This window comes from Thermobia domestica, chromosome 7 (genome assembly GCF_964235325.1).
Source record: "Thermobia domestica chromosome 7, izTheDome1.hap1.1, whole genome shotgun sequence".
Taxonomy (NCBI): Eukaryota; Metazoa; Arthropoda; class Insecta; order Zygentoma; family Lepismatidae; genus Thermobia; species Thermobia domestica.
The window spans coordinates 208,517,951-208,662,129 of record NC_137460.1 but is presented as its reverse complement, the minus strand read 5'-3'; the positions used below and the strand labels follow the sequence as shown (position 1 = coordinate 208,662,129).

General features: G+C 36.5%; 2 protein-coding genes and 1 long non-coding RNA gene across 3 annotated transcripts; 1 reads left to right on the top strand and 2 right to left on the bottom strand.

The window, feature by feature from the left end:
• Positions 1–1,781: 1,781 nt before the first annotated feature.
• LOC145689495 (E3 SUMO-protein ligase ZBED1-like) lies at positions 1,782–7,130 on the bottom strand. The gene is made up of 2 exons (XM_081763668.1): positions 5,819–7,130; positions 1,782–1,798 (listed from the first exon to the last, which is right to left on the bottom strand). The coding sequence occupies exons 1-2, from the start codon at positions 7,128–7,130 to the stop codon at positions 1,782–1,784; spliced, it is 1,329 nt and encodes a 442-aa protein (XP_081619794.1).
• A 20,172-nt stretch (positions 7,131–27,302) lies between these two features.
• On the top strand, positions 27,303–62,960 carry LOC145690697 (uncharacterized). Its single transcript, XR_014132260.1, has 3 exons — positions 27,303–27,375; positions 31,084–31,178; positions 56,928–62,960. It is a non-coding gene; the product is annotated as an uncharacterized LOC145690697 (long non-coding RNA).
• A 13,208-nt stretch (positions 62,961–76,168) lies between these two features.
• Positions 76,169–97,291, bottom strand: LOC145690698 (uncharacterized). The gene is made up of 2 exons (XM_081765853.1): positions 96,470–97,291; positions 76,169–87,298 (listed from the first exon to the last, which is right to left on the bottom strand). Exons 1-2 carry the CDS (start codon positions 96,835–96,837, stop codon positions 85,684–85,686), a joined length of 1,983 nt encoding a protein of 660 aa, XP_081621979.1. The 5' UTR covers positions 96,838–97,291; the 3' UTR covers positions 76,169–85,683.
• Between the last annotated feature and the right edge of the window lie 46,888 nt (positions 97,292–144,179).

The following is a 144,179-nucleotide window of genomic DNA, read 5'->3' as shown; positions in this document are numbered from 1 at the left end:
CATTTCTTCTACAGTTGTAAATTCATATACTCCAATACGCTCTAAATAATAAGGTTGTAATGCAGAGGCTATAAGAGCAATCACCCTTTCCTCTGACAACTTGTCATCAAATCTCTGAATCAGCAAAAGCATGTCATACACAAAGTTCGTAACTGGTTCATCAGGTTTTTGTATTCTTTCTCGCAATTGATCTTCTATGTCTAAACCTAGTGTAGATCTACCAAATTCCTTAAAAATAAGTGTTTTTAAATTGTCATAAGATTGTGGCTCTTCACTTTGTCTCTGTAAAAATACCCGTAACCTTTTTCTAAATTGCCCTGTAAATGCTAACGGTAACATTTCCTTTTTCTTAGTTTCGTCCCAACCATTGATCCTACATACGTCATCATATTCTTCCATAAATAAACGTATATCATCACCACTTTTGACATCGAACCTCGGAATAGGCAACAAATCTCGAGCAATCTCAACCTTAACCGAATTGTTTGCCGGAGTTTCTGTATTCGTTCCCTGATTCATTTTGCTGTTTAGCCTAGTATTATATTTATGTGGAAATCTTGTTTGCGTTTGTGCTGACTTTTTCTTTAATTTCACTACATGTAAATGTATGTCATCTAAAAATTCTGTTAACTCATCAATGGGCATGAGCAAAATAAGGCAAGAAAAATAATCTTTTAACTTAAATAACTAATATAACATTGTACTCTATGTAATATAACCTTAAATTCCTAAACCACCTTAAATAAACCTTAGCACTTAAATTCTAAAACGATTAAATACACTTTGAAATATGATTGCACACTCTCGCGCTTGGTGAAACATTACGATACCGAAATCAATTTGAACAGTGAATTTCAACATACAAAATAGCTTGTAGCACTATCCAAAAGACCGCGCACTCCACCATGCTAAAACCTTAAAATTAGGTTTGCAATCTACCTCAAACGTGACTGGTTTTGTGACGTAAAAGGCAGTCAGAAACTTCTGGAGGCATGTCGAACGGAGACCTCTTGTCTGGGTCGCAAACCCCAAACAATTCTCATACATGAAAACTACTGAATGGCCTTAACATCCACCCAGTTCCTCCAAGAAGTAATTTAAACTAATGCAAGTCTTGGGGGCGTAGATAGCGTAGCTCAGAATTAGAAACATGGGAGTAGAACTTCAAAGATAAAAATTCGACAACACAGAAATAATTTAGAACAAGAATTTAATGAACTGATCTTGAATGACTGAAAAACTACAGAGCATGATGTGGACTGGTATGACTTAAAGACTAGAGAAGACAATGCATAATCACTTACTTTTGATAACGATGACGAGCAGAACCTCTGATGGACAGAATGACGGAGTGACAGAAACTAATTATGAATGATTTGACTCGCAGAGTTTCGGCGTCAAAATAGAACTTCTCCTACCCGGAAGAGAATCCGGTAGTATTTATATGATTTTTCCGTCATGTCAACATTCTTGCACATTCTTTCTGAGTCTTCCTAGTTCTAGAAGTCATCGCCGGTCATTTGCATTGTAGAAGTCAAGGCACTCTAAATTTTCCATTGGATTATGAATCCTAAAGAATATTCAAACTGCCTCCACTTCATACATTGCCTGTTTTATACAAATTTTAAAATCCAATTAAATATTATGTTTCTTTACATTGTGGTACACAATAATATAGAGAATATTTTGAATACATATTTAGTGTACTACAACCAGAGAGTAACATTCTTCTGACAGGCGACTATAATCTCTCACAGGTCACGGGAACTGATTTCAATTTTTTAACATCTACTGGAACCTGTCAAGAATTATTTCACTTAATGAATTTTTATAATTTACAAACCTACAATAATATTAGAAACTCGTATGGCAAAACGCTTGACCTAATACTATCGAATCTTACCAGCGTAGAGGTCATACACGAACACCCTCCCCTTTTACCGGAGGATGCCCATCACCCAGCCCTCCTAGCTGAATATAAATGTATTAATTTTAGAAATGCTAAGTGTACAAACAAAAGCGAAGTAAGAGACTATAATTTTTTTAAAGCTGACTTTGATAAACTGTATCGCGAAATATCACTAACAAATTGGGAACCTATCACAGATAGTTTGACTGTAGATGACTCTGTGGATTTTTTCTATAATATACTCTATTCTATTTTTGACCGATGCATCCCGAGAAAAAGAGCTAAATTCAATTATCCTACTTGGTTTTCAAGTGACATAATTAGATTAATTAAGAGCAAATCATATCACCATAAGAAATGGAAGCAGGGTTCTCGGGACGCACTTTATCACTATAATAAATTTAAAGAATTGAGAACTCTTTCTAAAAAAGAAATTTCTAATGCATACAATATATATTTAAACAACTGTGAGGCCAATATTATAAATAATCCTAAGACTTTCTGGGCGTATGTTAAGAATAAAAAGAGTAATTCGGGAAGTAATATCTTTCATTATGATGGCCAAACTTTGAGTGACGATGCTGATATTGCAAACGCGTTTATGACAAATTTTCAAGTTACACACAATAAATCGAGCTACAATCTTATTCCTATGGAGCAACACAATAATTCGGAAATCCTGGACAAATTAAACATTAACTTTATATACATCGAAGATGTGGAGAATGCTATTAAAAAACATAAACCACGGTCATCTTGTGGACCAGACAAAATACCACCATATATCATTAAAGGCTGCTCAGAAATACTGAAACATCCCCTACAAGTTATTTTTAACAAGTCAATAGCTTCTTCTACATTTCCTACGAAATGGAAGATTGGTGACGTCTGTCCCATTCCCAAAACAGGCTGTCCTACAGACCAAATAAAAAATTATCGACCGGTAACCCTACTATCTGCCCCATCTAAGATATTTGAAATTATTATATACGAAAAAAATTATTCACATGTACGGTCAGTAATATCTCCCTTTCAACATGGTTTCATGCCAAAGAGGTCAACTGTAACTAATCTCTCAGAACTTACACATTTTATAGCTAATCAAGTTGATAAAAAGGAACAAGTAGATGTAATTTATACAGATTTCTCCAAGGCGTTCGACGTAATTAATCACGATATACTTCTAAGCAAACTTGTGACATTCAATTTTTCACAAAATCTTCAACAACTTATAGCATCCTATCTTTACCAACGGAAACATCGCGTTCGATACAAGAATATTTCAACTAAGGAATATGTCGTAGACTCTGGTGTGCCTCAGGGATCGAACTTAGGACCTCTGTTATACTATTTGTTAACGATTTACCACCTGTAATAACATCTTCCCACAAACTTTTGTTTGCTGACGATCTAAAAATCTATCGCAGTATCTCCACGGAATTAGACGCAATTTCTTTGCAAAATGACATTAATGCTATTTCGCAATGGTGTGAATCAAACAAGTTGCTACTGAATATTAGAAAATGTAAAGTAGTATCATACACCAGGAAAATAAACTATGTACGCAATGTGTATACTATTAATCAAACACCAATTGAGAGAGTGGATTATGTTACTGATCTTGGAGTCACTCTGCAGTCAAACCTATCATTCGATATTCATGTCAACAGAGTAATTGGTGAGGCCTTTAGGAATCTTGGCTTTGTGATGAGATTAGGAGGTGATTTTTCTAATACTAATGTTCTCAAAACATTATACACTGCCTATGTACGGTCTAAGGTGGAATATGCAGCGATAATATGGGGTTCTAATAGTAAGAAATATATAAATAAAATCGAAAACATTCAAAATAAATTTGTGCGCTTTTTGACATATAAAGAAACAGGTATATATCCCAAATTTGAGAACTACGAAGGTCTTCGAAACAAATATTTATTACAATCTCTTGAAAGCAGAAGAAGTCACTTCATATTATCTTTCTTACATAAAATAATTCATGGTGCAATAGATTCAGAATATTTGTTATCAGAAATCAAAATTCGCGTCCCACATAGAGCAACGAGACCCCATAATGACATATTCCATCTTACAGCGCAAAGGACTAATGCATTAGATGTATCACCTGTCAGAAAAATGTGTATATTGTATAATAAGATGTCACAAGAACACCCAGATATAGATACTTTTAGTTACAAACAAAATTTTCATTCTACGTAAATTTGTTGTATCCTTATATCGTGCTATTTGTATTTTAACGTATATTTTACTTTCATATTATTATTTTATTATATGTGTATCTTAGAGTGTATTATAATAGAATTGAGGTCATATTAGTATGTTATTATATATGTATTTTAAAGTGTATTAAATACACTTTACAATAAGGGAAAACTGTAATTAGGCATTTGCCTGTTGTTTTTCCGAAATAAATAAATAAATCTGTCCGTAAAAAAAAAATTATAGTCACTCACGAAGATACAATATGAAGCTCTGAAAGTCATTTTTAGACAACTGAGCTTTTGTCCTAAAAATGCACTGATAATGAAAACAAGAACTGCTTCTTTACATATACAAAAGTTTTTGTTTGCTTGCAAGTTTATGATCACAAGCCTGGGAATGTCATTATTTGAAATAATGTATAAATTACATAAACTTGCCAAAATTCACCAAAAGAGAAAACTGAAAAACATCTCACAGATTCATGGATATATCATACCTTTATTCTTCTTAACGACATTAGATTAAAAATAGCAAAAGCGTCTCTCCTCTGTTACAAGTTTCAATAACAATGTAACATTACTAATATTACTCTCATCTTACTTTATAATCCACTAACGTACCGCATATGCGGCGAAATAATCAAGCCCTTTGCAAATATTTCACATGCATCACATACATCAATAGAACTAAGGACTACACTTCTGTTTACTTACGCAGCGAGAAAAAAGGTGCTGCAGTTCTCACCCTGAGCTTAAACCAAAGTTTGAGATATAAGCTCCCGAAACTTATATTAATATCTGCAGGTGAAGCATTTGCCATCCGCCAATACTAGTGAAACAAAAACAAATACAAACTGCATGTATATGCATTGATTCATTGAGATTGAAAGCGTTAGAAACAGTTAATTGAAATAAGAAAACGTTATGGATGGATATTATTATTTATTATGGGTTTAATTTGTACTTTATGAAAATTACCGTATTCATTCTGTATTTTATACACACTTTGTCCCATACCAACTTAAAATGCAATGCAGAAATCGACGAAATTTCTCGATCTGCGACACTGCTTAAGTAGCATCAAACAAACTACATGCTTCAAATTTCCAAATTTTGCGAAAGTTATAAGTTAACGGACAGTTGTAGTTTTTTTTTTTTTTTTTTTTTTTTTTTAGTGAAGCAAGTTCAAAAATGTTGAGTAGCATTCAATTGGAAAATTAATAGAATGTTATCAAAAACTAAAGAAATATATCAAATAATTATATTCATTCACCTAAGATTGAATACTTTACTTACGCCAGTAACTAAACCTACATAAAATAAACCCTAAGGACAACGACTTTTATTAGATAAACACTAGTGAATTCTATCAATTCAAAACAAGAAAAGAAACGTAAGAAAATATGCCGAAAGGAAACTTAAAATGGTATTGATTGATATAGCTTAAGAAAAACTATCAAACTTTCACTAAACATAAATTTTACGAGTTGAGTTTGATTGTGAAATCGTGTTTGCATATTGCATTTTAAGCGTTTGTAGCGTTTTTCTAATTTAAAATTTAATTCACCAGTGCAACTTGTGCCAACCTATTGCGGTTTGCAAGCGAGAGTTTTTAGATTTTTGTTCAAAAATATTAATATATCTGCATTTTCAGGAAGAAGTCTAGATCTACTGGCAGTAACGATATTACCAGCAAGCGAAAATACTCGTTCAGATTCGACTGAAGTTGCTGGAATCACCATGAATTTTTTAGGAAGACATGCTAATTTTTGAAGCCGATGTTCGTTAAGTTTCCACCAGTCAAGGCTGTTGCCACTTTGCGAAAGACATTGATCTGATTTATAAAGAGTAAGCTCATCTGTTACATTAGGACTTTTTGAACACGATGGAAATATTCCAAGGAAACAGTCTAATGCTGATGACCCACCGGACGATTGCTGTGATAAATCATCTTCTGGTCCTTCAGATTCTACGAGCATATCATGAACCAATCTATGGATCTTTGTTTGGAATTTAAAATTCAGAAATGGTAATGATTTGTACTTTGGGTCCAAGAATGTTGCTAAGAGGTAACATTTCAGAACACTATTTGACAAAAAATCTGATGATTCAGAATCGGATAATGCATCGAGCTGAAGACGCTTTCCTAAGTCAACTGATATTGAAGATTTCAAGTTCTTAACAATTTCAGAATCTGAAGGACATTCCTTCAGGTGGTTAGAAATAAGACCATAGCCTAATGGTAAAGCAAAAGAAATGGAACACTTTTGATCACACGTAACTGTTGTAGCCATTTCCAGTGGCTTCAGTACTCGAACGATATCTTCCATGATTTGCCACTTGTCTTCAGTTAATTGTAAATTCCTTGCATCCATAGGTTTAGTGACATTTCTATCAGAGAACACTGCAATTATTGCTTCTCTTTGTTCCAGCAACCGTTCGATCATCGAATATACACTGTTCCAGCGAGTCTTTGTATATTGAATAAGGCAATGCTTTGGTAACTTCAGAATTTCTTGTTTCTTTTCAAGCGCGACTGAAGGAGTGGTGCTATGTTTGAAGTGCCCTACCACTTTGCTACAGATTGAAATTTTGTTTGTTACCTCGCTTTTCTCTAAACTGGTCAGTATTGATCGCTGCAATGTATGTGCCAAACATGATACATTGTAAACCGGCAACAAACGTCCAGCATTAATCATATTCGATGCATTGTCGTGAACTAATGCAACTACTTTGTCTTTGATGCACCATTCCTCCATACACAGTTTAATAGCATTAGCTACATTTTCAGCTGTATGTCGTTCTTCTAGTTCAATTGTGTTGAGAACAAAATCTTCCGTACAGAAGTTCTTATACAGAGCATGACATGTCACTGTAATGTAAGAATCTGTTGCTCGAGACGTCCATATATCTGTCGTTAAAGCAACTACTTCTGCTTCCTGTAGCCTCTGTTGTACTTGCTCTTTCAGTTCAGAATAAAAAAAAGCTGCAAGCGTCTCCATAGTGTCCGCCTAGACGGTACGCTATAATTTGGTTCAAGAAAGGACATTAACTCCCGAAACCCTTTCCCTTCAATAAATGAAATTGGGAGTAGATCTGTTACTATCATGTTTGCAATCCTTTTCGCAATCTGTTCTTCATTTTCTGGTGTGCACGGCCGGCTATTTTTAAGATACTTTACTATTGATCTTTGTTCATACGTTCGCTTTTTATTGTGTGTTTTAGGAACTCTAATTACATCATCACGCGTTTCGTCATTGGTGACAGTTTCACAGGAAACTTTCACAGTAGTATCTTCTGACATATTTGTGGCCTCAACACAGTCTGATGGTCCAGGAGAATCTTCAGAACTATCCGAATAGGAAGCTTCCACAAAGGTACTGTTGAAAAAGAAAATGGCACATTATTATGTTTAAGAAAAATCACAATGTAATTCTATGAACAAATTAAATATAAACTTATTTTAAAGACAAAGGCAAAGAAATTATGAATATAAGCATTGAAACTTGTTTCAGTGTATTACTATTTGACTCATGAAGCCACTAAGTGGGTATGCATGCAACAGTTGTTCTGACAAATTTGCCTCAGGAGATTTGTTCGTACTTCCGCTGTCTTGAAATTAGGGTGGTGGGAAACTGAATGGCGTTCTGGTCACCAGCATCCTTGTAGTAAGTTATCAGAGAAGGAAAAATATCTTCCATAAAAAAAGAGATTCCATTCCATCTCGCCTAACGATTTATCAGTCACTGATATCTCCAAGAGAAGAATGTCAGCTATTTTAGGTGAGATGGGAATTCACATCTTGCCTAATCCCTTCTCGCCTAAAATGGCGGTAAGATACAAGGAGGGAATTTCTACACTAAAGAGAGAATTCCTCTACTAGCATTTCAACCAGATATTTTAATCAATATTTTCAATTTCTGTCAACTACTATACAACAAGAAAGCATAGGGGGGGGGGACGATGAAGTGGATGTAGTTCACTTTTGGTTGGTTTTGGGAAAACTGAAAGGTGCTTAGCAGACAGGAGCTAGTCAGAAACAGGATAGAAATATACAGGATAGAAATATATAGAAATATATTTTTTTTAAATACAGTGTTTCAAAACAACACTGATAACGTTTGGGAGCAGATTCCTGGCACCAAGATAAGACAAAAAGTATAGACCAACCTGGGTGTACAAATACTTCCTTTCGGTACTATGACCAGCCAAAAATCTGTCGGAAGATGCAAAAAAAAAAAAAAAAAGCCATAACTCGAGAACAAAATGTCGGATCGAAGTTGGGGGAAAGGGAATGTTTATTATTTTTAGCCGTAGTTTCCATTAATACACAACTCGATGTGGTACAGGGCGGGGGAAGGGTCACCCCAAAGAAATTGAAGAAATCCTGGGATATTTTATTAAACGTTGAGTATAATGACATACGATTAAACTAACTAAAACTAAAGACAATGTTTCAACTAACAAAAGTCTTAGAATGTGGTCCAAGTTACAAGAACCTCGTTAGAATTCGAAAAAGGAAAGATAAGTATATTTGATTGATCTACTTTGTATCAGTACAGAATTGGCTATCGAGGAAGAACTGAAATTATATGAAATCCAAAACGTTTAAATATTATGCCTTTTAGGCTAATGAAGACAGAGAAATCACTCACGGCTATGTGGGTAGCATACGGGACTTTGGCATAGGAGACCCGGCTCCGATTCCCGGCAGGAACGCAAGCGGTTTGAATCTCACGTTAATTCGTAGCTCCATGGCTCATATAACTTTGCTACCGAAGGAATGCTAAACTCAAATCCGATCCAATAATACAGGCAGGTAATAGATGGAAGCTAATTATTGGAAAATAATTCGTGAAATGAGAATGTAAGTGAAAACAGATAATCCTCAGAAGACTCACTAGTACGATGGTATCCACCACGAACTTTTATAACCTGGGATCGAACGAGGTCCATCTCACACCAGAAGTAAGGGCTCTATTACTAAGCCATCGTGACCCTACTTTAGAGAAAGCACTATGATTCTGACCGAAGTATCGGTCTAGAAAATATTGTGTGTGATAAACCAATATAACTTACTAGAAGTACAAACAGTCAGAATGTGGAACTTCTTTCGTTCGGGTCGAATGATTTTCGATAAGAACCTCGCATATGATAAATAATATAAAATAGCAGCAACGTGAGAACAGCAGCCAACAGTTCTGTTCACAAAACCCGAAATTGTTCCAATATTGGACGGAAACAGTGATGAGGATTAATTTCTTTCTATTCATTCTTTATTTGATCATATTAAACACACATATACAGTAATACCATCGAAACAAACTAAACACATGAATAGCTATTAACAACAGGCATATTATTAACCAACTGTTACAAAAAAAAAACAATTACTAAAGAAAGATTTATATGTATCACAGAACATTGATTATGTGCACAATTAACACAAAATGCGGGAATGTATAATTTCAGTTGATGTACAGCAGTGGTGTAGCCAAAGGAGGTGTGAACATGGTCGAGAATCCCCTTCATCCTCAGAGACCAATTACCGTTAAGAAAAAAAATACTTGTTATCATAAGATTCCAATGTTATAACAACTTCATCTCCTCCCCCATTCAAAGGTATTGGTTATCCTAGTGGTGTAAAGTGTGTATCATACGATATAGATGCTGACCTATGTACATTTGCCTTTTTTCACTATGAGATACACTTGCGAACAAAGTGAAAACAATATATGTTGTTAGGGACCCTCTCAAGAAAAAGCTGGCAAAAAATTGTGGGTGTCCCACTTAGTCTTCTACTATTTTTTTTTTTTTTTTGAAAATTTCAAAAAAAAATACAAATTTTCAACCTCAAAACATTACAAAAAAATATTTTCCGACTTTTCTCTTGCTGAGAACACCTAACATCTTTTTTCATGCAAATCAGTTGAGCCGTTTAGGAGAGAAAAAAATAATTTCAATTTTCCTTCCCCCCTCCTAACACCCCTCCAAAAGAACTTTTGGAAACCGAGTTTCTCATAAATGTTAATCGATAGTGTAAATTTGGTGCAGATATGCTTGGGGGAGCTTTCACATCCTTATTCCGTTAAGCCCTTTTTTCCAAAGTAACTGTAACGGTAATGCGTTACAAATTTCTAAGGAATATACCTAGTTTGCTTTAGTTTCTTTGTTTTACATTTCAGACGAGTAACTATAATATGCATGTTTTTCCGGAGACAAATCTTTGTTTTCTTTCCTGTTGTAAATCTCTTAGAATGGAGCATGAACTGTCAGTGACCAACAGTCACCGACACACAAAGAAACAGATAAGATCTTAGGGCCACTTGCTGGTTTCAGAGGGGGAGTATAACCTCAGGGAAATCACGTGTACTGATTGCAAGCCAAGCACCTGGAAGATTTTGTAGTAGATTTTTACAGCTCTAAATCAATACATTCAGTGAGTGAACTGCAAGTGCAATGATAGTCTAGCTTTCCTTAACGAAAATATTTGAAAAAATACTTTTTATTAAAAGCTGAGGATGAGGACATAATTTAAAAGTAAAATGTCTGAAGTGCACCGGCGGGAAATATTTATCAATAGGCAGGAGTTCGTCTACATATTTGAGGAAACATCTGAAGTTTTTTTATTATTTCTAGAGTATACCGAAACAGTACCCACACAAGCATTGCGGATAAAGCTATTATCCAAATGTTAATAATTTCTTTACACGTGCTCTTACTAATCTATATTAATACTTTCTTCAATACTTCATTCTTGTTTAGTGCTATTCTGATTATACTTATGGAGATTTGTTTATATTTATGGAAGTTGCAATTTCTTCGAAAAGAAAATGTTTCAATTGCAATTAAGTAAGAAAAAAAGATTTCATTTTCTCAAGAGATTTAAAAAACGAAATGTATATTGAGTGTAGGTGAAGTAGGAAGTGTCGAAGTAGGTGAAGTAATATGTCGATTGGTTATCCTGACAATAATATAGTGATTTTCTACTATATACTCTTTCAACTTGAATAAGTAAGTTTTAAGTTAATCATCGAAACGTAAAAACTTTGACGTAAAAAATATTCTAAAATGTTTTATAGGATATGATTATCCTTATAAATCAATAATTAAGAATCGCGGTTAATATATACAGTGGCGTATTTACGATTTTGTTCCGGGGGGCTTTGCCTGAAAATGTGAAAATTCTGCAAGATATTACATATACTTTACTATAGTAAGTAAGATTTCGGGAGGGCTTAAGCCTGGAAGTCCCCCTAAATACGCCACTGTATATATATATACTTTTCAAAATATTTTTATTTGTAAATAAACATGTTTACAATATGCTATAGCAACTACTAATAGTGCAACACAGACACTGTAAAAAAATCCCACAATTTTTGGATCTAAATATCCAATATATTTCAATCAAAAATTTTTTGTATGCCTTATATCTGGAGAACTACATGCAGTATAGACATACCCAAACTATCTCTTAACTCAGTATAATGTGCTCATTCCATAAAAAGGGGGCCGCGGTGGCTCAGTGGTAGAGCGTTCACCTCTGGCGTTTGGGGTCCCGGGTTCGATCCCAGGACCCCGCCAAGTGAACTTTGTGGTGGACAAACACCATGTGCGTGGGTTCTTTCGGGGTTCTCCCGTTTCCTCCCACTTTCTTCATTCCACGATTTCATCCATTACTCATCATCACCGTCTCCTTTAGCCTAACCGGCATAACCTTGGGACGTAAAACTCAAAGATTTCATTTTTTTTTTCATTCCGTAAAAAATACGAAAGCTCGATTTAGGGGCCGTTCAAAAGTTTTGTAGGCCCTGATCCAATTAGCCCAAAATATCCAATATATTTCAATCAAAAAATTTCTTGTATGCCTTACATCTGGAGAACTACATATAACTAACTAACTAACTCTATGGCGTATGGAACCCGGAGGTTCAATGCCGCGTTCACAAAAGCTTTCCATTGACTTTTATCCTTAGCCATTTTTTTAATCATTCCTAAAGTTCTTGCCCAAGATCGCAATCTTTTGATCATTTTTTGGGATAATCCCTAAAAGTCATGTATGCGTAAACTGCCATATATATATATATATGCGTGCAATAGGAGTGCAATTGTGACAAAATGTGTGGGAAATGTGCAGAAACTTCCAAGGGTGCAAGTCGTGCACATTTCTCACACGTTTTGTACACGCTTCTCACTCTTTCTGTTGCACACATATAAATGTAAAAGAAGTTATCAAAAGTTGCAGTTTACGCATACAATTTTTTTACAGTGCAGTACAGCATTTCAATAATAGCGCATTGTTTATTGTTGCTATTAGTGTAGATATGTTTGATGGGTGCCATAATTAACACTGATGAGCAAGCCTAAACTGTCCGCATGAAGCGATATAGCAGCGCTACTATTATCAACCTACAGTTCTAAACATTTATTACGATCGGGAAAAATCAGAATGTGTAATAATAATAATAATAATAATAATAATAATAATAATAATAATAATAATAATAATAATAATAGTGATAGTGATAGTGATAGTAGTAGGAAAAATTTAATGAAAAGAATGTTTTTTTTGTATATGATTATATTCAAAGTTCCGGACATAAAAGTAACGCGTTAGTTGTCTTGCTTTCCAAGTAGGGTAACAGTTACTTTTCTAGGAGAAGTAACGTTCCCTTACTGTTAACGATATGCAGTAAGGGAAAGTAAAGTAACTTATAGCGCGTTACGTTTTTACAAGTAATTTACCCAACACTACCTCAAAAGCCTCAACAAGTCTTCGATGGGTACCTGAAACAAGCTTTCGGAAAACTGATTCCATGCTATTTTCCAAAAGTGGATGTGACAATTCACATGAGAGTGTTTCATGCATAGTGTAAATAAAATTTTGTGAGAATAGCGTTCTATAATAAAATGAGCCTTGTAATTATTTGAATGACCCTCGTCTTTGTTCCCCTCACAACTGATGCTATATGCCCAAACACACACACACATACACATTGATGATTTCAGAAGAGTCTCCCCGGAGAAACTGAATAAGCAAGGAGTGAAAGTAGTACAGTACTACTAAAATACTGGTTTCCCAGAGGTTAAGCCCAATCAGAGAAATGCCCACGGAAATTTCGTCGTTCTGGTGCAGTATCCTCAGGCCACACCATGAAATCACTCCTCACACAATATTAAACACCAGTAGTTTAAGCAGTAACGCCCGCGGGGTTTTTCCAGGGAGGGAGGCTGACATACAAGCAAAATTGCAAATACAAGCCCCTTGAAACACACAATATAAGTTCTACTGCATGTAAAACAATTACTTACGCTCATGGCGTAAGTTTACTACAGTAATGTGTGTGAATAAGCAAATTTGTTTTGATATGTATTTTGAGGAATCGAACCAATTTTGATAATCCAGGGGGCAATGTCCTCCTTGACTCCCGTTGCAGGTGGGCATGAAAGTTGGGATATAATTTTTTGGTAAGGTATACGCGCAACTGTTTTCAAACATATAATGTTACCCATCATCCCCATATATGCTTCTTCTTTCGTAAAATTAAAATGGGTGAGTATTATGGTTACCAACTCTGAAAAAAAAATTACCGGCACCCGCTCAAAATTTCCTGTGATATAGGCCTAAGTGAAAAGTCTCTCTCTTCGAACCCATCCACGGGAAGGAAATGTACTATCCTGGACAAAATGCATTAGGATTTAGATTTCTGGGCTATCGGCATTTAAGGCCATTTAGCCCTTCACGTTTTGAGGGATAACGTCCCTCGGCAAGCACACAATCCGGGAAAAGGGAAGGAAGAAAGGATTGGGAAAGGAAGGAAGTGGCCTGGGACTTAAAGTTAGGTACCACCCTGGCATTTGCCTGGTGTGAATGAGGAAAACCAGGGAAAACCTCATTCAGGATAGCTGGCATGAAAAGCGTTTTACACTTTTTCTACCGAGTGCCCCCACCAGGAATCGAATCCGGGACCGCTCACACCGAAGGCGAAAGCGTTAGCGACTTCGCTACGCGGGGCCACCAAAATGCATTAGGACCCGTATTCTGCATATCCTTAATACGTGCACTTATAAGCGTAATATATACATTGTGTTCTGAAGTCGTATCGATCATTTTCTTCTATTTACCAGTAACTGCTACTTCTTTAAAATTATCGAGAGATGAAAAAATAGTATCTTAATCTGTACGTGTCAATTTTGGACAAATCCTCACGCTATATTTATGCCGCACAATTATGACAAATTAAACACTTCTGTATCCAGAGGCGTATCCAGGGGGGGAGATCTAGGCAATCGCCCCCTTCCCAGAAGAGAGAACTTTCTTATTTTATATATATAAATAAAACCCATCCCAAAGTTTGGAGCCTTTAAAAGTAGCAGTATGACAACCCACCGCCCCCCAGAAGTCGGTTCTGGATCCGCCCCTGTCTGTATCTATTGTCGAAAATAATGTTTCACAATAAAATTTAATTATCAAATTTCTTGTTAAATAAATGAAAAGAACACTCATAAGCATCGCTGCTAAAAGGGACGTTAAACTCAAAATGAAAATCATGAAAAGAACTGCCCTAGGTTTAAAAAAATCACCTAATGTATAATACAATGGGAATTTGTATTTGCAAATAAGACACTGTTCGAGAATTAGGATGTTTAATGTTTTATTCTGGATTATAAATTTCAAAATAGTGGTCATAAAGAGGCTGGTAAGAAGTTTATAGTGTGTACTGGTCACCGACCTTAATAAAAATAACCGCAATATATAATAACGGGCTGTTGGCAACCCTAGTTAGTATGCACAGGGCTATAACAATATAAGAAGCCTCATACTTTTATGTACAGTAAGGAACACTTCTGAATGGTACACCCATATGGAAATTTACGGCAAAAGTGTACCATCCAGAAGTGTCCCTTACTCAGTGTTTAAATTCAGCCGGAGCCCACCGGGGCTCAGCCCCGGTACTTTCTTGTTTGCCGGGGCTCAGCCCCGGATCTTTTCTCGTTGATTTTTAAAATTTTCTCCGCATCTGAAATAATGTTGATAAAATCCGTACTTTAACTTTCCTCTGTCACTGTTTCGGTAGCTCGGTAGCTCACGTTAATGTAAAATTCAAGTGCATTATTGAGCCAACCGGGGAGTGAGAAAATAGCACAAACACGGTTCTTTTCTCTCCGGTCGCTGCTAGTAGTTTTCTTTTTTCTATTGGTTTTTCAACAGGGGCTATAGCTGAGCTATAAAAGCCTTGGGGGAGGGGGGCGGATAGTGACAGAAACTAAGAAGTTCTTTCTTCTACTGTCTTGTGTGAGCTTTCTAGCTTTTCAGAGTCCTTGCAAGAAAAGACAATAGCCCTACCGAAGGCAAACAAGCTCATATAATGAACAATCGAGGTGTTTAAGGCCCATAAAGAGAGAGGAGGCATATACTGGAGAGAAGTAGAGAGAGCCATAAAAGAGAAACATTTTAAAGAAGTTCCCTTGAAAATGAGTGGCAGTAAAAACAACGCTTCGGAAATTAACAAAGGACAGTTCTATGAACAGAAGATGCTTGACTGAGGACACTGTGTACTCCGAAATGATGAAAATTATTTACCCTGAGTACTGGCCGGAAAATATTAATGTCGATTATAGCGAACAAGACTTGAAAGAATTGTGTGAATTGTTTTCTTTGTGTTTTCGAGAAACTATTCAAACTTATCGCGACTTTAAGGATAGTGGAGGCAGGCAGGTCTTGGGGAGAATGAAGGTACTAATGCAGTGTGTGCAAACGATACCAGTCAGCAATGCTGAGTGTGAGATGGGTTTCAGTGTAATGAATAATGTTGTCACGCGAACTAGAAACGCGCTATCGATTGGAAGCGTGTCATCTTTAATGACAATAAACATTACTGGTCCATCATTGTCCGCAACCCCTCCCGTACGTTAAGCGCTGGATATCACAAGGAAGAAACACCGCCCTCTCAAGTTGCAAGGAAAGAAGCCGAGGCAGAAGAAAACAAATCGAAGGAAGCTTTATGGAAACTACTGTGACTTAACTGCATTCATTGTCTTATAAGAGGTAAATTCAGCTATTTTGATATTATTATTCACATAAAAATTATGTGAAAATTCTATGTTGTTATGAGATTTGTTTGATTTGTGTTTGCACAAGTTTTCCCAACTCTATTTAATATGGAAGTGCCTGGAATTTTACAAGATTTGACTAAACCGCACACACCCACACATTATATATATATATATATATATATATATATATATATATATATATATATATATATATATATATATATATATATATGTGTGTGTGTGTGTGTGTGTGTGTGTGTATGTGTGTGTGTGTGTGTGTGGTAGCCAGGAAGGGCCCCGGTACTTTTTTATCACGAATTTAAACACTGCCCTTACTGTACATCCCATTACCCACACAGCAAGGAATATTTCCTCAATCAAAAGAAAATATTTTCCTTGGTTTCCAAAAGGTTTTCCTTCTCTGAAGATTTCCATGCTGGTTTCCCCAATGTATTCCGAATATTTCCCGAAAATATTTTCCCAAAAATGTTTGTAAAACATTTTAGAAATTACCTGGAGTACATTTTGAGAATGCTTGCCGGAAAGTAAAACCAGGAAAATATTCACAAAATATATTAGAAATATTGTTTTGGATCTAATTTAATATGTTTTCACTGTTGAGAAGGGAAATATTTTCGAAATGATACTAAAAATGTTTTCCATATATGATACGGAAAGCAATCAAACGAAATATATTCCACATATTTAAAAAATGTTTTCTAATACGTTATTTGTAATATTTTCTATTTTTACGAGAAAACGTATTAAATATATATTTTTAAAAACATCTAGAATATTTTAAAAATAAATTATTTCGTAATATAAGAAATATTTTTCAGAAATGTTTTAAAAAGGTTTACTTAATTTTTACAAAAGTATTTTGGTAATCTTCTCCTATAACTTAAATTAAATATTTTCGTATGATATTTTAGTATTATTTCAAGAATATTTTATGGAATTTTGAATATAAAACTTTAAAACAGGTAAAAGAAAACATTAAAAATGAATAGAAAATGTTTTCCATTGTGTTTTGGAAGATATTTTGTGTCTTTAGTGAACAACATTTTCTGATATAGGTCTATTATAGAAACATTTTTACATGTTTTCAGAATATACTCTTCCGTTACTGGAGAAAACATATTCCTTGTTATATCTGAGAAGTATCCCAAATATATGCCGGAACTATTTTTTAAAATGTGTTTGGAGAACATTTAATTAACTACGGGAAGCAGTGGTGTTAAATAAGCTTTCCGGGCTTAATCCTCCCCCGAAATTGTTTTACTATATTAAAGTAAATGAAATATCCTGCACAATTTTCACATTTTCAGGAATAAAGTTAGCAAAGATTCCCTCCACGAAACAAAATCGTAAATATGCCACTGAACAGGATGTGCATTTTTAGAACGTTAGTAGGAAAATAATGTATGGAAAATTGTCACAAATTGTAATAGAAATATTGTGTTGAATGTAATGTAATATGTAATATGTTTTCAATGTTGAGAGCAGGGGTAAAAGTGGATCTGAAAAGGTTGGGGGACGGTAGGTAGCGGATGACGTCACGCCGTTCACCCTGCCTATCTTTGCCCATTGTATTTTTTTTTAGGAACTGGGTAGACGCCGTATATATTTTCTCGAGGTGGGGGCGGCGTCCCCCCGTACTTTTACCCCTAGTTGAGAGAGAAAATGTTTTCTAAGTAACACAAAAAATGTTTTACATACATGATAAAGGAAACAGAATAGGCCTATAAACAGAATAAAATGTTTTCCAACATGTCATTTACATTCTTTTCTATTGTTACAAGAAAACATATGAAATATAATTTTTAAAATATTTCGAATATTTTAAAAATAAATTCGTTCGTAATATAAGAAATATTTTTAAAACTCCTATTAATTTTGTATGGAAATGTGTTTGTTATGTTGTCCTGTAACTTAAATGAAATATTTTCATGCAATATTTTAGAATTATTTCCAGAATATTTTATCGAATGTTGAATAAATTCTCTCACGAGAGTATCGTAGTAGGATTAATACCAATCATTATACTAATTATAGCAGCACCAAAGAAATATATTTGTTAAAATTTTGAAATTAATGATATCCAGTGTGTGAGATTGCTAATTAGCATCGCTACATCAACCGTCATTTGTTTATCAAATGTACCAGCATTCCTTGCGCGCTATGTTGAATTCACAAGTCAAGAGAAGAAGGAATATTTAAAAAATAAATAAATAAAATAAAATAACATGTTGAACAAGATATCTTTATATAGAAAAAGCAATATTGAAGACGATGATTATGTATATTGCTCGTAATATTCCTTTAACTGAAGATGGGAACTTACGGAAATAATCAGCTGAGTTTAACTACCAAACACAACACTTATAGCCTAAAAGAAGACTTTTCCGAAGTCGGAGGCACACCTCAACACTGTTAATAGTGAAGAAGAAAGAAAGAAAGACAAGAAAAGTCGGTAAGTATAACGATTACATAAAATAATTTAGTTTTATTGTCTGTATAAGTGATTGAGTGTCTGTATAGTATACATGAAGCTGCATCAGTTCCCGAATAAGCAGGACGCTCATACTGTTAGGGATTTTCATTGAGTATGTACGAACTTACAAAGGGGGTAACAAAGCGACTTTTATTTACTTATCGACTGATACGAAAATAAAAAAGAACGTACCTGTACTTTATATCTGCATGTGTAGTGCCCTTGTACTTTATCTATGACTATGTGTGTGTGGTTGGGGGGATTTAACGGATATCGCATGTCTTGTGCACATGCAGGGGTGTAGCCAGCAGGTTTGTGTAGGGGGGGCCCATCGTTTTTGAGGGGGGGCCAGCTACAATGTAGAAAGCCAAAAAAAGTGTTGCTGCTAGTGTTTTTGAGGCCTGAAAGAAAGGAAAATTTTGGTTTTCTTCTGGAAAACTAAAAACACTATTTTAGCTTCTTGTTGTTGTTGTTGTTCTTCTTCTTCTTCTTATTATTATTATTATTATTATCCAGATATATATATCCAGAAATATATTCAAGATAGTTTTTATTATGCTTAATCAAGAACTACTGCCCGGGACCAAACGCTATTCTTTGGTGCATAACTATAAAGGTAACCAAGAAAGCTCTGTCCCTTTTCGTGGAGGTATGTGTTCAATTGGACCTCACACCGTGAGTTGAATGCGAGTGAAGATAAGGCTAACGTCAGTTGTTGGTGTGGGTATATCCAACATACTACCTGGTTGTAGCAATTCAGACACACCGTGAACTTGCGTAAAGACAGAGGGAACATGGGACATCCACAGAGCGTCATAAGAACATGTATGCTGAACGAGTTCAATTGGAGGTCAAACGCCGCTGTAGCGGGACAGAAGATATGCCAGGCCTTTGGTGAGGGTGTCGTGACGACGCTGACATTGCAGCGATGGTTTAACAAGTTTAAGGACGATGACGAAACACCCGAAAACACCACGTGCCAGAAGACCAACACATGTACAAAGAGGAACTGGGACTACAATTCAATGTGTGGAGAAACCATTCAGCAGCACATCCGTCAACTTGTGAAGCACTGCAGGTTAGGTCAATGGGTCTCACATATTTTGACACCGGGCCAGAAGGCAATGCGGCAGTCGCCTGTGTTTATTTACTGTTTTGGAGCCATTTCTGGACAGGGTGTTGATATGTGATAAAAAGTGTGTCCTATACAAAGCTCCACGGCGCCGTCATCATTGGTTAGTATCCCATGAACCGATTTCAAAACAGCCGAAACCAGCACTGTACCAGAATAAGGTCCTTCTGTGTGTTTGGTGTATCGTGCATCGGGAACTGCTACCAGCTGGTCAGAGTATCAATACAACTGTTAGTGTCAGCAGTTGAGCTGTGCTCAAGAAAAACTCAAAACTCTGGAGCCATCGCTTCTGAATTGCAAATGGGTCCTCGTTTACGGGACAACGCTAAGTCCCACGTGGCTAAGATGACTCAGGACACCATTTTCCGCCTTGGATGGGAAACAATATTGCAACCACTATATTCCCCGGGTATTGCACCGTCCGATTATCACCTGTTCCATTCTTTGAACAATCAGCTTAGAGGACGCCAGTTCAAATCCCTAGTAAAAATCCAAAATGCACCTGATACTTTCTTCGTTTCACGGCCCACCAAGTTCTACCGCGATGGATTCCATGGCCTTCCAGAACGTTTTCAGAAGGTCGTCGATGCTGATGTGTACTAGTTTTGATCTTCCAGTTAGGTGACATATCAATGTTCGAAGGTGGTGGGTGAAAAAGCAACAAAACTTTTCTTGGTTACCTTTATATTTAAATTTAAGACCTTGTATACAGAACCTATCTACACAAGATTGATTTTCTTTGAAATTTCACTTAATTTCTTTACGGTTTCCTGATAAAAATATTTTCACTTAATTTCTTTACGGTTTCCTGATAAAAATATTTATTATTTGTGACTAAAAAAAATAATAGTTTTATTACACTGAGTAGAAATAAAAGAGAGAGCGAGTGAAATCTAAATTGAATAATAACATCGTTTTTCACCAAATTTTCCATCCTCTATGTCTTTTAAAACACTTGTTAAAGCATATAAAAATATACTGTACTTACAAATCAGTTTAGTACCTTTGTTTTATACCTGTATTTATAGTATCTTGTTAAAACGTTTGTCTTCAAACTGTCAAAGATAAATTGCAGTAGATTGTGTAATCTGCTGTCACAAAAAAGTATCCTATTATCCGATCGGTATCAGGAAGAGATACTATACTATTTTTCGATCGGTATAAAAAAAAAAAAAAAAAAACAATATTTCTCCTTACTATTTTACCATAAATTATTAATTGTCAATAATCTTTGTTACTTTTAAATGAATGAAGCGAGATAATTTTACTATGATGTTTTAAAGGCTGGTCATTTGGGGGGCCCGGCCCCGATGGGCCCCCCTTGGCTACACCCCTGTGCACATGGGTACTTCTTATATTGCACTACGTAGAAAATTTATGGTATTTGATGTAGAAATAGTAATAGAACACAGAAGAGACGCAGATCAGGGGGTTCTCCTGTATACTATGTATTGTCGAGAAATTTATGTTTACAAATTAATAAAGGTATGGGATGCTAGATTTCTATTTTTCATCTCTATAGGGCCTACATAAAATACCGTGAAGGTTTACTTTTGGCTCACCAGTCGAAATAATTGCTGAAAAATAGATTCTTTTAATAATTTTCTTTTTATTGTCGGATTGAGTATAGCCCGCTCCTCCCAGTGATTTTCAACGAATCATAGTGATTCTAACGATTCATACTAGTTCATAATGAATCGGAATCGCATGTTATAAAGATTTAAGATGTAAATCTTGCGGTAAGGAAGCTTTAGTATAAGTAGTAGTAGTAGCTTTAGTAGCGGTAGTAGTAATAGTAGCAGTAGTGGTAGTAGTTAGTAGCAATAGTAGTAGTAGTAGTGGTAGTTAGTAGCAATAGTAGTAGGAACGGGTTGGAAGCCCCGCAGGGGTTGGTTGGGTTCCGGTGACAAGGAACTGGGGGGAGCGGGTTATACACAAGCCTTATTGTCTCCTAAAGATTTGCGCTAGGCGATTTGAAATACGTCACATGGAATAGATAAAATTCAAAAGGAGCGTCAGAAGTAATTGTCGAAAAAGTATAGTTATTCTTTTATGATTTGCGTATATATATACGTTGCCGGATGTATGACGTAAAAACTACAGTGCAAAAAGTATAAATCAGCCTGTACTACGTGGCCACTAAAAAGCACCAATAGGCAGGGTTGTAGAACACAGGTTCCTCTTCCCATTTATCTGTAATAAAGACAGAAATCAACGTACCCTGCGGGGCTCTAACCCGCCTTCATTTGCTAACGCTCGCTCGGCAATACTATGTGAATTAAATATTTTACTTTGGTACAGGAAAGAAACATCTATTAACCTATATGGGGGACCTGTGTTCTAGAAGCTTCCCGCACCAATACTGTCTGAGTCAGAGCATTGCGAAGTTGGAGGTCAGCAGGAACGAGGGGGTGGTTCCAAAGGGAAAATATGCGGGCAAGTCTTTACTTTAGTCAAGGCAGTGACAATGACCAATTGATCTGAACCGGTTTCTGCAGTTACAGTTCCCAAGAAGGAAAGAGAAAACAACGTGTCCTGCGGGGCTCTAACCCGCCTTCACTCGCTAATGCTCATTCGGCAATACTATGTACTGACATAGGGTAGGTGGGGGCAAAGATCCGCAGTTTTCACGTTTTTTCTTTTCTCGATTTATGGTCTTTAATTTCGAAACTCGAAATGCCACAAATTGATACTTTATTTATTCAGCTACATTGAACATCAATTTTAGAACCTGCAAAGTTACTGTGTTTGAGTGGGAATTTGATTTTATGGACCCATGCAATTTCGGACCTTTGCCCCATTGCATGGGGTAAAAATCCGCAAGTGAATTATAATGCGGATTGTTTCCCCACACAGAAAAAACAAAATTGTTACAAAACTTTTTGGTATTTTTACTGTATTAAACTGTGTTATAGTTACCATAATACATAAAATAGTTTTATTCGTGTATTTTAAATTGACAAGTAGGTCTCGATACTTAAATAACATTAGAAATTGAACAAAAAACTTTAGAACAGAAACAAATCACTCAGATCAGTCTTAAAACCTATCATATCTTTGAAACGAGTTGAAGTGCTTTCAATCGGTTTGGACAATTTCCTCACAACGTCGTCTTTATGAAAGAATGATTGTTCAACCGTTTCCTTGAATCGCATGGTGCGAGAAACCCTTTTATAGAAGACACCTATGTAGCCATCAACGTCAACTTCTATTATTTTAGCCACGTATAAACGGAATGATTTCGCTTTTCCATACACTTTGACCACAACAAAGTCACCGACTGCAAGCTCAGCTGGAATATTGTCGTTCTCAATTTCCGATTCACCACTGGATAGGGTTAGTGAAAATTCATAGTCGTCACTGCTCTCGTGAAGAGAAAATTGAGATTCTGATTCAGATGATGACAGTTCTTCACCAATTTTCTTTTTCGGATTACCAGTATTTTGAAAGAGTCTCTTTTTGGATTGTTTTGGTTTGTAGACATTTTTCTCTTGATCTACCTTCCTCTGTCGTAGTTCTTCAAGTCGTTCCTTGTGTGGTGTTGAAGTGAGAAGAGTCGATTTTAGACTTCTTCCTGTACGGTTTCTTTTAACACTTAGGCCTATTTTCGGAAGTGGAATAATATCATAGGGAGACACGGGTGACTGATCAGAATTAGAAGTTCCAGGCTCAAAGTGTTGCAGTGCAGCTCTGTTACTTGTTCTATCAACGGAAGATGGTCCAGGGATAGAATTACCGGGAGCAGTCACCTTATCGGAAGTTGAAGCCTCAAATGTTGCATTGTCCAGGGCAGACTTTTGTATGCTTCCATCAGAAGAAGCGGAAAGCAGAGTTGTAGGATGTTTCAAAGGAGCCGTGGAACGTATTCCATCTGAGGAGCTGGAAGAGACAGGATTAGGATTTCCTGGAATAGTTGCGTTGGTGGCTTCATTACCCATTGTTTCTGAAAGAGGAAGTTGAAAGTTTTCCAGCGATCTGTCTTCAAAACAGATTATTCCACGCAGGTCAGGATCTTCAAGATCAACCGTGTCAATTTCAATTTCTTGTTCTGTTACTGAAGCTGGTAAAAAGTCTTCATCAGTGAAAATATTGATATCCAGCGGATGAATTCCCGTTACTCGAAATCCATGAGTAGCTTTCTCTACTGTGGCTGTCTTCTCGAACGCTCGACTAAATATACCTGCTACATAATACTCCGTCAATACTTGACCAGGATTTGATGTGATCCAATTGTCGCACAAATCATCATAATAAGCTTTCAATGGTCTAAAGAAAGCACGGTCCAAAGGTTGGGTTCGGTGACTGCTATGAGGAGGAATACTAACCATGTGTATGTTGTTTTTCTTGGCCAAAGTAATAGCCTGGAGTGAAACATGCGATATATGATTATCTAAAATAAGCAAAACTGGGCTTTCTGCAGAAGGTTGAGTGTGTTTTTTGAAATGATCTAGATAAACTAAAAATGTCTCCACATTCATGTAACCAGAGTCGGTCACAGCCATTGCAGAACCGATTGGCCCATCTTTCAGAAGAAGTGGATTGTTCCTTTTTCGTGAAAATATGAAAAAAGGTGGAACATAATGTCCTGTAGCACTCATCGCACAAGCAACTGTCACTGTTTTTCCTTTGTCAGCAGACACATTTTTTGACACTTCTCGTTTACCTTTTGGAGCAACATGTTTAGGTAATTTATTCGGGACGGTTTGGAAACCACTTTCGTCCATGTTATAGATACGATTTGGCGGGAAGTGATACTTCTCCTGAATTTGTACCAAATTTTGAAAATACTGAGTCATCTGTTGCCTGTTGAATCCCATTGTTCTAGCAACACTTGTCTTTCTCGGAGTCCGCAGAGAGAGATGATTCCTCTTCATAAACTCCCTTGTCCAGTCCCTGCCAGCTAACTTCGATTCCTTTGAGAAGGAATGTGTGATTCCATTTCTTTCTGCATATTCGTAAGCAAGGAACCGTAGAGACTTCAATGTAAGTCCATAAAAACGGGCATCTAAATCTTTAAGATGTTGCACTATTTCCTTTTCTTGCTCTGGGGTGAACACACGTTTGAAACGTCCAAGTGACTTAACTCCGTTACCAACTTTTAATCTTTTACGAACTGTTGACTCATCAAATCCCAGAACTCTGCCGATTTCTCTTACAGACATACCATCTGCTTTCATTTGCTGCGCTTGTTGAAGAAGAGCATCGGTCAGCGGTCTTAAATCTTGTCTCTTTCTTTTGTAGTTCCTGCAACGAGAACGTGAAATTTGTATGAGAATTTCTAGCATTAGAAAATATTCTTTTTCAGAGATATTATAAACATTTGACAATAGTTCAGTGTATTCTCACGATTGCATGCGGTGTTGCCAAGAGACGATACGAGAAGAGACTTTGAGGCTGTCTCGTCTCGTCAAAACGCTGTATCGTCTCGTGTCTCGTCTCAAAAATAATTGGCCCGTCTCTTCTCGTTTTTGATCAAGATGAGACGAGACACGAAAAAGTCTCGTCTCGTGGCAATATTAAAGCATATATGATACCAGTCGAGACGAGAGTTTAAAGCTGTGTCGTCTCTTCTTATGAAAACACTGTCTCGTCTCGTTTTCGAGACGAGACAGGAGACGAAAAATGTCTCGTTTCCTGGCAACACTAATTACATATTACTGTTAGATCAAAATTTTATGGCTGAAAAGTAGGTCTACACTATGCTCTATTTTAGTTCAGTACTATAATTAATTCAGAAGGTATCAACATAAAAGGTCTAAATTTCCTTTTAGTTTCACACGATTCGACAAAGGAACAAACAGGAAAATTTTAAAAACATAATAGAGGTTGTATTCAATACATCGATATTCAAAACACAGGAAACTACCAAAATTTAAAACATTGACACTTCCAAAATTCAGCTAACGTCATGTTAGGTTAGACTTCCTTAGAAATAAGATTTTCGCTATATCGGTGTTTTGAGTGTCGCTCTCTTAATAGACACCCACTTAATGAAGTATATAAAGTCTGATATAGCCTATATGCAATTATAAAGTATGCCTAAGACAGAATTAATTTTTGAACAGAAGAAATTATTTAGTAATTCAATATGAATCCCCAACCACAAGCCAAATTTGGTATTGATTTAACTTAGTCCGTTAGTCTGTAGCCTCGAATATTAGTCTTCTTTTACACAGCACTTGCACAGCATAGTCACCGACATATGTATCGATATGGCCTATGTATATAGGTAGTAAGGTAGATTTTTCGAAGAATATATAACTTTTTATTTAAAAAACGTTCGAACGGGGTAAAGGTCCGCAGCGGATTTTTACCCCACTCTCTCCGCGGATTTTTACCCCATTTTGCCATTGTGGAAAACTCTGCTAATTCCCGCCAAACAACAATAGAGCTCGATGAACTGCCTCCATTAAAAAAATAATAAATCTTTAGGTATATCAAAAGAAACATAATAATACATAAATCTATAATAACACCGGCGTCAAAGAAGTGCATTGTTTATTCTAAATTACATCAAACTATGCGAAAACGTAACTTACCTCATAGCTTTAAAGGTTTTAGTTGTAAAGCAACAAGACTTCGTATGTCACCTCTCCTTGATGATAACTCGTGATCTGAAAAGCAGTGGTGCCAGTTCAATTCTAAACTAACCTGCAAACGCCCTGCGGATCTTTGCCCTCCGCGGATCTTTGCCCCCAAATACCCTAATATCACTGCCTTGCTCAAAGTAAAGAGTTTAAAAAGATGCGTACATTACCATTTCTACGACAGGTTATAATAATTCTGCGTGCAGTTTTACTTCTGGTGTGCCACTCGAAAGCAGTGTTTCTTTCAAAAGTAATGTTCCGGGGGCATTGCTCGTGCTATTCTAGTTATTATTATAAACGTATTATTTTGTTCTGCTCCGGGGAGCCACTGCCCTCCCAAAGACAAGTCTGGAAGAAGCACTGCTCGAAATACTTAGTGAAATATAATTCTTTCGCTACTTTCCTTCTTGTTGTGTATTTACCCCGATAGCACAGAAGTTTTCCGTAAACTTGCCTATTGTTCGTCATACCAAATAGGGCCTAATGTGAAAGTTTTCATTTTGTATATGCGGAAAATGCAATGCAAACTTGGAATGTTTGTGGCAAATTAAATATCATTTGCAATTTTTATGAAAGAGTAAATTTAATGCAACAAATTTCATACAAATATAGTTTCAAAACTTGGCAAAAGCAAACATTTGGCATTTTTCTGCAAATTTGCTTCCACCTATCTAGTGCGCTTGACAGTTTCAATTCAAACTTTGAATGTCTTAGCAAATTAAATATTATTTTCAAGTTTTATGTTATAGCAAATTTCATTCAGCAAATTATATACAGATGTAGTTTCAACAATTTGCGACTACAAACTTTTGACAAGTTGTCTTCAAGCTACCTACCCACAATTCACTGCGCTTGGACGTTTCACGAAAGAGACGTCATATGTTTGTTTTCTTTATGTGTTGCGGCGTGTGAGTGCTGTTGGACGAGTTCCTGGACATCAAAACATTGAGAGAGAAAGAGTGCTGTACAAATTGGTAAGTGCACAGTAATAGTTAAATATTCTTTTATTTTGTATAAAATAAAAATGTTACAGGAGTAAATGAGAATTATACGATGTTCGTGTAGCGCTTGCTAGTGAATCGAGTCGGACCTTTCAATCTGATAGCGCGAAAGGTTTATTGGATGCAAATATTTTACTCTTTATTTTACTTACCTTTAGAACATTTACAAGTAGAACTGATTGATTTCTGTGTGAAGAATTTAACATGATGTGAAAACAATGATTTAATGCACAAAGTGACGTGCAGGTTTACTTTTGGCGCACCACACGAAATAATTGTTGAAAAATTGATACTTTCATTGGTTTCTTTTATATTGTCTTCTAAAAGATTTCGCTAGGTTATATTTGAAAATATCTCACTATGAATAGATAAAATTCAAGGAGACCACCAGAAGTAATTGTTGAAAAGTTACGATTCTTTTTCGATTTCCATATAAATACGCCTTCGTGGTGTATGACATAAGAACTACACTCCAAAAACACAACCAGCCTGTCCTAAATGACCACAAAAAGCACGAGTGCGATCTAACCGAGCCAGGGCGGTGCAATGCTGGTGTGCCTACGCGGGGTACGTCCGTGGGAAGTGGGCGCGTCAATGATCTTGGGTATACGCGTAAGCGAGGGTAGTAAACCTAAATGGGTTTTGGCAAAGATACGAATTTGAATAGAACTTGTCATGGTGTCATACTAGTAACGCTCCACATATAAACATAATATACAGCTTCTGTACACTGTGCAGAAGAACACCGCTGCGCCTGTGGAAAATAACATGTAATAGAGTCATCTTTCATATGCACTCAGTTATTTTATCGAGTGACGCGGTGGCTCAGTGGTAGAGAGTTCACATCCGGTGCTTGGGGTCCCTTGTTCGATCCAGCTCGCGCCGTGTGGACTGTGGTGCTGGTGGGTTTTCTCGGGGTTCTCCCGTTTCCTCTCACATTCTTCGTTCCACCATTTCACTCATCTCTCATCACCCTCTCCTTTAGCCTAACCGACATAAACGTGGGACGTAAATCTTAAAAGATTTCATTTCTGTTTTTTCAGTTATTTTAGCACAGAATTGTGCTTTGGTCCAATTCTTAGAAAAATGTAAATCTGGTCCTGACAATTACACACGACACAGGGAGAAATATCAGATTAAACTGACGAACGTAATTTTGGCAAATACAACCATGTTAATAAATATTGCTAAACGTGCGAAGAATATTGAAGGTAGATTGTACCACTGATTTAAATAATTTGCATATTGTTTTCCTGTAAAGCATTTTTACAGCGCATCTTAAGTTTTTTAGGCATCTTTAGTCTATAAAATTAATTGCAGGGTACGAAGAGAGCAAAGCAGCTGCTGGATAGTGAACTTTCGCCAATTATATTCTTGAAAAAAAAATTAAATTAAATAAAATGAAATCTTTTGCTTTTAGTCTCACGGTTATGCCAGCTATGCTCAAGGTGACGGTGATGATGAGAAATGAATAAAATGACGGAATGAAGAAAGTGGGAGGAAACGTGAGAATCCCGAGAAAACTCACACACAAGGTTTCTGTCCACCATAAAGCTCACTTGGCGCTAGCTGGGATCGAACTAGGGACCCCATGCACCAGAGTGAATGCTCTACCACTTAGCTACCGCGGCCTATTACACTTTTGTTCATAAGCAGACTATTCAATTCATTTTGTTGGAAAGTTGAAGGGGGGGATCTGAGGTGTCCCGTATTCTCATGGAGAAAATATGACAGGTTTATTTACGCTGTAAGATGTTAATTTCATGTAAGAATTTTAAAACATTTATTTATTTCATACAACATGAATTGTATCTTTGTTTTAAATTAATAGACCCCTTTTGGTATTCATATTTGGCGAACGTCAGGCAGGCTTATGGATGACTTGATCTACATTTGTTCATTTCTCTGCCGAGGTCCTTCATGGTTAAGCTGTTAGTGTACGCATCTTCGGCGTGGGTGATCTGGGTTTGCTTCCCGGAGGGAGCTCATGTGGTTCGGATTCCACTTTAATCAGTAGGTCCCGTCTCACATAGCCTCGCTGGTGAAAGGGACGTTAAACACAAAATCAACTCAATTCCTTTGTCTGCCTCTACCACACACACTACAGGGTACAATTTTCGGAATTTTAAGTTAAAATTTTCAGAGTACACGTACGAGACACTCTAAATTTCCAGTATAGATTTTGGCGGCATACCAACGTAAAATGTCAAAATGGCGGCCATTTTTTCAAAACAGCGAGTATCTACGCTACGAAACGCAATTTTCAGTCTTTTACGTTGAAATTTTGACGGTGGAAGCACAAGATATGCTAAAGTTGCTGTATAGATTTTCTCGGCGATTGAATGTAAAATTTCAAAAAGGCAGTGAGTAGAAAATTGCCGCAAGTTGTGACAATGACAATCTTGAAATATAAATAACATTTTAACACTTTTATCCCAAAGACATTGAAATATTTCGAAAAAACGATTAAACCCGAAAAAACCCATATGGGCCCAGGTGTGTTGGGCTTTTTCAAAAAAGCCCGGGTTTTTTCAAACCCTGGTTTAAAAACACTGAATTATACAAAATAATCCACGGTTAATACTAGTTACATATATTTTAATATAAGGTGTATGAAAATGCGGTATCCATAAAAGTGCTAGTAGTTTGAATTAAATTTATAGTGTGGAAACTTGTTTCAATACTTGAAATACATAGTCGTTATAAATATTAAGTATTGGAATTTTAAAATGCGCGGATTTGTGTCGTGTCACATAGACTTTTACTTTTTTTTTTTAAAAAAAAAAAGGTAATATAGAATTAGTCTTTAGTTAAGTAAATAATGATATTTTTTTACGACTTCGCACAATAAACCTTAAACGTCATTTGTGTTCATATTGTAAAAATAAAGTGCGGAATTCTAATAAAGAAAACGGACCAGAATATATTAAATTTCACCATACGTTCCAAATGTTTAGAATTTTCTTTGAGAACTTGAATTTGGAGGTTTTCGTAATGCACACCATGGGCCATAATATAAACATTTTCTTCAGTTTTTAATGGTAAATGTAATGTTTTTAGGTTTGATACCCTGAGAGAATCCTACCACACAATCAGAAAAGGGGGATAAAAGGAGCTTATAATATTAAATGCTTTTCGTTTCAGATTAAATACTTTTAGTTTCTGCCCATTCAAGTGTAATGAAGCAAACTGCTCAATCGAGGCCTTTTAAAACTGAAGATAGGTCTATTTCTCGTGGTTTGTTTCTAGTGTTTTGTTTTAATGAATGCATTTTATAACATTTAACCTATTGCACTTTGTTGTACGTTTACTTTGGAACGCAAGATATTTTATAGAGGATACTGTTGTTGAAACGTTGCAGTGTGCGAAGCACTACAAGTGACGAGTCTAGGAGAAAAAAAAAACTTTTTTTTCAATTTTTTTACAATTCGAAATCTGAAAGTGACTGAAGTTTTGAGTCATCTTTTGATATGAAGGTTTTTTGGTGTTGAATATCAAAGCAATCCTAGTAACGCTCACTTTGGTCTTCTTATTCGGCTAGACTCTTTGCATTTGACGACTGCTGTGGTATTTGAAAAGTGTCGGACAAGGCAACCACTATGTTCAAATAATGTGTGTAAAAATTAGAATAAACCATTTGATGTTTAACATTTTGATCAAAAATATTCTTTTTCAATGCAGATGCTGTTATGAAATCACATCCCAACACAACCCAAGATTCAATAAAGAAATATACAAGGATTTGTGAATCAAGCCAAAACGAGGTTAAGTCGAAGGTGAGTAAGCAATTTTAGGTTCAAGTATCACTCGGTTATTTCATTACAGGTATAATTTATTAGTTCATTGTTTGATGTTGTGTTCACTCGAGATGCACACAATCTCGAAAGTCGAAAACCCCGGCACGCCGTATGCTTTCTTCATTTGTCACTTTGTTAAACGAAGGTTAGAGACAAAAGACGACAACCAATCAGAGTCGATTTTACAAATTGACCGAAGTTTTCTTAAACGAGGTTTACTGAACTTCGATTTTCAATGGTGCAACAAAAGTCCGGGAACCACGTTTAAACTTGAAAGTTTAATTTTGAACGCGTTTAAGTGAACGCTCGTTTAAACTTCGTTGGTGCACACGGCTGCGAGACTTAACCATGAACGTTGTTGGTGCAACATACATTTACACCGAGCTTGGTTATGACCCTCGTTCAACAGTTGAACTTCGTTGGTGCACACGGCCGTTACAGCCGTGTGCACCAACGAAGTTTAAACGAGCGTTCACTTAAACGCGTTCAACATTAACCCGTTCAGTGCGTAATTTTCAGATGCGAACCGCTGTAAAAAGTGTAGTTTTTTTCGAGAACTTTGGATGTTGATTCTAAATCTGTTTCAGAATTACTTACATCAGAATCACTAATTAATAACTCTTCCTCGATGTCAGCATGGTTGAAATATCGTTTTGAAGCCATTACTGTCCTGTCTGCTCTCAAACAAAACAAAGAATGAAAACTGTATTTGACGAAGCACAAACTCTATTTTAATTTCTTTCTTCCTCTTCTTCTTTTAATTAAGCAACAATTGAAACCAGCTGAGCGCAAACTCGCTAAATATTGTCGGGATAACATTACTCATACTATTCGCCATACGCAATACAAAGTAGCCAAAGCAAAATGAAAGCATATATATACGCCATCCGCACCTGCAGGTGTGTTTTGAAGACACGAGTTAACTCGCCACCCACACTGAAGGAGTTGAGCTTTCAAGTTTAAACTTGGTTCTCGGATCTTCGTTGCACCATTGGAAATCGAAGTTCAGTAAACCTCGTTTAAGTAAAATTCGGTCAATTTGTAAAATCGACTCTGATTGGTTGTCATCTTTTGTCTCTAACCTTCGTTTAACAAAGTAACAAATAAAGAAAGCATACCGCGTGCCGGAGTTGACTCTCTAGATCGTGTGCATCTCGACTGAACATAATCAAAGAATGGACTAATAAATTATACCTTTAATAAAATAAACGAGTAATACTTGGTGTTGCAGTATTGGTAGTAGATTTTAGATTAGATTCTAGCGTGTAGTTTTATACGAATCCATAGTATAAGTAGTAGTAGGAAAGGGTTAGAGGTCCGCAGGGGTTGGTTGGGTTCTGTTCTCCGTGCAGTTTTACTATACGTTTACACGTCCATTTTATGTCGAGCACTGAACCCAACTAACCCCTGCGGGGCTTCTGACTTTTTCCTACTACTACTTATACTATGGATACGTATAGTAAAACTGCACGTTGTTCTCGACATAAAACGGACAAATTAAAGACGTCTGCAATTTTTTCCATATATCTTACAATCTGTGGATCCGTAGCCCCTATAGTAACACTGCACTATAAAGATTACACTAAACTTATAAGAAAGAACAAATATAATGTGAATCTATATGGACCAGTGGTGATTTCATGAATTGACCGGGGGGAACTTCTCCGCGAGAACCATGAAATTCCCTCATGACCATATCCTATAGGTCAATGTTCCGTTAAGGGGGTCCAGTGTCTTTGACACCACTTGTTTCTATTGATTTTCGTTTGATTACATAATATAACGTTATATTAGGTTTGGTTAGATTAGCTTAGGTGTGGTTAGCTTAAGGGGGTCCAGTGTAGTTTTGGACCCCCTTAACGGAACATTGACCATCCTATCATCCTCAATGTGGATTCCTAGTACATTTCATCCCCAGTATATTAAAATTCGCCACCACTAGAAAATAAAAAATGAAAAAAAAAACTTCTGGAATCCACTATTGGAGAAAATTGATTCAACAGTTATTCATATTTCATCGTGAAAATGTTATTCTAATGCCTTTAACATTCTTTTCCCTGTTGGTGTTTGCCTACAATTCCTAGTTAGCGTAGGTAAAGTTGAGGAGTTCTACCATTTATTCTTTCCATTTATGAGCTAACGACTTCTGCATTTTTAGTTTCTCACCTGTCCACCAGCTACGCACACATTTATAATATGTTTGCAAACTTATATATTATAAATACAACAAGTGCAAAAACCTCGCACGAATCTGTGCTAAATGGCCAAAACAACCGAAGTTTGTATCTATTCCGATAAGAAGCAGGGCACAATTTGAGGGATCGCTCGTGATTTTCTCCGCGAAAGCAGGCACATTAGCAATGGTGATGTGTGCATAAGAAAATACCACTGTTTAAAATATCACCCTCCTGTTTTGCGGTGCAATTTCTCAAAAAACATTCGTTACACATGTAAGTAATCTGTGATTATAGAAAAGCGTTAAAATGTATTGTTCATAATTATGCAATTATAATGCAAAACTAGTTTGTAGTGATCACCTACTACAAATTGGTAGGTATTTTTTGTACCAATTTGCTCATCACTCCAGCATATGGTTCTACCGAATTTCAACGCTTTTTTTTTAAATACATTTCCAGGTTAGATTAGAGCTTTCTTTTACCAGAGCATGCACTAAATGAAGAGCGCCATTACTTTAGGATGGCTCAGTAACGAATAAATAAAGTGTGGACGTATAGCATAAAAACTACTGTGTATAAAACACAAACCAAGTTATGCTAGGTGGCCACTAAAAAGCACGAATGCTATCTAACCTAGTTACAGTAGGAGCGCAGTAGGGAGCCCCAGGGATGTAATGGAGGGTATACGCGGGTATACGGCGTACACCCACCTCTAATTTTTGGAAACTACCGTATAGGCACCTAAAATTTAGGAAGTACGTGGGTATACGCTACATTCGATCCATAGTATACACACTTCATTGGAACAAACAACTGCTTTTCATTACTATATTTTAAAAAAAATCTCTAAAGTGCTGGTCGTTAGGCTGTTGTCACGAATGATGTCTAAATTTTTTTTTAAATATTTGCATTTTCGGGGTGTGAGAATTGAGTTTCCGAGAAAACCCTCTATAATGGAAAACAGCAATCTGAAGCTGCATTTTGACATTATTATATAAAATCAATCTGTTTCCAAATGTTTTTCTTGGAAACTCTTAGAAACTTTTGTTTCTAAAGATCAGTGCGTATATTCATGTGGTGTTCTTGAAATTTTTCTGTTTTGACATAGGAATGAGTTTTCACGCTAAGTCAAAGTCTGCCAATGGGATACAGTTTGAGCGAGGCAATATGGGGTGAAACCACCGCCTTTCTAATCGCGGAAAGAGGTTCCGAAAGAATGGGTCTTTACTTTAGTTCAAGAGTTAAGAGGAAATTAAATGAATATGTGTGCGCCAAGAAATCGTTGACTTCCACAAAAATAAAACATATGACCTATCGTCGGTCTAGTTTGAAGTATTCACCGTCGTCGTCAATACCAACAACTACAACAGCGAAACTTGGGTTAGTAGTGTTAATTTGTAACCACAATTGACATAAAAGAAAGCGACAATTGATTTCTATAAATATTCAGCAGCTAGTATTCAGTAGTAGTTTTCCCACAACCTAGTGGGCAAAAAAGGAGAAGGTAAAAAATAAACATTTTCTTTGTTGTTTCGGTTTTATTCAGATAAAAATTTGAAGACAATCTGTTAACAGGAGGGGTAGAAAACAAGTCAGGAAGGACTTTTAGCTTATGAGCATGTCACAGCAATCTTTGATCATTTCAATAGAACCGTCACTTTGAAATTGCTTAGAAGTGTTTAAACTTTCTTTGTGGGTTGACGAATAAAGAATTCCTTAGCAATTTGCAAGATGTCCAAGAAGGTGCTAGAACATTGGTTAGAAAGGAAAAGAAACAATACTTTTGTAAATTCCATTGATGAAAATTTAAAAGCAAAGACATCGAGAAATAGCGAGGGACATGTTAGTTTGCTAGTTACTACTTTAGAGAAAGACGTAAGTATATTTATTTCATATAACGTACATAGGAAGCTTACACATGCGAATCTTTATCTCAAGGTTCCATCACAAGTCACAACGTCTTAAAGTGCTTATAATAGCTTGATCTACAGAGCAGTCTCCCTAAATGATCAGGAAAGTTTACAATAGGAATTTAACCAACTTTGTTCGACGCTACAAGAGAATGCCTACAGGCTCTTTTTAGGCCCACGCAGGAATTAAAAAAGGGTCGTTACTTCCATACACAAAGTGATCAAAAAAATAAAGAGTGAGGATTATCTTTTTACTACCGTATTGCCTTTCATCGGCCGCAACTCTGGCAAACAAGTATAAAATAATTGTCTTGCCAGACATGGTATAAGAGTTATTCATAAACCTCCAGCCAACATCAGATCATTACTCAAACTAATGAAAGACCTTCACCTGCGCACTCCAGATATATATCGTATATCATGTGAATGTGACAGATCATACATAGGACAAAGTGTACGTACAATAGAACAACGATGCAAAAAACATAACACCTACATATGACTTCAGTAACCCGAAAAGTCAGAACTGTGTCAGCTTGGAAACAGAATTGATTTTACAAATACCACTATAGTAGCCAAGTGCAGCAATTTTGGGACAGAATAATAAAGAAAGCAATATCTTACGTGAAAGGAATAGTCTCAATAGAGATAAGGGTTTTAACTCAACCCTATCTGGTCATCTCTTATCAGGAACAAAAGAAAAGACACTCAACAAAACAATTTCTCATAGCCACAACAATAGCCAATCACAAGCCAGCATCTCCCAGCCAATCAGACTCCAAAATTTCCTCCAGCCAATCACAAGCCCACGCCCCTAAATAGTCACCATATGCACATGCCCACATTTCCGGTCTCCATAATGCAAGTGTTCTATGGACCGCGAGAGGCATGCCGCAGTCCACACTACCGCGGAAGAATTATCGGCTACAGCGTACAGGAGCAGTGCAAGTCTATGGAAGCAACAGGACAAGTGACCGCCTTCTGTCCGCGTAAGACTTAAATCTGAGAGAAAATTGACTGTTATGATTGACTAGGACAAGGGTAATGGATCGTGCCACTCTTCTAAGAGTGGTACCATCCGGCTCTTATAAGAACCATCTTAAAGAGAGATTTGCCTCTCCTACAATATTGACGTTAAACAAACCGAACGGACCGCTGTCCCTCTTGAGTGACCGATCTTAGAGTAGGCACTTTTGCATGTATAGGCCTTGGCGACAATCGGAGAGCAAGTTGGCTAAGCTTATCCCAACGGGACGACACTCAAGTTACACCCACAAACAACTACACGTGCCCACACCTAGAAGATCGTAGATCTGGATACCTTGTGGTGTTATACCAAGGGGCTGCTTACGCCAAGAAAACAAACACCTACCCACCTTGTAAATTACTGGAAGCAGAGCAACAAATTGTTAAGGCCCTTTTAGGCCCACGCAGGAATTAAAAAAGGAGATATGAAAACGCTACGGAACACAATAAGTAGAAGCCCTCTAAGCAAAAACAGACAAGAGATGTTATATGTATAAGTCTAACCAATCAATAAAAGAAAACAAAGGAGGCCTTTCCAGCTATTGCCAGAGAAGTGGACGCACAACACTCCTGAAAGGGAGCCACCGTCTGAAGAAGATTTGCCCACAGAAGCTACGTTCTTTTCAGCTATCGGATCACCTAACTCTGTCTATAGTTATTCTGATGCCGCGAAATCACCTACACTCGGGACCGAAACAACTGCTTACTTACTAGTAGACAAAGAAATACTCAAAAAGGGCTGAGAATAACTGCTGCTACACAGATATGTCAATAAAGCCACTCTTACGAAGATCGCATAACCAAGACAAGATCCAAGAAAATGATAGATGTAAAGATAAACAGGAAGAAAACAGACAGAAAGAAAAAGAAAAGCATGCTATAGAGAGAACCGGAGTGCTATCCAGGGAAACAACTACACATCATAATCAGAAGAAAGCCCAACAATCATCAGACAATAATTGTCACAAAGAAAATTAACAAAAAGTTTCTCACTGCTTTTTTAACGCACACCCACAGAAGACGCCTCTGGCCCTGACAAGAGTGATTACACAATGACTTCCTAACACAAAAGTGGCTATCTATCGCAATAATAGAGATAAAATAATCCTTGAAAGCAAGACGAACAAGAGAACATTTCTAGACGGCTTCCAAGCAACAGATTTTGGAAAACACGTACGATGGAACAAAAATGACTACGTAAAAATCAACAACTCCGACAAACAGCCACAACAAGCAATCTTCACGTGCGTTGTTAGGGGCGTCTCGGTATATGAAGAGATTTCTGGAGTCAAAAAGAACCTCACTGAGCAAAAAATAAATTACACTTACGTGATCAGAACGAGAACAGATAAGGCACCAATCCCACCACTCAGAATCTTCTTCGAAGATCCAGAAACCATAAACACTGATCACAAATAGTAGCTCCATAGGACTCACAAGCTCAAGGTGGAAAACTCAAGAACTCACCATGCACACGATGCTTCAAATTCAGCCACAACGCAGTTAGCTGTATGGATAAGATTACATGCCACAGATGCGGACAACAAGCCACACCTAACATATGTCCAAAAGAAGCCTCGAAGATGTTTTGTGCCACATGCAAAGCTAATAATCACGGAACCGGTGGAAGCCAATCCCCAAACTGACCATTCCAGAACGCTGGCAATCAAATCAAAAAGGTCATCACACCACCTAACACCAGTCTCAACGCTGCAATATAGATCACAGTAGTGAAAAGCCTAAGGATGACGAATTACTTAAACGTAGTCTACTGAACGACCTAGTCGAACAGATTAGAACTGAATTACAAATATTACAGAACAACAACCTAACATGGGTGGGTAGCGCTCTCACGCTACTGCACAAAGACGAACCACGGGACCTAATAAATATCCTAAGAAGAACCACGGAGGACATTTTCAATGAAAGTACCAGGGTGGATTGATTTAAATCAGTCTGGTTTAAATCACGATTTAAATCAAGATTTAAATCACTTGATTTTTTAAATAAAAATCATTGATTTAAATCGAATTCCGAAATAAATTAATTTAAAGTGAAAATAAGTAAAATCCCGTTTCTGTTCTGTTATTTCGATTATGGAAGTTAATAATCATGATACAATGAGACTCAAATGTACAGTATAGTATGAAAACATGTGTCATGCAAAGGATGATTAGGGAAAATCCCGTTTTGATCAGGTAACGGAGCAATCCTGCTTTCTTCTTTTCGTAACATTGGGTTTGGGTTTTAAAATCGTTAACTATTCCAGCTGGGAAATCACCATCGACATGTAAGACGAAATTTCTTTTTTGTGCGTGTCTGTTTGTTTGTTCCCAGATAATAGGGCGTATTTAGAGGGGTCCTATCCCCTCTCCAAAAAAATTTTTTGGGTTAATTTTATGACTTTAGGCGAAATTTGTGTATTTCATACCGTAAGCTAGTTCTGAGTTTTTAAAAATAGGCACCTGCCAAATATCAGTAACTTTTGTGAAAAAAATATGTCATTTTGATAAACGTTGCTGTACTTTTTCCTTAATGCGTAACATTTTAAATTATATCACATATTTTTAGGTGATAGGGTAGAATCTTCACTATTCGATTAAAAAAGTGCCAATAAGGCTTTTTACTTCGTTTTCTTCAAGACTGGAGGCATTTTAGAACATGTTACATATGCTTTCACGCCTTTCTGCCTTGAGGCATAGTGTGTGATGACGTCATAAATTTAAAAAGATATTTTTTGTTATGCGTATTATTATTTTTTGGCGGGTTACATTTTGCATTCAGAAGACTGAAATTTTGCACACTCGTTCAGTGCACCCCTTAATACTTTTCAGATCTGTGCGTGGAAACAGCGGGGTCCAGAGGGGGGATATTTTTAACAAAAAATAGCTTTCTTTGTGATTTTCCCACTCAGATGGATATATATATATATATATATAATATGAATGGTACCGTTTGAAAAGCTGTTCTATTCTGAAGAAAATGATGTACGTACTATGCTACTAGCATAAATAGGGATGTCTCAGGAAACTTATGAGAGCGTGTTTTATACGGGAATCTGGGATATTTGGGTAATATTATTTTTCGCGGGCTTACTTTTGCACCTACAAGATTGAAATTTTGCACATTTACTCAGTGCACCCCTCAGTATTTTTCAGATTTGTTTTAGATCTCTGCTTAAAACAGGGGGAGGGGTCCACAGGGGTAAAAATTAATAATAATAAAAAAGATATTTTTAACAGAAGATTCCTTTTTCGTGATTTACCCGCCCCAGATAAATGATGAAGACATTTGAAGGGTACTGTTTGAAAATTTGTTTTATTCTGAAGAGAATAATGTACAAATCATGATCCTAGGGTAAATAGGGATATCTGAGGAAATTTTTATATTACATCCTGGTCATCTGGGGCATTGTGGGAATGTTCTTAGCTAATTGTTAGTTTCCTCACCCTTACTACTCAAGATAGAAGCTTGAAATTTTGTACACACATTTAGTACACCACTTAGTATTTCCCAGTTGATTTTGAGATCTGTGCGTTAACACAGGGGAATCCAGAGGAGATCAAAATTAAAAAAAAAAAGTTTAAAAATGCCGATTAGTCAAAATTTCCCGCTTCAGGGATATGATAGGAATTGTGAATATTACCGTTTCAAAAGCTGTTCTATTCTAAAGAGAGTGATGTATGTACCATGGTCCTAGGATAAATATGGATGATGCTGTAGCTGCTTGACTGAAAGTCTATAATTTACCTTTAAAAAGACCCATAATTTAAAAGGATTAAGAAACATTGTTTGGGATAGATATAGGTTAACGATTGGGGATAATTCAAACTTCAACCCCAATACTTTCACTTAAATGGCATAATTAGCATTTAATACTAATTCCTAATGCTTTTTCTTCAGTTTGCGACTTGTATTATACGAGGAGAAAGATTTGATTTAAATCAAAAAAATCGATTTAAATAAAAAAAAATCAACAAAAATGTTTTTTTTTAAAAAATCATGATTTTTTTCCACCCTGGAAAGTACCAATATTATGAAGTCAAGCGAAGGCATATACATAGGAACCTTTACAAGAACCAAAAAAATCACAATATTTCAGCAAGAACCTCATGAAATAACTGAAGTTACTTAAGATGAACGTTAACAGAGGGAAAGTCAACAATAAACTTCGATTATTATTGTTCTTTAACATATGAGGAGCTAGACAAAAAACTGAAAAACTTAGAGCATATGTCAAAGATCAAGATATTCAAATCATAACACTTAATAAGACCATGCTCAGGAAAAGGAACTCACTATTCATTCCAGGATATACAACATTTAGAAACGATAGGAAACTTAGAACTAAAGCAAGTGGAGGGGAAGCTATAATAATCAAGCAAGGCATAAAATTTTCCGAATACCCTTTACCACCGGAGCTTTATAACAATTTCCATTCTGCTATATATATATACTGTGAAACCATTTTACCTCGCAACCTTTTACAACTCGCCTAACCTGAACATCGAAAACTTCTGCCCTATCCTAAATTACCTGTCGAAATTCAAAAGAATAGTCGTAGGCACTGACATAAACAGCCAACACCAGCTACTTGAAGACCCGATTACAAATCCAAATGAAAAAAGGATTGATAAATATCTGGCAGTGACCACCTGGCTCACAATAAAAATTCCAGGACCAACAAGAAGAGCAAGAAAACCAAGCGAAAACTGGCAAAATGCTCATCTCGCCACATATGCATCCTGTTACCATACTCTAGACTTTGCAATAGGATCTGACCATGAAATAGTTACATTCAGTGTTCGAAGTGGAAAAGAAGCAGAGGCGGTATGTTTTATTAAGATTTTGACTTAACATACCTGCTACCTGCATGTTGAAATACAGTGAGGGTATGTTGCCTAAAAGATTGCATTTCTATTTATATAATGACTGAAAACCAAAGGAGAGCTTCTCTGTAGTTACAGGGAAGACATGGAGATACTTTGATTCCATGGCAACAATTCTCTAAAAAAAATATCCCGTTATGTTGTATGATAGAGAATTATACACCAAAATGTTCAAAAACGAATGTTTATATTAACAGTTTCCTGTGGGAATGGAGCCCCACTCGATTGAGCAGTATTAAAAAAAAACCTGGAAAATCCTTTCCCACAGCAGACAACCCCTAAATTCGTCCATGCTCAAAACACATTCATATGCATTACGGGAAAAAAGACACACATACAAGAAAGAAACAATTCAATATGGCACATCAAAATATAAACTAGATGAACTTCTTTGAAGACACCTCATTTTAAAAACAAAAAGTAGGAAAAAGGTAAAAAAAATGTCGGTGTTGTCAACTTAGAAATTGTTTCTACTTAAGAAATAAAATCTTTTTACATGCAAAGCTATTCGTCAATTGTATAAAAATGCATTTATTAAAGGTATTTAGAATCTATTCTCCAGTGAGGGTATGTCTTGATCACTAAAAAATCAGAGGTGGTATGACTTCATCACTGAAACAAGAGGCGGTATGGCATAACACCACATACCGTCTCACTTCGGCCACTTGTTACATTCAAGATATATGAGAAACACATAGAAAAAAGAAAGAATAAAACCATGTATATATCACAAAACCAAAGGTTGGATACCAAAGACGATAGATAACAAAATACAAGATCCTCAAGTACTCAATAATTCAGAATCTATAGAAGCTGCTAACCAGTGCCTCACTAACTCTTGAAAGAAGCCGTACAGAAGCACATCCCCACAATAAAAAAATAGCCCCACAGAAGAAAGATTTTCAGATGTCATCATTCATAACATCTAAGAAAAAAGATAACTTCACCGAATGCATAAGAAACAACCGAATCCCAATATAAAATCGCTATAAATAGACTAGAGAAGGAAATAAAAGAAGACATCATTCAATATAACGAAATCAAAATAAACAAACTTTGTAATAAAATGGAAGAACAACAAAAATGCAACCCTAGAAAATTTTAAGTACACTTCGAAGAAAATACAACCGTCACATCACAAAACTTACCCCACACAAGATAGATAACAAAAATATCGCAAACACAAAACAGGAAGTGCAACTCTTTGAAGACATAATCATGAACAAATATATGGAAGCTGTAAATGGTACTGAACAATAACGAACAAAAGCAAGTCATATCGGAAAAAATCAAAAACATAATATACCACCACCTCAACGTGATTGAAGCTGATAAAGCAGATATACACCTAGGGGACAATGACATACTGCTCAATGAGATAACTCACAGAGAACTGACTGAGGTACTCAAAAGGAAAAGATGCACTGTTTCAGGCCCAGACAAGATCACTGCCATACACATAAAGAAATCAACTGAAAATTTTACCAAACGCTCACAGAACTCTACAATGCAAGCCTGAGAACAGGATACAACCTTCATCCTGGAAACAGGCACATAACATTTTGATTCTCAAACCTCGAAAACTTTTCAACCAATCGAAAAGTTACAGACCCATCACTTTGACAGCTACATTCTCCAAGCTGGAAAAAAATATGGTAAACACGATACATTAATATATGAAGGGAATGGACAACTGAACAAAAATCAGGCAGTTTCAGACCTACGTACAACACCATACAACACATCATCAGAATATACTATGACGCACAAATTGCTATCAAAACGAAACATAAACTATGAGTCATTTTGTTGATTTGACACCGTGTATCATGATGAATTACTTCGCAAGCAGGCCAACCTCAATCTACCCACTACAATCATCAGGTGGATTTATTTCTCCCTACTACAGAGAGAAACCTGACAGATTACACATAATCCTCATCCAAACGGTTGTACTACAAGTTCAACTGTAGCTCCACTACTTTGTATAGTGTATGTTAATGACATACCTACCTCAAAGAATACCCAACTGAAACCTTGCTACAATTGTAAAAGTTGTTATAGCATCTCCGTCTTGATAACGAAGATGTCAGATGTGTGAACAGCTTCACTAGATACAGAATTTCACTAGTTAAGTCAAGGTCTCATAGATAACTGTGGATTGAACGGGGTGAGGTTTAATGAAAGCTTGTGTAGTTTCCCGAACATCTTGAATGTAGCATTTTTCAAAAATACAAGTAAGGTTTCCTCTTAAATTCATCATACTGCTACTTCTAACAATATTAGTCTTTGTGCTATTAATGCTCAAAGTTCAATTTTCCACGTTCGTAACTCGGAAAGGACGCCACCTTCGACTTCAATGTAACAAACTTCTTTTCGCATGTTTCCCATCAACTTTCAACCTCCAAGTTCTGTAATAATAATGAAACACCCTATATACATATGTATATATATGAAACACCCGATAATATATATATATATATATATATATATATATATATATATATATATATATATATATATATATGTGTGTGTGTGTGTGTGTGTGTGTGTAACGGAATGGAGCGTATACCCACCTAAAAAATTAGCATTACATCACTGGGGAGCCCCAAGCGTTTGCGTCCATAGGGAGCAGGCGCGTAAGCACGGGTTATGTACATATACGAAGACAGTGGAAGAGCACACTTACATATACTATAATTTCTTTATCACTAATAATTAACTTCAATATGCTGTGATAAATGGCAATTACTTATATTCACATTTTCATTCCTTCATGAAAGATATTTCACGTCGTTTTTTACCTATACATTTTCTATTTGGTAGAACTGCCTGCTGAAGTGAACCATTAATTTGCTTACACCATGGCAAATTTGCCTGTTCACTACGGACGCACCTCGAATATAGCCGAGCAGCTTCACCTTGGCGTAAACCGTAATAGGTTCAAATATAGCTTGTAATGAGTAGCTTGCGAAGTTTGGTACGTGGTTTTGAGACATGTGGCTTTCACTAAGTTTCTATGTGTCTTATACAATTGGACGCAATTGGTTGATAACACTCTAGGAATAACTGGGTAATGAGTTTTACGAGGAATAACTGGATGAGAAATAAACCACATATACTTTTTTTTTTTTTTAATCAGCTCATAGAATTTTCGACAATGAATTTTCTAAACAATTTTCCAGTAAAGGTTAACCTTAGGAGGGCATAAAAGTTATGTCTATAAATACAGTACTTTTTTCTTTTTTGTCAAAACTCCATGCAAATAGCATAAAAATCCTTATCCAATTATTTATCGTAAAACTTATTATCTAGTTATTCCTCAAGTGGTATTAACTTGTGCGTACAATTGTATAAGACACATACAAACTTAGCTTCATATAATGAAAGCCACACGTCTCAAAATTACGCACCAAACTTTGGAAGCTGCTCGTAACAAGCTATTTTTTAACCTATTACGGTTCGAAGGTGAAGCTGGAGGGCTATAGTCGAGGTGCGTATACCTGTAAGTAAATTAAGGGTGAACTCGAGCAGACGGTTCTACCAAATAGAAATTTCATAGGTAAAATACGACGTGAAATATTTTTCATGAAGGAATGAGTGTGAATATAAGTAATTACTATCTATCACAGCATATTGAAATGAATTATTAGTAATAAAGAAATTATTGTAGGTGTAAGTGTGCTCTTTCACTGTCCTCGTTTATACGTATACCCGGTTGTTGACGCGCCTGCTCCCTATATATGCAACCGATCGCTATCGTTCGGGCCTCCCTACTGCACTCCTACTCTAACTCTGTTAGATAGCATTCGTGCTTTTTGTTGGCCACGTAGCACAAGTTGGTTCGTGTTTTATACACAGTAGTTTTTATGCTGTACGTCCACACTTGATTTATATGATACTGAGCCATCCTGAAATCAATCCGCAAGCAGTAATGGAGCTCTTCATTTAGTGCATGCTCTGCTAAACGAAAGCTCTAACCTAACCTGAAAATGTAAGAACGTGTCAAAATTTGGTAGAACCGTCTGCTCGAGTAAAGCAAATCAGAACCAAAAATACGTACCAATCTGTAGTAGGTGATTACTACAATCTAGTTATGCACTATAATTGTATAATTATGAACCATACATTTTAATGCTGTTTCTATAATTACATGTTACTTACACATGTAACGAATGTATTTTGAGAAATTGCGCCGAAAAACAGGAGGCTGACATTTTCCACACTTTTCTTTTCCTTATTCACACACCACCATCGCTAATGTGCCTGCTTTCTCGGACAAAATCACGAGCGATCCCTCAAATTGTGTTGGGGGATCGGAATAAATACAAACTCTGTGGTTTTTGCACTTATTGTATCTATAACATATAAGTTTGCAAGCATATTATAAATGTGTATGCAGCTGGTGGACAGGTGAGAAACTAAGAATGCAGAAGACGTTAGATCATAAGTGGAAAGATGTAACTATACGGTTTGGCTCAGTCAATTTTTAAGAAGAAATTTTTAACTTTTTAAATGAACCTCGCATAATAGTGCTTCCAAGAATTTTTCTCTCAGCCAACAAACGAATGTTCATATATGTATGTACATTTTGTCTGCGACGGAGATCGCAAGAGTTCCTCTCTCCTTCCCATATAAGGACCTAAAATTCAGCACAATGGACAAACGTCGTCTCAAAACATTCCTGTCTATGGGCTGTCATGGCTATTTTTAGCTCTTGACATCACCAAACTGCGTAGCAAGCCGATTCTTTTGCCTAGCAACAGGAGGGGACGGAAAGGAAAAAAGGTGCAGTAGTCTGACTTACGTACACGGGGAAGCAACCACGAATGAATTAGCTGCGACAAACATACGACAAAAATGAAGTATTTGTTACATACGTTTAGTAAACTCTTCATTAGTACCTAGAACAAACAATTACAGTGTACGAATAATGTCAAGTAATATTTGTAATGTGTGAATAAAATTGTTTTGGCGACATGGATCTGGAAAACGGCATACCATTCAATTCGCTACAAGGAGGATAAGAGGAGAGCAACCCGCAACCTACTGGATAACACCCCTGGATACCCAATACAGTCTCCCTTTCCAGTGTTAAAGTGAATAAAGTGTTAGTGAATTACGAAAATTTACCGAGTGACGAAATATAACGAATGATTCGTGTCTACCGCGACATCCGCGTCTTTCTTATTAAATGGGCCTACATTATTGGTTATTAAAAGTGAAGTGCCACTGTTTATGTATTATATGTTCATAAAGTTTTAGTGTTGTGAATTAAAAGTAAAGATAGAAATTCGAGTATCCTTTCAACATAATAATCATGGTTTAAATTTACATATGTTTATTTTAAGAAATAATCTAATTAATTTTTCTTTGCAGCACGAGTGATTAGCGCCTATGTAACTTAGTAATACATACATTAATAAATTGCATTAGCGCTATAGAATACAATTAGAGTTAACTTTGTGCCGGTTTCCCGTAACGTTCTGACCGAACTCTGAACCCGTTGTCCGACGGCTATATGGTCAGTAGTAATGGTCGATGCAACCCGATAGTGAATGTTAAAGAAGACATTCGAACGGTAAAGAATCGAACCCAGACCATGAAAAGTGCAAGCCCACTTTGGGACCGTAGGACACGAACCACGTACAGTAACAAAAGGGTATATCCCGATAGGGAGTGAGACGTACCTGGATCGAACCCAGTACTGTTATATATGAAAACAGACAGGGATAGACGAGAATCGAACCCAGGACTGTAATGTATGGCTTTCCTTTGTGGGAACGTACCAGGACTCGAACCCTAATACTGTCATAATATGGCTTTCCCGACCAGGGACGTTTAAGGTTCGAACCCGATACTGTCATAAATGGCGCCCGATAGCACAGGAACGTTCGGTAAAACCGCATAAAGGCGACGTCAATTGTATTTTATTAAGGTAAATTGTAGTGCCTTATTAGTGTTATTTAATTTTGTTGTTCTGGCATTAGTAAATTAATCATCATGTCCGAAAACAGAGAAATAATTCCTGTTTTGCATGAAATGCGAAAAATATGGAAAGAAACAGAGTACTTAATAGTAGAAAGTCAGTTCAGATATAGAAAAGAACCTTTTACATTGTTAGAAGTCGAAAATGCTTTAAAAGTAGAACAGGAAGTTTGTGAAATTCGTAAAAGAGCTAAACAGGAAATTGCAAAATCTCTTTTGGAAAGGAACATAGAATATAGGGCTGAAATTGAAGATAAAATTGTTGCTAAAATGCATGAAATACGCAAATCTGATTTCTATCGAAAGGTCAAAGATGAATGTATTCTTGAATCAGAATTTATTTCCTTGTCAGACATTAAAGGTAAATTGAAAGTTCACTATGAAAATTCAGACATTGTACGTACTGCAAAAGAAAGATTAGCTGAAAGAATATATAAAAGATATTCAAAGCAATACAATGTCAGTTGTAACAGGGATTCCAGCGATAATCAGAAAATAAATTGTCAAGTTGTACCACCGAAACGGGTTAGGTTTGCTGATCCTCTCGAAACTGCAACTTTTGCGCATCCTTTTGTAAAGGTTAATGAGTTAGAAAATACTCAAAATTACGAAAATTGTCAAAGAAAAATAGTACCATTAAAAACAGAACTTGCTGAAAGTAATTTAGAATTTGTTGAACGTGAGTTTGAAGGTATTTTGTGGGACTTTGCCCCCGTAGCTCAGAAAGCATACGTACGGACAGTGAAAAATGAGTGTGTTGAAACTTGTACAATTTTGCCATGTGTTAGGTCTCAGTCACCACCTATTGTAGTAAATCAAGCTAATATTGAATTTCTTGACAATGAATTTGAACAGGTTGAAGAAATGTCTGAGAGTGAATTAAAGGTAGAAAATGAAAGCATTTCTGTTGTCAATCACGTTAACATTGAGTTAGGCCAAGCCAAAGAATTTGTTTTGTCTCTGTCGAATAGCGTTTCAGAAAGAAAAGAAACAGAAAGAAAAAAGAATAACAACCCAGCTGTCTTGCAAACCCTACCAATCAAGTCGATCACGTCTAGCGTAGCTCCGTGTGTGAGCGAGCGATCAGCTGTCCCAGCTGTCATTTGTTTGTTTTGTAAAGGAACAAAAAAATGCATTCATGGATGCGATGCGTGCTTCACTACAGAAAGGTTTACTAGAGTTGTAATAAATTGTGTTGAGGATGAAGGCAAAAGCGGCCTGCCCACGCAATCTTGTAGTGTATGTTTATTAGAGGAAAATCGCCTCTATGGCACCTTGCTAACCAGTAAATTAGAATGCGTTCCGTTTCACAAAACTTGTTTATTTTTTGTGTCTGTTAGGGTTGTAAAGATTTGTCAAGTGAAGAGTACTTTTTTAAGCTGTGAGTTGAAAGTTACAAATATACAGATAGAACAAACGAATTATGTCGTCTTTTGTATCGTTACTTGCACTCAAGTTGTGTATTTAGAAGATAGTACAAACGGCTTTACGCCAGGTAGGCCTAATGGTAATGAACATAACTCAATAACGTGGAAAAAGAAATTGAAAACCTGTCAAGAATATTTTAGTAAATTACGAAATGTTGTTTGTCAAAGGGCAAGAAAATATAGTTTACAGGTTCAATGTGGCAAAAAGCACCGGCAAAATAAAAAGAAAGTACATAAAGTCAGACGGAAACTAAAAAGAGTTAAACGTATGCTGTATTGTTTTTCAAAATTTTCCAAGTATGTTCGTAAAAGTTCTTCCAGAAATAAATGTAACAGTCGCATCAATGCTCAGACAAGTGACCGAAGTTTAAAATTGAATCACACTATTAACTTAGCGATCCATGGCGTAGTAAATAGGTCAGGTGCTGACCACTCATCACCTACAAACAAACATCACGAACCTTTTCAGGAAGAATGTGGTAATTGGGTGAATAAATCTTTTACGCACAAGCGATTTGAAAGTGAACGTAATAGTAAAATTAAATATCAGTCACTAACTGTTGTCAGTGATGTGCTATCAGCTGATCGTGACGTCATAACAAAGATCAAACATACAGGTAGATGGAAAAACCTAGTGAAAAGAAAAAAGCAATTTAGTGTTCACTCTGAATACCGTAAAATTGGTGCACAGCGAAAATTATCACAAAAGAAAAGTAATTGCAACTCAAAAAGTGATAAATTAGTCAATTTCTTGTGCTATGCAGCAGTCATACATGTTGAGAAACCATTCACGCTATTTGTTTATTGGCAAATGAAACCTTTGAAAATTGTTTTTGTGTTGAAAAAACCTCGAGTAGGTGTAGGATAAACGAACAAGTTCGTTAAGCCGGACTGCTTGTATTGTATGAAACCGACACTTGCAATGGTTTTGACATTTCAAAAAAAAAAAAAATCTTGATATTTCAAACATACGTAATACGAAATTACTTGTAATAGCATATTTTTTCGTTAAGGCGTTCACAACAAAATCTTAGTTTTCGAATTATAGAAATATAGTGTTTCTTTTCGAAGTGCAAGAGTGCATTTGCGTAGTGAAAATTCTCAAATACAGTGAAAGGAAATAAGTTTAAATGGTGAAGACGTAGAAAATCTATACAAAATATTTTATTACAGTGTTGCAATTTTACAAAATTAAAATGTTTTGAACCACGAATTTGAATATTTTGGTAAGAAATCTTTTGGTAATAAAACCTGAATAAGCATACTTTAAATTAACGAATCAAAGATTCCAATTTTAAACAACAACCATGCGTCAATTAATAGTAATGTATACTTACGATGTGTTGTATCAATTTATTTGTTTTAACCAATCAGTATGCCTCTGGGATTAGTAATCAGCTGAGGATACTTGAATTTTGGTGTGGTGAGTTATTGTAGTAGTATGGTTTTACACTTGTACCCACCTTCAGGCGCGTTGTTAAGTTAAAAAGAATATATAATGAGACATCTTACTATAAATCAGTACCAAGTAAGTTGTGTACATGTTAATTGTTAGCAACTATTGTTGCATTCACTTTGTAGTAATTTTTTCGTTGAATACGAAAATATTTCAAGTAGTACTTGAAGACATTGAAGCAAAGGTTCCTCCAATATTATGGGTTACTCATATTATGTAATGCCCGGAGTAGGCAATTTTCTTATTAGTCCCTTCTATATTATTTTTGAACTTTACCCAAATATCCTATCTTTTCACTTTGCTTCGGGGATGGAAATAAATGATATTTTATTGTGGGTAGGTATCTTCGAAATTTCGGAGGGCAGACACTTTGAAAAGTGTAATGGTTTGACAAACCATCCACTGCTCAGTCCATTCTTGGTTAATATTTAACCGGAATGTAATAAATGTAAATATTATGATATTGAGTGCTGTTGTAGATTTAAGTAAAAATTTTCATACTGTAACCAATATTTTAAAAATATTTACGTGTGCTGATACTTGAATTTAATTTGTGTGCTATATATTTGATTTATAGTAGTAATGGTAATTGAAATAATACTACTAATAATAATATTAATAAATGAAAGCAGATATACAGTCATTGTATTAGTTTTCAAGAATATTAGAAGTTGTTTTCAATAAAAGTAAATATTGAAAATGAATGGTTTTCGATAATAGTTAGATAATTAATTCAAGGTACATTTAAGAGTATAAGGCACTACATTAGTAAATATTTTAGGTTACAATGATTATTTAATATACTTGTAACGTTTTGTGTTTAATGGTAAACAATGCCAGTGATTAATTACTCCAATTATTAAACATGTTATTTTAAAGGAAAATAACAATAATTTTGTTCATGTTTTGATGTGTTTGAAATTGTGGCACTTAAATATTTTGAAATAACAGATAATAAGATAATGAAAGACATTGATAAACTTTATTGAAATTATGGCCCAACCGTAATCCGAATTTCGTTTCGTATGGCCCACGTGTTCGTTACCGTATTTCCGAAAGGACTTTGAAAATTTTTCGTTATATCGTCACGAGAAGAGTTAAGTGATGTTAACCCTTTGAAGACCAATGGATAAAATTTAGTGACAATGGTGAAGTGATCAGTGTTGCAGGGTTCTATTTGTTTTTCTCTCTCCCTCAAAACAAATGTCCTGCCGAGCGCCAATGTAACTATACGGTTTGGCTCAGTCAATTTTTAAGAAGAAATTTTTAACTTTTTAAATGAACCTCGCATAATAGTGCTTCCAAGAATTTTTCTCTCAGCCAACAAACGAATGTTCATATATGTATGTACATTTTGTCTGCGACGGAGATCGCAAGAGTTCCTCTCTCCTTCCCATATAAGGACCTAAAATTCAGCACAATGGACAAACGTCGTCTCAAAACATTCCTGTCTATGGGCTGTCATGGCTATTTTTAGCTCTTGACATCACCAAACTGCGTAGCAAGCCGATTCTTTTGCCTAGCAACAGGAGGGGACGGAAAGGAAAAAAGGTGCAGTAGTCTGACTTACGTACACGGGGAAGCAACCACGAATGAATTAGCTGCGACAAACATACGACAAAAATGAAGTATTTGTTACATACGTTTAGTAAACTCTTCATTAGTACCTAGAACAAACAATTACAGTGTACGAATAATGTCAAGTAATATTTGTAATGTGTGAATAAAATTGTTTTGGCGACATGGATCTGGAAAACGGCATACCATTCAATTCGCTACAAGGAGGATAAGAGGAGAGCAACCCGCAACCTACTGGATAACACCCCTGGATACCCAATACAGTCTCCCTTTCCAGTGTTAAAGTGAATAAAGTGTTAGTGAATTACGAAAATTTACCGAGTGACGAAATATAACGAATGATTCGTGTCTACCGCGACATCCGCGTCTTTCTTATTAAATGGGCCTACATTATTGGTTATTAAAAGTGAAGTGCCACTGTTTATGTATTATATGTTCATAAAGTTTTAGTGTTGTGAATTAAAAGTAAAGATAGAAATTCGAGTATCCTTTCAACATAATAATCATGGTTTAAATTTACATATGTTTATTTTAAGAAATAATCTAATTAATTTTTCTTTGCAGCACGAGTGATTAGCGCCTATGTAACTTAGTAATACATACATTAATAAATTGCATTAGCGCTATAGAATACAATTAGAGTTAACTTTGTGCCGGTTTCCCGTAACGTTCTGACCGAACTCTGAACCCGTTGTCCGACGGCTATATGGTCAGTAGTAATGGTCGATGCAACCCGATAGTGAATGTTAAAGAAGACATTCGAACGGTAAAGAATCGAACCCAGACCATGAAAAGTGCAAGCCCACTTTGGGACCGTAGGACACGAACCACGTACAGTAACAAAAGGGTATATCCCGATAGGGAGTGAGACGTACCTGGATCGAACCCAGTACTGTTATATATGAAAACAGACAGGGATAGACGAGAATCGAACCCAGGACTGTAATGTATGGCTTTCCTTTGTGGGAACGTACCAGGACTCGAACCCTAATACTGTCATAATATGGCTTTCCCGACCAGGGACGTTTAAGGTTCGAACCCGATACTGTCATAAAGAATAAATGGTAGTGCTCCTCAACTTTTCCTATGCTAACTGGGAATTGTAGGCAAATGCCAACAAGGAAAAGGATGTAAAAGACATTAGAATAACATTTTGATGATGAAATATGTTGTTGAATCAATTTTCTCCATCAGTGGATTCCACAAGCTTTTTTTTTTTTTTTTTTAATATTTTCTACTGGTGGCGAATTTTAGTATACTGGGGGATGAAATGTGTTAGTAATGAAAATATTGGGATTCCGCATTGAGCATAGGTCCCGATGGAATTTCATGGTTCTCGGGGAGAAATTGCCCTGGCCAATTCCTGAAATCATCACTGGTCCACATAGATCCACATTAAATTTGTTCTTTCTTATAAGTTTAGTGCAATCTTAATAGTGCAATTTTACTATACGGAACCACATATTGTGAAATATATGGAAAAAATGCAGAAGTCTTTAATTTGCCCATTTTACGTCGAGAACAGCGTGCAGTTTTACTCTACGTATCCATAGTATCAGTAGTAGTAGTAGTAGTAGTAGTATGAACGGGTTAGAATCCCCGCAGGGGTTAAGTTGGGTTCTGTTCTGGACATAAAATGTTCAAAATAAAGACTTGCCCATATTGTTTTTATATTTTACAATCTGTGTATCCGTATAGTAAAAGTGCACCGAGAACAAAACCCAACAAACCTGTGCGGGACTTCTAACCCTTTCCTACTACTACTAGTACTACTACTTAACTATGGATGAGTATAGTAAAACTACACGCTACAATCTAATTTAAAATCTACTACTACTAATATTGCAACACCAGGTATCACTCATTTATTTTATTACAGGTAGAATTTATTAGTCTATTCTTTGATGTTATATTCAGTCGAGATGCACGCAATCTCGAAAGTCGAAAACCCCGGCACGCGGTATGATTTCTTCATTTGTTACTTCGTTAAAAGAAGGTTAGAGACGAAAGACGACAAGCAATCTGAGTCAATTTTACAAATTGACCGAAGTTTACTTAAACGAGGTTTACTGAACTTCCATTTTCAACGGTGCAACGAAAGTCTGGCAGCCACGTTTAAAGTTGAGAGTTTAATGTTGAATGCGTTTAAGTGAACGCTCGTTTAAACTGCGTTGGTGCACACGGGTGTAAAGAGCACTTTTGATGGTAATAAATAACTTTTCTTCCATGATTACTCATCAGTTGAAGCATGTGCTTCGGTTATTCAGCGATTTTTTTTCTTAAAGTAGCACTAAGAAACAGTTAAAAATTCAGTAGTCATTATGAAATGAAAGTAGTTGTCACTTCAAAAGCAGTGCAATCTTCATATCGTCCCTAGTATTCTTTTCAAATAATGAAAAAATAAAAATACTCGTGCAAGTTTGAACCAATGCCAGAAAATCCATATTTTCAGGGGAAGCACTTTATAACCACATGGAGGGTGTAATGGCGCTGATTTTTATATGTTTGTAGTGTGTTTGCTTACGAGGAAAGTACACGAATCATGAGAGTTGGATTTTTATGAAATTTTGTGTTAAAATTAAGTTCTAGTTGCTAAGCAGGACAGTAGTGGTCATTCGTTTCACAAATATTCCATTGAGCTGCTACATGCATACCATTTTGAAATCAGGTAGGCAATAAAATGTGAAGAATACCTGTTTGGATCCGTCAAGAAGGAAATATGGGGAGATCCAACACAACTATTGGAAATCGGGGTAGACAACTTATGTTTGAGGGCACTTCCAGTGCAATGTCACCATCTTAAACGCCGCCATATTGAATTGCAAACATAGTATAAATGAGAATGGGGTCATGTGGGGTATCAAAGACCACTGGAATTGTAAGCAAAGTCTACATATCTGCTGCCACTTGTGAGTTAATAGCTGTCTCACACAGGAATGTGTGGAAGCCATTCGACCCTCGAAAACATCTTTTGGTGTGTTGTAATTAATGAAAGATAAGTTGCTTATTATAATATCCCCGTGAGGAATCTTTGATGGATGGCCACATGTGATGGAATACTGAGCTAGGTTCGTTCTTTGTAGCCTGCCTGAATTCAAAATGAAGGATGTTTCTATTTATAGATAAAAATGTTTCATTATAGTAACATTTTTTTTCGAACCTGTTACTTTGACATGTTGAACATTTTGTTGATGTTTATTCTAAACAAAATCCAAGTAATATAAAACAGGTTATTGTAATAGCCTCAGGGAAAACAATAAACAACTTAATAACTTTTATTCATGATCACAAACCATCCTTAAATCTGGATTCAGGCAAATGTTACTACGTACATTAAGTCTAGTCAATGCTGCAAGAATGGCGTTACATAGACACCACGCCGCCATATGCACTCTGTTCTTTGTTTCCTGTTCCCTGCTAGTTGCTTTAGTTCTTTCTTCGTGATTTTTATTCGATTTTGTTTCTTAGTGGTATGAATTCGTTTTTGTTTTAATAATATTTTGCCTTGTATCTTTGCTAGCTCGCCACAATAGAAGGAATTTGCTTATTTTTCCATATCATGTGGTAGCTATTTTCTCATGAGAGGATATATGAGTGCGTTACCAATCTGTTATTGATTTGAATCATTTTCTCATGCGCCTTTGCATCTAACGACGGTGTATTCTGTTAAACCATGTGTGGAAATAAAATTATGCTAATACAATTATGTTTACAAAGAATATTCAGTTTGCGTGGTGTACATTTTCTATAACGGAAGAGGACGTCGGGTGCATATAGGGCCAAGCCAAATTTTCCAACTTCCCAGATAATACGTTTTAAAAATTTAGAGCAGTTATGACCAACGTCTTGGGATTACGGAGTCGAAGATTACAAATTCCGAAACGTCGAAGGTCACAGGAGCCATTCAATTTTCAGGAACTTCTTTATATATTTCATCATTTTTCAAGACCGCTTTGGTATTTGTGGTAATAAAACAAAGTGTCTGCAACCATCAACTTTGTCAACCATTTTAGGAGATTCGGGGATATATACATTATCCCAAAACACCCTAAAAACATAGGTGCTATAGTTGAAAAAAAGAGAAATAAAGTAATGCTCTCCAAGACTATACAACAAATGAAAAATGTTTAAAGCGAATAGTGTCCCTAACGAAACGTTAAGAAAAATTGTTGTTTTCGAAAATGTTCAAAAAAAAAGCATGATGTTTTTAAAAACTGAAAGCTATGTTGTTCCTTATGAAAAGCTAAGAAAATTGCTTGCTCGATTATTCACCAAATCAGGAATCACTTTTAAAAATCGGGTACCGAAGTTCATAGTCCTCCTTACAATTAGTCTTGTGAGGCAGCAATTCAACTCTTTGCTTGTGTTTGTTCTAAAATTCCTGCAATAATTAGCATTAAAGTAAATGATTTTAATGTACAACATACATGTCATCATGAACCAAAAGTACAAGGGAAGTCTTATTATCTTTCGAAAATTTGACATACAACGTTTGTATATTTAAAATCACAAATTGGGGTAACAAAGAATCTCGAGGGTCCCATGTGTTACCTTCAGTTGTATGAGGATTCCAAAGTCTTATGGCCATTGAATCACAATTCAGTGATATAAAATCGCAGCCCGAACTGTTGGACTTAAACTAAATTTGGTGCGAAGGTATGTCTTGAAGAGCAAGTTATGTCTTGGAGAAAAAAAAATTTTGGCCAGGTCGCCATCTTGAATGAAATAGGGCCGCCAGTCAATATACGATTAGAAAGTGCCTAGCGCGAACAACTAAGGCTAGAGAAGCGGAATTCGCTATCATGGTATATCATGAACAGTAGTTTGCGGAAAATTACAAAGTATTAAACAATTCGCAATCTTGAGTTTATGACCACCGAAAGTGGATCATTAGGTATAGGTTACATTAAAAACACGATCCAAAATAGCGGGAAAACGTATATGAAAAAGCTGCACAGGCTGAAGCGCTGGAGCTAGAGAAACGAAATTTGTTCTGATGATTGTATCGTGAAGAGTAGTTTATGAAACAATTGCGAAATTTTCAAAACGATACCGTTTTTAATGGAAAATTAGAACCAAGTATCGGAAGCAAACTGAAATCATCGGAAGCAATACAACGTACGTGATTTATTCTGTAGACATGTAGACATAAAACTGCCATCCGTGGTCCTCAGATATTTCCTTGTCAATACGTGAGAAATTGACTCTCGTCTTAATATCATGTTGATAATCGAATGTTATAGCGCAAATGCATAATTCTTTGAATTTTCATTTCAGAGAAGGCAGAAGCAGAAGTACTCCAGTTTCCTTGTATGAGAGCAGAAACACCACTCGAGTTTCAATGGATGAGAGTGGAAGTGCTACTCGAGTTTCATTTGAGGAAAGCGGAAGCACTATTCGAGTTACTCTGGATGAGAGCATCCTCATCTGGAGGTGGCACTCACAGTAGCACAGTGTCAGTTTCCAACGGAAGAACAGTGATGGCGAAAAGTGGTGATAGGTCTGTTTTGATTTTGTAGTTTTTGTTGGGTGCTATGTTGAAGGAAAGTTGCACATAATGAAGTGAGAGTTGTTTAGCTTGCATGCGTATGAAACAAGACCTATAACTAAACTTAAGACTTTGTTCATATATGGTTGAAACCGCATGTTGAGAAGTCTGTTTTGTGCATTTAGTTTTTTTTTTTTTGTGCTAATTTTGAAGGAGAGTTACACAAAGTGAGAGTCGTTTAGCTTGTATGCGTAACGCAAGAACAGTGATTACGAAATATTTGTAACTATTTGTAAGAAGTAATCCGAACAACTTAAGACTTGTTTATATATGGTTGAAACCGCACACGGTTGATAGATCTGCTTTGTACATTTAGTTTTTGTTAGGTGATAATCAAGGAAAGTTGCTCATAATGAAAAGAGAGTCGTTTAGCTTGTATGCATATGAAACAAGAGTTAATGTTGTTACAGTTCACTGTTACCGTAAACAGTAACAATATTATTTCATACGTTCGTATATATATATAAAAGCGTAGATTTTATATTACTAAGTAACATTGATAAACCTATGGGCGATTCTCAGCGTGACGCACGGGACATTTGTACACAAAAACTGTTTTTTAAACACAAATGTATTTTCAAATAAAATAAAAAGTATGTCAAAATAAGGGGGGAAATTATTAGTGCATAGTTAAATAAAATTAAACACTCAAAACAATTGCAAATTTGAGTTATAAGGCAAAATTAAGCGTTACGCACGGGACTCAGACAAAAAGCTCGTTTGACAACTTCAATTTCATTGGATATTCTCTGCGATTTATGGCAGCATTTTAATTTTATATGCCATCACTTATGTTCTACATTCGTTCTCCTTACTGTGCATTATATTTTTAAATTGGAAAATAGAATTTAATTAGCTTTACATTATGTTTTCTTTTTCGACTCACCGTTACGCACAGGACAGAAAAGTAACTATGCAATTGTTTGGTTGTTCTAAGACTGTTATTATACAATATCCTTACTGAAGAGATTGATATTTTAAGATTAACATTTGGACATTAACAAGCATAAATAATTTGTATATATAATTTAATTTGAATGAATTACATTCCAAAGTATCAACGAGGCAACTCGCTTAGTGTTATTACCATGTCTTTGGGGTATTTGTCTGAACTCTGATTTGTGGCGTTCAAACCACATAATGTTGTACAACTGTTGAGCTGCTCGATCCTCTGTGCTACCTACCAAACGTAGAGTCTTTTGAGTGCTTACATTGTAAGCTGAAATGCGGGAAAGTGAATTGAAGGGAAACAGTTGGATATTGGTTATTTGGTATTATTGATTATTACTTCACGGTGAAGATTTGCTTAATGTGAGTTTTTTTTAAAGTAAGTAATATGATTCACAGGCAAGTAACTCTGTTCCAAGTAATATTGTCAGTGATGAACTGAATCGATCAACAAAAGCAATGAGTGGCGCTGAAAGGGCTAGAAAATTTAGACTTAAACATAGGAACAAGGTGAGACTGAAAACTAAATTGAGAATACAGCGTTATAGGCAAGTTAAAAGATTAACTCTTTTCCTCTCAAGCCCCTTTTGCGAAACTCATTCCGTATTGTTTCGTTGTTGACTATTTAGAAGAGGAAAACACACTAAAATGTGAAGAAGAACAAGGTAATTCAAGTTAGATTGGTTCAAGGAAAACAAAAAGAGTGCCAATGTACAGAATGATGATATATTCATTAAGTGATGAGAGCGACATTAATTCAGAATACAACTTTGAAGACGATGTTGATAATGATATTCCAACCCTCTAACTGTCGAACTCAGAATAGGCAATATTAGAGCAGGTGTATTTCTCCTACTGAAATTTGATTGTGGTTCTTCCAGAAATAGGATTAAATAGTGGTATGTGTGTGTGTCTAAAAGTGATGTAGAAGAAGATGGGGATACTATAGTAACAAATCTGAAATGCATGTACAATAGTGTACAAAGTTCTGTTTTGATGAAAAGAATAGGTCTTATGTCTCATTTGTTCAAGTTTTAAATATACTTCAAGCACCTAATTTGTTGATAAACGGTGAAAGAATGTACTATAAAGTTCCAGAATCAATAGCCGTTTTTCTAAAGAACTTGGAAGAAAATAATTTACCCGCCACAAGACTGTCAAACCAACTTAGAAACCTACCTTTCAAACGAACAGAAAAAGTATAATTTATCATGATAGTTTGTTTTTAAGCCTCGTGGTAAATGTTTCTATGTAAGTTAACGTAGAAGTTTTTGGTAGTTATGTTTGGTTTAGTTTCTTTCAGCAAATTCATGTTTCTATAAGTTAATATAAAAGTTTATTGTTCATTGTTTAACTCCAATAACAATAAACGGGTATTGAAATTTTAATAACTTAAATTTATTCACTTCCTTGCATAAATCTGTAAATGTCCCGTGCGTAACGTTACGCACGGGACAACATTTCTATACCCCATGAAATAAATAAGGAGCATAATAAACAAATTTAATAAGTACCGCTAACAGGCTAATAATAATTCTACTTTGGAGCAAAAGTTTCAATACTTTATCTTCCATAATTACAAAGAAAACACGAAAAATACAAGTTTTCCGTGACGCACGGGACAGCGAAACATGACAAGAGAAAACTACGACTTTTGCCTACTAGAATTAAACATTAATTAAAACAAAATTGTCAAATTTTTGCCAAAGGTTCACTTCATATTTTTTGCTATTGTTCATATAATTACAGGTTTAAAATTTAGTTTGAAAATTATTTGAGAATTGGGATATGTGAACAGTATTGAGCATGGTGTAGAACAGATAAAGTTTATGTGGTGAAAACCTAGTAAATATATTTTACAAAAAGATTTTAAATGTCTCAGTATATAGTTACACTATTTCTTAATAGAAAAACATAAACATCAAGATTTCAAATTAATTTTGAAAATTTACTGACAATGGACCACTTGCCAGAGAATCGCCGCTATGGGTTATTTTCGAGAGGAAGTATTATGGTCCGCATATCCTTAATCTGCAACAGCTGGTGAACACAATACGGCTGCTGACTATGTTTATGATTATGTATTACACTACCGGTATTTAGGCCTGTTTCTCATAATATAAAATAAATTCCCTTGTATAGCATGTAAATAAGGTTCAAGAGGATAATTATAGCGTTGATTAGACATGCAGAGCAGAAACACATAATACGCATGTTTACGAACTGAGTGAATAAAGTAGGCCTATCTGTGTTAAACGTATAGTAATTATGTAAGTTGGGTTTTTATTTCCGTAAAATTTAGTAAAATTTAATGTTCCTTAGATTAGGGAAACTTACCGACCACTGCTGAAATCTGTCTTAAATGACAGTAACTATGGTTGTCATTAAACCAAAATGATATTGTTTATGTGTTTCCGGATGTGGGAAACGGGAAGTGCAGTAGTTCAAATTAAGTATAAAATTTATAGTGGATATGCAGAAAAGTGACAAAAGCGGAATTTAGAAGTTAAATTAGAAATTTAGGAGATGAAATAATACGAGATTTAATAATAAATTATATATATATATATAGAACTATGCAAATATGTTAAAATAATAGTAGTTGTCCTAGAGGGCGCTATGATTTCCGGTGCAGTGAAATTATGTAGCAAGATAACAGTGGTGAGTTTAAGTAGAGCGGTACCCGATAATTAGAAATTATTGCTAAAAACGGTAATTGGAACTATAAACCTTAAGTAAAAACAATTCGGAATAGCCTGAGAGTGTTTTGGTAGAATCGAGGTACTCGCCAATTACGTAAGTGATATAAGTGTCCTTTCTACATAGTCATCCATGTTATCGATCGTAGATATGGAAATTTTGACAGTAAACAAATAGCAAATAACTCATTTTGCTAGCTATGTGCTATAATGGAATAATTGCTGATTCTGAACAATGACTCATTGTTAACCGAGATAGTAATTGTCTCATCTGCTTCAGTCTAGATAATAATATCATCCTTCATTCACGGTTAATACCTCACGAAAATATAATCGTTTGAATATGTTATGAAAGTGAAGTATTTTGAATAATGTTTTTAGGTTAAGTTAGAGTAGGATAGTTAGAGTAGGTTTTCTTTTAGTAATCTTTTTTGATAAAATGTACGGATAATAGTAATTTGAATATGGAAATGCGTCCGTATGCTCAAATATCCGAATTATATGTAAAATGAGCGCTCTACGTATATTGAAATGTGATGATATGTTTGTTTATATATATGTGAAGCACCTGTTAGCTAAGTGATATGTATTACAGACATATTCAAATTGTTAAATATTGAATAATAAGATTAAATGTTTGAATAAGGTGAACAGCTTAACTGACAAATGTAACCTGATGAAGCAATCTGTGAGTGGGTATTACCGTGAACTTTTACAATGCGACTAGACGTTCATATTGTCTGCATGATCAAATTATGCTGAATATCTCAATAAAAGATATCTAGACTGATTAAACGATAAATATTCTAATCTTACAACTAACTACGTAAATGATTTGAATTATACATGTACAATATTCATCGTTTATTGTAATGTTTCATATACATAGCAATACATCTGTGAAATATTAATAGAAAATTAGGAGTAACAATAAAATTGCATATTTAAAATCTTCCTCTTGAAGTTAACTCCACTGATAGAAATGGATTTTTTTTTTATTTCTTCTCTTCTCGGTTATTGTTGATGTTAGAGTTTTAGTTGTCTGTTAATAAAAGAAATAAATGGGTTACTAAACTTCAAAAATTCACTCTTTTATTAGTATATCAAAACAATAGCGATAACATTTAAATTAAATAGTAATGCATGGATGACTGGACACTAGTATGAAGACGTAGTAGACTGCTCACTGGAGTGCCATTGCCACAAGTTCTTGGATATACAGGTAAACAATTTAGTTTTCTTTGAAATGAATAATCGTTGTGCATACTAAATTATAGCATGTTTATGTCGAATATAAGAAATTCGTCGGATTACTGAATCTAATTATTTGGTCTATGGAAAGAATAGTAAACCACTATAGTCAATATTTATGACTGTTGATTACGTAACAATATCGAAATGAAAATCTAAATGGAATAGTGAAATTCGACCAAGTTGAATTCTTTAAGAATTTCTTTGATTTTTTTTTCTTTCCTTCCTGTCTTAATGGCATGAAAATCATCTTGTGAAAGATTACGGCAACAGCCTAGATTAATTTTTTTTAAATGTAGTAATCAAATAAAGGAGACTACAATGTTTACCATCGGGGTCATAGGCGCCGACTTGAAGAAAATATTGGGGGGGCCAAAACAATGAATAAATATATAATCATATTCAGCCGTTTTCTACCAACTGCTGGATAAAGGCCCCCTTCCCTCCAGATCTCGGTCTGCTGCATCCGCTCCACTGCTAAATTCATGACCTAAGTCAAATTTGTGTAAACGCATTAAAACAAATTCAAGTTCAAATTCTGGGAACTTCACTGCACCACATTGATCTTCACTTCTTATATCAGTGTTACTATAGTGTTGGTTGAAGCTTCAGTGCTCTATTAACTCTTTTAGGATTTTTGGTAACTTTTGTTACCATGGCGTACTATGGTCTTTGACCTCTTATTTAGGTTCTATAACAGGTACTTGAGTCGATTTTTATTAGTCAAGTCAAGGATAGACCAAAGAACACCCCAGATGCGTTTTGGAACCGGATGGCCAACTTGGCTGTGCCAAGTGGGGGTGGAAGGGCGTGACTTTTTACTTTTTCTTAAGGCAAATTTCAAAAATTTTTCACGCCTGTAGTTTTCACGATATCAGATTGGAATTGTATGTACCTTTGGATATTTCTCAAATTTTTCTGAGATCTCTACGTGAAGCCGAGTCCGGGCACGAGGGGCTGATTTTTTCAGAAAAAAATTAAGTTTTATCGATTTTTCCGGTTCAGGAATACGATACGTACATGTGTTTGGTACCGTTGGAAGGGGCTTGTTATACTAAAGAAAATAACGTTTAAGCCATGACTCTAGGCTAAATAGTAATGACGCAATAAATTTTTATAATAAATATATATGTATGTGTGTGTATAAAGAGAGAGCCTAAATTCAGACTTTCAACAATTTTTCTGCCCTTTGTTTTTAAGATACAAGATTGGAATTTTGCACACGTATTATGTACATAACAATGTATTTTTAGAAAACAAAATCAGATCCTTACGTCAACCCAGGCCTAGGCCAGAGGGGCAAAATGTTTTGGTTGGATTTGCAAAAATACTTCCGAGTTTTTCCCTAATTATCTGGTTTAGGTGTATGATATGGACATGTGAGTGATACCGTTGGAAAGGGCTTATTATACTGAAGAAAATGGCGTTTGAACCATGACTCTAGGCTAAGTAGGAATGACGCAGTACATTTTAAAAATATTTTATACCTAGGTATATATAGAGAAAGTTCGGGTATTATGGAATACGGTACCATTTTTGTTTCGCTTGTAACTCAGTTAATAATTGCACATTAAAGCAAAAAGGAAAACAAGTATACGCCTTACATATTTGGCTTTATTTATGCATATCCTGATAAAGAAGTTTCGTTACAGGGGTCAGTAAAATTTATAATTTGTAAAGAAACCACTTTGGAGGGTAATATGAAATAGTCGAGCATGAAATACAAATGCTATACAGAAAAGAAATGAGTTTTCTGTTGAACATACAATGAATACAGTGACAATATATGAAAATTCTGAATGCCAAGCCATAACTGATTGTGATTACTTGCAAAAGTCATAAATATAATACTCTGCTTCAGGATCGGCACAGTCATTGTGTGCTCACATTAAACATGATTAACGCTGGAACCAAGCTCACCCCTTGTATCATCAGAAAATCTGCTGTAATAAAAAATACACTTAGCATTGTTGTCATCATAAATGTATGTTTAATTGTCCAATACCGATAGATATTTTTGTAATCGGAACACCATATGGAATGCGGAATATCATGCTTTTCTTGCGGGTATTCCATATTGCCCTCCACGCCACCTTGGAAACGAAAGAGCTGTTAAACGCATTCGAAGGCGTAGAGGATAATGACGCTTATAAAACTACCTCTGTATATCCAACGTCATAGTAAATAAAGAATTGTTGTTCTATTACATTTCAATAGGAAAATACAGGCTGTAAACCACTCATCTGTAAAAGTATTCCTGAATAAGAAATCAGATTTTTACGTCTACCAACACAACGAATGTCACAATCACATGGAGACTGATTGTAGAGCATCATGGGGACGTGAGGTAGTAGTTTCTTTCCTCTCCGCTTGGAAGCAACACATCACAGGCGAGATAATTAGGTATTCCATATTATTCGACTATTCCATAATACCCGAACTTCCTCTACTTATATACATATATGAAAAGATGGGTCACCTTCAGACTTTCAAAAATTTCCCCCGACCTCAGTTTTCAAGATACAAGAACGAAATTTTGCGCACGTATTATGTATATAACAAATTTTTTTTAAAGATTCAGATCCCTACATGAACCCAGGCCCGGGCCAGACGGGCACAAAAATTTCGATTTGTTTCGAAAAATCTCATGTTTCTTTTTTTTTCAATTTTCTTATTTCTGGTGTATAATACGGACAAGAGAGTGGTACCGTTGGAAAGTATGAGCAATCCTGAGAAAAACGAGGTATGAACAACGGTCCTACGATAAATAGTAAGGAAGCAGTAGCTGTTTGAGTGAAAGTCTAAAATTTACCTCAAAGAGTGGAAATACTAAAAAGGTTAAACGTCGATTTGAAAACGGTGCTTTTTATCGAATAAGAAGGCTATTCCTAATATTGAATTAAAGGCTCGATGTAATTTATGACAGAAATTATTGCTCCTCTTTGGTAATTCTTCCTCAACTGGATTATATTGGGGGGGCGAGGACCCCACCTTTAAATATTGGGGGGGCCAAAAGTGCCCTGCCCCCCCAAAGTCGGCGCCTATGATCGGGGTAGTTATCAACAAAAATGCATTGTACATAGTTTCCAGTAATATAACTGTTTTGTTCATCCACGAGATAATTTGCAGCATCTGTGCTGTAGGTAGTGTGCTATATTACGAACTGAAAGATCAACATCATTCAAATATCACATTCACTATGCTTTATATATATATATACAAACTCGTATTACTTCCGTGAAATTCATATAATTATATTAAATTTTGACAAAATGGTCGTATGGTATTTTGTGAGCTGGTCAATGATATCGGCAGAGAACTGGGTTTATAAATCTATCAGTTGGTATGACTCAAGCGGCTTGTAACTGCTAAGAAAAGTTACCCCCCAAAATATTCACCTGTTTTTCGAAATAAAGTAATTAGCATGAAAAGGGTGTAAAGTGTGAAGTATTTTTATAATTGAGTATGTAGGGAAACTGCATGGTACGAATGGATTTTTAGGTATATTGTACTCACCTCACGGACCTCGTTTTTGACAGCATCGACCAAAGCATGAAGACCGGCAAATAATAGTTAAAAACCACAATGTAGTGTATTATAGTTTGTGACCTCGGTTCCAGATAAAAAACTGAGAAATGGAGAATTTTAACGTGTAGCAAAATATTCCTCACCAGAAAACTCCCACTTCCTACCTCAAATCGCCTCCGAATTTGCACCAAGCATGGCGAGCATATATAAAACACAACCGGATGTTTTTGTTTCTCAATATAAGGTAGTATTTAGCTGAAGTAACTGATTGCAAATAAGAATTTTGAAAATGAATCCTGTATCGTGCAGATGCTATGCAACCAGTTTGTGTGAGTGATGACTGGGTCGCTTCTCGATCAAGTGTGTGTCTATACGCCAGATATTGGCACACGTTTGTTTCTGGATGCATGTTCTGATAGTTCGGGGGAAAAGCTTCCGGGTGTGTTCTATCTGCTTGATGCGAAATCAGGTTGACTTGAGATATGAAGAAGGCAGAGTTCAAAATTTTGATATTTTCTTCCATTTTCGCACGATTTTCAAACTAAAAAAAAATGGTGGGAAGCGTTGTGAATAGGCTTCAGATACTGGCATCTGGTACTAAGTATTTTTATATATACACAACAACTTACTTTTCTCAACTTCTTTTTTCTATAAAACAGTTTGTTAATCTCCTTATGAATTCTGTAATATGATCACTGAGTATTGTTATAGTTTGTAGTACATTGTCATTCTAAAGTCAAAATCAAGCAATAAATATATAATGCCCTTTATTTACCGTATAGTATTTTTTTAATGTTTCATCCTAATCTTCTTAGTTATTTTTATCTGCTTGTTCTCACACATTCTAATGCGGTTGTGCCATTACCATGATTTTTACTGTTTTTTTTTCGACATGATAATTTAGAAAAGGCTTAATCCTTTGTTCTTGGGGCCATCTGGATGCCGCCATGTTTGTTTATGCATTTGGAAGTGTCTGTTTTCCCTTGTGCATTATCTTCGAGTATAATGTGTTGTTATTGGATAATTTGTCGTCAATTGCTACTTTGCTGAGTGATTGTGCAGCCGACTTTGTAAAATTTTGGATTAAAATGTACAGGCCAAATTCGTTAAAAGGTCAAATTTATTAGATTTGTTTCAATGACTCGCTTTTAAGTCGAAATCTCCCTACGAGGAACCAGAGAAACTTTCTGTGTCCATTACAAGAGTAAGTGATGGAATAAACGTTGATGTAACCTTCAGAAATATTCAGGTTTAGGCGTTTTCTATTTTTTTTAAGTATTTATGTATACACATATATAAATTAAATGACGTTAAAATAGTCGTTAATAAGTTACTTCTTATTTTATGAACAAGAAAAGTGCAGCTGGAAGGTAGCAAACTATCTTCTATATTTGCTCTCTTCAAAAGGATGTGGGCTGATAAGGGTCATTTTTCGCCCATCGAACACCGGAAAAATGTAAAGTGTCTATAGAGGCTAGATACATTCTGTTCTCTCATAAGTCGAAAGACACACTACAGAAATAAATTGATCCTCATATCAAAACTTACACAGCGTCATATTATTATGAGTTTGGTTTATTTAGGTTCATCGAATCCTTCTTACTACAAGCCTATGTCAACGACAGCAAACATTGTCAAAATGACGCAAAACTACTTTTTGGGCACTAATTTCTATGACTTATTTTCTTTCTCACATATCTAATATATTCACATACAAAACATATCTTCCAATATACAGACATTGCAAACTTGTCTGAATCGGACTCTTCATTTTTCCGGTATTCGATGGGCGAAAAATTACCCTTATCAGCCCATGTCGTTTGATATTTTTATATAGTTGTACTAGTTTCAAGACAATTGCTGCAAATTTTGATTAAGATATGTAGAAAAATTCTGAAACTAGTGAGGTACAAGTCAGAATATAAACTGCTTGGGATCTAAAATCTATTAAAGCATACGAAACACAATGTCTCATTCCGATTACATTTAGACAGAACCTGGAAATAATGAAAAATATCTTCTAAACCTCACAGGTGATTACTCCATGTATGCAACCGGAATGGTAGATTGTGTTTTCTGATTTAATAATATTAAATCGCAAGCAGTTATTATTTTGACTTAAACCTCGATCACTAGTTTCAGAATTTTGATACATATTTTAGCCTTATACCAAATTTGCAACAAACAATACCTTATAAATTTGCTACAAACAATACCTTATAAATTTGCTACAAACAATACCTTATAAATTTGCTACAAACATTACCTTCTAAATTTGCTACAAACATTACCTTCTAAATTTGCTACAAACATTACCTTCTAAATTTGCTACAAACATTACCTTCTAAATTTGCTACAAATATTACCTTATTAATTTGCACCAAATATTACTTTATAAATTTGCAGCAAACATTACCTGATACATTTGCAGCAAACATGATCTTGCGATCGTAAAAACACTTTCTGCAATGTTGCTGCAAACCTTTTAATATTTTTACCAAACTTATCAGCTCATTTTCGGAAATTTTGTCAAAGAAAATTTGCACAAAATATTTGCAGCAAAGTCCTGGCAAACTTTCTTGCTGTGCAGTCGCAAACATTTCGTTTGTATTGGCAGATGTTTTCGTTTTCTGAGGCAACTTTGCTGCAAACTCAGCCAGCGTCAACTTCGTTATTTGCATTGAACTTTCGGCAAATTTTATCATTTGAAAAGGCAAGTTTTTTGCAAACTTTTTAGTTTGCCTCTGCAAATTTTTAAACATTTTAAAAAACTTTTCTGTGCTATCTTGGTAATGATTTTCGCCAAGCGACGTATAAATTTTTCGCTTATAAATTCAAGGGGACCGTCAGAATTAATTGTCGAAAAATTACAATTCTTTTACGATTTGCGTATTTATACTGATTCCTGATGTGTGGATAAGAAGCCCAAAAAATACAAACCAATCTGTGTTACGGGGCTACTAAAAAGCACGAATGCCATCTAACCGAGTCAGGGAGGGTGAAGGCGGGGGCCGAGGGGATGCTTCCGAAGGGAGTAGGCACGTACATTTCTATTTTGGTGACGGGATAATTGCGCGTATATTACCATTTTAATGACATATTTACGGTTTTTTTTTCAGGAGAGAAGGGCTTGGCTAACTTTGTTCCCCAAGATAATTCATTTACTTTAATATAGTAAGTACAATTTCAAGGGGCTTAAGCCCGGAAGCCCCCCTTAAATACACCACTGGGTTATAATAATTCTTGGGTTCTCTCGAGCAGACTTTTACGCCGAGAATAAAATTTATAGATAAAATATGATGTGAAATATTTTTCGTGAAGGAATGAGAGTGTTAATGTAAGTTATTTCTATCATTGCACAGCTTATTGAAATGGATTTTGAATAGAATAGAATAGAATAGAATAGAATAGAATAGAATAGAATACTTTATTAGTCATTAGACAACATAGTTGCAATAGACTTCGTCCAGAATAGTATTTAAATTGTAAAAATTATTGAAATGTAACAAAAAAAGAAACTATGGCTATTACTAATTGACAGTTAATAACTAATTGAAGTTATTAATTCTTCTGATAATTCGTCTTAATGAATCGAACGAATCATCCTTCTGAATGCAAATAGGATAGAAGTAAGCGGCGGGAATTTCCGGTTCATACGTGAGTTGTGAACATCTGCGATGGCCGTAATGTAAACTTTTTTTTAAGAATTGTGTAATAAAGAGAGAAGAATTATAAAGTTTCTACATAGTCATGGTATGGTGAAGCGCGTAAAATCAACTGCGCAAAGTGTGGAAAAGATTTATTCAAGAAGAAAAATTCAGAACAGAGGCAATAGCCCTACATACACTATTTTCTGTCGTAAAGGTAAGAAAGAAAGGCGGTGTAACACTCATGTATTAGCTGTGAAAGGTATTTTTTTTTTTAGGATCGAAATTAAGTGTTTTTGTAGATAAGAATAATTACAAATATTGTAAATGTTTTTGCACCATCCTCGTTTATGCGTACCCCCCTGCCTTGTCGCTGACGTGCCTGCTCGCTACGCTGTCGCTCGGGCCCCCTGCTGTGCTTCTGCTCTGACTCAGATAGCATGCGTGCTTTTTTATTGGCCACTTAACAGAAGTTGTTTCGCTTTTTCTTTTAGAGCTCCTCATTTAGTACATAGGGGGGGCGCGGTTGCTCAGTGATAGAGCGTTCACCTCCGGTGCTTGGGGTCCCTGGTTCGATCCCAGCTCGTGCCGTGTGGACTTTCTCGGGGTTCTCCCGTTTCCTCCCACTTTCTTCATTTCTCATTATCACCGTCTCCTTTAGCCTAACCGGCATGACCGTGGGATATTAAACTTAAGGATTTCTTTTCGTTTAGTGCGTGTTCTGCAAAAAGAAACCGGAAAATGCAAGAAATGCGTCAAAATTTGGTAAAAGTCTGCTTGAGTATTACCTAATTCTGCCTGCAGGTTTACTATTGGCGTGCCGCTCGAAATAATTGTTGAAAAATTATAATTCTTTCGCTAATTTTCTTATTTTCTCTTAAATGGTTTGCGGCAGGCGACATGTAAATATTTCACCTGGCATATATAAAATTAAAGGGGGCCATCAGACTAGATTTGCCGAAAGATTACAATTATTCTTTTGCGATTTGCGTATATATATATTTATATACGTATATATATATATATATATATATATATATATATATATATATATATATATATATATGTGTGTGTGTGTGTGTGTGTGTGTATTGTATTGTGTGGTTCTTATTAGATTTTGGATTTTCCTTGGGCGAATTAGTTGCTTTCGCGCTAAGATATACAACATTCAACGTAAGACCCGGGGGCGCGGTGGCTCAGTGGTAGAGCGTTCACCTCCAGTGCTTGGGGTCCCTGGTTCGATTCCAGCTCGCGCCGTGTGGACTTTGTGGTGGCAAATACCGTGCTCGTGGGTTTTCTCGGGGTTCTCCCGTTTCCTCCCACTTTCTTCATTCCACCATTTCACTCATTTCTCATTATCACCATCTCCTTTAGCCTAACCGCATAACCGTGGGACGTTAAACTTAAAGATTCCATTTTTTTCAACGTAAGACCTTTATAAAGTTCTGAATGCACTGAATGCATTAAAAAAGCCGTACCTTTGATTCAGAGTGGAAAGAATCATAGAAGTTGTCATTTGAAGAGGGATACACTATGTTTAAATTCGTGTAAAAAAAATTCTGGCGCCCTTTTTATTTTTTCTTCGCTTTAAATACATACTATTGTGCCATGAATACTTCTCAGAATCATCTTCCTGTAAACTTTATTTCCCAAAAGCATGTACTACAAGCGCTGTTATAACATTTAAAACACTTTGAAAATCCTTATTTTAGCAAAATGCGCAATTGTCCCATCTTCAAGTGACATGTTCCATTTAAGTGTCCGTGGAAGAGAGAGTTGAACATGTATAGAGTATATTTGAAGGGTAAGGGGAAAATAGAAGGAATGTCACAAAATTGTATTTTTGAGAAAACTGTGTTTTAATATTGAAAACCTCGTAAAAAGGCATAGGCTTAATCAAATCTTTTGCCTGTTTTTACATAGATATTTTTACATCTACGTATGCATATATATATATATATATATATATATATATATATATATATATATATATATATATATATATATATATATATATATATATATATATATACAGGCAAATAGTACCAAAAGTCACCATCACATAGGACAAAGTACCCAATAAAGCACACACATGGACATTCCTTGTTTTTTCCCCTTACCTTTCATTTCATCCTTTTACTGAATTGTTCTGTCATGTTGGTAGTTTTCTTGAGTATTTCATGATTCATTCCTATATTCGTGATTTTTTTGTATTCTTTGCAATGCAACGTTATCAAAATTATTCATTTGTATAAGGCAAAATAATATGTATGGCCTGCTCCGTGGGGAAAGAAATCAAGCAAGGTAGCGGTCATCAAGGCCTTAGTAACCACCTCGGCATTCACCTGGTACGACTGAGGAAAAAAGGATGATCGAGTCCAGATTTTGGATCAGAGCATTCGGAATGAGACGCTAGTTCTTCATCAACTCAAATGCTGCCACATGTTTTCAAATTATTATTATTTTTTTTAATATTAGGTTTAATATTTATAAGATGCTATACTTTTTAAAAATAAATGTGTGACCGCTTCAACATGTTACAACGTCCGTAATTAAGCTACAGTCTAAAGTAAGTTATGTCACTTTCAGCTGTAGCTGTTGTCTTTCTTGCCATTTACATTTTCTTCAGGATGTTACTTTTGTAACACAATATTGTCTTCACAAGCTGCTGTAGGTCCTACACAAACATTTTAAATATTTTTGTAAGTTTAAGATGTAATAATTGATCTTTAATCATTCCCTGCTGTTATTATGTTATTAAACGCTGCCTATTATTTTTATTTTCAGAAACTGTGTAACACAAGAGAAACGTAAACGTAACTAACGATGAGATATCGTAGATTATTGGGATTTGGCTTCAGCATGTCATACAGAGACGAACAAGAAGATCAGTTAAGAATTCAGCTGCAGTTCCACAGAACTTTAACTGACAATTCGCAGCGTCGAATTTATAGTTAGTTGTGGTAATCAAAAGTGACATTATAAAGAAGCAAATACGTTTTCTGGTTATTCAACAATGTGATATTTCTTGAAAGTTGCAAAAAGTGACATTTCGTGAAAAGATCTATTCCCCATGCGCCGTAGATTTGTAGAACATATTTTCAGCAACATACATAAATATTGTTGTTGATTTTTTTAAATTAGTGTCAGTGACATAATTTTCTAGAACAAGTGTTTACAAGTTAAAATGTGAATTTCTGATATTTGAGAAGATTGTTCTTAATGTATAGAAACAAATAATACGAGCACCATGAAGATGCTACTGAAGAGTATTTAAATAAATAATGCCAGAATAGTGTACATTTATGTTTTTATTTAACTACTAACCGATATAAACTTATATAGATGTATATTTATTATAGTGTACAGTGTAAATTATAACTACATAATGTTAGCTTGCTCTCATAATTTTAAGCTGCTTTTATTATTATTATTATTATTATTATTATTATTATTATTATTAACTCAAAATCTTATTTACACACAGAATGCTTCTGGGTGTTCCACTGCTACTACTGGTATGTGGCCACGCCGTCTATGTATGTTGGGGTGTCTTATGTGATGTTGCGAGGTTCAGACTGCAAATTAGAGCCTTCACAATCATCGCGTGCCAGTTTACAAAGCGGCTATATTGGATTTATTATTTTTAAGATAGGAAAAGGATTGCCAACAATTGTTTCTTGAAATGGATGTCTAAACTTCAATCCTTTTCGTATTTAAAAAAAAATCCAATACAGCCGCTTTCAAAACTGGCAGGCGACGATTGTGAACACACTGATGTGCAGTTTGAATGTCGTAAGTCACATAAGACATATATGCACGGCGTGTCCACATACCAGTAGTACCAGTGAAACACCCAGAAACATTTTGTGTGTAAATAAGATTTTGAGTTTAAAAAAATGCTTAAAATTATGAGAGCAAGTTAACATTATGTAGTTATAATTTACACTGTTTATTATTATTATAATTATTATTATTATTAGTAGTAGTAGTAGTAGTAGTATTTTATTTTTATTTTGTTTTTAGTTATTTATCTATTTTTTTGGTCTGAGTCTGTGGGCCGCAATGGTTCCTCGTCATGAAGACAGAGTGAGGCAAAGACGTCTGAGCAGGTAAAATTGTACAGAAGAATCTTGTTTTCTTCCAGCTGCTATGTCACAGCCTGGCCGCCTTGTTTTCAACCCACTATTTGTTCCCAGCAATAAGCCGTTATACCGTATATGCAGAGTGACGCAAAAGTCCGGAGCCCGTAGGCCAACTCGGTTACTATTGCAGGTATGGAAACACGGTAAGATATGTAAGGACTCTTTAAATTCCAGCAACACTTTTGTTTTTGTACTAGTGTACCGCTCAATAAAGAAAATGCGTTACCATACATCATGTCGGGCTACACGAATGAAAGAATGTGTGGTTTGAAATTAGCTACACCGAGAAGAATTGAAAGGAGACACAGTGAAGGATAAACATGAAAAAGCAACATCCACGCCAGAGGCGTAGCAACCACGGTGTTGGGGGTGGGAGCAGATACGAAGGACGCGAAATTGGGTCTTGCACTATATTTTTCATTGTGTCTTTCCGTTCCCTTTGGTCCAAATAATTTCAAACCACACTTTCTTTCATTCGGTGTTGTCCAACAGTGGCAGCGTTGTACTTTTCGTTACTATTGGGCGGTATACTAATATAAAAACAAAACTTGCTGCATTTTAAAAATTTCCTTCTGTATCTTACCTTGTTTTCGTATCTGCAGTAGTAACCGAATTGGCCTATGGGCTTTGGGTTCTATCATGTACAGAAAATATTCTGTAAATATTTTGTCATGTACAGAAAATATTCCCTAAATATTTTGTCATGCACAGAAACTGTTCTCTAAATATTTTCTGTGATGTACAAAAAATATTCACTAAATTTATTTTGTCATGTAAAGAAAATATTTTGGCACATGTAGGAAAATATTGTTTGCGTTATTGGTAAATAATTTTAAAATATTCCATGAGAAACATTTTAAAAACCATTCCGTTAACATTGTATAAAACGTTTCAAATACTTTTTCAGTAATGTTTGGAAATCTTACAGGAAACATTCTTAGGAAAACTTTTCTAACGGCGTATAAAATATTTCTACAACGTTTTTGAGTGTATTTAGAGAATATTTTCAGTATTATGTGGAAAATGTTTTCAACAACATATGGAATATATTTCCTTAAGGGAAGTAGGATACATTTTCTGAAGGAAAATGATGGCACGTTTTAGAAACATTTTGAAAATATTTCATTGCTGTGTGGGTACATTATCCCTTAAAGCCAGTTTTAAGGTAAAAGAAAATAACGAAAGTTTTGGTTTGTTTCAGTTAACCGCCCCACGGTTATGCCATGATGACTAAAGGAGACTTGGACTTACTGATTATAATGGAATCTGAACCACTTTTTCCGTTCAACTGTATCCCACCGGGAACCGAAGTTAAATATTAAATGAAATATTACATGATAAAACACACGACGGTATATATCCCTTGAATCAAATTACATAAGAAAGAAAAATGTTTAAATCTTCTTACCTTAACGTGATCTGTTTTGTAGAACCAGAGATTCCAGGATCGTCATCATCTTCTGATTGAGTGTTCAGTGCAATCACTTTATTAACACAAGACATGTGTTTAGTTCTCAAGTGCGATAATAAAGCACTTGGCGATCCTCCTGTTGGAAATAGAAAAGGGCTGAAAGTGTTCACAAATATGACAATGTCCGATATAGAGTTACTGAAGAAAGTCTGTGCAAATAAGAGACAGAATAACTATGGTTGTATAAGTTGATATGAATTATTATGAAGATATTTTGTATATTAAATATGTAATAGCTGTGGAATGATAAAGATAAGTTATGATAAGTAAAGAGTACACTGGGTACAGAATAATAATAAAGATGTAGTGATGAACGCAAGTATTTATTGTATATACAATAAGATAGGACATAGTAGCTAAGAAAATTGGACATATATATATATTGCTTCCGTAATTTTTTCACACTGTAAATGTGGAATCGTATTAAATGCTTGCGCAGTGCGTTTGCGCAGTTGACCTTGACAATCGTTGCACCATATGCACCGGCAAATGTTTACTACCAAAAGCTCGACACATTATAGGCTTAAGACTTTTAGGTTCCAAAACGTTCAAATTAGAATAAAGTACATTTAAGGACGTTATACGTTATGAAAAACGTTGTTTAGGATTTTGTTTTATATATTACAGAAAATGACATTTTTGTAACGTTTGATTACCAGTATATTTTAACAATGTTAGCTATTGTGCACATCGAAACATCTTTTAATACAACAATATTTTAGTTTTAAGCTAACATCTCTTAAAGAAAATAAAATATTAATAGAATTTTCCTTACCTGGAGTTATTTAAATCTGGTACAAGTAACATTGCCAAAGGGGGCCAACGAGGCGGGCGCTACCCGTAGGCTATACCTGCACCCCAGACTGGTAGTATATATTAATATTGCGCAAATAATGTGAAATTAACCTTTTCAGTATAACCCCCCTCAAATAAAATGTATCCACCCTTCGATTGTGTCCCCAAGAAATTAAATCTGATACTGTAACTGGTGGTATAGCATATCCCATAGCCAGTTTAGAACTACAATGAACCTAATATTTTTATTTTACTTATTTATTGTTTTTAATTTCCCTATTTTTAAAATTAAATGCACTTCGCTTTCCTAGAATCACACTAAAGGAGAAAATAATACCTATATGAGGAAGAACATACCGCGTAGAGGGAGCCTTGTTATTCCATTGTTCAAAACTGTTTGACGATGAGAGGCTAAATCAATATTTCGTGGGTATATATATATATATATATATATATATATATATATATATATATATATATATATATATATATATATATATATAGTGGCGGATCCAAGGGGAGGGCTATAGGGGCTATAGGCCCCCTTGACGCTCAGGTATACACTGGATAAAATGGGCTTCAATTCTGCTTTACACTGGATAAAATGGAAAAATATGGTTTAGCCCCTCCCTTGATCACATCCTGGATCCACCACTGTATATATATATATAAACGGCAACTTAGGATATAGATTCTAAACGCGGGGTGACTCCGTCCCCACTTCGAAAAAATATGTAGGCGTCGCTCAGTTCCTAAACAAATACAAGGGACAAAGATAGGAAGGGGGAACAAGCGTGACGTCATGCTTTTACCTACCGTCCTCCTACCTTTTCAGATCCACTTTTACCCCTTTTTATGACCCTTAAATTAGAACATTTTAGATGGTTTAAAATTCTTGTATTTTTGATCATAGCAACTTGACCTGTAAAGAAGACACAAAATTTCTCCATTAACTGCACAGGAATGAAATAGAATCATTCTTAAAAATCCGAAGCTTCGACATAACACTCCATTTGTGATGTGTGTCACTGCATAAGACCACTGCGTGGTCGCGATTTGTGTTCATGCAAAGCAAAATGTGCGTACATCAGCACAAAAAAAAAATTGAAAAAAGCTATTTATTAATGCTTATTTTCATTACCGCAAACTAAACGCAAATATTAGTCGAGCTCGAAAACCGCTAGTGAATGAGGGCTCAGAGCGCTTGAAAAAATTGATTTACACAATAATTTTGTACTCTGAGTCCAAGAAATGAACAGCAATAGGCCTACATACATTTCAATTTCTTACTGGTAAATAGTTATCCGGACTTTCGGTATCCAGTTCTCAAACAAGCCAAAAAGTTTGCTATAGTAGATTAATTCAACGACGGTACTAAGAAAGAGCTGTTTCAGAGAAACAATACACAGTAATTTTTGAAAAGGCGGTAGATGAGAATCCGTAGGAATGCCTCCGTCTGTCTTTATTCGTGAAGACAATAAATCAAGCAATTTTTATACTAGTATTACCATTTCTTCTATCTACTACATAATATTACGCAACTCTATCATACAGGGCATAGTGTTTCATTTCAGTATTCTCCCCATTAAATTGATCACTAATACTAGGTTTATATGTTTGTGTGCAAAGAAAAGTTTATATGTTTGTCTCCAATCCTTTTGACAATGAGATCTCGAAATCCACAAGTGCTAGAATCGTGCCATTTTTGCTGGTCGATTCGAAATTTTGTGTAGATTGGCCCAGTTCCAATTGAATATTTGAAAAACGTGGCCATAATTTATTTAATACATTTTTTAGGGTACACTGGAAGTGTTGACATTTTAAAAAATAACACATTCTATAAGTTTTACACTCCAACACAACATGTTTGTATACAGTGGTTGTATATTTCTCAGGCGTTTGTTTCATGACCAATTGATATTGAAAATCGAAGAAAACTATTTCTCGAGTGATGGAGAATCTTTAATATTTAGAATGTTTTGCTAATGAACACCATATATCACTGGCATTGTAATAAATTGTGTATGTAATGTATTTGCTTATTACATACTGCATGCAAGAAGAAAGAAAACACTGATCATACATGAATTAGAAATTCCAACCAGAAGTAGGCTCAATCTTGCAAACGGTGCGAGATATTGAAAAAATAATGAAAAAATCTCTCCTTTGTGGTACCCCTTGCCGATTTTTATCAAGACGTCTTTCATTTGTGTCTATAAGGGGACATGTATATATGTTGTGAGGAATGACAAGGAGATTCGTGCTCATATGTGAATGATGCGCTGTGTAGAGAGTGCAGATTAAGCTAGTCTAATTAAAATAAATCCAGGTTCTGAAAATCTATCGATAATAAGGAAGGTAATTGTATTCGAAACAACTAGAGATTTACAGAAGAGTGAATATTGAATCGAAGGAAAAGCATGTTTTTAAGCGTAACTAATAATAATAATAATAATAATAATAATAATAAAGTACCGTTATAACAAAAATCCCAACTGGGGTTTGATGAAAGTTCAAACTGGATTTAAGTAGAAGCTCAAAGGTAGTTCTTGATGAAAACTGAAGCCAATTTTGATTGAAAACTAAGCCGATTTGAAGATCTAAAACATATGTAGATTCTCAAGGAACCAATACCGGCTTCGGTAAACATCGCAATGGTTTTAGTAAAAACTAAAACTCAAAACTATTCTGGAAAACGCATAAAACTATCTGTGGAAAGGAAATGTGTTCCGGAGAACAACGAAAAACTATTCCGGTCAGAAATAGAACCGGTTTTGGAAACACTGATACAGGTTTTGATGAAAAGCTGAACCGGCTTTGAAGAAAACCGAAATGGGTTTCAGTAAAAAATCCGTACCGGTTTTTGAAGAATACAAGAACCGGTTTTGGAGAAAACCGAAACCGGTTTCGATGAAAACCAAACCGAAATTGAAGAAAACAGAAACCGGTTTCGGTGAAAACCGAAACCGTTTTTTGAAGAGAAGCGAAACCGGGTTTTGAAGAAAACCAAAACCGTTTTTTGGAGAAAACCGAAACCGTTTTCGGTGAAAAACCGGTTTTTTGAAAACCCGGTTTCGGTTTTTTCTAAAAACCGGAAACCGAACAACCGGTTTCTGTGCCCACCACTAGTATATACTGTATGTGTGTGTCGTCTTTTTAAGCGTATGAGTAATTGTATGTTTATCTGTTTATTTATTTATGTGTATTTATATATATTTATAATATTATTTAATTTTTTATGCCAATTATTTGTTAGTTTAGATTAGTTGTGCTAAGATCGTCCTTTTGATGTGTGTGTGTAATTTACAAAAGATAGGAATCCTCGGTATAGGGAAATACGAGGGGATATTTGAAGGGGATTGGCTGCTGCCAGGAGCCAATCAGAAGCAAGATATCTCAGCTCTTGTGTGTATATAAGACTACACGTTTCTCATGTATCTCATAGTGTCTGATGAAGCCAAAATGTTAGTTGGCGAATATGTAACACGTATGTAATATTTTTTATGTGAATATATTGTTTTGCTCAGCAAATAGTTTGTTTGTGTTTAAGTATATACAAAGCAAAGCTTTTACTTATGGAAAATATTACATGTGTAAGGATAAAATAGTAGTGTCACGCCGCTAGTGGAGCATCGAGCCGGAAGCTTCTTATCGTGTGGAATGAGTTGATAGCCGGTAAATTTGCAATTAAGTTTGGGAGTGAGATGCGTTTTACTGATAAGTAATGTGTCAAATTGTTCCTCGTGTAATAGTTGTTAAAATATGAGTTTATGAGGTAAGACAAGAGAATGTTGAGAAATAGAAATAAAAGTCATAGTCAAATAACTAGATACATGATCACTATGAATTTAAATAGTTGTTTCGAGTGGAGATACATGAAAGTGCAAGTACGAACCACTGTAAGTGGCATGAAAATCGAGGTGAAGAATGTTGCGAGCTGCGTGCTGAACGTGTTTTAATATTAACCCTTATCCGGGCAAGACATTTTTGTAACGTAAACGGGCAACCGGGGACTGTGAGGCCCTGTATATATTTTAAGTGCAGAATACACAAAATCAATGCCTATTGTCACTTACTGTTCAGACTAGTCTAGAATGTACCGGTATATATTTTTGTCAAGTAGCGAAACTTCGTGTCACGCTTTTGTAAGCCGACCAAGCAGAATAGCAAATCCGGTCCAGACATTTTTGTAACGTAAACGGGCAACCGGGGCCTGTCAGGCCCAGTATATATTTTAAGTGCAGAACACTCAAAATTCAATGTCTGTTGCCGCATACTGTTCCGACTAAAGGTTACAATAGTCACGTGTTCAATATATAATTATTTGACAATTTGATCTAATATTTGACAGGAATTTCACTAAAGTTATACGGGGCCTCCTAGGCCCCTGTTGCCCGGTTACGTCAGGAAAAGATTTTCAAATTAAAAAAAAAGCTTTACCAACTAGATATGTTGATGATTTTAACTCCGACGAAAGATAGAAGAATTCAGTAGTTTATGTCTTCGAATTATGTATGGTTATTGAGAAATTTTAGAGAAATGAAGCTACTGGGCCTGGGAGGCCCCGTTTGCCCGGATAAGGGTTAAAGGGTTAATGGTTGTGCAAAAGATGAATGTTTTGAAGAGTGTGGGTGACAAATGCTAATAGTTTATGAATATAAAGAAATTGATTAGTCTTTCGAAGTCTCACCTTTTCGATTTTGAACATAATGAGTCAATAGTGGTACTACAAGTTTCGGCCTGAATTCTTCTGGAGCAAGCCGAGACTTGCACTTGTAGCTGTATGTCGGAGGCGGGAATTGATACCAAGTGTTGCAGATTGGAACTTGTTGCAGATTCGGACAGTTTTCATAGGAAGAGGAAAAATGTGCACCTCTTTGTAGGATAACAGGTTCATAGGTTGCACCTGTTAGTAGGATGTACTTTGTATTCTTGACATCGTTTACCTGGAAGAGGAAATGGTCGTAATGAGCAGGATTGTTCAAATCGGCGTCTCTTCTTGAAAATTAAGATTTGTTTATGCAAAAGGTCGTTGATAGTATCCTGTGATGTTCTCAGAATTCGAACTATGTACGTTGCTCCCTGATTGTTCCGAATACGGATGCATTTTTAAAGGTGGATCCCACTTCAGGAAGTTCAGCCTATATATCAAGTATTATAGGTAGAGGGACCTCTCGTACTACTATTGACATGGTATGTGGCTGAGGTTGCTAGTATCGGATGTTGTTGAGAGAAGTTAAATTTGCAGTTTTCCTGAACATTTCAAAACTGGATTGTCACGATTTATTTTGCGAAGTTAGCCGACTGTGATTTAATGATGAATCCATTTTTTTGTTTCTACCATTTGCGAAATATCTTTGCGTTGCCGATACTGGAGAAGTTAGAGAAGTAAAACCTTCGAACTAAAGTACTTTGGATTGTACTTTTGCTGTAGCAAGCTGTAGACAGGCTGCAGAGGAGGATAAGCTGGTTGGAGTCAGAGTCGGAGCTCGAGATGCTATGTGCATTTGTATGCTTCTTAAATGGTGGTGAACTCGTTGATGATGCTTAGTGGCCGCCACTGATTGGAGAACGAGAACTCTGGGAACTTGGTTCAGTGTATGCTCTGTCTCTTCGATTTCTCCGCATCTCGTTTATCTTCAAACGAATAAACGAAATGAAATTTTGAGTTTTATGTCCCACGGAAATTCCGGCTAGGCTAAGGGAGGCAGTGATGATGAGCAATGAATGAAATTGTGGAATGAAGAAAGTGGGAGGAAACTGGAGAACTCCGAGGAAACCCAAGCACACGGTGTTTGTCCACCACAAAGTTAACTTGACGGGAGCAGTGTTTGGACCCAAGACCCCATGCATCAGAGGTGAACGCTTTACAACTGAGCCACCCCGGCAATTATATCTTCAAAGGATGTATGAACGACTTTCCATCGTCAATTATCATATGCGGTGAAATAACCGAACTAAAACAGCATCCAAAACTATGTGATGAGAACAGGATAAGAGTGAAAATGATCATAATGAGGATCAAAAATTATACTACTTGTGTACTCCAGCCAACTTACGCTCGTGAAAACTCTCAATTTCTTGCAACCTGTCGCCTGTTAATGAATTAGCATCACTGTGCGCCCACATGAGTGCAATAAACAGAGTCTAGACTTGGCAGCTACGCCTCACTACATATGCGCCAGCTGAAAAAGTATGTGAATGCACTACGTTTTACCGGCAAACCAAAGTGGCTAGCAACCTATGGAAGGTTACGCCATCTGTAACGTGAGTGATGGAAAAGAATTTATTTACAAAGTGTATACATGTATAACACACAACTTAATATAGACAGATTGATTCAATATAAATACAATACAATTAGAGAAAATAAAAAATGTGTAAAGGGATAGCGAGGATGGTGAATGAGGGGAAGTGCGAAGCACAAGTTAACACATGTGTATTGTTAATCAGACAAATGAATGTGTCTTCTGCGTAGGGTCATCTCTATGTGATGATGGGAACCGGAGAAGCCAAACTGAGCAGAAAGTGATTACTGTGCAGGATATGATGGATGAAAGAGTGGAAGATGCTAATGAATAACATAATCAGATATAACCTTCAGCCCCAGATTAGCCCCAATTCGTGACTTTTTTTGAATTATTTGTAAACAACTGCAACAACAGTTTTCTTAATTGGTATGTTAGCAACTTTGGGTGAAACACTTGTCGGTTTCTGGGAAAGATGTGGATTTCGTATTTATATGCCTAAAAGACCTCCAAAATATGGAATTAAAATTTTTATTCTTGTTGGTGAAACATTATACTACACAACAAATATAGAAGTGTATGTGAGGACACAACCAGAAGGCCCGTTCCAGATAGATAACAAACCTGAGGAGGTAATGAAGAGATAGTGTCAACAGATTCATGGTTCATCTTGCAAAGAGACCTTCTTACAATAATCTGTTTACAAGCTGAAATTTGGTTAAATCAATGGAATGAGACAATAAGTTAACAATTATAGGGACAATTCCTAAGAACAAGAAAGAGTTGCCCCCCCATTGGTTCGTATGCATCTAAGAAAAATCGGTGTTTAGTGCTGATCTCAAGTATGCACAATCACGTCAAATTAGATGAGAGTACCAGAGATAACAGGAAGCCAGATATCGTCACATTTTACAACGATACTAAAGGTGGGGTGGACATAGTAGACCAAATACCTACTGAATATGACGAAGAAAGAATCACTACACGATGGCAAATAACTTGATTTTATCACTTCTAAAATGTAGAACCGACTAATAGTAATGTTATACATTCAGCGAACACAGCAAGGTTTTTCGGATTGACTCCAGAAGATGCTCCTGTACCTCCTCAAGTAGGAAAGCGAGGAGGATGTTACATGTATAAACACAGTAAGAGCAGATATTTTGCCAAAAGTGCTGTAAGTGGAATTGCCTAAGTCACGCAAAAATGATGTATGGAGACTGCTGCAGAATTGAAACGTGAATTTCCCTATGTGTAATATACCACTATTGGGAGAAATCCTGGTTTACTTCTTTCCAGTTAATAAATATTTTATTTTCAGTGCCGGTATTTAAGCAATAAAATAGTCACATAATTATCGAACTTAATTTTAACAAGAAAGATATCGCCTCAATAAAAATGTACAGTTTCAATTAAAGCGTATCCACTGTCTGGTGTTTGTATTTAATATTGTAAATATAATACAAATTTAAATTCTAGTTCCCATCTTATCAGACAAAAATGTTGCTGGGTCCAGGTGGCTAAATGTTACCATTCATAAAAATTGTTTTCACCTTAACACTATACGGTTAAGAACAATGAATCTCACGAGGGTAAAGTGCACTGACAGAGCGTAAACCTTAGGGACAAGGAGTATGCTGATAGCAATTTGGTGTGGGGTCTAAAGTGAGGTAATATATATTGCATGAATAAAGGATGCTGAGTTTGGAAGCGTTGGTTGATATAGGTGAGATTTATTTTTTCGATATAGTACTGTAATATGGGCAAGTTATGCTTTGGTATACCTCCAGAGTGGGACTAAGTAATCGGACAATGAAAGGTATGTGGAAAACTTTTGGTTAGAGGGTCAACAGTTTTTTATAGATTTTGAATAATGAAGCTATCCACACTGTACATCTGTATGTTAAGTTTGGCAGTAAGAAATCTTTATATGTACTTAGGATCGTCTATGCATAAAATACAAAAAGACGGCATCAAACCGCAGAAAAGTTAAAGTTTGAGCTACTGCTTCGGGAGAAATATTTGTGCTATCTCTATACTTTATCATTTCCATTGTGAACCCAGTAGTAAGGCTACGGCTAGAGTCTGCGTTTGACAGTTGGAGATGCAGTGAAATATCGTTATCATTAATTGGTAGAGAACACTCAATTAAAAAAATTTACAATGTTCAACTCAGATGGCAAGAAAAGAGTGAGAGTCACTTGGACAACGTGATCTCACGCTAGAGAATTGTGCCAAATCAGATGCTTTATATTCTGCGTTTAAGATGTACAGAAGAATGCTGCTCAAAAATGCAGTGAACAGAAAACCACCTTTAAACTGTACTACAAAAATGTAAAAAGCGTTACAAACAATTTTACAGACTGTGCCGTAAATATGGCTGTTTAGTGGTGAGCGAAACATGTCTGAAAATATCGATAAGGAACAGTGGAATGTCGTTTCTCAACCAATTCTCTACATAAAAATAAGACCGCAAGACCATAGAGGCGGATTGTTTGTAGTATTAAAATTAATGGGGCAGCAGAGCACAGAATGATCTCGTACGTGAGTGTGAAACTAGTTGAGCAGAGGTCTGTCCAAAAACAACCTTCGTCGGGTGTTTCTGCAGACCATATAGGAACAGTGCTCAAAGTTTACTTGAAAGATGCCACGAATCATTTCCAGATGTTGTCACAAGGTGACAAAGTTGCACATTTTGGTGACTATAACTTGAGCTTAGATATCGATCTAGAGAAAACATGGGATAACGTCAGACACAAATGACATCCCTTTGTCGACTATTCTACTCAAGCACTCAATTTGGGATAGTGCAATTTTCATAGCACGCGTAAAAATAACAGCTTAGGTTGTATCATCTCTATTCCTCCAACAGAATGCGACATCTCATATAAACTCTCCGCATAGGTGAGATTTTTGTCCTTTGTATAATATCATTTAATTTGCAATATGTGAACCTTGAGTAAAAGCCTTGCTAAGCTCTTTGCATCTCTTTGGTGATTGACTTATGTTCAACCGCATTTCAAAGTTTGAGCGTAGACTATATCGTCTTCCACACCTCTCCTGTGTGGCTCAGCACGTATGAACGTTGAATAAATTCTATTCCAGAATTTTTGCAAGGTGAGATTTTGCTACTGTGTGAATTAACATGGGTGTAGCTAATTTCGAACGTCGGTTAAATGGCTTACCACACTCTTGGCATGTGTCATGTTTTACTCCTGTGTGGATTAAAATGTGTCTAGTCAAACTTCAACGTATATTAAATGACAGACCACACTCAGGGCATGTGCAATGTTTTTCTTTTGCGTGGATTAAGATGTATGAGACATTTAACGCAGAATAAATCCCTTACCATACTATTAGCAAGTGGGATGTTTTAATCCTGTGTGGATTAACATCTGTTTAGTCAAACGGCGATTAAGAAAATACCTCACTCTTCGCATGTGCGATGTTTTTCTCCTCTATGTGTTAACATGTGCAGCCAAGCTTGAACGTAGATTATATGCCTAACCACACCCTCGGCATGTGTGAGATTTCTCTCGTTTATGGATTAACATTTGTGTGATTAAATTTGAACGACGTTTATCCACAACCACACTATTAGCATGTGTGAGGTTTTGCTTCTGCGTGGATTAACATATGTGTACCCAAACTTGAACGTCCATTAAATGCCCTTTCACACTCTCGGCACGTGTGACATTTTTCTCCTTTGTGGATTATTATGTGTGTAACCAAATTGAACTTTGCTTAAGTGCCTTACCACACTCTTGGCATACCTGAGCTTTTACTCCTGTGTATTAGCATGTGTGTAGCCAGAGTTGAACGTCGATTAAACGTCTTACTACAATCTCGGCATACGTAAGCTTTTCCTCCTGTGTGGATTAACATGTGTGTAGCCAAAGTTGAACGTTGCTTGAATGCCTTACCACACTCTCCGCATGTGTGAGGTTTTGCTCCTGTGTGAATTAACATGTGTGTAGTCAAATTTGACCGTCGATTAAATGGCTTAGCACACTCTTCGCACGCGTAAGGTTTTTCTCCTGTGTGGATTAACATGTGTGTAGCCAAAATCGAACGTTGATTAAATGCCTTTCCACAGTCTTCGCACGTGTGAGGTTTTTCTCCTGTGTGGATCGACATGTGTCTAGCCAAAATCGAACGTTGATTAAATGCCTTTCCACAGTGTTCGCACGTGTGAGGTTTTCCTCCTGTGTGGATCGACATGTGTCTAGCCAAAATCGAACGTTGATTAAATGCCTTTCCACAGTCTTCGCACGTGTGAGGTTTTTCTCCTGTGTGGATTAACATGTGTGTAGCCAAAATCGAACGTTGATTAAATGCCTTACCACACTCTTGGCACGTGTGATGTCTTTCTCCTGTGTGGATTAACATGTGTGTAGCCAAAATCGAACGTTGATTAAATGCCTTACCACACTCTTGGCATGTGTAAATTTTTTCTCCTATGTGAATTAACATGTGATTAACCAAAGTTGAACGTCGATTAAATGCCTTACCACACTCTTGACATATGTGTAGCTTTCCACCTGTATGAATTACCATGTGCGTAGCCAAATTTGAACGTTGATTAAATGCCTTACCACACTCTCCGCATGTGTGAGGTTTTGCTCCTGTGTGAATTAACATGTGTGTAGTCAAATTTGAACTTCGATTAAATGCCTTACCACACTCTTGGCACGTGTAAGGTTTCTCTCCTGTGTGGATTAACATGTGATTAGCTAAAGCTGAACGTTGATTAAAAGGCTTACCACACTCTTGGCACGTGTAAGGTTTTTCTCCTGTGTGGATTAACATGTGTGTAGCCAAAATCGAACGTTGATTAAATGCCTTACCACAATCTGCGCATGTGTGAGGTTTTTCTCCTGTGTGGATTGCCATATGTCTAGCCAAAGTCGAACGTCGAGTAAATGCTTTACCACAGCCTTGGCACGTGTGAGGTTTTTCTCCTGTGTGGATTAACATGTTTGTAGCCAAAGTTGAACGTTGATTAACTTCATTGCCACACTCTTGGCACGTATGTAGTTTTCCTCCTGTAAGAATCACCATGTGCGTAGCCAAACTTGAACATACTCTAAATTCCTTTCCACATACTCCACACATCTGAGATTTTTCACCTGTATGCACTAACTTACCACTTGACATAGTTGAACTTTGACTAGAGCGTTTATCACTTTTTTGGTACGTATGACGCTTTTCACTTTCCTCTGTCACCATATTTCTTGTCAAACGTGATCGATGAAATCCTTTGCCAAACTGCGTCGAAGTATCAGATTCCTCATAAGAATGAGAAATGGCTTCATTTAATGTAGTAAACGTATTCCCTTCTCCGTGGAAAGCTAAGATGTTATCGCGCCTGTAAGAAATTCAACAAACAATGAAATGTGAATGGAGATAATGATTAAGTAGCAAGAAAACATGTAATCATTCGCTATATTACATGATAAAGTTACGCTATATTACATGTTTTATTACATTAAATATTGTAGAAATATGAAATGGAGTACCACTGAAAAGTCACCATATCTCCATTGTCTCAAAATAAGTGGCTGTAGTTTGTTTCACTTTATCAAATTGAACTATCATTTATATCGTGGCGGACATAAGTCTACGACCAGGTATTGTCGGCTGCCTTGACACAAATGCACAGTATGAGAATTAAATCTGTCTTATCTGTAGTTTCGTGTGGAGAAAAAACCAACTTGCGATCCAAAGGTTTAAGAATAACTCAACGTATTAATAGAAACTGTACCGAAGATCATTCACTTACATAATCATCATAAGAGGAACACGAAAGGCGTTTTGAAACGAATTAAAAAATTACATGCAACTTTCCAAGCTGAGGCAGAGAAACTTAAAGTAACAAGACTAAAGACGAATCATTTACAGCGTTGTGATCGTGGTTCAGTGGTCTAGCGGCTTGACCAGTACTCTCGAGGGTCTTCGATCGAATACACGTTAAGAATTTTTTTTTTTTTTTTTTTTTTACTTTAAGAATTTTGATGGAAATAGATCGGAGATAACACACGCTTCATTACATTCAAATATTTCAATACTCGTTTGTTTCAGCACTTGAACTATCAAATTTTCAGGAATAATACTAATAATAATAACAATTATCTCGAAGAATATTTAAAAATTAAAAACTTATTATCGCTCAGGTCGTACCATTACAAGCAAAAACGTGATAGTAGGCAAAAATAAATATTTCGGTTTTGTGTAATGTTGCCCATGGAAAGACGAATTTCTCATGTCGATTCTAAAACAAACCAAACAAAACCGGGATGAAACATGTTAATTCGAGACGGTACAAGGTTAACTCTCACTATCGTCAGGCTTTGGAGATGAGAATCGAGACGAGAGGAAAACTATCGTAAACATTTCTCATCTTATCTTGATTCTCGAAATAGTGTATGCCACTCTTTAAGCAACAATTGCTCTGTAGACTGAATCTTATACATCATTTTGTTAGTTTGTATTTCAGAGCTCACTAAATTATGGTCTGTGTATATATTTTTGTAGCAAAGCTTTTATAATTACATCTGCAAACTTCACAAGTTAGTTTATTACAAGCTTTAGTGTTCAATTATATTCAGTTCTTTTTTTCTTACAGTTATTTTCTTGAAAACGTACAGTAGAATATATTCTACACGAAATATTAGCGGAAATTCTTTCGTTTAAATTTGAGTAGCTCTAGAGGTGTGTCATGAAGTTACGGAACCCCTTTCACCTAAACCCCTTCGACATCTTCTGTAGCTTAGCCGACATGATCATTACTTAAAAACAAATTTATTTATGGCTCTTGTGAGTTCAGAATTCCTACTTTCTATACGAAAATTACCTCGAAACTTTCCGTTATAACATTTAACTTTCCTTTATAACATTTAGCTAGTTATAGGGAAACTTTCAGTTATAACATGTAACTAGTTGTAGGAACGTATCGAGAGGGTATGTGCTGTTGGTCCTGACACTTCTCTCCAATCCCGACTATTCTGTAACTTGTGGCTTACGCTACGTGTTACTTTACAGGCTTTAATACAATGTGTCCTCATACGGAATTGGTTACCTATAGTATTATTATTATCAGTGGCGTATTTAGGGGGGGCTTCCGAGCTTAAGCCCCCCCGAAATTTTACTTACTATAGTAAAGTATATTAAATATCTTGCAGAATTTTCAATTTTCAGGCAAAGCCCCCCCCGAAAGTTAGCAAAGCCCCTCCCGAAACAAAATCGTAAATACGCCACTGATTATTATTATTATTACTGAATATTTGAGAGCTCAATATTACGTCCCACTGCCGTAGTAAAGTTGGGATGAATGCAATAAACAAGTGACAAATCTTGGGAAAAAGAAGAAAATCAATGTGAAGGTACGATTATATATTCAAGAATCTAACAACTACCAAAAAACGCGATTTCAACCACATGGCGACCCTTTTCCGGATTAAATTTTAGTAATCTTCCTACAACTGCTTTTACAATACCATTAGTTATACAGATAACGTGTTGAGTTTTGAACCTGATTAGCCCAGTGTCGACAGTCAATTTCCAACAGATCCTTGGCGAACACAACTAATTAAAAATAAAGCAGAGGGATAGATAAAAACAGGAAATAAGTAATGTAGATTTTTCATGTAAGTTAAGTAAATATGTTTTGACCTTGAGAGCGACAGAGAGATTAATTTAGCTCATAAAAATTTTTCTTGTTGATTTTTAATTTATGTAGATATGAGTGGATAACAAACAGCTGATTGAGTATACACACATATATACATGTTTTACACTATGCACCTTCATGTGCATTTATGAATAAGATTGTATGTTTTAATACTAATACACAATAACACACTGAGCAAGGCTATGTGATAATATGTAAAAAAAAAAAAAAAAAAAAAAAAAAAAAAAACAGTATCACTTGACAGTTTCAACACAATAACTGTGCAAACAAACAGAGAACATATAGAGAATGTTTCGGAAAGCAGGAATTAGGACGTACAGGTAAAGAAGAAGCAGAATAATTGAACTAGTCAGAAGAACAAAGAGAAAAGCAATAGCGAACAAAGATCAAGGGAGAGTAATATATAGAGTAGGATGCGAGGATTGTAAAAAAAATATAATAGAAGAAACAAAAAAAAGCAAAAAAGGATTAAACAGCACCAGGATGATGTAAAATTGAAAATGGACAACAATGCGATATACAAGCATCAGAAAGATACAAACCACAGAATAGGGTGGGAAGGAGCAGAAGTCATAGAAGTAGAGAACAGAACTTTGGTGAGAAAATGGAAGGAAGCCAGAGAGATTATGAAGGCAGGAGGCAAGGTGATAAACTGGAATGCAGGATTCTCTATAAATAAGGAGTGGGAGAAGATTCTGCTTAAAGAAGAAGGAATAAAAAGGAAGAAGAAAGAAAGAGAAACAAAATAACAAGGAAAATAAGGATAATTAGAGGACAGAACGCATCCAGCGGAAAAAAGTAAACTTTTAATTGGACACGTGTGCAACTAAAAAGTGAAAGCGAAAGCCAGACAAGTGTTACTTTTTAACACTTTCAGCCCCATGTGTATCTTTTTGATACACAGTGAGGGTTTACTGATGGACCAAGTGTATCAAATAGATACACATTGGCTGACAGTGTTCATAGCAAACTGTAGTCTGGTCCCGGGATGAAATTTACTCAAACAGGGTTGGGGCTGAAAGTGTTAAAGAAGGGGCGGAGCTTAATTAAAAGTTGATCTCAGGACAGTATATATAGTGATGACCAACTCCCAGCAGCCAGAAGGAGTGGAAGTCTAATGAAGACACAGTTATTGTGTTGAAACTGTCACGTGATACTGTTTTTTTTACGTATTATCACATGGCCTTGCTGAGTGTGTTATTGTGTATTAGTACAAAATGGAATCAAGGCCAGATAGAATAGTTATAGAAAATGTTTTATATATGGTACAAGTTTATATCTGTTAATTTTATATTGAAGCACTTCGCAAAGCGAAACCTGAGTTGTGAAAAAAAGGATTGGTTGTTAATGGTCGTAGTATCAAAATTCTTAGTGTTTCATGTTCTAAGTGCATGTTTCTTATTTTCGTATTAAACTCAGACATTTATATTTTTGTACTTTGAATTAGTTGCTCGTAATTCATATCAATATAGAGGCTAGTGTTTTAGAACAATTTCAAGCAATGTTGACAGAGGAATTGGAGAAAAAATTAGAAACCATTGTCAAAAATGGTAATGAATATTGGATGTCTAGGACAAAAAATAGATGAATCAGTATGTGAACTCCAACAGTCTGTAACAGAAACGATTTAGGAACGTAGGAAAGAGCGAATCGAATGCCAAAGCAGACATTTTACGTAATAATATCAAAGTAGCCAATAACTCCTTAACTGAAGTACGCTCTGAATTAGTTAACGCGGCCAATCATGTTGATTCAGTAACTGCTGAGTTTAAAAATAGTGTAGCGGAATGAAAGAAAGGTCTCACTGTGTTCTATGAATACATGCGAACGGCACAGGTTGAGTGTAGGCAAACCAACAAAATAAAACAGTGCAAGGCGAAAAAGAAACAGTAAATACTTTTGAATTCGAGCCGGCCCACGTTGTGAAAGATATGTGGAAGAAAAAACAGAAAGTCGATTACACTCAGGAAAAGGAAATATGCAGTGTAGAAATAGCGAAAAAGAAGAATCGTTACACGTACCTGTAGACAATTGTTGCTAATGTAATTGTTTTGCCGGCAAGGGATACCGATATTTCACACATGAAAAGCGGTAGCGTTGAGGTTGCGCGTATCCGCCCTCTCGAGAAAGCCAGGGAAGGCTTGAGAGTTCAATTGATGTTTTTGTGTGATAACGAAGTTACAGTGTTGTCGGTTTTGTGTCGCAGGCAAATGGTTTTGCGCGACTTAACAAATTCAAATTTGTCTTCGTAACAGTGTACGTCTAACGTAAGTTGCATTTTAGTGCTGCAAATCTATTCCGACTTTATCAGCTTAGAGTATTGTAGAAGGAAACGACTTGAAATTCACAATAGACCCGCCAAGCGAATTGTGTTTTAAGTAGTGAACGTCTCGTACATAATATATCGGTCGGAAATGTTTACCGTAAACAAGCGTAATAGTAACACTTCCAGTAAAGCACACGCAGTCGAAAGTATATTTCCGTTATAGAACCGAAATGTATCACCAAGGTTAAGAAGAAAAATAAGACGGCCAATGATACCCATTGAGTTTTCGTAATACATTATTAACATAAACTCGATTTCGAGGAGCATAATCAGTAGAATTAAAATGAGCAGACCTGATCATATAAGTACATCAGATGCAACATTTATTAATTTTCAGTTGCCGAAATATTTGTATTTTCAAGGTAGTACTTCACTATTGCGAAATTGTAAAGAGCGAAAACGTAAGTGTAGTGCTACTCAAAATGTAGACAAGTTGATTGCTCGCGATGATAATGTTCGTCGACCTCCACGTACAGCGTATTCTCAGCACGCACAACTACGCATTAGGCGTGCAGTAGGAAATAATTTGAGAATAAAAGGAAAATGCCTTGGTAAGCGTAACTCGGAACGAACTAAACTCGGTCAAAGACGAACTACATGCAAATTAAAGTCGAGCTGTAAGCGAGGTTATTTCGAGTCAAACATGCGGAAGAAGTATACATCGACTCCGAAGAGCACTAAAAAGCTTAAGCGGAAACACGTACGAACATTGTACAGTAAACTACATGGCAAAATATAGTAATAGTAAGTGCAAACCTAAAAAGAAATTTATGACAGGTATCGCAATGCAGCGTAAATACAATCGTCGTAAAGGAAGGCGTGTCACTACGTGGAAATTTAGTAAATGCGCTGTAAAAAGGAGAAAAGTTCCGTAAATTAAACAAACTAACTGGAAAAGTAAACGTAAACATGCTAAATTACAGCTTACAAGCGTAACCGGCACAGATGTAAAATTAAAATCTTAGCACAAAAAAAGCGTGAACTTCACCCGAACTCGGGCTAAACCCCGAAAGAGATGAGAAATCAGAAATACCGAATTTGAACTTTTAAACTTTTAGAGAATGAAAAAGGATTATTGTTTATTTATTTGATTATTTCACCGAATTCCGAAGGTTACTTTTCAGAATCAAACTGTGTACCCACCGTCACTGGCGCACCAGTCCTAGAAACCATCAATATCGCTCTACAATCAGGTACTTTCACTTAGATGTCATGTTTTATGGTTTCCTTACAGCTTTTGGAGATGAAAGATGAATGTGGAAAGGAGAGGAAGGACAGCATTAGAAATTTTAAACAGGTAATTGATTTAGAACGTAATTTCCGACTTCGAAATTGTAATAATACCGCACCGGCTATCCCGTTTTGGATGCGGACTTTCAGTATCGAATTCTTATTAGGATCTTTAAGTTTTGTATTTTTTTTCAAGTCCTTCCAGTTTTGGAGACCATACTTCATAATAAAATTTTATTATCAAATCTTGTTTTGAGTTATTAATCATTCTCCTTTATGTTTATAATAACATTTAGCTGTCCCCATACAATCAAGCATTTAGAGACATGTTAGGCAATTAGAGATAATTACGAACATAATTAGAGAAGTACTAGTAATAACTACAATTAATCATAAAGTTAAAATTTTGGGTAATTAAAAAATGTGCTCTTCAGATAGTGAATTTTTTCATCTGATGTTGTGATTGTATAATGGGAAAATATGCGAAATTCGTAATGTAAGATTAAGTCGCTGTCAAAATACTGTAAGTTAAACACAGTTTAGTATAATATTAAAAGTAATTGACAATAACCTTGTATATGATAAAGTTGTTCGTTGATTTGTTCGTCGTTCGATATACATATATGCCGTCTACTATGAAAAGTCAATGTGCATTCAATGTGACTAATGATACCTAAAGTTAATTGACTTCAGAGAAAGCGATATTATACGTTAAGAAGAGTTGAAAGTTAAAATATAATTCATCCCCTAGGGACATCATTACTTTCGTTATAAAATTAAAGTGCTAAACCAGTGCGACGCCTGGTTGGGTCCCAGCTAATGTGCAGATTCGATATTGACTAAAATTTCAAAATGTTTTTCTAACTTTTAATGTTTGTCATAATTAGAGAAAAGTATAATAGTACGGTAATAAAATTGATATTCGGATTTTAGATTTTGATATAATACTTAGTTTTGATTTGGATTTATAGAAAATAATTAGAGTTCTGATTTGGATTTAGAGAAAGTAAATTAAATGTTATTCTTTTTAATGTTTGAAAATAACTCTTGTTTTCTTGTGCCGGGAATCATAAACCGGTCTCGAGAAAAAGAAAAGGGAAGCCCGTTTACAATTCCACGGTACCCTTTACTACGATAAACACAGGATACTATGATGTATCGATAGTACGGAGTGCCTACGTCAGTTAGGCAGTACATGGTAAAATTAAGGTTTATGTTATGAGAACACATTAAGATTGCTACGTACGAGTAGGCCCTGAACAACATTAATGTTTAATGAACAAGTTAATATTACTGTTATCTTGTGTTTCACTAATGTGACAAATGCTCTCGGATGTGACTTTATTCTCGATAAAGATAAGTGCAATTGCTAGTAAGCCACACATAAGTATTAGCTACCGCTCTTTAAAAGGTTACATTTGTAAACCTACCAATTTTGTAGGTACGAGCGGCCCTGAAGTAATACTAATGATTAAAAAATTGATGAAATGCGGGGCTATAGCATTAAATCTCCTCCCAGGGTGTCATCCTTTTCATTATATTTACTTTCTTAAAATGCTTCCTCAAGGCCTGAATGTTGACAGGCCAATTGGGGTTGGGATATTAACCTGGATGTGTCATGACTAGAATGCCGAAGGCATGCAACCAGGGTGGTATGTAAGGTCTTAGGGTAGAAGCGATTCATTCGAATCGTCAGGGACCCTGCAAGCTTCAACTGTAGGAGATTGTCAGCGTCGTTGGTTTTAGGAACCAATTCATTAATCTGTATTTTTTATGAATGACTTACAACCTGTGTTGTCAACTAACAACGCACAGAATGGCGCTCTGTAGGGCTTAACCGCCGTTTAACTAATTTATTTGTATTAAAATGTTCAAACGGATATTAGTTACGTTGCATAATGCAAGTTACGTTGTATAATAACGTAAACTGACTTAACATTGACAGAAATTCTTTTAAAATTTAGCGGTCTTTACAGTGACTGCTTTTCATACCACTACAACAACAAACCCTCCCTGTAATTAGAACTGATGCTGACCACCAACATTAACGCCAAAATAAAGTAACATGTTCTATCGTAGAGGGTAGTTGAAACTTCGTGTATACAGTTCATGGTTTTACCTACAGATGACTGTGAAACTCTTTTCATATTTTGTGGGAAGTAATGTCCGATGTGCAAAGTAACCCCTTGTTAAGATAGCTAGTAACCACTGTAAGCGAAATGAAGTATCAAATCATAATTCAATAAATCAATTCAGTGTGGCAAATCATAACACGGAACTGTGAAAATGTTTGGGAATGAAGGGATCCATATAATTAAAAAGTTACGTCCCTAAGTATTGTGTTACTTTGGAACATAAATATACAAGCAAAGAAAGCATTTCAGGATGTTACCTATAAAATCCTTAGGAACGTACAAGAACACAATCAACACGTAAGACATGTAAGTCATCCTCAGTACAGAATTTTGCGCTATCTTTGTTTACCCACATTCTGGCTAATGCCCTAAGCTGCATAGCAATCTTATTTTTACCGGCCATCTAGCACATGCTGGATAGCGTTGTTTTTACAATAATTCATATATCATGTACGTTCACCAAGCCCCTAAAGTGATCCCATATTGAGAAATGCAGGTCCATATCCTAGAAAAGATTCCTGGGAATGTAAAAAGTCGAAATCCTTGAAAAAATGAGTGCAGCTATGAAATGGACTGATGTATGGACCTCTACAAATAATGAACATCCATTGTTGATTAAAATATTCTTTATCTTGTATTTTACTCATGTCTTTCGAAGCCCACCGGAAAGATCAGGCTAGACCCATTTGAGCTAAATCCTAAATAATATCACAAACGTCCATAGTTTATGTTCGAATATAATACATTACAGGTTTACATTTGTAAAATTTTAGGATAATTACCATTCAAGTTATTTGTTATTTTACATAAGTCACTATATAATTAAAACAATATCGTCGAGCACCCATATTTTAATTATGTGCAACAATTAGTGAGAAATGTGTAACCAATAATAAAGAAATAATTATTTTATCAAGATATGAACTACATAAGAATTGCATGGATGGTATCAATCTTATTATTATTTTTATTTGGTATACAGCTAGTTTATGTGTGCCATGTCATATCCAAATTGTAGGCTACTAACTTACGTTCATGATATCTCCCATGTACCTAAATATTTCTCGTGAAGTATTGCTTTTAACCAACAAAATTTCCGAAACCATGTAACCGTATTATCAATCTGAGCCAATTAGTTAATGTAAAATTGAACATTACCTTCCTGGCCGAACTGAATTTAAACTTTTTGTTGTTAATTGTTGGGAGTCATTAGAATACGACGCGCAAGTCTCCTGAACCACTATTTTTCTTAGCGTTTCTATATTACTTTCAAATGCAGGATCTTCTAGTGCTAATTCTGGTTTCACCCATTCAACGTTTAGTTTCACATCCAAAGAGCACATAGCTGTATCCGTATCCTTGTCCACTGATACCTTTCCTTCCGTTGTAGATAATATTAACTCTTTGTTGTCATTCATTAGTTCGTATGTCCACCCTTTCCCTTCGAGCGGATCTTCATGAGGTAAGTCATAAGCAATTTCTTCTTTGCACATCAATTCCAACTTAACAGACGCCTTACCAGCCATTGTGAATTGAAATATAATAAGAATTTAACACTGTTTTTATACTCCCCTTATATTTTACGTTGCCAGTGTTAATGAAATGATTTACAAGTACGTTCACAAAAGCAACTTTTTTTCCCCAATCTTCTTCTTCTTCCTCTTATTCTTCTTCATCAGCCACAATTGCTTTCTCGGCAATTGATTGTTTGTTTGTAGTTAGCATAGGGTGACCAACAGTCCCGTAAAAACGGGATTGTCCCGTTTTTTCACTACCATTCCCGGTGTCCCGAAAAATTTTCCCGGGACGCCAAAATGTCCCGTATATACGTACAATGGGTACAAAAAAAATCCCAATCTAAAATTTTCTAATTTATATTATTATTTCCTAATTTATATTACTATATTGGAATATGTCTAATTACTGAGCAATGTCATTACGACGTTTGCGATATTGGATGTGGTGGCTGCACTCTTTTCCCTCCTAGGCCTCCCCACTCCACAGACGAGTGCAAGGGGCTGAAAGACTTATGAAGAACAAATGTAAGCTGTTTTTACTCTCTGCTTCGAGCGGTGGAAGATTGAGGCGCTGTCATCAGTACAGTACTCTGTTTCCGTGATTTGATTAAGACATAACGTACTTTCATTTACGAAAGTGGAACAGAAGTATAGAACTATAAAACTGAAAGTAAAAAAAAAACTAACTGTAAGTGAAATAATGTTTAAAAGTAAGAAAAAGAAAATAAAAGGAGTTGGAATGAGATGCTGAGAGTAGGCCTAGTTTGTTTAAATTCTGCCGGTGACATATTTTGTTGATTGACAGATATTGATAAATGTCTCATATATTTTTAGTAATGTTTTCAAAATTTCATTTTTTGTTAGTTGCTGATAGTTACTTGGTATTTAATTAATTCCATAACCTTTTCAATAGGTTTTAAAACGAAAAAGTGTAAATTTGTCCTTTTTTTGTTGAGAGATACAGAGAGAGAAAGATAGAGAACGGAGAGACAAAAATATATATTTAGGGGAGTAACCTATCCAAAAATAGAAAGTTGTCCCGTTTTTTCTAGTTGACGATTTGGTCACCCTAAGTAGGCCTAAGCATCACAAAAGTTTTGCATAGTATCATTATCACTTATTGAACAAGAATATCGGCAATTTAGAAAGGTAATTAAACGTGTAAGATGTAAAAATTAGAATAGTTGAAATATGATAAAAAGTAACAAGATGTGTACAAAGTCATAAAACAGATAGAAAGTAGTAAGTATGATAAAGCGAACATACGTGAAAAAAAGAAGTGTCGCAATCGGGAAAAAGTAAAATTTCAGGTTTAGGTTCGGTTCAAGGTATTTTCCTTCCTTCTCTTCGGAAGTTTGGTTCTTGCTCTAAGTAAGTACTGCTCTGTTTTCATTTAAAGTTTTCCATTTTCTTTTTCCACCAAAATTCAAGAAGTTCTTTGTTTTTTTTCTATTTCTTTCTCACTTAGTTCCCTTCCATTTACATTAAAGCCTAGCCTCCAAGCTAATTTAACCAAATTTCCTTCCTTTTTCATTTCATCAATCCATTTCCATTTTTCGCTGATTTTTAGGGTTTCTTCACATTTTAACAATAACTGTTCTAATGTTTCATCTTCTTTAAAACATAATTGACATTTTTCGTTCACTTCTTTAATTTTTTTCAATCATACCCCTGTTTCAAGGCTCCCTGACCTGGCTTTGAAAAGTAAAATGCTTCGTAAATCATCGTTCATATAATTTATTTTCTCATAACGCCTTTTATATGTGTATATTCCTTTCAAACTGCTCTTCTTGACAACTTCTTCATAACACTTTTCCTGCGCTTTCTCTTTAATTGTTTCTTCTGTGATTTTTTTGAGAGAAGTATGATACAATAGGAAAAGGTCAGAATAAGGAGAGAATATCGAACGGATAAAGGGGGCTGAAGGCCATGTTCAACAGAACAAGAGGTAGAGAAAAGTGAGGAGTGTAAAATGACTGGGAAAAGTGTGAAAAAAGAAAAGAATGTATGAACGTGTAAAGGAAAGAAAAAATGTGTAAGTGTAGTAAATATGTATAGAAAACCCCACACACAACTCTCGTCATCACAGGACACACAAAGCACGATGCACTCGAAATAACGGCCACTCTACGCGATATTTCAAGGATTCTCTCCCGGCAATTATAGACGGTACTTGCAATCAAATATACGATCAGGTTTTAATATAATACAGAATAATTGCTTATTGAAAAAATAGTTCTTCTTCTTCTTCATAAATATAAAGCCCCACCTAACAACGACCATTGGAAATTTATAATGTGATTAAAGCCACTGTTGTATACTTGTTGAAGGCATGAGCTACCACTGACTTTATATATTATTATTATTATTATTATTATTATTATTATTATTATTATTATTATTATTATTATTAATAATAATAATAATAATAATAATAATAATAATAATGATATGCGTAACAATGAACGAAAAGTGGTTGGTGTGTTTTGTTTGTACTTTTGTTTTGATATCATTATTGTTTTCCACCGTAAATTAAATTGCACTAGTTATTTTTTTTTGTTTATTGTATTCGTAAAATGTTAACTTTTACCAATGTCAACTCATTCAAGAGTAGTGATAGGCAGTGGGAATATTTCCGGTGGAAAGGAAAATAAAAAACGGGAATATTCCCGGGTTGTTCTATTGCATATCAATTTCCGGGAAGGAATTTATTTCCATTTCTTTATTTTATTTTCCAAATTATAAGAAAAGTATGACAAATTACTTTATTTTCATTTATTATGATATACTTCTAGGTTTTAAACAATTTGGAGGTTTAAAAAATTAAAATTCGTTGACTGTACTTTATATAACTAGTCATATGATTTTTTTCTAACAATGGACATGTTTCGGTTATACCCGCAATGATTGGCATAAAACTCGGTATACATATAAAGGACTAAGTACTGAACACTGTGTGATAAGTCATTCCCGTGTAAAACTCGTTTTCCGCCGACAGCGCCACCTATCCTTCGAAACACTAGCAGTTAAATTCCTCGTTATAGGTGTTGAGTGATGATCAGATTAACCTCATTCATGTAAGTGATCTGTTAAAAGACAAACTAAGGCGCAGATTTAAGAATCAAATATCAGTTGGAGCAGAAGATGAGTCATTTGCAACACTTTGATGCAATTTAATTATCAATGAGTACGAAAATGAATTAGAAATGATCATACACATATCGACATTCGTCAGAGATGATAAAGAAAACTGGGCCATATGCAGAGTCCTTCTGGCGTGTGATTAGTACCATACTAAAGCGTTCGACTTACATATGCTTCCTGCAGAAGTACGGCAGGGGCGTCATTTAGGGGGGCAATTGCCCCCCCTCCCAGGAGTGTGAGGAATACATATACTTCAATCGATTGTCTACTGATATACTACTACAAAACGTGAAAGTCTTATGTCAGTGGTGCTCTTGCCCCCCTCATGCAAAGTCTGAAATGACGCCCCTGAAGTAGGGGCCTTTAGCATGACGCTAATCATTTGCCAAACGACTTTGCATAAGGCTGATAAAATTTCTAAATGTTACAAAAAAATCAGGTTGGGTAACTGCCAGAACACAGATACAACACCCTTTTGTCAACATTTGCGCTTAAATATGTATGTTCACAATATTTGCATGTCTTTCCTTTTTGTCTTTTTTAATTTTGCATGTAACATTGCCACACACGACTTTTCTTCCTGCCTATTTCTCGAAATTCATGCGTGAATTCACATGTAAAAGAAGTTCGAGTACCTCTTCAGAAATTCGAGTCAGAGAGAGGAGACAGACTGACGTCTATTAAAAACGGCAAAATTTGATGCAAATATCTTAGAACTGTTATATATCATACTAAAGTTCTATTCACCAACTCGTGTGTGTCCATAGGTGTCCATAGAGAAGAGGCACGTTAGCTGTGGTGGGTATACGCGTGCAAGATGTCGAAAAATACTAATTTGTTAAAGGTGGCCACTACAAGCTAGTTTTGCTTACAATTGGAAGCAGTGAACCGTTTCTATGGTTACAAATGACCTATATAATTTCTCTTAATATTGCTGTTCCTATCTAGGTTGACACGTTTCAAGTTGTAAGCCTGTAACAGCACCTCCGAAAAGAATGAAAAGCACTTCATCCTTGACAGTCCACAATTGCTCCTTCTGTGAAGATTACTTTGTACATAGTGTTTGTATTTTCTGTGTCAGTTCTTCACTATTCTTTTCAGCTATGTCGCCTGAGTGAAGTAACTATTCTGCATATTCTTACGTTGTGACGTGACAGATTTCGACTGGAAATTTCCAAATACTGGACCCCTTCTTCATTTTAAGCATGTGTCATCTGATATCATAAAAACGGTTTTATGCAGTGCGATCCATTCCTACGCGATTGTGACTCAAAGCTACTAGTTGGGACCACCTACCACAGGGTATGGGTGTGTTTCTCAAACTCTTTTTATTTTCCACATAAAGCTACCATTGTCATCTCGCCTACTTCTAGGATTACACCCGAGCTCAGTTCCTCAAATTCCCTTTGCTTTAAATTGAACTAGATATAATAATAATAATAATAATAATAATAATAATAATAATAATAATAATAATAAAACACTTCTGGGTATCTTGCAGTCGTGTGCGTGATTTTCGCTCTTGACGTCTTCATGCTATATAGCTAAGTATATATGCATGCATATTATAAATTTGCACACAATAGATGCACAATACTCAAAAAAATAAGAGAGCAGAACATATCAGGAGATAATCAGTGAACTTTCAGGTGCCATCATTTAACCTTTGTTATGGACATGCACTAACCAAAACAAATCATTATGATAATAATTCGTGAACAAATAAATTTATTGGTTTTTGGTGATCTCTTATGAATATCATGAGGCTTTGAGAGCACAACGGAATCAAGTCTTCAGAAAGCTGAGAAAGTGAGAAACCTGTTTGTAGGTACTTTTATGTACATGGTTAGAATCAAAACATTTTTTATTCAGAAATATTTACAATATCTTCATATGAATATATAAACAATGAAAGGAACTTCAATTAAATATCTCAAACATGAATTGCATCTAAAAGGAACAAAAAAGAAAGTACTTGATTCTTTTGTGCTCTCAATGCGACATATATGACATACAACAAAAACTCAAAATATTTATATGAAAAAACCTATATTGATATCTATATGCACAATTCCAGAGAGTTCTGTATGTAGTTAATGATAGCCTGTGATATATCGTCGGCGGCAATTCAAAACCTGCTATGTGCATTTTGCAGGAGAAGCGAAAAACAGTATCCTGGTTAGCTTTTTGGCTTTATAAAAGTGATGTTATAAGTAATATTTGATGCTGCACGTAACTGGTACCTTCTCAAGTTACTTGAAAAGGTATCAAGTTACGTGCAGCATCAAATATTACTTATAACATCACTTTTATAAAGCCAAAAAGCTAACCAGGATACTGTTTTTCGCTTCTCCTGCAAAATGCACATAGCAGGTTTTGAATTGCCGCCGACGATATATTTAGAATTTCATTCTTCTAAGTGAAGTGTGAATAAAATAAAGCCGTCTAACATGTTAAAGCTAGCTAAAGCAACTGCAGGATAGAATATGCATATCATGTAATGCCTCTGACCATTTATTTCACATTATATTTTTTCTCATCGTCTTACTTAGCCAACGGGATAGAAGCATAGAGGGAGAATACTAAAAATCCAATACAATCAAATAAATTAATGCCATTTAAAAGGCCAAACTTCGAAGATTCAAAATAACATTTACATACATTTCGATAGACTAATTTTTTTATTTCTTTTTTTATTTTACAATCCAAACATATTTCACATAAAACGTTCAACTTCTATCGCTTCATCATTATCATCACCACTACCAAGTTGTAATTAATGTACAATAATATATTTTGCTATGAAGCCAATAGTGCGAATCTGTTACACGTTAATATTTTGTTCAATAAGCGTATTGTTTTACTCTACGATTAGTTTAAATCAATTTCAGTCTATAAAGTTAGTACAATGTAAAACTTTACAATTACTGTTTCTACTAATACAGACAACTCCTTCTTAAAACACGAAGATTTACTTTTCACATTCCAAATAATCACACAGCTACATTTGTTGTCCTCTTGTGAATAATTATTTATATCTCCACTAAGCTTCTCTCTCTCGATCTTAACGATGGGCGTGAGTGTTCTACAGGGATACTCATAGTCACAGAGTAGAGGACACCACATCCAATCTTGTTCCAAATTTCTTTTAAAGTACTCTTTTGGAAAACTGCTGTCACGCATGTTATTGAGATACATGCAATACTTTCAATGGTATCCATTCCGAAATTCCCCACTGCCTGAAAGGAATGAAAAAGATATAATTCATATTTTGAGTACAAAAGTAATATGATACATAGAATTACATATTTTCAAAAAATTAAGCATTAGAAAATTGAATCTACTTTGCATTACATCACTTGAGATTTATTAAGCAATGTACTTCAGGCACTCCTGGGGCCACATATCAATTGTTTATTCTACTACTACATTGATCACTAGAACATGGCTATGAGGGGCAGGAAAACACAGCGGTAGAGCACTTACCTCTGGTGCATAGGGTCCTTGGTTCCATCCCCGACCAAGTAATCTTGTCATGGAGAACATCGTGTCCGTGGGTTTTCTAGGGGTTCTCTAATTTCCTACTATAGAAACGTTTTAGTGAGCGGTATAGTAGTAGAAAATGCATTGATAAAGGGCCAAGAGAAGACCTAAAATAATTTGCTGTTATGAATCTCAAGTCCTAAGATGCAACAGAGGCATTTTTTTACTATCAGGTAGTTCAAAAGTAGTGAGCCTTTTGCACAAAAGATGGTGTGAGTATCCCAAATCTCAGGGTATATAAGTCTCAGCGAGTGAGGCTTAACATCATTCGTTAGCCGACGGTTGAAGCAGGTATATGGAAAATGTATCGAAATTCTCGCATTCAGACGTAAGATATGTCGTGAACATATTTGTGCTTTCGGCAAAGCTGCATTACATCTTACGAATTTATTGCGATAAAGATGTAAATGCTGCGAAGGCCTGCAAAGAAATTAATGTTGTTTATGAACAAGATACGTTAAAAAACAGCAAAAACACAATTCAGTCACTTTCGTTCCAGAAATTTTGATGTCCAGAATGCAACTCGCTGTGAGCGACCAACCACATAAAAAGTGGATGATATTCTGGGAGAAGTCCAGAAATATGATCGGCACTAATGACATTACCAATGACCTAATATCCATCATCAAATAGTAATAAGTCATTTGGACAAAGCTAGGTAGAAAAAAGAGCACGACACTTTAGTGGCATATGAGCTGACTCAAAGAATTATACACGATTAAATTTTATCTGAAAATCTTACTGAAGCGTAACGAATTCGAGCCATTTCTGATACAGTTGATCACAAGTGATGAAAAGCAGATAACCTACAACATCAATATATGGGAAAGATTGAAGTCGATGAGACCAGAAGTTCTACAATCTCTGACAAAGCTTACACATTACAACGGTAGATTACGCTGTGCGTTTGGTGGAATTGAAAGAGTATCTTTCACCACGAACTGATGATGTCGGGCAGAACGACAGAACGACAGACTCGGACCTGAATTGTCGACACTTAATGCGAGTGTGCCTAGGAATTCAAATTAAACGGCCGGAACTTATCAACAGCAAGAGTGTGGTAAACCAGGCTAACATCACTAGTGCGCTTACACACTTGATTGTCAGAAATTGAGAGAACTCGGTTCAGAATAGATGAGCATACGAGCAGAGACAACTTGCAAACTGCATACTGTAAGCTTGCATTGGAAATCGGTAAGCTTGCATCCGGCTTGGTTGGAAAGCGTGCAAACATACCACTAACTGGATTCCAGTAGCAAAGTTACATGGGTTCAACCTGGCATTCAGTCTTCCATTCAAGCTTGACTCAAGAGTTTTCGCTGGCAGCAAGCCAATAAGCTAATGAACTACCAGTGATGCTATGACGCTCTGCGAATCATCTAAAATATTGCATGCAAGTACAACAAAAGGCAAACTATATGAAAGCACGTGTTAATACAGCAAGCGTAGAAAGCCTAAAGCCACACACGCACCAACTGGCCGAAAGCCTTCTTGCTACCATATAGCACGGACATGGCACTGTTAGACTATTGTTTGTTTCGATGTCTCGAAAACTCCTTGAGCAGTGTAACTTAAGATTTAAAAAGAAATCTGTTGAAACCGTGTGTCACAATTTTTGACCACAAACTACAGAAGGTCTCTACCAACGGGATTATGGTGTTGCTGAAGAAATGACAAAAAATCATTGGCTAAACTGGTGCAAATATGGTTCATACTATTTTCTAATAACAACTAACATACTCTCAATTCTACCCTACAAAGCCTCGATATTTTTAGACTACCTGACTCTTGCAAGCAACTTCCTTTAGCTGTAAACTTACTAACATGTTTTGAGTTCGGTGTCTACAGCTGCTGCGTACACATTTTGCTCAGTAATGCATACCAACTGGATTACGTTATAACCCCGACTTGGTTTGATTCTCGTCCGTTTCTGTTCGGCAAGCCATTCTTATGACCGGCCGGGTTCGGTTTGCCATGTTCGGGGTGTCAATTTTACGTCTTGAAGGGGTCTTAGTGGTTAGAACAAACAAGTACTTCACTCTGCAGGTGAGAGTGGTTAGAGTAAAAATCATGCAAGCCTCCTAATTAAATCACAAACCAAAACAAATTCAAGCTGAAGTTGCGCTCGCGCGTACCCACCATCCTTGGCACGCCAATGTTTATACTTACAGAGTGTATACAAATAGCTGTACATAATACCAACAATTCCCCTAATACTTCATACAAGAGACTCGGAAAAGATAACTGGAAACAAAACAAACACAAAAGATAAATTTTATTTCATCAAAAGTGATTCACATACCATATTTACTTACGTGCACCCGTTTTAAATATATTTCTATTGATAAACTTGTTTCGATTTATTTTTAAAACCTTTTAGCCCATATTGATATATGTATAGTAAAAAAAATATAAAAATGACGAAAGATTAATTCAAAACGCTATAATATATTATTGCTGGCTTATTTTAAGATTGGTGATACACTACCACTTAGCACACGTTGGTTCAGTGAATACATCACTGCACTAAACTTCAATTACAGGGGATTCAGGGGGGGGGGGGAACTTGGAGTAATTCTGTTTCGAAGAATTTCTTGCAGCTTTGTCTTCTTAATGCGGCGATTACGAATTCATCCCTACATGCGGATTATGTTGTCTCACGCTTCCTCTTTGCAGGATTTACTGTGAAATTACTTGTAATCCAATAAATTCAGATTAACTCCAATATGCTTGTGTTTCTGCGAATGTTTTACTATACTTTCATTAATATTAGAGTTATTTACTAAAGAGATTAGTTATGTTAATTGACCGTATTGGTACCTAATGATCATACAGAATGTATAATCACATATATTGTTCACACTCGATTTTTTTCGTTGACTCATTCATTATACGCTGCCATTACAATTGATATTCAAGATGAGCGTTCATGTGGTTTCGAACTAAATTTATTATTTCCCATGCATCCGTTAGTTCTCACTAAAATATTAATTCCATAAGCTACACTAACTCAAAAGATTATTTATTCAGGGCCATTCCACTCGAAAGTGAGCCTGATCCCAAATTTTCGAAAACTGTTAAAATCAATCCATTTTAGGTACATATGAAGTAAATAGAAAGAAATTTACTTTTTCACAAAGGAAAACTTATTTATACTTAGAATTCACGTAAAATTTTAAGTCTGAGTTGTGAATTTGTAACATGTCTGCTGGGAGGAAAATTTTTATTCTTGTTATCGGCAACATTTTACGGTATATTGTGCATGTTTGGCTGAAGTGACTTCGAGCTATTCAAGATGCTTCTTTTTGCTACAAGTTGCAGTTGAAATAGTGTTTAGAGGATAAAGTTGTTTATAATATGATTAAAGATATAAACGTCAACTTGAGTGTCCTGCCCGTGACAGAAAACTACCAAAAGTTATTGTACTGAATTACTAAATTTGTGAATGTGGTTCGTACTTAGTAGAAGTAACAATTTTCATGTGTACTTCACATTTACCAAATTTTGGACTAATGCTAACAATATATTTTCATTTATTTCAATTTGAAAACTTGTCCTGCCCGTGACAGTGGGCATGCCACTGGTGGGATAGTTTGTGTACATTGGTTATTCACGATAGAAAATTATTCCATGTGTACTAAAATAAAGTTTTCTAAACATGAACATTATTTACTTAAATAGAGGATTATGTATTACTGTCAGTATGATGTTTTAACTTAAAATAAATGTCATATAAATATTATCATTAGTGTCACCTTTCTGTTCGTTTCAAGGGAGCAGTAGATGGGATTGAAGTACGTACAAAACGGCCAGTATGAAACTTTGTGAAACAAAACAAAGTAATTGTAGAATGTGCTGCTAATTTCGTAGCAGCTTTAAACTCTTCGTTTCAAAATATATCTGTTTTACTACTATCATCAGCAGAAATTGAAAAAAAAAAGAACGTTTTGAATAAAAGACGGGAAAATGCTCTTGTCAATTGAATGTCCCCAATCAAAACAGTTATTCCTGCAATTTGACAGTGAAAATTTGGTAGTTCGTCGAACTTTTAAATTAGAGCTTCATCCGTATAAAATCTTTAAATTTCTAACAGACTTTTATTCAGATTCTGAAAATGGTGACTCCAAAAGCCATGAAGGTATCCTGAGGGACGACTTACAAGGCTTGTGTTAGACCAGCTGTTGAAGATATAACACAATAAACATTTTTGTTGATGGAATTTTTCTCTAGCGGACAGAAAAAGAAAACATAGACATGCAACTATCGCACAAAGCCCAGTAGAAGAGGACAAAGTCGTCAAGGAAATTCGTATGAAGACCGTAAGCGATTGCGGTAAAATTTTCAAGACTGTTGAAGATGTGTCTTACGTGCATTTCGATCAAATAATACCTTTGATACCAGCAGTGCTGTGCCCCGGGGGGAGGGGGGCGAGCGTGGTTACGGCCCCGGGCGTCAAAGTAAGGGGGCGCAAAATTCAGGAGGAAAAAATTATATATATATATATATATATATATATATATATATATATATATATATATATATATATATATATATATAAAATAGAAGGAAAACAGTATTAAAAAGTGCTCAAAATCAAGGAAAAGCAGAGTTTATTTTTGAAAATGTTCTTACGCATCGCGCCAACCATGGTGACGCTTTGCGGCTGGTCTGTCGATCTCACTCTTATTTACAGGGGCGCTGTCGCGACGCGTCGTATACTCTCGCCCCGGGAGCTGATTTTCCACTGCACGGGCACTGGGTACCAGCACCTATTTTATATACTGTTAGACAGTGTTTTGTACGAATTTTCCTACATGGTGTGTGTAAATGGGCAAATAAAACCATTTCCTAAAGTGTAGGTGGTGAGAAATAAGTGTACGGCATATTATTATTTTTATGTGGTAAAAGAGAGCCTCAACTAAAGTAAATATAATTATTTATGTAAAATGCTATAACAGAACAGCAGACATTAACTTATTTTCCATTTTATTTCATTTTTGAAATCATTCTTATTGAGATATTGTGTGTTGATTCACACGGTGTCCTGCCCGTGACAACCGTGTGTCCTGCCCGTGACACAGTAAAGTTTAGTTTATTCATTAAATAAATATTTGGCAAATTTCTATTATGTGAAGTTTGTTTAAAAAATTCATCATTTATATATTTCCGTTTAAATAAAAACATTTTGAGCTAAGAATTCACAGAGTTTTGTAACATTCACTTGGTGTGTCGAAAGTCACTTCTCTTTTTTGTCCCCACCCGTGAGAGACATTTAGGAATTAATATTTTCTACTCTAAGCAGAAAAAAATACTGAAAACATCAGCTACATATACTCCTAAGTCTGTACTGCTCATATATCATACAATTAGCAGAATTTATGTTGTACTTTTAGAAATATACAACTTTAAAGCATCAAAAATGTAGTGTAAATGTCCTGCCCGTGACGATGGAATGGCCCTTCAATACATTTTGCCACAACGTCAAGGATTATCATTTTTTACGGATTTTCTTCAGTATCGTCCCAAACGCTTCCTAATTTTCTTCATGGCGCCGCGTGAATGCTAATCTTCGTGCTTTTAGGACAAAGCGTCTGTCTTCCTACGACTATTAATCACGAAGAACAACACCAAAATATTGAGGGAAAATATGCCTTTATATGTAATATACAAACTAATGAGTTTTATATGTGTTTTCCATTAAAATAAAGCAATTAAAATATCAAAAACAATAGAAACGAACGTCGATGACGTCTAGTATTACTGAAGTAGTTTTTCAAAGAATCACGGGCACTTCACAGCCCATTGTCTTCTGAGCACGTAATGCAAGTAACCACGGCAAAGCGTTGCCAACAGGTTCAAAAAGACAGCACCATAATATAAGGTTTCCGTTAACGTATTGTGCAAAGAGCCTTATTCCACTTCAGATGGGGCTGACTGGGAATTTAAACAAATGGAATGGGGGTAAGGGAGGACACACGCTCACAAATGGCGCGCGGGAGGGACGATGATCTTCGAAATTTTCTTATTAGTAAATAAATTTTCAAAGCACATTACATACTTTATTTTCAACATAGCATTGAATAATATACTTTTGTCGAGATTTAATAAAGTTTATTGGCGCATTCAAGATTTACAGCTAAATTTTACAATATAATAATTCAATTGTGCTTCTCTCTGACTACTCGACAGGGCCTGCCTTGCTAAATTTTGAAGATACCTACCCACAATAAATCATTCGTTTTCCTCTCCCGAGATGAGGCCGGAAGATAGAGCATAAGGTTAAAACCTAAAATAATAAAGAATGGGACTTACCAAAATTGCTTACTCAGAGCTTTAAAGAAATATTGTATTACCCAAAATACATGGGGGGAACCTCATCTCAATGACTTGGCATATATCTTTACTGGTTTTTCCATTACTTTGGAAAAGAAAATATCAACGCCCATCTGGAAGTCGCATCGGTGGTCACAGATGCCTGCTTACATCATATCAAACAACTTTCTTTTACATTCCTTGAACTCGCTCATTCAATAACACATAAGGATTTTGTAAATTTACCAACGCAAATTCCAATACATCGGATGAACATAGATTTTTACAGTATAGAAAATTCAAATATTTATCGACATTTAATAATTTTTCTAGAATTTCGTTTATCCGTTTGTTATTACTTCTTGACTGAACCTTTTGAGACAAACATACAAGTACTGTGGTTAATGCATTGCAAAGAACAGTTTCAACACTACTTTCTAAATATGTATTTTTAAACTCACTTGAAATTAACTCATGATACTTTTCAGAACTTTGTTTTACAGCTACATCTAACCAAATCTTTCGAGTTTGTTTCGTAGGTTTTCACACCTTAAGTCGGTCTACAGAATGCGAGCCAATCGATTTACCAGTTAAAGGATCTAACAATTTAAAAATTTCCTCAAATTCTTATACGATTCCAAAGAGAAACTTTAAGTTTTTTTGTAATTTTCGGAAATTTTAAATATTGCTAAGGTCAAATTTCCAAAATGTACACAGTCCGGTTTTGTTGCAAACATATATTTTTATCCTATTCGCATTCTTAGTTTCTCGAGCGCAATAAGAATTTTGAATTTTATTCCGAAGCATTTAATAAACATGTTTTCGCAATTAACTGTGTGATTTCTGCAAAAATATTTACTTTGATAAACACTGACTTTCCATACGCATATGATTTTTCACCGTCAATAGTGATGACATAAAATTGTATACTAGCAGTAGTTTTAACTTTTAAATTACCACATTGCTTCACAAAGTTGCGATTTCCACGTATTTTGTAATTTCGTTCACCGTATTTCTTTCCTTTCAAAATTTTATTGCAGGAAATTTTCTGCCTGATTTTGAATGAAACAGTGCATTTACTTTTCTGATCGAACTGGCATTTCATTTTCCCTGTATGATTACACATTGGTACTGTAACCAGATATTTCAACCATCTAGCACCAGTTCGTTTGATTAACCTAGCTTTAGCTTTCCTGTTACATTTGTTTTGAATTTTCGACGCTTTGCTATAACACGGTTTTTTCACCTGATTATTACATCTTTCCCGGACACCATCATGATTTTTAGCGACAAATTTCAGCATATAGTTTCCTTCCGCATTAACTTTTAACTTTTTGAACAACTTATGATACTTACTAGATACTGTCTTTTTACTTTGCTTTTCTCTTACCTTTTCTGACTGTGATTCCTCTATAACAATTACATTGATCTTTTCGTTAGTGCTCGCGACCATGAGATTGTCTTTGCGCTCACCTTGACTTTTCTTAAAATTCCTACGAACAAATTTTGATATTCCTTCAAAAGATCGCAAAATTCTGTGCATGCTTCATATTTGTCGTTTTAGTTTACACAACTTTTGTTTTTTTTACAGTGCTTATGTTCACCGCGCCGTGATCAATTTTTGTACTTCCTAACAATTTTATTCAAAGTGTATTCCAGCCTACAAAAACTATTTTGACAAATTTCAATTTGTTTGCGCTATTTCACGAACGTTATTCTCATTAATGCTACATGTGCCTGAACTTATTTCATCATTCATTACAAATACTTGGGTACATAGAAAACAATAAAAAGTTATGCGCTTGAAGTTCGTAACACGTACATTCGTTACTACCAAGTTGGAACTGTTACTGCTGTTTTGCCTATAGTCTATCTACGTATAAATGTCATTACTTGGAATACATGCTAACCTATCTGCTGCGCATTCAAACTCCGTTAAATTCAGAATGTAACTAATAAGTAAAGAGCGCACTTTCTTGCCTCCATTAATTAGTATTACTACATTAGTACAATTGCACTCACAAAACCTATCAGTGCACATTTTTCCATTACATGACAAATACTTTATGTTCAACCCATCTATCTGGTGTCTAAGCTTCGAACAAACATTAAACCTACATGACATAACAATTTGGCTAACTGAACTTTTACCTTTGGTTGACACTGGTTGACTACTCATTTGTTTAACAGTGCAAGCGCTAACAACAACTGGATCATGTACATCTTTTTCGAACCCTTGTCCTACATCTGCACGACTAAAATTTTCAATTGACGCTTCGATCGATTTAATTTTTTCGTTCTTATGTATTCGTTCATATTTATCCCCAAATTCTTTCTTTACTAATTCTAATTGTGGCTCGAGTTTATCGTCACATTGTTTTCTTGTTGCTTCAGAATTTTCAACCATTTTATTTTCAAAAAATTCCCGTACATTATTAGTTTGTTCACTGACTTCAACTATTTTGCTTTCTAAAGATTAATTAACTTTTTCTATTTTGCTTTCTAGAGATTCGCGTACATTATTAGTTTGTCCAACGAGTAAAACTTGCATTTCATCTTTATTTGCTTTAGTTGCGTCGAGCACTAACTTAACATTACTTTTATCCATTTTGTATGCCTTAAAAAAATTCTAAACACGAGTCAGACTTACCTTTTATATTTACGTTACTGAACATAAATCACTACTCTCAATATAGCGGTGCAGGAATTCTGTCCCTGTTCGGGCGCCATTCTTATAACCGGACTGGGTTCGATTCTCATACGTTTCTGTCCAGGAAGCGATTCTTATAACAATAAGTAGGTTCAATGTTTGCTTGTTCCTGTTCGGGAAAGCCATTCTTATGACCGGCCGGTTTCGGTTTACCATGTTCGGGGTGTTAATTTTACGTCTTGAAGGGGTCTTAGTGGTTAGAACAAACAAGTACTTCACTAGGCAGGTGGTAGTGGTTAGAGTAAAAATCATGCAAGCCTCCTAATTAAATCAAAAACCAAAAGAAATTCAAGCTGAGATTGCGCTCGCGCGTATCCACCATCTTTGGCACGCCAGTCTTTATACTTACAGAGTGTATACAAATAGCTGTACATAATACCAACAATTCCTCTAATGATTCACGCAAGAGACTCGGAAAAGATAACTGGAAACAAAACAAATACATAAGATAAATTTTATTTTATCAAAAGTAATTCACATACCATATTTTCTTACGTGCACCCGTTTTAAATATATTTCTATTGATAAACTTGTTTCGATTTATTTTTAAACCCTTTCAGCCCATATTGATATATGTATAGAGAAAAATATAAAAATGACGAAAGATTAATTGAAAATGCTGTAATATATTATTGCTGGCTTGTTTTAAGATTGGTGATACACTACCACTTAGCACACGTTGGTTCAGTGAATACATCACTGCACTAAACTTCAATTACAGGGGATTCAGGGGGGGGGAACTTGGAGTAATTCTGTTTCGAAGAATTTCTTGCAGCTTTGTCTTCTTAATGCGGCGATTACGAATTCATCCCTACATGCGGATTATGTTGTCTCACGCTTCCTCTTTGCAGGAATTACTTGTAATCCAATAAATTCAGATTAACACCATTATGCTTGTGTTTCTGCGAAGGTTTTACTATGCTTTCATTAATATTAGGGTTATTTACTAAAGAGATTAGTTATGTTAATTGACCGTATTGGTACATAATGAACATTCAGAATGTATAATCACATATATTGTTCACACTCGATTTTTTTCGTTGACTCATTCATTATACGCTGCCATTACAATTGATATTCACGATAAGCGTTCGTGTGGTTTCGAACTAAATTGTATTATTTCCCCTAGATACGTTAGTTCTCACTAAAATATGACCAGACGGCATGCTTGCTTGCCGCAAGCTTGCCTGTTGCTTTTATTTGATTTTATGTCGCTTTGGCTTATACACATAAGCTCATTTCCGCTTAGCGCAAGCTGTAGTGCGGGCAACCCATGCTTCACTTGCGAGACGCTTTTCTTTAGTTTGAAGTTAAAAGCCAGCGGGCGTTCGATTTACGTCCGAGAAGTTGGCCCCCGCATTCAAGCACTAATGATCTCTTCTAGTGCAATCGTTAGTGCTTCGTTAGTGCTTCTGAGAACACCAACCCCAACATTAGTGCTTCAATAGTTTGGACGCTAGAAGCAAAAAGCTTTGGGGGGGGCAACTTCACGTTAGCCTCCACCCCGAGAAAGCACTAACGATTAAACCTACTGCAATCGTTAGTGCATCGTTAGTGCTTCCAGAAAACACGAATAGTTTCGTTAGTGCTTCACAACTAGTGTGGTTATGGCCAGTTATATGTCACAAAATTCCCATAAGGAATACATGGGGAATTTTTAATTGGCTCAAGTTCCCGCCAAATTCAAAAGCGCTAATGACTTCTTCCAGTGCAATTGTTGGTGCTTCGTTAGTGCTTCTTAGAATACCAAGTCGGAACATTCGTGCTGAAATAGTTTGAACGCTAGAAGCAAAGAACTTTTGGAGTGCTACTTCACGTTAGCCCCCCAGGAAACACTAACGATTAAACCTGGGGCAATCGTTAGTGCATCGTTAGTGCTTCCAGGAAACACTAATGGTTTTGTTTTGCTTTACTATTATTGTAGATCTGAGCTCTTATATGTCACAAAGATGTCCAAACTCACAAGATCGGCGCTCACGAGTTCGAAACTTACGCTCACTCGACCTCAACCTCACGAAGTGAGCGTGAGATAAGGCTGGTGATGTGAGCGTGAGGTTGAGTGAGCTGTAGGTGAGACTGGTGAGGTGAGCGTGAGGTCAGACTGGTGATGTGAGCGGGAGGTTGAGTGAGCGGGAGGTCAGACTGGTGATGCGAACATGAGGTTGAGTGAGCGTGTGGTCAGGCTGGTTACTTGAGCGTGAGGTCAGACTGGTGATGTGAGCGTGAGGTTGTGTGAGCGTGAGGTCGAAATGAGTTCGTGAGTTCAGGTCGAAATTAGTTTTTGAGCGTGAGGTTGAGTGAGGTTAGATCAACGTGGTCACCTCTGGTTACGAAACTCCCATAAATACATGGAGAATATTTCACTGGGACAAATTCCCGACAAATTCAAAACAGCTAATGATATCTTTAATACAATCGTTAGTGCTTCGTTAGTGCTTTCTAGAGCAGTGACTCTTAACACTAGTGCTGCTATAGTTTTGACACTAGAAGCAAAAAACTTTGAAGGACAGACGTGAAGTTAGCCCCCCAGGAAGCACTAACAATCAAACCTACTGCAATTGATAGTACATTGTTTGTGATCCTAGAAAACATTAATAGTTTCATTAGTGCTTCATTATTAGTGACGAAACTCACGTAAGAAAAACATTCGGAATTTTTCGTTGAGTTAAACTTCCGACAAATTCAAAAGCACTAATGATCTCTTCCAGTGCAATCGTTAATACTTCTTAGAGCACCAAATCCGAACATTAATGCTTCACTAGTTTGGATGCTAGGAGCAAAAAGAAAAAAAAGAGCAAACTTCACGTTAGTTCCCCAGAAAGCATTAACGACAAAATCTAGTGCAATCCATAGTGCATCGTTAGGACTTGCAGAAAACAGTAATAGTTTTGTTTGTTTCTCAATTAGTTCTGTTTTGGGAGATGAATTTCATTATGTTTCTAGTTTTTTCGTATGAAAATGTAATCTTTTTTCCTTGGTTCATATATAAACAGTCATTTTATTATTTTTTCTTCTGCATTGTTTTACGATACGATAAAAATTAACTACAATCCTTTGCTAATTTTAGTATGTTTAATTCTGTTTGTTGAGTATGTAAAATGGTGTTTATAGGTTTTGGAACAACGTTAATTGATCTTTTACAACAGTACTATTTATTTGTGAACTTTAGGCTTCATGATTCAAAGTTGTATACGAAGATGAAAATGCTAAGAAGACTGTAATTAAAACAATGTAAGTGTCTTTACAGTTAATTAATGTGGAGTAATTAAATAATGTGAAGTAACTGTTATTGATTAACCTTTCTCTTGAACAATTCTTCTAAAGATATTCCTGTTCTCACCCCGGTTACCCTAGCAGACATCTCCTACGTTAAATACAAATTGTTAACAGGGTTACCAGCAACATACGAAATTTAATGCCATACAGTGTTCTACTAATTATTCAATATACACAAACCAAATAAAAACAAACAAGGCATACTTCAATAAATATAAACGTATCAACTCAACGGTGATATGTTTACACGACCCCAAAAGTGCATTACCACCTGCAATTCTCCTTTTCCTAAAATAGCAGGCAACCCAAACAACTCGGCGGTTGGGTTGGTTGCCACTTCGAAAGGCGTTGGACTAAACCTCAATTTTGTCAGAAATATATCAGTGTGGCAAACTTCAAATAAGAGAGAAATATAAAAAACTTTCTTATGGTAAATTCTAGTTCAAAGTTCGAAGCACTCGCTTTTGGACGTGATTTTTTGTTTCTTTTTTTTCAGGGAACAGAAACGTTCTGGCATCTAAGAAATTATATCATATAATATTGCAAATTTGCAAGTGGATGTATTTACATTGCAATTTGTGGTAATAAAGATATAATGATTGTAAAAAGTAACTTTAATGTCTTCATCCTTAGGGGCTCCTTCATCAAGTCTAAGGGGCTCCTTATACCTCGTCGCCCCCCATATTTCGATATCGAAAATTTAGAATGATATATTCATGTCCATATATATGCGATATCGAATGTTGATATATGATAATGTAGATATCGACGATAGCGTTATCGACATAACACAGGCCTAGGACCGAGAAGTGATGCTTGAAATATACTGGAATCAACAATCAAATTCTAAATAAGTTCTCCATTTCCGTATTCAATGTTGAGGGGGAAGGGTGTGAACCCGAATAGAAATTTTAAGAAAGAAAATGTTAAGATAAAAGAGGGTTTTCCGTTTCCCCTTAAATACAAAACTATTAAGAGAAAACTATTACTGTAATTTACCTTTTACTTCTGATTCTGATTGTTATCACAAATCAGCGACAGTACACGTACTTTCTACAAAATAGTCATAATTCATTGGCCATATTTCTATCAGTACTTTCATACGGACTAAGACAAGACTAAAAGACTTCTGCATTTTCCTGAGATTTTCATTTTCTTAATATAAGCCCCCTATCCTGGGCTAATTCTGGCTACCGCGGTTTCGAGGTAATCGGTAAACGAGAGAGTAAGGTTTGTCGACTCTCAACCCTCGACAGTTTGTTGAAAGATACTTCACAGTTCATGTTATTTCTTCGTTACAAAAACACTTCTAGTTGACTCTATTCATGGTGAATTACTGAACTTAAACATTTACAATTATTGAAAAATGAATAATTATTTTTAAACATAAAAAGTCGTTACAGTTCAGTAGAATGCAGTAGTAGATGGAACTGAATGAAAATATTGTTTGTTTGTTAAGATGTGCAAACTGAATGTGAATAATAAGTGTTTATTCACGCATACTCTTCTCGAGAGGCGGATCTACGATGGACTTCTGGGGGCTCGGTTGTTTTTAATACTCCTACTTAGAGCTACTTTTAAGAGCTCCAAAGTCTGGAATGGGTTTTGGAGAAGAGTGGAAGAGAGAGTATGTGTGAACAAACACTCATTATTCACATTCTCTTCCACTCTTAGTGTTTTCTAGCACCGCCAACAATGCACTATCAATTCCACTAGGTTTGATTGTTAGTGCTTCCTGGGGGGCTAACTTCACGTTTGTCTTTCAAAGATTTTTGCTTCTACTGTCCAAACTATTGCAGGACTATTGTTAAGAGTCACTGCTCTAGGAAGCACTAACGAAGCACTAACGATTTTATTAAATATATCATTAGCTGTTTTGAATTTGTCGGGAATTTGTCCCAGTGTATTTATGGGAGTTTCGTAACCAGAGGTGACCACTTTGACCTAACCTCACTCAACCTCACGCTCAAAAACTAATTTCGACCTGAACTCACGAACTCATTTCGACCTCACGCTCACACAACTTCACGCTCGCATCACCAGTCTGATCTCACGCTCAAATAACCAGCCTGACCTCACGCTCACCTCACCAGTCTCACCTACAGCTCACTCAACCTCACGCTCACATCACCAGCCTTATCTCACGCTCACTTCGTAAGGCTGAGGTCGAGTGTGCTGAGGTCGAGTTTTGTTTCGAACTCGTGAGCGCCGATCTCGTGAGTTTGGACATCTTTGTGACATACAAGTGCGCAGATCTACAATAATAGTAAAGCAAAACAAAACCATTAGTGTTTCCTGGAAGTACTAACGATGCACTAACGATTCCACCAGGTTTAAACGTTAGTGTTTCCTGGGGGTCTAACGTGAAGTAGCACTCCAAAAGTTTTTTGCTTCTAGTGTCCAAACTATTACAGCACTAATGTTTCGACTTGGTATTCTAAGAAGCACTAACAAAGCATAAACGATTGCACTAGAAAAGATCATTAGCGCTTTTGAATTTGGCGGGAATTTGAGCCAATTAAAAATTCCCCATGTATTCCTTATGGGAATTTCGTGACATATAACTGGCCATAACCACACTAGTTGTGAAGCAGTAATGAAACTATTCGTGTTTTCAGGAAGCACTAACGATTGCACTAGGTTTAATCGTTAGTGCTTTCTGGGGCAGCTAAAGTGAAATTGCCCCCCAAAGTTTTTTGCTTCTAGAGTCCAAACTATTGAAGCACTAATGTTGGCAGTTGCTGTTCTAAGAAGCAGTAACGATTGCACTAGAAGAGGTCATTAGCGCTTTTGAATTTGGCGAGAATTTGAGCCAATTAAAAATTCCCCATGTATTCCTTATGCGAATTTCGTGACATAACTGGCCATAGCCACACTAATTTTGAAGCACTAACGAAACTATTAGTGTTTTCTGGAAGCACTAACGATGCACTAACGATTGCATTAGATTTAGTCGTTAGTGCTTTCTGGGGGGGGGCTAACGTGAAGTTGCCCCCCCAAAGTTTTTAGCTTCTAGCGTCCAAACTATTGAAGCACTAATGTTGGGGTTGGTGTTCTAAGGAGCACTAACGAAGCACTAACGATTGCACTAGAAGATGTCATTAGCGCTTTTGAATTTGGCGGGAATTTGAGCCAATTAAAAATTCCCCATGTATTCCTTATGGGAATTTCGTGACATATAACTGGCCATAGCCACACTAATTTTGAAGTACTACCGAAACTATTAGTGTTTTCTGGAAGCACTAACGATGCAATAACGATTGCGCTAGGTTTAATCGTTAGTGCTTTACTGGAGGTGCTAACTTGAAGTTGCCCCCCCCCCCCAAAGTTTTTTGGTTCTAGCGTCCAAACTATTGAAGCACTAATGTTGGGAGTTGATGTTCTAAGAAGCACTAACGAAGCACTAACGATTGCACTAGAAGAGATCATTAGTGCTTCAATGGGGGGGCAACTTCTCGGACGTGTTCGGTTTTCAGCTGCTCTCAAAAACCACGTGACGCTGATCTCTTAATTTTCGGCGACAAGATAGTATTCAGCGTTGTTAGCGTCTTTTTAGCATTCACCTTGAATAAAGAACAAACTTAATTATTTTTTTTAATCGTGCCGTCTAGTATTTTATTCCCACGTATTTATAATGTAACTCTTTATTTTTTTAATATTTCGGTAACCATGAGGCATAACGAATTGTAGTATTTCCGTATAAAGCATAAATGTTAATATAGATGGCAGCAGATTTGAGCCTACTTAATTCGCGAGAGAATACAGAATTGTTGCAGACATTTTAATATCAACTTAAAGTTTAACCTACAGTATAAACTTCATTTGAAAGTTGTGTTTAAAGTATAAACATTTTTCTGCGTTTGTATATAGAAAGGTAGAGATTTCAAGTTCTCGCGGCTAACATATCAAGATATTGGATATTAGTAAGAAGGAACGGCGCGTTGATAATGAACTGGCCACCTGGAATCTCTAACCAGGTAAAAAAATAGGGTATTCGTAGCTGGCGAAGAAAAATAATCAAGTCACTTAGTGTGAGTAGTAGGGGCCCGCGTATATTGAGCCGAGTCAGCAAAAATTTCTCGATTCTGATTGGCTGAGAGAGGTCACGTGACGTTAGGCCCCGCCCACGCGGGAAATTCAAATTTTCCAGGTCACGTGGTATGACGTCATGAGTCACCCTGCGGGGAAATCCCTCATTCTCTTTTATGACCGGGATTTTTGAAATTTGTTCCCTTTTACGGGTAAGATGTGTGTTTTGATTGGTTGACAGCTGTCACATGATCTTAGACCCTGCGATATTTGAAAATTCGTTCCCTTTTACGGGTAAGATGAGTGTTTATGATTGGCTGATAGAGGTTACATGATCTTAGACCCGCTACACGGTGAACAGGTCACATGGTATGACGTCATGTTTTACCCTTGCGGGGAAATCCATTACTAATTCGTTTCCTTTTACGGGTAAGATGAGTGCTTTGGTACCTTGATTCTGATTGGATGATAGAGATCACGTGATTTTAGATCCTAGGATTTTTGAAATTAGGGTGTCCTTTCTGATGTATACTTTGGTATCTCGATTCTGATTGGTTGATAGAGGTCACATGATTTTAGACCCATCACACGGTGAACAGATTACATGGGAAAACCCCTCACTCATTTGTTTCATTTATGGATAAGATGAATGTTTTGGTACCTCAATTTTGATTGAAGGATAGAAGTCACATAATCTTACCCTCACCCCAATGCTAGACATTCAGAGTGGTATGACAGTGATCACCCTCGACCTGGATTTTTTTAATGGTTATCCTTTTTGGTACCTTAAAGTTCCCGTGGAGGGTTCAACCCATCCTTAAATAACCCTTTTATGGTATGATATTGTACTGAAGTTTACATTAAATATTATCGTTCTCTCTCTTTGACAGATAAGATGATTACCAGCTTTTTTTACCTTGATGGAGATTCTGTCCTTGAATTAGTAGCCTATGTCTCTGGAAGTAACAATGGTGAAAGAGGGGTGTTGCTTGTAGATTTCTTATAACACATTGTTGTGAGCTTAAGCGATTTTTTAAACGCTCAGTAAGCGCTTCATTAATGGAAACAGTGTTGCCAGATTTTTTTAACCTAAACTGCTCCGATTCTTTTCGAAACGGTTCCGCAGAGTGCAAGAAATTTTAAACTAAAAAATTTTTCGAACTAAAAAATTTTAAACAAAAATTTTCAAACAAAAAAATTTTCGAACTAAAAATTTTGAAACAAAAATTTCAAAAAAAATTCGAACTAAAAAAATTTAAACTAAAAACTTTCGAACTAAATTTTCAAATCAAAAAATTTTCGAACTAAAAGGAATTTAAAAAATTTTCGAACCCAAAAAAAATTCGAACTAAAAAAAATTAAAAATTTTTCGAAAAAATATTTTAAACTAAAAACTTTCGAACTAAATTTTCAAATCAAAATTTTTCGAACTAAAAATTTTAAAAAAAAAATTTCGAACCAATTTTTAAAACAAGTTTCGTACTAAAGATGTAAACCACATTTGAAAATTTTCAAATTAAAAATTTTTCGAACTAAATTAAAAATCAAATTTTGGACACTAAAAAAAATTCTTTAATTATTTTTTCGAACAAAATCATGTAAACCAAATCTTGAATATATTTTCCACCTTAAATTTTCAAGATTACCATGATTTGAAAACAAGTGTTCAGGGTTTCAAGAAATAATAAAACATTTTTTTTTCAACTTGTTGTATTTTAACGAAAAGTATGTGCTCTTCCTATACATGTTTATTAACATAATAAATACAGGATCTAGTTTAATGAATATATTGGACGTATCATCATCTTCGAATGTTGTAGACGTATCCTGTAAAGAAAAAGAAGAAACGACGGATTACTTTAAGAATTTCTTTTTTCTGAAACAATAAAAATGAGTCAATATTGATAAGAGAGAAATAAAACTTACTCGTAAATGATGGATGTGCTTAGGCTCATCTTCCCCCTCCTCGGGTACATTTCATCCACTGATGGTGGTTTACGAACTTTTTTCTGGGTACTGCATTTTTCTAGGTGTTGCTCCTTTATGGTCAAGGTTCCTCCTTGGATACGAGATGACTGCATTTTCTTCCACTGATGGTGGTGTTGATGGTTTATAAACTCTTGTGGGTACTTCATTTTCTTCTTGGTGTTGCTGCTTTGTGGTTAAGGAGTGGAAAAAAGGAAAAGGAAAAAAAAGAAATGGCGGTCTTATTGGGTGTTTACAGTTTTTCTTCTTCATCTTCTTTTTCCAGTTCCATCTTCTGTTTTTTAACGTACCCGTACGGAACCGTATCATAAGAATTGAATTCTTTAAATCGACGTTTTGTGTACTGGATACTGTACATTTTTTCTTCTTTGCGTGTGACGATGGTATGGTCTTTGGTCCTGCATATCTTATGGGGGATAGTGATGGTGACTTGTCCACGGCATTGATTTGTAATCATTTCTTTTAGCGTATTGAAATTTAATTGTTGTCCTGCATTGTAATTTAATGTAAATCCTCTAATTTTGCATATGTAACTGGTGACGCTGGTATCCGGATTGTATATTTCTAGGCTGTAATTTTTTGGTCCTCCACTGACAAATGTCTTGATGTATGCTCGTGGTCCATAAGACTCCATCTCGTCCGATAAGCATCCCAAGTACGTTGAAGGTTCAATGGTTGGCTCCCCGGGCTTCTCCGTAAATATCACAGAATCCGTGTCGAAATATAAAACACGTTCCTGCAACATTTCCAGGTACTTGTACAGTTCCAGACGTGCCTGACATGTTGTAAATGCACCTAACACGACATTGGTGTTTCGGTTTTGAACAGGCACATGTTCATTGTACTCCCAGAACGCATACAACATCGTATCATTGATGGGTACAATTTGATGGAGTTTAATGTCGGGGGAAGTAAGTTTTTCATAAAATTCTTCCGGCCGATCAATAATTGTGGTCTGGCTAAAGTTTGTACGCTGGCAAAGCTTTCCCCAAAGAGAGTTAAGACAAAGCTTAGATAAACTTCTTCGTGCAGGATTATTTTCAATTTTGGACGGATCCAATGCAATACCTTCACGCTCCAGGACGGTTTGTATGAATTTTGATTTGTCTTCTTCGGTCACACAGGAACTAGGCCAGCCAGACGCTTCCATTTTCGATTTCAAAAACGTATTGATATATTCCGTGAACAAGCCACCTGTTTTCGTGATGGGATCATATTGTTCAATGTCATAGTCCCAAATTTCAAAAATTTCCACTGGTTGATATCCTAATTCTATTGCTTTCTGGATTTCATATGATACCCATGTTCCAGTGAGGCATCGCTCCTGGTCGTTGTGTGTACACGTTGCTGTAGGGTCTGGGTTCATTTCTTCGGCACACGCAGCACACAGTGGAAAGAGTAGTTTCTTGTTACATCGGTAAGGCAGGAGACCATGATAAAGATGACGACTTGGTAATATCGACATTTTGATTAGACCATTGACTTTATTTATTGGTGGTATATTTTCATCACACTGTAGATAAATTCGTGGATGGCCTACAGGGTATTTAGCACACTTATTGATGTAAGGATAAAGCGAGACAATATCGAAATATTTTATTACTTCCCCCGCTTTTTCGTCGACTTGGTGGTACAATTTCACGCAATTGGTCCTTCCTCCAAAAAAGCTATCTCTTGGATTTAATGGTCTGCGGTTCATGTACGGGTGATTCTTCAGATACGTCGCCATTGCAGGATTTTGTTTTAAGAACTGATTAAATTCGCACTCCCACATTTCATGTACAATGTACCCCAATTCACGCAGTCTTGCATTTTTGCGTTGCGTTCGTTCATAACGGAATTCCATGGTGTCTTCTGGATTGCTGTAGATGGGCTGATTACGGCCTGTAGTAAAACATACTTTACATCCGTGATAAAAGCAGCCGGCATGCTCGTAGACGTGCTCCTCTAACGTCTCAGGATCTTGGTAGTAACCATCAACATGGAATCCCGCAATAAACACTTCTTTTTGTCGGGCCGCATGTAAGATTTGTTTTTCTTCGGTTTTTTCAATGTAGGCCAGCCATTGCATTGCAGCGATTGATTGGGTACTTCTCCATCGATAGCCATGTGCCGGTAGAATTCCTATGGTGTTGGGTTTAAGGAAATTCCGGCGGAATACTAAATTAGAAGCACTGGCAATCGTGATCGTCTCCAAGAAGGGATTCACTTTGGTTTCTGTTTCAAATGACGTCATAAACGAAACGCATGCTTGTCGCAGTACATTGACATCTTGAATACAATACTTGAGAATTTCTTTCTGAAAATTAAACGTATCATTACGATGATCGTTGTACCACTGCATAAACTTGTTTCTGTCTTCGACGGCCATTTCATCTGCACCATAATACTTTGTTTCTGGAAGTGGTCCAATATACGATTGATTCTCCTTGGTGTTGAAGAAATGCGGGAAGTAGCCTTTGGTTGCGGGTAAATTGAACGCTTTTGACAATTTACTTAATGCCATAGGTAGGAAGTTCAACGAGTCAATGAACGTCAGATTATTCAACGTTAAACTCAGTATCTTGGTCCCATTTAATATGACGTCAGGTCTCCATTGGCATTGTTCGACCATGGTCTTTAGGATAAAATGTCCATCGTATCCCTTAGCGTTGTGCGCGACACAGAAAATCCTATTTATATTGGGACGACGTTCCCGCAAGTACTGAAGAAAATCATAAACTGGATCCTCTCCTTGGAAAATATGCTGGCGCTGACCACACGTACTGCAAGACTGCTGGATATTATTGTTTTCAACACATGCATAACATACTTGTTGTGCAACCAATAAATTTGGAATGTGTACATACGTATTATCGCCAATATTCGTGTCCTGCATAGATTCTATATCATAGAATATCAACAAGGCTTTCTTTGTGTGCATGAGTGAAGGAACACCAGGTTTCAAACATTGTCGATCGGGAAGCATAAAACATTGATGGGATCCTGGAACAATCTTCTTACAAACATTGCAAAAGATCTCATTGCAATCATGAATGCGTTGTCCACTTCGTACAAAAGAATAAACTCTGTAACATCTAGTACATTGCTGCACCATTTTGCATACAGGTTCCCCTTGATGATATACAATATTACGATGATTGTTAAAACATTCTTCGCCGTAAAATTGACGATTGCAGTCGTTGCATAATATCAGCGTTTGGTTCTTGTCACATAGTGGTCTCTGTAAACATTTGGAGCACGTTACAGGACAATTTTTTACATGTCTGTTACGATGATCATACTTTTTATGGCACGCTTCACAGTAGAACTTGGTTGCAAAACAAGCAGTTAAAGATTGAATGATGTCAAAATGGCCAGCCAAACAAATCAAATTTATGGGAGTGCGATTTTCATCGTTCGGTCCCTCGTACATGATATCATGGCCTGTGAAACTGGTATACACTGTAATTTTATATTCTTTGAGGTATGACTGGAATTGTCGAATTTCATTTACACTGGCACCATGATCCAAATTTACTCCTGCATTTGCACATAATGCATTCACTTCATCGTCCACAACACATTTTGATTGATCTTGATATTGTCTATGTCGTTTCACATCTACATTCTTGTATTTTTTCAGGCCAATAGCAATAACAAGGGCGTACGCCAGGCACCTTGAATCTTGATTTTTTACACGTACAATCCCTCGCTTGCAACGTAACAATTCTTCATTTTGAAGTACTCCTTGCCGCAAACCGCCGCCATAGCCACGTGGAATATCGACACGATGGAAATGAACAGTGAATGGCTCGTGCAGGAGAAATGCATTGTTACTTTGTAAAACTCTTTCAAAGGAGGCCCACATCGTTTCCAGTGTTAAGTTTCGTGCTTGGCGAAAACTCACCCAAAACGGTTTATTCGTGTTGCGTGGTGATATTACTGATAAACCAACCATCGCCTCATCGTCGACATTGGCTAACAAATGGTCCAGCATTGATTGGAAACTATTATGTACATACTGTATGATATCGGTTCCTACGGGCGGTGCGTTGAATTGAATTTCGAGCATTCTGCCCTCAATGTTAAATCGTCTATAATGACGAGTGATTTCATTGCGAACAGTAAAACCCGATTCGGCCATGGTTAATAAAAGGAGAAAACAAACAAACAGGTACGGTAAAACAAATATGTAATGTGGGAAAAAAAGGAATTGAGCAGCGTGAATTTACTACAAAAGAAAAGAAGAAAGAAAAATCTTAATCACCTGATAACATTCATGATAAATTCTTAACTAAGCAATTCATGTAAAGGTCCTGAGTTTGATTCTCTGGTGGTGACGTTCCGAATCTCATTATGAAAGCACACGTACTAGAAATCAAAGTTTTTTTTAAAAAAAATAATTATGTTACTGAAATGTGTGTTTTATTGGTGTCAAACTGAGACCATTACATCAGCATATAACTGACCTACCATTCTATAGTGATAAAAAGAATGCATGAAATGAATGAATGTTTCATCAGTACTGAGATGTGACAAAGTACGCGTCAGCATTTTTTTTCCCCACTCACAACGACCTTTAAATGATGCGTTTGCAAGTTGAAGAGATTCATCAAACATTAACGATACACATACGTAATTGTCGAAACAAAATCTGCATAGCGTATTTTTTTTTTATTATTGTGACTAAGCGGTTAGCGTACATGGTTCGGACGTGGAAGGCCCTGGTTCAAGCCTCGGTGGGTTTGCTTTTCCACGTCGGGGCATGTCAAGCCTTTTCTGTAATTTAATATTCTCACACGTTATCATACATTCTTTTCAAACTAAGCTAAATGGTTGACGTGCACCCCTCATAATACATAAACGTACATAAATCGTCTATAATGACGAGTGATTTCATTGCGAACAGTAAAACCCGATTCGGCCATGATTAAAAAATGAAAACAAACAAACAGGTACGGTAAAACAAATATGTAATGGGAAAAAGGAATTGAGCAGCGTGAATTTGAGTTGATTTTTTGATTTTTTAGTTTAGCGTCCCTTTCAGCAGCGAGGCTATATGAGACGTGGACCTACTGATTAACGTGGAATCCGAACCACATGAGCTCCCGCCGGGAATCAAACCCTGGTCTCCCACGCCAAAGGCGCGTATGCTAACCGCTTAGCCCAGGAAATCATAACATTCATGATAAATTCTTAACTAAGCAATTCATGTAAAGGTCCTGAGTTTGATTCCTGGCGGTGACGTTCAGAATCTCATTATGAAAACACATGTACTAGAAATCAAAGTTTTTTTTAAATAATTATGTTACTGAAATGAGTGTTTTATTGCTGTCAAACTCGAAACCATTGCATCAGCATGTAACTGACCTACCATTCTATAGTGATAAAAATAATGCATGAATGAATGAATGTTTCAACAGTACTGAGATGTGATAAAGTACGCGTAAGCATTTTTTTTTCCCCACTCACAACGACCTTTAAATGATGTGTTTGCAAGTTGAAGAGATTCACCAACCATTAACGTTACACATACGTAATTGTCGAAACAAAATCTGTATAGCGTATTTTTTTTTTATTGTGACTAAGCGGTTAGCGTACATGCTTCGGACGTGGAAGGCCCTGGTTCAAGCCTCGGTGAGTTTGCTTTTCCACGTCGGGGGCATGTCAAGCCTATTCTGTAATTTAATATTCTCACGCGTTATCATACATTCTTTTCAAAACTAAGCTAAATGGTTGACGTGCACCCCTCATAATACATAAACGTACATAAATCGTCTATAATGACGAGTGATTTCATTGCGAACAGTAAAACCCGATTGGACCATGATTAAAATGAAAACAAACAAACAGGTACGGTAAAACAAATATGTAATGGGAAAAAAGGAATTGAGCAGCGTGAATTTGAGTTGATTTTTTGATTTTTAGTTTAGCGTCCCTTTCAGCAGCGAGGCTATATGAGACGTGGACCTACTGATTAACGTGGAATCCGAACCACATGAGCTCCCGCCGGGAATCAAACCCTGGTCTCCCACGCCAAAGGTACGTATGCTAACCGCTTAGTTCGGGAAATCATAACATTCATGATAAATTCTTAACTAAGCAATTCATGTAAAGGTCCTGAGTTTGATTCCTGGTGGTGACGTTCAGAATCTCATTATGAAAGCACGTGTACTAAAAATCAAAGTTTTTTAAAAAATAATTATGTTACTGAAATGTGTGTTTTATTGCTGTCAAACTCGAGAGCATTACATCAGCATGTAACTGACCTACCATTCTATAGTGATAAAAAAAGAATGCATGAATGAATGTTTCAACAGTACTGAGATGTGACAAAGTACGCGTAAGCATTTTTTCTACTCACATCGACCTTTAAATGATGCGTTTGCAAGTTGAAGAGATTCACCAACCATTAACGTTATACATACGTAATTGTCAAAACAAAATCTGTATAGCGTAAATCTTTTAACCAAATATTCATGCACTCTTTTTTATTTAAGCGGTTAGCGTACATGCTTCTAACGTGGAAGGTCCTGGTTCAATCCTCGGTGGGTTTGCTTTCCACATCGGATCGCTGTCAAGTCTTTTCTGAAATTTAATATTCTCATGCGTTATCATACATTCTTTTCAAAACTAAGCTAAATGGTTGACGTACACGCCTCTGGCCTTGGTTCAATCCCAGGTGATTGCTCGAATATCACGTTAAGCTGAAGGGGCCGCTAATGCTTTTAAAGGGAATCGAACCATATTATTCTCAGACATAGTTTCTGAAATTTTGTAATGCATTCTTTTCAAAACTAAGCGCACACATTTTTCTGGCCATGGTTCAATTCCCGACGGGTGCTCGCTGAAGGGACGCTAAACCATATCGTTTATCGTGCTTACTTCTAATGTGTGGAGGTTCCTGATTCGTACTCCCACTTTCCCATTCCACTAATTTCTTCATAGTCTAAATATTTCGTACTAAAAGTAAAACAGTGTATGAGTGATCCACCCCCACAAATATAAAATAAAAAATGATTTTCGAATCTTGTGTGAAAAATAAAATCTCACTGAACTTACCTCAAATTCAATGAACACAAAGTCGGTGCAGTAAAGCTTAAATGAAGACACTTCTAAAAAAGCAGATCTTCTTCACTTCACAGTTGAGAGCGATGTAGGATTTGAAAAATGAAATTTAGATTTTTATTTAGGTCGTTGTGAAAACGATGTCACCGTCAGCCAATCAGAAACGAGGAAATTTATAAAATGACATCACAACGAACCAATCAAAACGCTCGCTGCTTTTGTCATGAATCATGAACCAAAACGATGTGTAACAATCGATCGTGACGTCATTCACGTTTCTCAATAGTTACAACATCTAGTATCGCAATTCCGATGCCAATTCCCTTCTGCCAGGATCATGTCACTACTTGTCGTAACTGTGACGACATTTCATTTTCCTCATATTCCATACGAGAATGTCAATGTTTGCTTTTTTTTTCCATGAATCATGCTGACACGTTCGTAGTAAAACAAAAAGTATGCGATCCGCTGACGTTTGCATTTTTTCAATCATATGTGCTTCTATGTCGTCACACAAAGAAGTCTATCAGCATTTTATTTTAATCCACGAACGAAAGCGTTACACTGTCAGATTTATTTTCTTAAAGTGTATGTGTATCCTTTTCAAGGACCATGGTTCGAAACCCACCAAGCATAATTAAATCCGAATTCATTCATAGCTAAGCGGTTAGGATACACATCTTTGGTTTGAAAGACCTGAGTTCGATTCCTGGAGAAACATTTCTTAGGATTTTTCTAAACTTGGTTTCAATTTCTAGTTCGAAAATTTTAAAAGTTTAGTTCGATAAAAAGTTTGATTTGAGAAGCGTTACACTGTCAGATTTATTTTCTTAAAGTATATGTGTATCCTTTTCAAGGACCATGGTTCGAAACCCACCAAGCATGATTAAATCCGAATTCATTCATAGCTAAGCGGTTAGGATACACATCTTTGGTTTGAAAGACCTGAGTTCGATTCCTGGAGAAACATTTCTTAGGATTTTTCTAAAACTTGGTTTAAATTTCTAGTTCGAAAATTTTAAAAGTTTAGTTCGATAAAAAGTTTGATTTGAGAAGCGTTACACTGTCAGATTTATTTTCTTAAAGTATATGTGTATCCTTTTCAAGGACCATGGTTCGAAACCCACCAAGATCGATTAAAACCGAATTCATTTAAGCGGTTAGCATACACATCTTTGGTTTGAAAGACCTGAGTTCGATTCCTGGAGAAACATTTCTTAGGATTTTTCTAAAACTTGGTTTAAATTTCTAGTTCGAAAATTTTAAAAGTTTAGTTCGATAAAAAGTTTGATTTGAGAAGCGTTACACTGTCAGATTTATTTTCTTAAAGTATATGTGTATCCTTTTCAAGGACCATGGTTCGAAACCCACCAAGATCGATTAAAACCGAATTCATTTAAGCGGTTAGCATACACATCTTTGGTTTGAAAGACCTGAGTTCGATTCCTGGAGAAACATTTCTTAGGATTTTTCTAAAACTTGGTTTAAATTTCTAGTTCGAAAATTTTAAAAGTTTAGTTCGATAAAAAGTTTGATTTGAAAATTTTTAGATGTGATTTACATCTTTAGTTCGAAACTTTTGTTTTAAAAAATGTTTTAGTTCGACAAAATTTTGTTTCAATTTTTTTAGTTCGAAATTTTTTTTTGGGTTCGAAAATTTTTTGTTTGAAACTTTTTTGATTCAAAATTTTTAGTTCGAAAATTTTTTGTTTGAAAATTTTTTAGTTACAATTTTTTTTAGTTCGAAAAAATTTTTAGTTTAAAATTTCTTGCACTCTGCGGAACCGTTTCGAAAAGAATCGGAACAGTTTCGGTAAAAAAAAAAAATCTGGCAACACTGTTTCCATAATTGAAGCGCTTACTGAGCGTTTAAAAAATCGCTTAAACTCACAACAATGTGTTATAAGAAATCTACAAGCGACACCTCTCTTTCACCATTGTTACTTCCAGAGACATAGGCTACTAATTCAAGGACAAGATCTCCATCAAGGTAAGAAAGCTGGTAAGCATCTTATCTGTCAAAGAGAACGATAATATTTAATGTAAACTTCAGTACAATATCATGATACCAAAAAAGGGTTATTTAAGGAGGAGGTTGAACCCTCCATGGGAACTTTAAGGATAACCATAAAAGGGAACAAAATTCTAAAATACAGGTCTAGGGTGATCACCGACATATCGCTCTATATTTCACTCATGGGCTGTGGGGGTGCTAAGATCATGTGACTTCTATCAACCAATCAAAATTGATGTACCAAAACATTCATCTTACCTGTAAAAGGAAACAAATGAGTGAGGGGTATTCCCATGTAATCTGTTCACCGTGTGGTGGGTCTAAAATCATGTGACCTCTATCAACCAATCAGAATCGAGATACCAAAGTATACATCAGAAAGGACACCCTAATTTCAAAAATCCTAGGATCTAAAATCACGTGATCTCTATCATCCAATCAGAATCAAGGTACCAAAGCACTCATCTTACCCGTAAAAGGAAACGAATTAGTAATGGATTTCCCCGCAAGGGTAAAACATGACGTCATACCATGTGACCTGTTCACCGTGTAGCGGGTCTAAGATCATGTAACCTCTATCAGCCAATCATAAACACTCATCTTACCCGTAAAAGGGAACGAATTTTCAAATATCGCAGGGTCTAAGATCATGTGACAGCTGTCAACCAATCAAAACACACATCTTACCCGTAAAAGGGAACAAATTTAAAAAATCCCGGTCATAAAAGAGAATGAGGGATTTCCCCGCAGGGTGACTCATGACGTCATACCACGTGACCTGGAAAATTTGAATTTCCCGCGTGGGCGGGGCCTAACGTCACGTGACCTCTCTCAGCCAATCAGAATCGAGAAATTTTTGCTGACTCGGCTCAATATACGCGGGCCCCTACTACTGTGTGTCCATCCCCAATTGTTATTTTTATTCGCGATCTTCGTACATACGGTTGGAATACTTGCCTCTTTGGGGTTTAGGAAACAACCGTCGAATTGTGTTTTCATACCTCCACGGAGGTTGACACCCTGATTTGATCTTAACTGTTGACAACCTTGCTATTCTCTAGGCTTACGATTTATTTTTATACTCTCCTCTTCGGAGGTAGAGATAACTAAAACATCGTTGACGACTTTGGCACCTTTACCGGCTAATGATTAGTTGTGCTTCCTCTTCGGAGGAAAAGCACCTTGGTAAATTAAAACTTAGAGCACTGCTCTAAGATCATAAAACTTATTGGGAACGCCACTACCCTTCTTGCAAGCTGGCGCCATCCCCCACTCTAACAATAAAGATGGCTTCTCAGAAGACATCCACCAAATCTGAGAAAAAATCGCAATCGACTAAGATTCCTGCTACCAGGGGCAAAATAATCCGGGCTTCATACAAACCAGAAGACTTTCTTCTGCCCTTGGGCAAGAAGAAGCAAACAGGCATTCCAGGGGAGCTCAAATCGAAACCAAATACACTCAAGCAATCAAGTGCCTCACAACCTTCTACTTCAAATAAGCCTGAAGATATGGACTTTACAGTAGTTGGAACACTAAAGCGACGTAGGTCTTCATTGGAAAACCTCAACAAGGCAGACTATCCGCCTCTCCCAGTCAGCAACAGGTTTGATGTTTTGTCTTCCAACCAAGTAGATAATTCTCATGCCAGCAATAATACTGCTCTGCCAAAGCAGGCGCCCACTCATAAGCCGCCTCCGATTTTCATATACGCCATTACAAATACATATACTTTTATAAAGACCTTGTCACGAGCATTGAAGGAGCCCCCTCTAGCTCAGCCCAATAAGGAACGCATTCGTATTCAAGCAGCAAACAGAGATGATTATAATTCTATCAAAGCTTATTGCGAACAAACAAAAACTGAGTATGCTACAGGCGTGGCAAAAAATGAAAGGCCTATTAAGGTCGTTATCCGAAAACTGCCTATAGACACCGACTTAGACGATCTGAAGGAAGAACTATTGCGTCTCGGTTACAAACCAATAAACGTCCACCAAATGTCTCGCAAAAGCAAGACAGAAGACAAGAAAATTATGATGCCACTGTTTTTGGTTGCATTGGAACGAACTGCAGCTGTTAAGGAGATATATGCTATTACCAACCTTCTTCATTACAAAGTCCACATCGAACCATACAAGCCTCCCTCAGTGCTGCAATGTTACAGATGCCAACGCTTGGGGCATTCACAGGATACCTGCCAAGCCCACCCGCGTTGTCTCAAATGTGGGCAATTTCATTTTACCCAATCCTGCAGTAAAGCAGACTCCTCCACACCCGCCACTTGCGCTAACTGTCAGGGAGATCACCCCGCAAATTACCGTGGCTGTCCAGTCTTTAAATCCTATTCTGAGGCTCTTAAATTGCCGGCCCAGCAGCCCAGGAAACTTCCAGAAAAGACTAAGAAAACTTCCAACAAACCATCAGAAGAAACGACTTCCATGCCCACTGCTGTTAATATGCAACCTATAGCTACGGACAATGAAGACGCTGAAGCTTCCACTTCTCTCCACACCCAATCAGCTTCTGTCGAACAACAGGAGGGCCCGAAAGAAGACCTAGACTTAAAGTCCGTTCTTTCATTTCTCAAGGGTTTAGAATTACGCAAAATAATAACACATATTAAACGTGGTATTACCCGTTTCCGCCAAGCAGCAGACTGAGCTTCCAAGGCTGCAGCAGTAATAGAAACAATAGCGGAAATGGTTGATGATGGCTGTTTCTAAATCCAGCGTATTGCATCACACACTTGTCCTTGCTACATGGAATGCAGATGGTCTCGAGGGGCAGAAACAAATGCTTATTAGATTTCTCAAACACCATAGAGTTGACGTCATGTTTATTCAAGAAACACACTTCACTGCTCGTATCACTACTTGGCGATTACCCAATTACATTGTGTATCGACAGGATAGAGTGGGCAGACAAAAGGGAGAATAACTACTCATAATCAAAAAGGCATTCCCCGTCAGGTCAATTACAATACCACCCTTACTAACTTTGGAGGCACTTGGTGTTGAGCTAATAACTCCAGGCGTTCCATTAATATTGGTCACCGGGTACAGGTCCCCGGCTACACAACTAGAGCCCACAGACTTCGATGTCATTGCTAACTTAGGGCCCAAAGTCATCTTAGCTGGAGATCTTAATGCTAAACATGGAGAATGGAACTCCATTACTCCAAACACTGCTGGAGATACCTTACACGAATATTTACTCACGTCCAACTTCATCATCAGTGCTCCACCTGACCCAACTCATCATCCAAAATTCGGCGGACAACCCGATGTGCTTGATGTAGCCCTTTGCAAAGACGTATCCTTTACAGTCCATCCATATGTCATTTCAGATTTAGATTCTGATCACGATCCAGTCATTTTTCACGTCTCCCACCGCAGCATCGCCCATTCTGCCCCCATCTTCAAGCAAATAGACACTGACTGGGACGTATTTAAACAAGAACTAAACACCATGATAGATCTACGAAATAGGCCTGCCACCATTGCGGACATCGATCAAGCGGTCTCTCACATCACGCTAGCACTTCGTACAGCAGAGGCAGCGAGCTCCACTATAATAATCTCTCCATCGCAAACCAGTCATAGCGACAGTTTTCATTTACAACTTTATCTTCATCTGAAACGTTGGGCTAGACGTCGATGGCAGCACACACTACATCCCGCATATAAGACTTTATGGAACAAACTTTGTAAGAAGCTCAAGATGCTCACTACAAGACAGAATCAACAATACTGGGAAGACACTTTTCGAAATGTCACACTAAATGACCGTAAAATTTGGAAGTACTCCAAATCATTCCAACGTGCCACAAATGCTTCCAAAGCCAGAGTCATACAAGGACCTCAAGGACTGACTCAAGATCCTCAGTCGCAAGCGGACATTTTCGCTGACACTCTGGAAGAACAGTTCCAGCCCAATAGAGCACGCCTCGATCCCTATCTGAAACAGCATATCCGAACCACATTATATAGCATAAGTACACAAAACCCTACACATGGCATCACCTTAGTAACACCCCGGGAAATAGAACGACATATAAAATGTCTGCCGGCAAAGACAGCATCTGGGCCTGATGGGATTCGATCTGAGATTCTCAAACATCCAACTAGAAAACTACTGGTCTTTTTAACTTACTTATTTAACGCCATCTTTCAATTATGCTACTTTCCCAAGACCTGGAAGGAAGCTCGTGTCATCACAATCCCCAAGCCTGGCAAGAATCCACTGCTCCCGGAAAACTACAGGCCGATAAGTCTTCTATCGCACTTGAGCAAACTCTTCGAACGGGTATTTCTCTGGAGGCTGAAACATCACGTAGATAACAGAGACCTTCTACCTTCTCATCAGTTTGGGTTTCGTGCACAACATAGCACTACAATGCAACTTGTACGAGTAGTGGATCATTTAACAACAGCTTTCAACAGGAAACAATACACCCTTGGAGTATACCTGGATGTGTCAAAAGCCTTTGATAAAGTATGGTTAGCAGGACTATTATATAAAATATACACCCAAGGTTTTCCAGATCGTCTTATACATTTACTACGTTCATACCTGACTGACAGAAAATTTCATGTATCTGTTGACGGTGTCAAATCCACGTCCCGATCTATCAAAGCAGGTGTTCCACAGGGCGCTGTACTTTCACCGCTTTTATATAATCTGTACACGGCAGACCTCCCGACCTTACCACATTGCTTTTCCGCAACGTATGCTGACGATACTGCCTTTTTTACAACCAGCAGCTCACTTGCACAGTGTTACATATACATGCAACGTCAACTCAACGGCTTTCAGGAATGGGCAAGGCGTTGGAGAATTAAAATCAATGCAGACAAAAGCTGTGCTGTCATCCACAGTCGACGACGCATCCGCGTCCCTCGAAATTTAACGTATGAGAACGCACACATTCCTCACGCCACACACGCTAAATATCTGGGTGTGACATTAGATCATGGATTAACGTTCGCCTCACACATCAAAGACATAAAGCAACGAGCATTACGCAAAATATCAGCATTGTACCCCATCTTTCGTTGCAGTTCAATTTCTCATGAGGTCCGCGTGCACATATTGAAAATGATAGTTCTATCAACTCTTTCTTATGCATGCCCTGCCTGGCAACATGCTGCTAACAGTCATCTTCAAACACTTGAAAGTGTGCAAACAAGAGCCGGTCGAATCATCACTGGTCACGTTAGATATACACGCAACAGCCAAATTCTGGAAGATTTAGAGCTGCCTCCTGTTAAGGAAGTTCTACGGCATCTCCACTACAAGTTCTGGCATACTTTGCCAAGGCACATAAATCCAGCTATAGCTACCATAGGAACCAAATGCGCCCTACGGAACGTTCATCGCACGCCACGCCTTTAATATCTTTCCTTAGATCGTAATGACTTCAACATCAGCTACTCTGCGACAGTTGCAGATGTAGTCTCACAGTCATAACAAAACAATAGTATTACCCAACAAGCCACCTGCACATCTCTATATATTCTTTCTGCCATCTTACTCATGGAGTCAGGGGCTTCGGCCCGATACTCTACACAAAAATTCAACATTACCGTGACCGTGACCGTGACCGTGACCGTTGATAATGAACTGGCCACCTGGAATCTCGAACCAGGTAAAAGAAATAGGGTATCCGTAGCTGGCGGAGAAAAATAAGCGAGTCCTTGGATTTCTATCCCCATTGGTTCAATCATAATCGTGATCTTCTCATATACGGTTGGATTACTTGCCTTTTTCAGGGTAAGGAAACAACCGTCGAATTGACTATAAGCCTCCACGGAGATAAACAAACGAAATTGATCCTAAGTTGACGACCTTGGATATTTCTTTGGCTATTCGATTTATTCTCTCCTCTTCGGAGGCGGAGCTACTGGAAATCAACTGTGTGCTGTTTATCGCTTTATCTGCAACTTCTTACTCAATTTTTGACAAGGCAGTACTTAAGTAATTTCACTAATGCCGGGTTCTGATCCGCCGGAACGTCGAGCTGAAAGACATAAACTACCGCCAACTGTTATGGGTCCAACAATAGACCGCCCACGGGCGCGTGCACGTTCAGCATCACACTCCTCTACCTCTAGCCTGTCACCAACTCGCGAACCAAACAGAGACCGTTCACGCTCACCTAAAAAGCTTAGATACACTGATGCTTTGCGCAGTCCTCCTAGAACCAGTACAGCCAACATCCAACTTCAATCTACGCCATCTACTTCAGAAGCTACTATGGACATTGTTCCTACTCTAATTTTTACAATTCTATTTACTAATCTTCCTGCTGAGCTCATGGACATCAAAAAGTTTTACCAAAAACTAATACGCTACTGTTCTAGACTGGACCTCCATCAATTAAACAAGACCTCTAACGGAATCACCCTAAAAACAAAGAACCCCAATCTTTATAAGCATCTCATCTATAAAGTGGGACCAGCAATGTTTGGCGTTAACACGAAAATTCAACTCCTTAAAACTCCTCATATCAAAACACCACCTCCGCCTCGGCGTACTTCATTACTCTCTGTAGTTATCCGTGGAGTTGATCCTACCTATACCGAACAAGACATACTAGAGGAACTAAAGCAAGATGGGATTCAACCTACTAGAGCTCTCCGTATTAAAAATGCTAATGGCCCTACATATATGGTCAGACTACTAACAGATGATCCAGCACTGGTAGACGATCTTCAAAATAACGGTGTCTACATCTACCGTTGCCACCATCGGGTCGAGCCTTCACGCACACCCCCGCCTCTCTCACTACGGTGTGAAAATTGCCTAACTTATAATGCGCATCCATCGAACAAGTGCACAAATCCTTCCGTCTGCTCCCACTGCAAAGGAGATCATAAAATAAAGGAGTGTCCTAAGCTCAATGAACCCTCCAGATGCAACACTTGTGACGGGGAACATCCAACTTACTCCTACAAGTGTAAGGGCAAACCTAAACCACTTCCAGATAAGCCCGAGACTGTTGTACCTTTACGCGTTCATGTCTCATCACGTCCGACTAGTACCACAGCGACCACACAAACATCTTACTTACCACCACCTACTGTGGAAAGTATTTTGAAGTTCATCACTATCGTTCTTCAAAATGCCTTTCCCTTTCAGCGTGAGGCTATACTAAATCATGCAACCAAAGCCGCCTTCGATATATTCCAGCTCCACATGGCAGCTACATATTCCGGACTCTCAACCTACTTCCATTTTCATACAGACACCCATCATGAATAGTACAGGTCAGAGAAGGACGACTATTACATTGCTATTCTGCAATATTCGTTCGCTACCTACCAACCGAGTTCTCCTAGAAACTTTAGCAACTCAGCACAATGCAGATAGTATCCTTCTTAATGAAACCTTTCTAAAACGATCTGACCGCTTCTATCTTCCACGTTATCATCTCATACGCTCTGATCTGCCACAAAACATCGCACGTGGTGGTGCAGCAATAGCCGTTTAGCATTCTATTCCACGGCGCCATATCATACCACCTTCTCCCGGGCAATATCCCGAACACGTCATACAGACGCTCTATTCTCCAGCTACTACTATTACCATCGCCACCACCTATGTTCGATCTACACAGCCACTTCCGTATCGTTTTCTGACATACTTAGATCTCAACTTTAAAACATACATCTTCTTAGCAGATATCAACTATCATTCTCGTACCGCAGCTCAGAAACAACGCTTTCATGATTTCCTCCAAACTACTCATAGTTCTTTATTGCAGCTGCCGCATCCTACTCGTCCGGAAAGCGACACTAGTCCCGACGTGGCAATCATTTCCAATAATCTGTTACCACTTACTGCTATAGATGTCCTTGGTTCCATAGGTAGTGATCATCTCCCGATACTTCTCTCTATAACTCCACGTCTGACATCCACTGCATCTGCATCACCACGCACACCCAGATATAACTTTAGCAAAGCTCGGTGGGATCAGTACAGCACTTATATTACCGAAAATCTGCCGGCTACTGCACCTACTCTCACAACAGTTGCATCTATTGAAACACTCACACATACTCTGACTGACATAGTCTCTCACGCTCAGATTACGCAGTTCCTAAATGTACCACCACATCATCTAGACCTCCTTTACCAGCACGCGCCCTCGATCTTCTCCGGCGTTCACACGAGTATTTAACAGAGTTTCGTCGCACACATGACCGCCGATTTCTTCTCCATCGTCAATTCCAACGAACGGTACAGAGCTACATAGTAGCCCGCAAACGACTAGACTGGCGTGCCTCCTGTAATGCTTTGCGCCAAGAAACACATCCTACTAAATTCTGGAATACCTTTAAACGTCTAACATTTCAGAAACAGGGCCCACAATGCCCCATCATCTGTGCTGACCAAGTACCAACGACGGATGAAGAAAAGGCAACTGCTTTCGCTACATATCTTGAGGAAGTCTTCACTCCACACACTACACCTTTGTTCACTTGTCCTACAGATACCCATATCTCACACGCTGGTTCTCTAGTGCAGCCATCATTTCAACCTGATTTCAACTACCACCTTGATCCCACAAATCAGCTCACTGCTCCAATAACATCAGATGATATTACAGCTGTTCTTAAATGCCGTCGCAACACAGCTCCGGGGGCAGACTCAATTACGTATCGTCAACTGCTTAAAGCACCTGTGGCGTTTCTAGTCTTACTTGCTTCTTTGTATACAACTATTTTATCTACAGGCTATTTTCCAACTACATGGAAACTTGCTAAAATTGTGGTCTTTCTAAAACCTCGCAAAGATCCAACTGCTGTGTCATCTTACAGATCCATTAGCCTTACTAACGTGTTTAGCAACACACTAGAACGCCTTCTGGTAAAACGGCTACATCACTATCTACAAATCACGAACAAACTACCAACTATTCAAGCTGGATTCCGTCCACTCTATAGCACTGCTGATCAATTACTCAAACTTTCTACACTACTTGTCAACCATTTTAATAAGCGTTTACCATCTGTCTTGATCTCATTTGATATTGAAAGAGCGTTTGATACTGTTTGGCATGAGGGGTTAATTTACAAACTCAAACGTCTGCTTCCTCACAGCTATGTCCGATTAATAGCCAATTTTCTACATCAGCGCCAGGCTTTCGTTCAGATCAACAGGGCAAAGTCACGCATCTTTCAACTCCGCGCCGGTGTGCCCCAAGGATCTGTTTTATCTCCTCTATTATATATTCTTTATGTAGCCGACATGCCTCAACCTCAGCCCCCACTATATGCCTTATAATCTGCTGATGATACCGCTTATGTCTCATTGGGATCTTCTGTGGATCGCATTAATCAACTCCTACAACCAGCTTTGGACAAACTAGTTACGTGGTGCCTGAAATGGAAGCTCAAGCTGAATTCAACTAAGACTCAAATGACTCTCTTTGGGCTCAAACGCAATAAATACTGTAACAGTCGCAATCCGGAACTTCTACATTTAACCCTTTTTGACTCTCCAATCCCAATTCAAAACAGTCTCAAATATCTGGGAGGAATATTCGACAAACATCTTACTTGGAAGCCTCATCTAAAACAATTGGAAGCTAATATCCGGCGCCGTTTGAACCTTTTACGAAACCTTAAAGGCATCACGTGGGGTCTTAATACAAAACTTCTACTGCTAACATATAAAGTCTTCGTACGCCCAGCACTCACGTATGGACATCTAGCCTGGTTATCGGCAGCACCAAATTACTATGAACGTCTGAAAGTTCTCGAAAGACATGCCTTACGTCTGGCCTACTCTCTCGCTTTCGATACTCCCACTGCTGAAATATATCGTCGTGCGCAATTTCCAATTATTTTGCCACACCTCTACCATCTACGCCAACGCTACATAGCGACACGAATCCAATTGGCACATCCCATTGTCCATGAGCTGTTAGACGAAATTCCTGCTGTACCACGCTATGCCTACCCACCACTGGATCATCTGTTAGCAATATACGAATGCACCGAAGCCCTAGATCAGTATAATCCTGACCGCCGTATCTACCACCAAAATCCACATATATATTGCTCATAACATCCGCACGTGTACCCAAGATACATTTTAACACAATAGCCACCTCTTACACATCCTCGTCAACTTGATTTGCTTTTAGTTCCTTACTTCAATCCACATTATTCTATAGCCTGAAATCCTTCTCCATGTCATCTAATTCAAAAAAGTTGAAAATATCTCTGGCCACAGAGAAGGTGTTGCCTTCTACGGCCCGCCCATCCATTGGATGGGAATGAAACTCTTGTTTAAAAAAAAGCGTTGATAATCGCAATAAAACCGTTAAAATTATGTTTATTTTAACTTTTTGTATAAGGAGATGGAAGCCGTGGGTGTTTTTACGGCTGTGTATTTCCTTTAATAATTTGGAAGGTGAGGGGAAAAATATATTTTAGCATAGCTTTAGTTAGACGGTCGATATATAGGATTCCTTACTGCTTTGTTTTATCTAAATTCGCTTAACGCAAGCTTCCATATGGCTTGTTTGGCGTGTCTTTCCCTTGCGATAAGCTTAATAAAGCTTGCCATTAATGAGTTACGCTTATACTTGGCTTGCGTTCCACTTGTGCAGACAAGCTTGAAGCAAGCCTTGCCCTGATGTAACTAACTAGCTTGTCACAAGCTTGCAGCAAGCTAATTGGCTTTCATATTAGAGCTTGCGGAAAGCTAATTGACCTGCAAGAGCAAGTTTGGGCAAACTTGCAGCAAGTTTAAATTCCTGTCTGGGTTAATTCCATAAGCTACACTAACTCAAAAGATTATTTATTCAATACATTTCGCCTCAAAGTCAAGGATTATCAATTTTTTACGGATTTTCTTCAGTATCGTCCCAAACGCTTCCTAATTTTCTTCATGGCGCCGCGTGAATGTTAATCTTTGCGCTTTTAGGACAAAGCGACTGTCTTCCTACGCCTATTAATCACGAAGAACAACACCAAAATATTGAGGGAAAATATGCCTTTATATGTAATATACACACTAATGAGTTTTATATGTGTTTTCCATTAAAATAAAGCAATTAAAATAACAAAAACAATAGAAACGAACGTCGATGACGTCTAGTATTACTGAAGTAGTTTTTCAAAGAATCACGGCCACTTCACAGCGCATTGTCTTCTGAGCTAGTGATGGGCAGTGGGATATTCCCGGTGGGAAGGAATATTTGGAAGGAAATCCTTGTTACAATTAACATTGTGATGCTTTGAATATCTTTTGTATATTCTTTCAGCTAACCTTTCTTTAGCAGTACGTACAATGTCTGAATTTTCATAGTGAACTTTCAATTTACCTTTAATGTCTGACAAGGAAATAAATTCTGATTCAAAAACACATTCATCTTTGACCTTTCGATAGAAATCAGATTTGCATATTTCATGCATTTTAGCAACAATTTTATCTTCAATTTCGGCCTTATATTCTATGTTCCTTTTCAAAAGAGATTTTGCAATTTCTTGTTTAGCTCTTTTACGAATTTTACAAACTTCCTGTTCTACTTTCAAGGCATTTTCGACTTCTAACAATGTAAAAGGTTCTTTTCTATATCTGAATTGACTTTCTACTATCAAGTACTCTGTTTCTTTCCATATTTTTCGCATTTCATGCAAGACAGGAATTATTTCTCTATTTACGGACATGATAATTAATTTACTAATGCCAGAACAACAAAATTAAATAGAACTAATAAGGCACTACAATTTACTTAATCAATAAAATACAATTAGCGTTGTCCTTATGCGGTTTTACCGAACGTTCCTGTGGTATCGGGCGCCATATTTGACAGTATCAGGATTCAAGTCCTGGTACGTTCCCGTGAGAGAAAACTATATACTACAGTCCTGGGTTCGATTCTCGTCTATCCCTGTCTGTTTTTCATATATAACAGTACTGGGTTCGATCCAGGTACGTCTCACTCCCTATCGGGATAAACCTTTTTGTTACTGTACGTGGTTCGTGTCCTACGGTCCCAAAGTGGGCTTACGCTTTTACTATGGTCTGGGGTTCGACTCTCCACCGTTCGAATGTCTTCTTTAGCATTTATCAGTGGGTTAGATCGACCATTAAAACTGACCATATAGCCGCTGGACAACAGGTTCAGAGTTCGGTCAGAACGTTTCGGGAAACCGGCACAAAGTTAACTCCAATTGTATTCTTTAGCGCTAATGCAATTTATTAATGTATGAATTACTAAGTTGCATAGGCGCTATTCACTCGTGCTGTAAAGAAAAATGAATTAGGTTGTTCCTTAAAATTAACACATGTAAATTTAAATCATAATTATTATTTTGAAAGGATACTCAACTTTTGGATTTTTGCTTTTAATTCACAACACTAAAACTTTACGAACAAATATTACATAACCAGTGGCACTTCACTTTTAATAACCAATAATTTAGGCCCATTTAATACGAAAGACGCGGAAGTCGCGGTTGACACGAATTATTCGTTATATTTCGTCACATGGTTGATTATTACTTTCGCTAGCACTGTTCACTTGCTTTGACACTAGAAGGTGGATTGCATTGGATATTCTGGGGTGATGTCCTGTAGGTTGCGGGTTGCTCTCCTCTCATCTTCCTTTGATGAACTAGTGTTTTTGCTGCTGGTTTACTCCATGTCGCTGTAATGACTTTTGCTTTTACTTGTAGACAAATGCTTTAAAATTGTGGTTACCTTCATTATCACGGCATTGGTTCTAGAATTACGTTTCGTACTAACAAGAATTAAATGTTATTTCAACTTGTGTTTTCATTTCAGTCGCGCGCACTAAATTCAACGTGGTTGCTTCCCCGTGTGTGTAAGTCAGACTAAAGCACCTTTTCTTTCCGTCTCATCGTGTTGCTAAGCAAAAGAATCGGTTTGCTACGCAGTTTGGTGATGTCAAGAGCTAAAAATAGCTATGACATCCCATAGACAGGAATGTTTTGAGACGACGTTTGTCCATTGTGCTGGATTTTAGCTCCTTATATGGGAAGGAGAGGGGAATTCTGCGATCTCCGTGGCAATTGAGACGCACATACATATATGCACATTCGTTTGTTGGCTGAGAGAAAAATTCTTGGAAGCACTATTATGCGAGGTTCATTTAAAAAGTTAAAATTTTCTTCTTAAAAATTAACTGAGCTGAACCGTATGGTTACAGATGGTCTTGTGTTCCTGGAATTAAGAACTTCTTGCTCCAGCTTTCTACTAATGTGGAAAGCCTTGGAAATCTGGAATGCATTTTTGTTCCTGGAA

Coding starts and splice junctions, on each gene's coding strand:
- LOC145690698 (XM_081765853.1), bottom strand. CDS start 96,837: ATGGCTGGTAAGGCGTCTGTTAAGTTGGAATTGATGTGCAAAGAAGAA. Junction 87,299..96,469: donor AATTCAGTTCGGCCAGGAAG/GTAATGTTCAAT, acceptor AATTTCTTACAG/GCGCGATAACATCTTAGCTT.
- LOC145689495 (XM_081763668.1), bottom strand. CDS start 7,130: ATGGAGACGCTTGCAGCTTTTTTTTATTCTGAACTGAAAGAGCAAGTA.